Source organism: Paroedura picta, chromosome 5 (assembly GCF_049243985.1).
Source record: "Paroedura picta isolate Pp20150507F chromosome 5, Ppicta_v3.0, whole genome shotgun sequence".
NCBI lineage: Eukaryota > Metazoa > Chordata > Lepidosauria > Squamata > Gekkonidae > Paroedura > Paroedura picta.
The window spans coordinates 38786026-38908077 of NC_135373.1; the positions used below are offsets into that span (position 1 = coordinate 38786026).

The following is a 122052-nucleotide window of genomic DNA, read 5'->3' on the forward strand; positions in this document are numbered from 1 at the left end:
AGGATCAAGAAGGCAAGTTCTTCTGCAAAGGCTTGCAGTGCAAGGAGGGGGGAACTCACAGCTTGAAGCCTGGTGGGATGCTATGCCTGAAGCTCCTGATGATACTGGCTGACCGAAGCTGGCAGCAATCAGCCAGAAGAAGCACGAGGATATCCATGCAAGGAAGCTCGGAGGAGCGGGGTTGTGTATGGACAGAGAGTGGAAATGTGAGTGAATGGAACCCTGCATGCCCACCCATTCCAGCAGACAGGGCTGCCCAATCCCTTCCCTTCTTTCATTCCTGATCCCCGTTGGGCTTGTGAGCTGCCAGTTGGAGAGGATGGCAACCTCAGGAGCAGTCCGGCAAGATGAAGAGACAGAGGAGGAAGGAACAAGTCCTTGTGTTCTGGCTGGTTCAGTGTTTCAGAGCTATTTCAAGATGGTGGTGTCATTCTTACTTGGTGTAAAAATGTAGGTTCGGTTTTGTTCTGACTGTCCTTTGAAGAGAAAAGCCCTTCTGCTGTGGGAATAGCAAATGACGGGAAAGTGATGCATTGGTGTGTGTGTGTTTATATGTATCCTAAGGCTGGTCAAGCCAGTCGTTCTTAGCAATAAACATTCTATCATGCTGCTTCCAGATGTACCCTCTTGGACACAACAAACAACTGTGAACTATTTTCTATGAAGAATATCTCTGTTGTGGCAGGGAGGTTGTGACTAATGGTTGGAATATCCCATTGAGGAGCCCTGGGTTCACATCCACACTAAGCCCATGTGGGGTAACCCCTGGCTCTGGGCCACTTTTTGGCAAGCAAGATCATGTGAGCCCCTCAAATTTCATGGATGAAGGGATGACATTCTAACCCACCAAACAGGGATTGGAGTGCCACACATGTACAGTAAAGGTAATAGGTAAAAGGTATCCCCTGTGCAAGCTCTGAGTCATGTCTGACCCTTGGGGTGATGCCTTCTAGTGTTTTCATGGCAGACTCAATACGGGGTGGTTTGCCAGTGCCTTCCCCAGTCATTACTGTTTACCCCCCAGCAAGCTGGGTACTCATTTTACCGACCTCGGAAGGACGGAAGGCTGAGTCGACCTTAAGCCAACTGCTGGGATCGAACTCCCAGCCTCATGGGCAGACAGCTTCAGACAGCATTTCTGCTGCCTTACCACTCTGCGCCACAAGAGGCTTATACATGTGCGGTATAGAAATCTAAATAAATAAATGTGGCACATCATGTACTTTTCAGAGAACGGGAATGGGAGCAGACGGATTACCCAGAGGGCTGCTGTGAAAGCAGCCTAGAGTTCTCAGACTGGCCAGTCGAAGCCACCCTCTTTGTTTCTCCAGCAGACTAAGGCAAGTTTGCAGATCCAGGCCCCAAAAAGAGGGGTTGAGTTGATACAGAGAAGAGGGCAATGTGTGGATGGATGGGGGAGGATCAAGAAGGCTAGTCCTTCTGCAAAAGTGGGGAAGCTTATCGACCAGACAACACTGGTGTCTTCTCTATAAACTCATGACTGGTTGATCCAGCTCTATGTCTCTGATGCAGTCTTAAGAGAGCTTAACGAGTGACACCCTCTTTAAACCCTTTTAAGACTGCATCAGAGCCATAGAGTTGCCAATGTCCTGGTACAGTATGGAATAACTCCCACAATTCCAAGTGCTCTTCACACTACATAAATCAGTACCATGGAGGCGTAGATCGTGAGAAAAGCACAGCTGGTGTTTTAGCAGCTCCTCCAAGCTGAACTACTAGCACCCTACTTGGCGCCAGAGCACCTAGCCACAGTGATCCATGCAATGGTCACCTCTAAACTGGACTTCTGCAACTCATTCTATGTGGACCTACCCTTATCCCTGACCTGGAAACTGAAACTAGTCCAGAACACAACGGCCCCGGTCCTCACTGGAACGTCTTGGAGGACCCATATTCAGGCTGTGCTTTGGCTGCTGTGTTAGCTTCCAATTCAATTCTGGATCAAGTTTAAGGTATGGGTTCTTACCTTTAAGTCATTGGAGGTCTGGGCTCAGTGGTCCTGAGGGATCGCCTCTTTGCCTATGCCCCCCGCAGAGCACTCAACTTTGCAAACACCAACCGGTTGATAGTCTCTGGCCCCATGGAAGTATGTTTGGCCTCAGCCAGGGTCAGGATGTTTTAGCCCTGGCCCCACACCAGGTGGAACAAGCTCCTGGAGGAGATCTGGGCCCCATTGGAGCTGGCACAGTTTTGCAGAGCCTGTAAGATGGAGCTCTTCCACCAAGTGTTTGGCTGGGGCACATGATCCCATGACATCTACTGCAGGGGTAGTCAACCTGTGGTCCTCCAGATGTTCATGGACTACAATTCCTATGAGCCCCTGTCAGCAAATGCTGGCAGGGTCTCATGGGAATTGTAGTCCATGGACATCTGGAGGACCACAGGTTGACTACGCCTGATCTAATGAACCCGCTCCCCTACAAAAACACTCTCCACAACAATATCTCAGTCTAGAATTAGACCCATGGAAAGGGACTGTACTAGAAGCAATGCTATAACTGAGGCCGATGCTAATTATAGATGTGTTTTCAACGGTTGAATGGTTTTAAAAGGATTTAAATTGTTATTAATTTTTAATTTGTGCTATTGTGTTGCTTAATGCTGTATGCTGACCCAAGCGAGCTTCACTGGAAGAGTGGTATAAAAATTGAATAAATAAATATTATTATTTATTAAATTTCTATGGTGACCTCCCAGGAACCGGTGCAGGTCAGTGTATATCATACAATTAGCAAAGTAATTAAAAAAGTAATGGCATCGTAAAACATTTAAAACAGTTTAAAACATTTAGCAGCATCTAAACCCAGTAACAACAATTATCATCATACTTTCCAGAAATTGTACTTTTCCAGCATAACCTTGTAAGGTTGCCAACCTCCAGGTGGCACCTGAAGCTCTCCCAATATTACAGTTGCTCTCCAGACAATCAAAATCAATTATCCTGGAAGAAATGGCTGCTTTGGAGGGTGGACTCTATGGCATCAGACTTGGCTAGGGTTCCTCCCCTCTGCAAACCCCACCCCCCCAGGCTCCGCCCCCCAAATCTCTAGGTAATTCTCAGTCCAGAGCTGGTAAACTTACTTGTAATGAAGGTGATGCAAAATATTCAGAACAGAGCATTGTGGGAATTGTAGAGTTGGCTTACATCATTAAAGCACAGAGAACACCCCAGAAGATAGAGAGTTCAACAAGATCTGAACATGCAGGGAAAGTGGGCAAATGAGAACAAAATGAAATTTAATAAGAAGTGCAGAATTCTGCATCTTGGTTACAAAAATGAGAAGCATGCATACTGGATGGGAGCAATGCGTGTGAATGAGATCTTGGGGTACTTGTGGACTGTAAGCTAAATATAAGCTGACAGTGTGATGCAGCAATAAACAAGGCAAATGCAGTCTTGGGCTTTATCAACAGAGGCATCACATCAAAATCTCAAGATGTCATAGTCCCGCTGTACACCGCATTGGTCAGACTGCACCTGGAGTACCATGTGCAGTTCGGGAGGCCTCACTTCATACAGAACAAGGATAAAATTGAGAGGGTGCAGAGGAGAGCAATGAGGGTGATCCGGAGCCTGGGGACCAAGCCCTATGAGGAAAGGCTGAGGGACCTGGGAAAGTTCAGCCTGGAGAGGAGGAGGTTGAGAGGGGACATGATTGCTGCCTTTAAGTATCCTTGGAGGAGGGCAGGGAGTGGTTCCTTTTGGCAGAAGAGGATAGGACCTGCAGTGATAGCTTTAAACTATGTGTAAAACAGTACCAGCTAGATATCAGGAACATTTTTTTTCACAGTCAGAGTAGTTTGCCAGTGGAATCAGCTGCCTAAAGAGGCAGTGAGCTCCCCCTCACTGGCTATCTTTAAGCAGTAGCTGGAGAAGTACTTCTCATGGATGCTTTAGGCTGATCCATGCAGGGGGTTGGACTAGATGGCCTGTATGGCTCCTTCCAACTCTAGGATATCATGATTTGTATTTTCCCAAATGTATATCCCACTTTTCTCCCTTCATAAGGGCCACAATTCATAAGGGTCATAATTGCACAATTAAAATTTGACACCTTTCTTCTCTCACTTCCTGTCCCTTAATTTCAGCCAAATTGTGAATCTTGATGGCACTTTGATCCTGTGCTTCCTTGACAGACTGGAAATTCTGGTACCCTTGAGATTGTTGTTTCTTTTAATTTTATTTCCTTCCAGGATGTCCGCTTGCCACAGATGCCCATTATAGGCAGGCTAGCAACTTGCGCATTTCAAAGACTCGTTTGGCTGGTGTTCAAAATGCAGTCCCTGCAGAGGTCAAAGCACAATCCGTTGTTCACACCCCTTTCCCATGTTTCTGACCCCTGAGAGTGAGAGGAGAGACAGCAGCAGAAAACAGACCCTGGGGAATCACCGGCACTTTCTGACGAGGGTACCAGCAGGGTCCTTGCCGTTTCCTCCTCCCTTCTGCACTGCCGCAAATCAAAGGCCAGAGTTGTTTAGGAGGGATGGAAGGAGCAGATGGCACGGACAGATGGGAGGAAGAGGCATCCGTTGCTCTAAATCACACAAATAAACATTGATAGAGTGATTAAAATTACAGCCCCATTTTCAGTTCTGGGTGAAACTGTAAACATTTAAGGGGAAGTTTATGGGTGGGGCTGGTGAGCTCTCGGGACGTCTGCAAAAGGATCACTGGAGGTTGCTTAAATTAACCCAGCACCGCCTTCCTTCTCCCAAACTCTATCCTTCTATGCATCTTAGCTGCAGGCACACACAGATGTGCGCTAGGGAAGTGGGATCTGTGATAATCATAATGCTATTGCACATCTACGTGTTGCTCGAGAGTGTTCACCATGGCACCCATGTATTTTCAGTGCAATCTTTGTAGAACTTGCTCACGTTTCCGTATGCGTGTGCAAATACGAGAGCCTAACATCCGCCTTCCGAGTCAGTAGCAGGGACCCCACTGGCACCGAGCACTTACCCGTTCCCTGTCAATATACCATTCGCTTCCTAAGTCAATTCAAACACAGGAGAATACTGCTTGGAAGCACACGGTTGCCAGTTCCGGGTGGCGAAATTCCTGGCCATTTGGGAGTGAAGCCTGGAGAAGTGTGGGGAGAAGAGTGAATTCAGTGCAGTGTTATGACCCCCACCCACTAAATCAGCCTCCCCCCCCCCCGGAGAAGCAGTCTCTGGAAATCAGTTGTAATTTCAGGAGCTCTCCAGGCCCTACCTGGAGGCTGGCAACCCTACTGAAAGCAGGCAATATTTTTCAGAAGCACTAATAAATGGGCATAAGGCCTGAGAGAGAACAGGTTCCCAGTACAGCATGCTAGAAGAAGCTGGACACAACACAGTCTGGCATGTTTAATTTTATTTTGCCCTTCCTCTAGGGCAGGGATTCCCAGCCAGGAGTCCAGGGACCCCTGGGGATCTGCAGGAGCTCTGGAGGGGGTTTGCAGCATTTCCCCTCCTGCTTTAATGGACTTTAACGGACTCTTCATTACAGCTAGCTGTAGTGGTTAGGAGTGCAGACTTCTAATCTGGCAAGCCGAGTTTGATTCCCTGCTCCCCCACGTGCAACCAGCTGTGTGACCTTGGGCTCACCACAGCAGTAAGAAAGCTGTTCTGACCGAGCAGGAATATCAGGGCTCTCTCAGCCTCACCTACCTCACAGGGTGTCTGTTGCAGGGAAAGGCAAATGTAAGCCGCTTTGAGACTTCTTTGGGTAGAGAAAAGCAGCATATAAGAACCAACTCTTCTTCTTCTTCTACATGCAGCAAAGCCATCATAGTAGTAGTAAAGGCAGGGGTAGGGCACAAAAAGGAGAGCAAAGGGTGCTGGTGTTTATGTTACTCCCTGACTGCATGGCCAGCTGACATCACTTCCAGAGGTCCTTGAAGCCTGAAAGTTTATTTGAAGGGTTCCTCCATGGTCAAAAACTCTAGGATGCTTGTAGTAACATACACAGTTCCACCTCCCTCAATCATATCCTCTCAACAACCTTATGGAGGAGGTTACGCTAAGAAGGAGGCCAGGCATCCATTTCTGGCTTCTGTTTAAACCACCTCCTTAAATTAGAAAATGAACCTCTTGTTTTCCACATGGCCCACCAGAATGAGAGGTTTGGGAAGACTCAATGAGAACAGGCCGTTTAAAGGGACCTATTTGAGAAGGCCAAACTACAAATGAAGGAAATAAATAAAGGTTGTTCTCTTTTACAGACCTCATCCACAGCCAGGAGTTAGCCGATAATACTCATGCTTTGTAAAAGGGCTGAATTCCTGGCTGCCCCATTCTTCTGCCATAAAAGAAACCAGGATTCAGCTGTCTTGCAGTTGATAGAACAATTTGGGGGGGGTGGGTGGGTGGGTGGGGGGGGGCGGGTGTTAGGCTATTTTAAAAGATAGAGAAATACAGTTTATCACTGATCTTAGGCTGGGCAGTAACCTTGAGGAAATGCCTTGACCCCCCCCCCCCCCCCCGAATTCCCTAGGTTGTCTGGGATGGGCAGAGAAAGCCAAAAATTCCCTTTCTTCTCCAGCAGGTGACCATCCCCTCCCCCAACCAGATAATTATCTTCATAGCTATTTTAATCCTGCGTAGCATGAGTGACAGCAAAATGATTGACGCAGAGCGATTTGAAAGCATCCCCATTTCCGATTTAAAAAACCTTTCCCTAAAACCATGCTAATCCCTCGGGCTGGCCTGGTTTCCAGGAGGCAGAGGGAGCTTTCGGCTGGGACACATGGTCAGCCTCCCTCCAGAGAGCGGGAGTGAGAGACACGCCAGACGTGATTATTTCACTAGAACAAATTAGGAGAGCAGATGCCTTGGGTGGGGTGATGGGGGAGGGGAGGACCAGGTCCCAAGCCCCATGGCAAGATGGGGGGGGGGACGGACCCTCGCTAATGCACACTTAAAAATAGGAAGGAAGACAAGTTTATGGGAAAATGTAAGCCCCCTTCCTTTAAGAAGGGGCAGCCTGAGCCTATGAGTACTCCTTTAGAGGCCAGTCCCACTTAATTCAATGGAGTTTACTCTCAAATAGTTCAGGATGCCAACCTCCAGCTGGGGCCCAGAGAGCTCAGATTTAGTTGATCTCCCACCTACGTCAATCACATATTTATCCTTATTTATTTATTCTGCTTCCCCTGTAGCAAACGGCTGCTTTGGGAGGTGGACTGTATGGCATTATACCCCATGGCATTATCCAGTGTGCCGGGCAACACTCATAAAATAAAATGCTTCTTAAATAAGAAGTTGGTTTCATTTTTTGCTTGCAAAGTGCCTTGCTTGAGCAAAACAGGGAAACGTTCGTCTCAGCTGTTGTAAAGCCCACCATGCTAAGCAGCGATGCTCCTCAAGGGAAATTATCTGTGTGATTTGGAGATCATTTGTAATGTTGGGAGGTTTCCAGGCATCACCAGGAGGTTGGCAACCCTAGCAAGATTTGAGGATATGTTTTCTCAGGGTTGGAAATAGCTGCCAAGTCAAGAGGGAACCTGGGAAGAAAGACCAGACTGATGGGCCGAAAGCCACTCTGTCCTCCTGACTCCCCCCCCCAGTTAGTTTTTTAAAAAATCAATATATATTTTTAAGGAATTAAATCCCCCCCAACTGGTGTAACCCTTCCAGGGCTCTGGAGTAAGCCCGGGGTTACTAGTAACTTTCTAGGGAGATCAAGAAATCCTCCCAATCACCAGGCAGCCAGATGACACTGCTCAACTCTTCTCTTCCCAGCTGCCTCTCATGGGAATCTCTTCCCTCTGGTTTCTCAGCTCAGAAATTACAAGGGACAGACAAGAATCCTCTCAGGACCCCTTGGGCATGCGACAGCATCTCTGCTGTCTCCCCTCAGAGGGGAATCTGCAGGTATTCCCTCAAGTTGCCATGGCAGCCACAGAAGAATCTCTCTGATGCTCTGAGCGACCTTGGCAGGACGGATTTGAGTTTCAAGAGAGTTGGCCTCAGGCATCGTTCCCCACTGGAAAAACCCTCCAGCAAACCGTAACGTGTAAATCGGCCGCAAGCCCCACAGATGAATCAGCCGAAGCTCTGACTGATTAGTGGGGGTGGGTAGTTTGTGCCGATGGTGTGCCGTTTTTAAATTGGGTTGGGGTGAAGGAGTGAGAATGGAAAAGGGAAAGTATCAAAGTTGACCCCCCCCTTACAAGAAGCAATAATTTTTGCTGATGAAATAGAGGGATACAGAAATCAGTGTGAAATCACCAGGACCCTTTGCATTGAGGCTTTGCTGATACACAGATTTATTTACATCAAACCAAGTGAAAAAGTCTCATGCAGAACTGGCCCGTTTGCAAAGGAGTGTCCCAAGCAATGGGGAAATGTGCCCATCAAGGGCCACCGGGGGTCCCAGGGCTCAAGAACCAGGGATGGCCCAGGCAGGCCTCTTCTTGCCTGATATCAGAAGTCAGTAGCTGAAACTCTGCAGTTCAAAGACACCCAGCTGCCTGCATCAGACCATTGCTCAGTCAAAGGTCAGCCATGTCTGCTCTTCAGGGTCCCAGGTAGAGCTCTTTCACATCCCTTACTTCCAAACCTTTTAACTGGAAATGCCGGGGATTGAACCTGGGACTAAGGTCAGTGACTTCTATGTATCTCTTTGCAAGGCTTGAATGAAAACACAGACAGCCGTCAGTAAGTAGCAATCCCCAACCTGTGGGCCGCGGACCACATGTGGTCCTTCGACTAATTGGAGGTGGGCCCTGAAGGACGCCTTCTCCCCCCCCCTTTACTTCATTCCCCCCCCCGCACCCTTTACAACACACTTCGGGTATCATTGTCTCCCATCACTCCCAGATGGGACTATCTCGTTGCAGAGAAACCAGCTCAGGGTTCCCACTGATTTGTCATTGTCATGAGTTAAAATTTCCATGAAAATAAAATGTTCCTTATGTTCATTGTTGTGGCGTGTCTGTATCTTATTTTGAAGGGATGTTTAAACATTACCATAGCGATCAGAGAGTGTTAGGGCAGTGGTTGAGAGTAGAGGAGTAACCTACCCCCCCCACGGTCCTCAGTAAAAGGCGTTGAGTGGTCCCCGTTGAGTGGTCCCTGGTGATAAAAAGGTTGGGGACCACTGCTCTAAAGCAGCTATTCTCAACCTTTATGGAGCTCTTCTCAGGAGCTCTTCTCAGGCTGGCCACTGGGGTAATGAGCAAGGCTATAAAAGGCCTAAGCTAAAAGTGAGCTGACTATATTCCACCTACATTGCCTTATATATACACAAGACAGATTTCTAGAACTTTCAGAATGGAGAAGCATGTGTGTTCATTCTCCCCTCCCCCTTGAATGCATTAATTCAAGCATATGCAAAGGAATGGATTACATCAGGGGTAGTCAACCTGTGGTCCTCCAGATGTCCATGGACTACAATTCTCATGAGCCCCTGCCAGGAAACGCTGGCAGGGGCTCATGGGAATTGTAGTCCATGGACATCTGGAGGACCACAGGTTGACTACCCCTGGATTACTTAATTTCTTTTTCTTTCCCTTGACCAAGGTTGTATTTTCTAGCAATTCATGATGTCAGAGTCATATGTGACAGAAAGGGTATTGCATTGGTTATGTCACCTAAAATCTTTTGGGATCCCCTTCTCACAGATTTCAGTCAGTGGCCCCTTTCAAATGTGCCAGCCCCCCCCCCCCCCGGGGTGTCATATGGCCCCCGTTGAGCAATTGCCCCGGCGTGCCTTTTAAGATCATCTGAAACATCACAAAACAGCAAGTTCTGGCTTTTGTAAAATATTCTTTTCTGTGCTACTTTGGTCGGCCCTTGAGAAAAAGTTTTAAACAGAGCTGTGATGTTTTGTTTTGTTTTTTTAATCCAGCAGGGCTGCTTATGATCTGTCCCTTTCCCCAAAGGAAAAAGGATTTGGAAAAGCTGCCTCAGACTTCTTTTTTAGGAAAAGGAGAAAGAAATACCTCCTTTGCTCTGCTCCAGGATAATCCCTGCCAGGTCTCTCTGTGCCAGATAGGGTTGCCAATCTCCAGGTAGATCTCCTGGTATCACAACTGATCCCCAATCAACCCAGACAGGTTCCCCTGGAGAAAATAGCTGCTCTGATGGTGGAGTCCATGTTGAGGTCCTGTCCCTCCCCTCCCCCAACTCAACTTTCCCAGGCCTCAACCCCAAATTTCCAGGAATTCCCTAGCCTGGAAGTGGCCCTCCTAGCGTCAGAGCCTTAGGAGCCCCCCAGAGGCCATTCAAATGTGTCATGCAGTGCATTACCCCCCCCACACACACACACAAACACTAAATGAACAGACACAGTTAAGGTAAAGAAGACTGGAGCCTGGTAGGTCCAGCACAACAGTGTGTGCTTGTGTGTGGGGGGGGAGTGAGGGATTAATTGCCAAAGCTCAGATAATGAGGATCTCTGCTCAAAAGCCCGTTCCTCTCATTTAAACCTCTAACCAGGTTTCCTGGAATACAAAGCCCTTTGTGATGTCCCTTGCTAAATCTAGACTTAGGCAGGTAGGGGAGGGGGTGGGCAGAGAGGCTGAATTTGTTTCGTAATGAAAGATGCGTTCGTTCACCCACACACACGCTCTCTCCTCTACCTCCGAACGCATTAGGAAGGTCAGGGCTTGGGGGGGGGGAGTCAGTTTTCTGAGATGTGATACTGTTGTCCTGTGTCATCTGCAGAACGAGGACAGTGACTGTTTCTATATCCGTCTCTCCTAAAAATCACTTTGGGGGTGTGGGATGGTTTGCTACGGCCCCATCGCGGAAGTGATGTGAAGCCCGGCTGGTTCTTGGGTGGGAAACCACCAAGGGAGGCTCTGCAGAGGAAGTCAGTGGCAACCCACCTCTGCTCCTCTCTTGCTTTGACAGCCCTTTGCTGGGGTCACCATAAGTTGACTGTGATTTGACATCACTTAGGTATATATAAGCCACTACGATTCCATCTCCCCCACTTGGATGTCAACCCAGGTCTCCCTGATCAAAATCAGTCTCTGGCACACTTTGAAGATACCTTCTAGATTCATGCCCTGGGGCTCTTGCATGGGTGCTCCTGGAGCTCACCATCCTTGGGATGGATTCAATCCCTCTGCTCTTTGCTTGTAGGCCTTCAAAGATGCTGCTGGAACAGGTATTCCCTGCCCCCAAGACCACTGAAAGACCTCCTAAAAGGGCTGCCCTTCCCAAAATTCACACAAGACTCATTGAGCCAGCTGAGACCAATGGAAGAAGGAGAATAAGAGCTGGTACTTATATGCTGCTTTTATCTACTCACTTTTCTCTACGTTCACCTTCCCTTTCCTCTCCCCACAACAGACACCCTGTGAGGAAGGTGAGGCTAAGAGAGCCCTGAAATTACAGCTTGGTCAGGCCAGCTTTATCAGTGCTGTGGGGAGCCCAAGGTCACCCAGCTGGTTGCATGTGGGGGAGCAGGGAATCAAACCTGGCACCCCAGATTAAAAATCCACACTCCTAACCACTACACCAAGCTGGTAACCACTACACTATGCCACTTAGGGTGCTTTGCAGTTGATGTTCCTCCTATAAAACCCAGGAAAAGGCCTAGCTCTAAACCGCTTTTACAGCCCTGCAGGATGGCCGTTTTCCAGTTGCCGTGCAGTCCTGCCCCAGTGAATTATTTTGTTCACAGGAGTGACAGCCCCTTTAAGACATCTACCTTTGCTGTCATTCGGAGATTGCACCATGCCTTATAAACATCCCACCCTCCGTGTTTATTTGCCAGGCCAGCAAGTTGGAGGCCCTGACTGGTGGGCAAACTGCAGACTCCGGAGACAGGCAGCTTCGGAGAGGAACTGGCACCTGAGCAGGGCTTGGAGGATCTCTCTCCCTTTGAGGAGGGCATGTCTCATGCTCGCTCCTAGTAGGCAGGCGAGGAAGCTGGAACGGGATCTCAAAGCAAAGGAGAAGGTCACCGGCAAATTGGCGTCTCACGGAAACCAGAGAGGAAAGGACAATTTGCTCAGGCAGAGAAAGAATCTTCTGTCTTGTGCCCGGAGGGTGGGTGGGTGGGTGGGTGGGTGAGGGGAGCTCACAGGTCCTGCCTTTCCCATCACGGCTCTTATCCTAAAGGCCTCAGTCATCACAGACGGGTCACGATTAGGGTTTCCTCTGGAGAGGCACGATCACGTTTCAGCACAGCCAGGGAAACACGGAGAGCCGAGAACAGGCCCCCAGCGAGTTCCTAGCAGAAGGCAGGCGTGGGCTGCCAGCGTGGAGGGAAGCGGTCGACTCCGTGCCAGGTCCTGTTCTGGAGAGGAGTTGTCTTGGGAGCGGATTCGGAAACCTTCTTGCCACTGAAGAGGAACGTGGCGGGCAGGGATTACCACGGAAGAGGCGCTAGCTCCGGGTTCAGGCAGGCAGCTGGCCTTTGCTGCCAGGGGAGCAGGGGAGAGGGACTGATCATGGCAGCCGCTTGGGGGAATCCTGGTGGGCTGGTGGCCTGATGGACTGCCTCCCACCACCAGGGCCACCAGACCCCCCTAGCCCTCTGGAGGGCCAAGATGGGTAAAGGGAATGGGTGGGATGTTCTCTCTGCTAGCATGCACGTTCTTGACACTTGTCAATAGGGAAAAAATTCCAAACATCAAGACTGTGGCTGTTTGCCTGCTCCACTTGGGGTCAGGGCACCTGCTTTGCCCACAGGGGTGGCTCCCCTGCTCTGCGGCAGGAGAGAGGTCTTTTGTTCCTTACCCCCCTCTACTCGGGGAGGGGAGGGTCCAAGGGCCCTCTTTGCTTCCCAACCTACCTTCTTGCTGCTAGGCAAAGCAGGATTGCCACCCTCCAGCTGGGCCTGGGAGGTTTCCCAGAATGACAACTTATTCCCAGGGGACAACTGATTCCCCTCGGAGCTTTGGAGAACGGGCTCTCCAGCATCTCACTCCTACTGAGCTCCTTCCCCTACCCAGGCTCCACCCACAAATCTCCAGGGATTCCTCACTTGGAGTTGGCAACCTTAACTGTACCACTCCACAAACACACCTCCTATAGGATTCTGGTCCACAGTCATCAGCAAGGTCAGAGTTATAGGCCTCCTTGCCTGGTGACCTGCACCCGAGACACGCTCTGCCTCTTCATGCAAAGAAGCGTCTCCCAGGGACAGACACACTGGCTCGCAGGCTGCTACAGGAGCAGACCTCTGACTCTCATCCAGCTGGTGGCAGCAGAAAGCGAGATCCCCCTTCCCTTCCTCCCACCAGACATGCCAGGGAAACTTTGCAAATCTCACTTCTGCTGCGATTGCCATTCCGGGCCAGGCAGGCTTCCCTCGGCCTTCTCCTTCCGTCTTGGTAAGCGGGAGCCAAGTCCGGCTCTTGGGTGGGTGCTGATCAACCGCCACAACACCCATTCCAGAAAAAGCAAAATGTAACCTGAATTGCCAAAATGGGAGGGAGCCGAAGGTCCTGCCAGCTAGCAGGCAAGCTGCTGCGGGATACCGCATCTCCAACCAATTCTCCTCTGCTCACCAGTCCCGAAGGCACGCTTGCCCTTCAGCTCTTAACTGCAGGCTCCTTCCTGCTCTAGAGCTGGGCAGAAGATGGGCTGGCAGGGAAGAGGAGGCTGGCACCCCCCTGTCACTTGTCCTATTCGTTTCTCTTGCATTTTTTTGGCTCTGTCTTCTAAGTAGGGTGGCCAGCTCCAGGGTGGGAAATCCCTGGGGATGTGGGAGTGCTGCCTGGGGTGTGACTTCAGCAGGGATGTCATGCCATGGTGTCCACCCTGCACAGTGGACGTTTTATCCAGGGGTACCAATTGGTCTCTGTCACCAGGAAACCACTGGCAAAGCCAGGGATTGCCAGCATATGTAATCCATGGACACCTGGAGAGCCACAATTAGGCCATCCCTGTAATAGACCATCACCAACCAGCTCTGAGAAGGCCCCCCTGCAGGACTAGGGGCCATTCTGCATCTAAAATAATTGCGTTAAGCCAGCGCAATTGCTATTTACCTGCAGGAATTTGTCTTTGTTCTTCTGGCTGCCTCCATCAACACTCCAATTGTTCTGCATCCTTCTGTAAAGACAGCAGTCGTGTAACCTCTGAGCATTGGGCGTGTATCTTGCAGTATTATATTTCCCCCTCCCCCCAAAATCCTGGGGGGGGGAGACAGGAAGCAGACTAGCATGTGCATGCTAAATGGTGTCCAGTTGCTGCAGACTGACGGTGGCCACGGTGGCCCAAATGTAACAGTCGTGCTCAGGCCACAGTTTCATGACTGATTGAGCTTTTCCTGATGCCTTCAACTTTTCCGACCATGATTGCCTTTTCCAGCAGCTCTTGCTTTCTGATCATGTGACAAAAGTACAGCAGCCTCAGCTTGGTCATTTTAGCACTGGTAACAAAGGCACAATCTGTGAAGAGCCCAGGGAAGAGGCACCTTAAAGGCCAACCAGAGGACCTGTGGAGGGACAGCTTAAAGACCAACAAGATTTCCAGGGTTTAAGCCTCAGAGAGTCAGAGATCTCCTTGACTCCCAAGAGCTTGTCCTTGCAAAAATGTCGGTCCTGGGAATCTTGCTGGTCTTCACCGTATTCCTGGACCTGAATTTTATTATTTTGCTGCAAACCGGCATGGCTACCCCTCTGGAACTATCTCTGAAGCTTCTGATGAAAAGAATTCTGAAACTGCAGCTGGGAAAGATCCATTACAGCTCCCAGGTGCGGAAGGATCTTCCCTGGCCTCAGGTTGGTTTCAGGGAACAATTAAGAGTAATAAGCCTGACCCAGGAGGTGCTGAATGGCCCGGCTAACTGCAGGACTCAACTCCCGCAATAGCTTTGATCCATCATCACAGAGCTGCAGAAACTGGAGCAGCGACAGACACCCTGGTGTTTTCCCCTTATGCAACATTCGATTCAGAAGTAGCTTCCACTCACCACAGGTAATTAATTAATTAAGAAAGGGGACATGCTGCACAAAACATGCTCAGGATTGCAGTCTGAAAGGGGCAGAATCGGGAACCAGGGTGGCATTGTTTGTTAAAAGCAACAACCTCTAATCTGGAGAGCCAGAATTGATTCCCCACTGCTCTTTGATCTGCAATCTTGGGTCGGTCACAGTTCTCTCAGAGCTCTCTCGGCCTAACCTACCTTACAGGGTGTCTGCTATGGGGAACGGAGAGCTAGGTGATCGTAAGCTGCTTTGAGTCTCCTTTGGGTATTAAAAAAGTGATATACAACCCCTCCCAGCTCTTCTTCTTCTCAGTATCTGCAGCTGGTTGTCCTTCCTTTGCCCCTAGAGAAAGCCTCTAGTCTCCTCTCTTGGGACTGCTGCAATCCTCTTCTCTCCCTCTCCCAAAAAGGCAACTTGGAGTGCTCTTTTCTCCTGCGTAATTATGTAGCAGCCCTGGCCAGCTCTGTGTGTGGGGGGGGGGGAATCTGAGCTGGGGAAGGTCTCCACTCCACAACGTATGGTCATTTATTTAGTGTATTTGTATCCTGCCCACCTGTTTTGTGCTTTCCTGCACCTTCCATCCCACAAGAGGAAGGCAGTGGCCTTTTGGACAGTCACCCATTTGCACCGGGAGTCACCTTTGGAGGTGGGAGCCCTTTGCCTGGAGGCCGATAGACAAAGGTTTTGAGCCCACCCCATCTCTCCCGGCATGCTGGAACTGGCCGTGCAGCAGGATTTGTCAAGAATGCACACAGGGTGACAACTGGAAGCTGCCAGCCAGAGTCAGGCCAGCGCTACCTTGGGCCAGCAGCGTCTCTGCTGACTCGCAGCAGGTCTCCAAGGAAGACGACTCTTCCCACTCTGCTCACTGATGTCTTCTACCCGGAGAATCTGGGCACGTAAAATTCAAAGCAGGCATTCCACTATGGAGCAGCGTGACTTGTGATCAAAACATTTCACCGAAACCATCTCGGAACATTTCACCTACACCTACAACAGCCCTGTATGGCAGGCCAGAATGATAATCCCCACCCGGGGGAAGGAGAGAAGAACTTGCCTCCAGCAGAACAGCCTTCCTGAGCCCCAAAGACCAGCTTGGGGAGGGGGGGCAGAGGAAGAGCGGTAGTTTCTCTGGGCAGTTCCCAGCCCTGCTATGGCTTTTGTGGAGGCACCTCGGGGTGGTGGGTGGAGGGGGTGGGGGAAGGGCCGCAGGGAACCCGCGTGAGTGAGGAGCCCAGGAAGCCCCTTCCTTTCCTGCCAGCCGAAGGTTCCCTTGGCGAGGGGATTTGGGGAGGTGCCATTTGGCATGCTAGGGGGCGCAAAGCTCTGCAGGTGTCCTGTCTGTCTCTCCCCCCTCCCCCCTCCCCCCTCCCCCCTCCCCCCCATTAGAGAAGGCCTGGCCGGTGGGAGGGGATGCGGATTGCGGAACTCCAGCCTCGCCGGCTCCACTTTGGCGACGCAGCGGATCGCCCGCTCCGGAGAGCAGCCCCAGATGAAGGAAGACGGGCCGGAAGAGGGTCGCCATGGCAACACAGCCTCTGATCGGCAGGGATGAGCGGCCGTCGAGGGGGCCGACTGATCCCTCGCTCGCTCAGCGGCGCCGCCCGCCCCGCCAGCCAGACGCGCCCCCGGCGAAGCCCTCCCGGCAGGCGGGAAAGGAGGATCCTCCGGCGGGCTCTTCGCCGACGGCCGCCACACCCTCCTTGGGCGCGAGGTCGGGGCTCCCTCTTCTGGCCACCAGCAGAATCGCCGAGAGGCTCAGCCTAAACGCGCGCCCTCGACTCAGACGTGACGCCGCGACTTCCGCGCAAGGAGCAGCCGGATCGGGGAATTGCGGCCGCGCCCCTTTCCCTGAGTCCCCAACATCACGCCTCGGTCCGGGTCCGGGTCTAAGAGGGCTCTTCTGGGGGGACAAGGGCGCGTGTGAATGCAGAGCTACGAAGTAGTCGCTTCCCCAGGGAAAAGTGGGTCACGGGGGCCCAAATGGCCATAGAGATTCCAGTCTGGCCTCTTCTCCAGACTCGCCTTTGGCCATCCGCTCACGCCGGGAGGATAACTTCGGCCTGCCTCAAAGGGGCGTTGTGAGGATGACCACGAGATAACGTCCTACGTAGATGCCCACAGGAGGCAGGCAGAAAGCGAGGGAGGGGCTGGTCTAGATAGGCCAAAGGAAGAGGCGCTCTACCGGTTGGACTCCCTCCTCGGAGACAGCGCCTGAGCCTTCTGACTTCTTCCCAATCATTTGTCTTCAAAACGACGCCTGGTGAAGTCGCCTGGCTTGTCCCTTAAACGAAGCCTTAATGAGCGGAGAGGGGCGAGTGAGACTTCCTGGCATAACCTCACCGGGTAAAAATATATATTTATTAATAAAGAATGGGACACTCCCCCTCCCCTTTCCGGGTAACTCTTTTTTCCCTAGCTGAAAAGTCAACCCCCCCCCCCAAAAAAAGCGAGGTAGGGAAAGGGTCAAGAGGCGCACGGAGTGGCCCTTCAGAGACCCTGAAGCTCAAAAGCAAAATAGAGTTGTTTTTAAATTAGCTGCAATCCGGACCTTTCACGAATGGGTTCCTCTCCTAACCGTGGTAGGTTTGAAAAAAGAAGACCTGGTCACGCGTGTCGCAACCCAGCAAAGAAGTCTAGGCAGATACGGTGTTAACATTTGCGAACCATCGGCGTGAACAAACAAGGGCAGCTTCGATCCCTTTTCTAAGCAAGCTTTCCGAGCAAACCTCCTTCGTCCCTTGCACACCTACGGGGAAATCGGCCTCATTGAACGAGACTAAGCTGCGCGCACGATCACAGTGAAACGCCGAAAGCGACCCCTGGAGAGGTTTAGCGCAGAAGTCCGGCGCCCTTCCTTCCCAAACGGTTCTCCTAGAGAAGCAACTCCTCTGTAGAAATATTCATTCATTTAACCTGTACGTTTTTAAAAGCCAGCCGGTTAAAATGCCACCAATCTGGCCTGCTGGCCTTAAACCCCCACTTGCGAGGTTACGCCGATTTTGAAGGGTCCGTTGTTCGCCCGATCTCCCGTGATGGGCGGGCGTTGCCCCGCGGCTGCTGTTCCACCGAGTGCCAGCAGGCGGCAGCAAATCCCTTCGGCTTATACATACAAGGGCCGAGGCTTTACCCGTCGTCCTCAGGACCACCTGGTGGGCAGGTGGCTTACCTGCCCGGGGGTTGCCGTAGCGAGGCTGTACTAGGTGTGGCTCGCATGACCGCCGCTACGAGCCGATCTTCATATATGCACGTAGTGTTTCTTTCTTTGCCTGACAGGCAGGTAGCAAGCAGAGATTCCCAGCCTCTTGGCCATGAAGGAACCCCTGAAATGACTGAAAAATGACTTTGAGGCCCCCTCCCTTCCCCAGAAGTGGTGGCATGCCCCAGTGTGTGCAAGATGCAGGATGCATTCAGTCAATCATTTGCCTAATGGAGAACAAGACAAGGCCTGTGAAGCAAGAGGGAAGTGGGCTCCAGTGACGTCTAGTGATGTCAGCAGCCATCTTGGACTTCTGAGAAAGGCCACATAACCCCCCTGGGGAGCTCTCCTGTGACCCAGGGCTCTCCAGAACCTTGTTTGGCAATCCCTGGGCTAAAGCCTCACTCTTAAGACTCAGTTGTAAATATCCAAATGTATTTCTTGCCTCACTTCACAAGCTGTAAATATTTGTTTTTGGTGAGGGTCATGAAAAACAAAATCTAGCTCTAGGGGGATGTTCTGGCTAAGACATTTAAGACCAAACTCTGAATCCTGTAGCTTTTAATCTTGCCTTTGCTACAGATTCTCTCCTTAGCCTAAGAACTGCTGGGCTTTCTCTGCATTTCTTCTGTTATTGGGAAACAAGGAGTGCTGATCTACTTTACAGGTACTAATCACAACAAAATAATATAGGCAAAGCTATTTCGATACTGGAGAGCTGTATTCAGAGGTGCGGGAGTAATGTTAGTTCTCTGGCCCCCCCGCTTTTAAAGAAGCAGCTGAAGAATCCACTGTTGGCTCCTGCAGTCATATCAAGCCAGGTTTAAAGAGCAGGTCTACTCAGAGGTAAGTCCCATCTTAGCCATTGGGGCTTACTCCCAGGGAAGCCTTAGGGTCGGCGGGCTCCAGCCACTACATAGGGATGTCGGAGTGACATCACCACGGAAGAGCTCCTGGAAGAGGAAGAGGAAGAGGAAGAGGAGGGAATGCAGCGGACAGGCCCCTCTGTCTTGGCTTGGAGCATGTTGGTGGCTGTAGGTTGGCTCCTTCTAAGACTTCAGCCTTCGTAACAAGCGAGTCTCCCATGCTGGCATTGCCATGTTAGGAGGCTGCTCCTCAGCAGGCCATAAAAGAGGAAGTGACAGCAGTAGCCAGTGGGCTTCCACCTGGCATCCAAAAACTACAGGGCTGTGATGCCTTTTGTGGTTGGTTTTCATTTTGGCCTTCAAGTACATTTGTGTTGGCAAGATTCCTTGCCTCCCCGAGTGTCCCATGACTGGCCAAATCCATGAAAAAGGACCATGACAAAAGATGAACCCTGCCTTCCTTGGAGCTCCTCATTTGGTGTCTCAAGAGTAGCTGTCCTTTGCTGCTGAACTGGGTTATTATGAGTTGATAGAGCTTGAGAAGGGTGGGCTTTCCTAGGCAGGGCTTTGCTCTCCTTAGGGGTGGGCATTTTGTACGCAGTCGAGTTGCTTCCAGATTATGGCAGCCCTATGCACTGATGGCCTCTCAAATATCCCATCCCTGACTGCCTCACCTGGGTCTTGCAAACAGAGGGCTGCCCTGAGGGGCTAAATTCCTCTTCCTCTTTTCCTGCTGCCTCCAACGTTTCCCAGCATTGTTCCCCTTTCTAATGAATCCTGGCTTCTCACAAAGGCTGACAGCCTCAGTTTAGTCATTTCAGCTTCTAGGGAGAATGCAGGTTCGGTCCTTAGCATTGCTGCACAGTCTCTGTAGCCCTCCTTCGATCTGTGGAGTCCAGCTTTCCAAGACTGCCTGCAGCTCCTCTGGAAGGTGATTTCCACCCACCACCCACCACCCACCACCCACCACCCACCACCCCGCATTCTGCTGTTTCTTAGAATTCCCTGCCTAGCCAATACAAGGAAGGCTCTATTGTGCATGTTTGCCAGAGGCAGCAGCAGGTTCACTTTTAATGGCTTCTTTGAGCCCTTCCAGGAAAAGGCAATTCTGGCTTTTGCTATCAACAAGCCTCTGCTAGTTAGCAGTCCCAAGGCCTTGGAGCATTGCTTGCTTTCTTTTTTCCCCTCCTTGGCGAAAGGGATGAGAGCCAGTCTGCCAGGGTGGGTGTTTGAGCAGTGGCTGAGAACCCAGCCAGGAGACTAAACTGTGTTGCATTTTTCAGGCTCAGCCCGGTGGGGTGGGGTGGGGAGGAGAGGAGGCCTCTCTCCTGAGCCTCTTGCTAGGTTCTCATCTTTAGCCCCACAGAAGCAGGAGCTCGAGTTGGGAGAGCAAGAATTGCCTTGAGAGAACAAGGGATTTTGGCTGTACCTTCTGACCTTCTGAATACTAGCAAAAGAGGGGACCATCACAAAAGGCGGATGGACTGCCCCCTCTGCCCCCACTGTGAATGAGTACCAGGAAAATAGATGACAATGCAGGATTTAAATTTAAATTAATTTTAACTGTTTTTTAGGATTGTGACTATGTTTTGTTATTTATGCTGCAAACCAGGGGTAGTCAAACTGCTGCAAACCAGGGGTAGTCAAACTGCGAATGCTGGCAGGGGGCTCCTGGGAATTGTAGTCCATGGACATCTGGAGGGCCGCAGTTTGACTACCCCTGCTGTAAACCATCCTGAGCCCACGAGGAAAGGGCAATCTAAAATGAAATAAATAAATAGATTTGAGCTGCCAAGGAAGCTGGTTAAGACTGGGGTTGGCTAAGCTCTGGGATCAAGGCTGCGATCCATTGTAGTCAACAGAGACAATCCTTCACTGCAGGCACCAGGGAGTTTGGGCCCTTAATGGCACAGCTGGCCATTGTGAAGGAAGGGGTGCAAAACTGCAAACCAGGTGTCTGATAGGAGCCCTTGTTCCTCACAAGGAATGTACCCTGGTGGGGAGTTAGTTGAATGGAGCTTGGCGGCACCTTAAAGAAGAAGAGGGGTTGGTTCTTATAGGCCGCTTTTCTCTACCCGAAGGAGTCTCAAAGCAGCTTACATTCGCCTCCCCTTTCCTGTCCCCACAACAGACACCCTGTGAGGTAGGTGAGGCTGAGTGAGCCCTGATATTACTGAAGAAGAAGAGTTGGTTCTTATACGCCGCTTTTCTCTACCCAAAGGAATCTCAAAGCGGCTTACAGTTGCCTTCCCTTTCCTCTCCCCACAACAGACACCCTGTGAGGGAGGTGAGGCTGAGTGAGCCCTGATATTACTGAAGAAGAAGAGTTGGTTCTTATACGCCGCTTTTCTCTACCCAAAGGAATCTCAAAGCGGCTTACAGTTGCCTTCCCTTTCCTCTCCCCACAACAGACACCCTGTGACGGAGGTGAGGCTGAGTGAGCCCTGATATTACTGAAGAAGAAGAGTTGGTTCTTATATGCCGCTTTTCTCTACCCAAAGGAATCTCAAAGCGGCTTACAGTTGCCTTCCCTTTCCTCTCCCCACAACAGACACCCTGTGACGGAGGTGAGGCTGAGTGAGCCCTGATATTACTGAAGAAGAAGAGTTGGTTCTTATACGCCGCTTTTCTCTACCCAAAGGAATCTCAAAGCGGCTTACAGTTGCCTTCCCTTTCCTCTCCCCACAACAGACACCCTGTGAGGGAGGTGAGGCTGAGTGAGCCCTGATATTACTGAAGAAGAAGAGTTGGTTCTTATATGCCGCTTTTCTCTACCCAAAGGAATCTCAAAGCGGCTTACAGTTGCCTTCCCTTTCCTCTCCCCACAACAGACACCCTGTGAGGGAGGTGAGGCTGAGTGAGCCCTGATATTACTGAAGAAGAAGAGTTGGTTCTTATATGCCGCTTTTCTCTACCCAAAGGAATCTCAAAGCGGCTTACAGTTGCCTTCCCTTTCCTCTCCCCACAACAGACACCCTGTGAGGGAGGTGAGGCTGAGTGAGCCCTGATATTACTGAAGAAGAAGAGTTGGTTCTTATATGCCGCTTTTCTCTACCCAAAGGAATCTCAAAGCGGCTTACAGTTGCCTTCCCTTTCCTCTCCCCACAACAGACACCCTGTGAGGGAGGTGAGGCTGAGTGAGCCCTGATATTACTGAAGAAGAAGAGTTGGTTCTTATATGCCGCTTTTCTCTACCCAAAGGAATCTCAAAGCGGCTTACAGTTGCCTTCCCTTTCCTCTCCCCACAACAGACACCCTGTGAGGGAGGTGAGGCTGAGTGAGCCCTGATATTACTGAAGAAGAAGAGTTGGTTCTTATATGCCGCTTTTCTCTACCCAAAGGAATCTCAAAGCGGCTTACAGTTGCCTTCCCTTTCCTCTCCCCACAACAGACACCCTGTGACGGAGGTGAGGCTGAGAGAGCCCTGATATCACTGCCCAGGACGCAGGTGTTGTGGGAGAAGTTGTTGTACAGTCTGGTCCTCATATGAATGAGGCCAGCAGCAGGGCTTATGTATTTTATTTTCAATTTTTTATGCCACCCTTCCCTGAGGGCTCAGGGCAGCTTACAACAGATTAAAACCATAAAACAGAATTAAAGCCTTACATTAAAATCTAATATACATTTAACAGCCAGGAAGTTCCCGCTTTCTCTCCAGTGGGAGCAGGGTCGAGCAGAGTGCTGCAATATTCTTAACTCCGGCTTGCTGATGGTATTCTGCCATAGGTCTGGCAGAACAACTCAGCCTTGCAGGCCCTGCAACCCTTTTGTTGGTCCAGTTGCACCCTGATCTCACCCAGAAAGATGTTCCAACAGGCCAAAAGGACCCTGGCTCTGCTTGAGGTCAATTTGACTTCTCTGAGGCTGGGGATCTTGAGCATATTTTTTATGCTCCATCTCAGATTTCTCTGGGGGGCATAAGGTATGAAGGTCCTGGCCCGTTTAGGGACTTAAAGGTGAGTACCAGCACCTGAAATCTGATTTGGTCCTCAATCTGGAGCCAGTGCAGTTGGGGATGTGCTGGTCAAATGTGCTCTCTCCACCTGGTCCCTGTGGGTCTTGTTTGTTGGCTTGTCTGTCTTGTTTGGAAACATGGATGCAAACTTGCCCTCTGGATCTTTCTCTCTCAGCTCTGGCTGGGGGGATTCTTGGAGATCTAGGGACAGCTCCTGACAAGGTCTTGATTTGGGAGGGGCAGAAACTATTGGTGAGATCAGGACCCCACAGGACCTACAAAGGTTTGGCAGGGCCTGTAAAACTGTTTTGACAGACCTATGGCTGAGCCCTACGGAATAGTATCAGCACAGGCAACAGTATCAGCAAGCTGTAGTTAAGAACATCACAGGAACCTCAGCAGGGTGTAATTGTTGGAGTGACACAGCATGCTTGGGGGGGGGGCTACATCATTCTAAGTGTGGGTATAGGTGTTATCTCCTTGAATGGGACACCTCTCTTTGTCTTAGCCTGGGAGCTGCCCTCTCCTCTCTCTCCTTTGTCTTCTCATGTCACATGAGAGCCAGTTTGGTGTAGTGGTTAGGAGTGTGGACTTCTAATCTGGCATGCCGGGTTCGATTCTGTGCTCCCCCACATGCAACCAGCTGGGTGACCTTGGGCTCCCCATGGCACTGATAAAACTCTTCTGACAGGGCAGTGATATCAGGGCTCTCTCAGCCTCACCCACCCCACAGGGTGTCTGTTGTGGGGAGAGGAAAGGGAAGACGATTGTAAGGCGCTTTGATCCTCCTTCGGTTAGGGAAAAGCGGCATTTAAGAACCAACTCTCCTTCTCCTTTCTCCTTTCTCCTTTCTCCTTTCTCCTTTCTCCTTTCTCCTTTCTCCTTTCTCCTCTCTCTCCGTTGAGACCCCAGGTCTCTGCTGGTCTTTCCCATGGAGACAATGCCCTCATGCTCCCACACACATGATGCCAAATTATGGCCATTTGTGATTGTGATGGGGAAACTACTCTGTCAATTAAGCTTCTTTCTCTCCTTTCAACTGCACCCCGAGTGTAACATGGATCTACTTGAATACATATAAATTTACATTTCTTTGCAATATACTTCTTGGGAGATTTATTTATAGCACTCAGTAAATCATGCTTCTATGACTGGGCAAATGCTGCTACTTTAACCAAATATTCCAATAAAAATGCTCTGAAGAAATGTATTTTCTTCTTTGGAGGTCTGAAATGAGCAAAACCCACATTCTGAGTTCTAAAAGGTTCCCCCCCTTCCCCTTCCCCTTCCCCTTCCCCTTCCCCTTCCCCTTCCCCTTCCCCTTCCCCTTCCCCTTCCCCTTCCCCTTCCCCTTCCCCTTCCCCTTCCCCTTCCCCTTCCCCTTCCCCTTCCCCCCCCATAGAACAGAAAGAGAGGAAGTCAATTTCATTGCGTACCTCAGCCCACCTTGGTACAGATGCTAATGCATCCAGGGGTGGCTTTCCCCTGTGGCTTTCCAGATCTCCATGGATTACAATTCCCACGAGCCAGTACCATGCTGGCAGGGGCTCATGGGAATTGTAGTCCATGGACATCTGGAGAGCCATAGTTTGGCCATCCCTGATGGGATTGCCAAGACACCCTCCCCCCATAAAAAACAGAGAACAGAGATTGGAAGGAATTAAGACTAGCAATTACGTGGGGAAAACATCTTTCACCTGGCCGGACCAGATCAAGGGAAAAGAGAGGTGGTAAAACTCCCAGGAGCAAAGAGGCACCTCTCTTCTGAACTGAACCTATAAGAGCAGACAGAACCCATAACTGAGAACTGGAGGAGGGGGCCATGAACCATGTGCTGACTTGAAGAGCCAGAGGAAGCTGCAAGATGATAGAAACTCTGTATAGATCTATAACATCCTACGCCAATGAGCCTGTCCTATATTTTAACATATGAAAGGGCATCAGTGAAGACAGAGGAACTGAGTTCTGCCCATTTAATTTGAATCCCTTGCTCAATTTGGTGCTGTGCGAAAATTATACTTGTGGACATTTTCTATTTATAATAAAACACGTAACTTTTGGTGCTGGTAGTAGTTCTTTGTACTACATAGACCTTCACAGTCTTGGACACACTATTTTAAAAGAAGTGCCACAAGGAAGGAAGGCTGTTAGCAAGCAGCTATTCCTCCAGAGGTGCACCAAGCAGTAAATGGCCCCCATGTTGACCAGGCACTGTTTCTTTGTGAGAAAAGGGTATCCTAGGGTTGCCAGCAAGGGATGGAGGAGGTGGAGTTGCCAGATGCAGGTTGAGAAACTCCTGGAGATTTGGAGAGGGGCCTGGGGAGGACAGGGGGGTGCAATGCCGCAGAGTGCAAAAAGAGATGTTTGGATAAAGGTCCATGCTGACTCCTAGCATCCCGACTGCGACCTTACTCCCAGGTGAAGTAGGATCTAGAAACACCTGGTTATAGTCCCAGACACAGTCTCTCAAACTGCTTGTGACAGTTCTGGGAATTTAGCTCCCTTCAGCATCGTTTGCCCTGGCCTGGATTGCCCAGGCTGGTCTGATCTCATCAGCTCTTGGAATTCTAAGTACCATCAGACCTGGCTAGTATTTGGATGAGAGATCAAGGAAGTCCAGGGTTGGTGGATAATGCCTAACCAGCTCTGAATTCCCTTGCTCTGAAAATCCTGTGGGGTCACCATAAGGCAATTGTGACTGGATGGCACCTTCCGCCAGCAGCAGCTTAGCTTCCTTCCTTCTGTTCTCGCCAAGAGGATGATGGAAGTCCAAGCACGGCCCACCACAAGGGCCTCTCTGGAGCGGCTGGAAGAAGCTAGCCCTTCTCTCTTCCAGCACAACTTGGGACCCCTCAATTCCAGAGACTATAAGCAAAATCCCACCCATGTCCCCATATTTGCAGCGTGGAAAATCTCTGCAGACAAAGGCATGGCAGAGTCCGCTTGGTGTAGTGGTTAAAAGCACTGGCTTCTAATCTGGCGAGCCAGGTTTGATTCTCTGCTCCTCTTCCACATGCAGCCAGCTGGGGGACCTTTGGCTCGCCACAGCACTAATAAAGCTGTTCTGACCTAGCAGTAATATCAGGGCTCTCTCAGCCTTACTTCCCTCACAGGGTGTCTGTTGTGGGGAGAGGAAAAAGCGATTGTAAGCCCCTTTGGGTAGAGAAAAGCAGCATATAAGAACCAAGTCTTCTTTTCATCAGAAGATCACAAGTGGGAATCCACGCAGACAGGACCTTCCAGTTCCACGGGAACTCCTAGTTAATCTGTATCCTGTTCTTCCTCCATGCAATTCAGGGCAGTTTTGGAGTGTTGGAAAGTGCCGTCTTGTTACAGCTGAGTTACAACCCTGTAGGGTTTCCAAGGCAAGATAAACAGAGGGGTGATCGGTTATTGCCTGCCTCTGTGCAGCAGCCCCAGTCTGCTTGAGTGGTCTCCCATCCAAGTTCAAAGAAGGGCAACTCTGCTTAGCTTCCAAGATCTAACAAGAGTGGGCTAACCTGAGCAATCCCAGTCAGAAAGCCTATGAGGGATAATTTCCCTCTGTCACAACAACCCTGTGAGGTAGACATGGTTGAGAGAGGGGGAGACTAGCCCAGAATAGTCTAGGGAGCCACATGGGTAGGCCGGTCTCCTCGGCTTTCGTGTGATCCTCTGATCCAGCGTTTCCCAACCAGAGTTACGCATAATCTCAGGGTTATGCCTGTTGAGAGGGGGGATTTAATTTTTAAAATCTATAATTTAAAGATTTTTTAAAGGACCCAGGGTGGTTCTCACTTTATTCAGGCCAATTGACCTGCCCTTTCCCCCAAATGGCCAGTGATGGCCCGGGGGGGGAGGGGCCCTGGCTATACGAACCTTGGCTGGTCTATTGTGTTGGTGCCAGCTGGAGTCCAGCATGGTGAGTCTGCTTGGGAATGGGTTTTTTTGGGGGGGGGAGGGTTGTTTCATGTTTTTTAAAACTCTGGATGGGTGGGTGGGTTGGAGGGAGAGAGGGGCTTACCCCCTCCTTGGGTTGGTTTGTTTTGTGTTGTCTGGGTGATACCACTTGCAGTGACATGTCACTTCCGGGGCGTGACAGAGAGGTGTGGCTTGCTGACATCACTTCAGGGTTGCCTTGAAGCCTGCAATAATTTCCAGGGGCTACTCCAAGGTCAAAAGGTTGAAAAGGACTGTGACCTCTCCCGTCCCCCTCTTTCTGCTTCCCATCACTGCTGCTGGATTTTGCCTGGGAGCAGGTGAGGGCTGCCTCCTCGAATTCTCATCCTGCGCAAAGAGGCCTCCCAGACAAACTGGGGCAGGAGGGAGCCGAGCAAAGGCAAAAGCAGCTGCCACCCCCCCCTACTCCAACCCCACCAGGGATTGAATGACCAACTGGGCCCCACCCCCAGCAGAAGAGCTGATGTCCCTTCCCCTCCCAAGCAGAGCTGTGGGATGCCAGAGGGAGGGGTAGAGGCCTGTTCTTTAATACCCAGAGCACAAAGGGAAGGTGAGGAAGAAGACAGGAAGACCAAGGAGCCTGCCTAGAAGTTGGTGAGTCTCAAGGGGGCAGAGGCCGGGAGCCAGGGGCCAGGAGCCGGGGGGGGGCTGCTCTCATTCTTCTCTGCAGTCAGAGTGGGAGGGGATGTAGCCCAGTCTTCTCAGATCTCAGAAGAAGCTAAGCAGAGCCGGTAAAGGAACAATGAGACCACCACCCAGGAGGACTCTGCAGAGGGAGGCCATGGCCAGCCCCTCTGCTTCTCACACTCACCTTGAAAGCCCTTTACTGGGGTGTCTACAAATCAGGTAGCAACTTGCTGGCATTGACACATGTATACGAAGCAAGCTGGAGGGAGCAGAGCCCAGCCAAACATCCTTTAATAGCATGAGCTGCTGGAGTCCCCAGAGCCACGTCCCCCCAAGCCTGCCTCTATCTTTGGCTACAGACCCTTCCCACAACTAATCTTACAGCCTAGCGGTGACCCTGGGCTGGCAGGCAGGCAGTGGTCTGCTAGTTGGAAAGGCCCAAGTTCTCCCTTTCTGCTTGTGTCACTCAGACTGGGGCAATATTATTTAGTTGAGCCATTTTTAAGAAGGGTGAGTTGGTCAGCCGCCGGCCAGCTGGCTAGTTTCTCTCATGCTGGTTGACAGCTTTTCACAGGTGCTGCATTTTTAAGAGTCGATCTGGCTTACCCCTTAACCAATCCCATGGCTCTGACTCCTGAGCAGGACTTGTCAGTTGCTGGCTTCCTTTTGTTTCCCCCATGGATGCTCTGGATGCATTCGGAGGTTTTAATTGACAGCACGGCCTGCCTTTGCAGCTGGGGCCGGGAGACAGAGAGGGGGCCGAAGGAGGAGGAGCTGTGAGCCTCTTGGCTTTCGTCCAGAGAGCCTTCCCGCTGGGAGGCTGCCCATGAATGAGCTGGAATGTGAATTTTCATCAGTACATTCAGTCTGGATCTAGGCTTTCATCAGACATGAGCAAAGGGGGCCGCACATCTCTTCTCAGTGAAGAAGAGCATGCCGTTGAGTCACACCTGGAGACTCCATCCAGGCAAGAGAAGAGCCGAGGAGGGTCGGCCCAGGTCTTCTTCCTTGTTCGTCTCCTATCCAAGCGCTGACCCAAGACCGACCCTGCTTAGCTGCCAGGTTCTGGGCTGTTTTGCCATGATCAGACCAAATCCCAGAATTGCTCTTGTGCTCAGGAATGAAGTGGGTTGCAAAACAGCTTGAAAGTTCAAACTTTCGATTCTCTTTCTCAGGGATACAAAGGCTGCATCCAAAGGGCTGCTCCAGCAGACTTCTGTGTGGTGAGAAATGGCCACCTGTCGGGCCTCTACCTGCTGGCCTTGAGTAGTGACCCAGCTGGCCCAGGCTAGGGTCAGATTGGGGAGTTAAGCAGGCTTGGCCCCGGTTAGTCCTTCGATGGAAGTCCACCAAGGAAGTCCAGGGTGAGGCAGGCCATGGCAAGACACCTCAGTCTGTCGCATGCCTTGAAGACACTATGGGGACGCTGAAGGTCAGCTATGACTTAATGGCACGTTCCACCACCAGTTTCCAGGACTGCTCACTTCACAGGGTCTCCAACTTCAGGATCGTCTAATCCGGCTCATCTGGACTTCCAAACAAATGCAAATTACCCTTCTGCCTTTCTCCTGGAGGTAGCCAGGACTGCCCTCCCCTCCCCCAAGTTGGCCTACCTGCCAAGTTGGACTATCTATCAAGTTGGACTGTCTTCCTGCTACAAGTGTTTCTTTCTGTTAGTCTCCAGGACTTTACTCTCATGAAGGCATCCACCCCCCGCCCCCTGGCATGGTGTAATGGGTAAGAATGGCGGCTTCTAATCTGGCAAGCTCGGTTTGAATCCCTGCTCCTCCACATGCAGCCATCTGGGTGACCTTGAGCTCTACACAGCACTGAGAAAGCTGTTCTGACCGAGCAGTGATATCAGGATACTTTCAAACTCACCTCCCTCACAGGGTGTCTGTTGTGGGGTGAGGAAGGGAAAGAGATCGTATGCTGCTTTGAGACTCTATCAGGCAATGAAAAGCAGGGTATAAAAAGCAATTCTTCTTCTTCCCTCACCCTGATAATAGAATCATAGAGCTGGAAGGGGCCATACAGGCCATCTAGTCCAACCCCCTGCTCAGTGCAGGATCAGCCTCAAGCATCCACATGAAATATTCATCCAGCCACTGTTTAGAGACCACCAGTGAGGGGAAGCACACCACCTCCTCAGGCAACCAATTCCACAGCTGAACTACTCAGACATGAAAATTTCCCCCAGATATCTAGCCACTACCATTCTACACATAGTTTAAACCCATTACTGTGGGTCTTATCCTCTGCTGCCAATAGGAACCACTCCCTGCCCTCCTCCAAGGGACAACCTTCCAAATACATATTTAAATAGAGCAACCATGTGCCCTCTCAACCTCCTCTTCTCCAGGCTGAATATTCCCAAGTCCCTCAACCTTTCCTCATAGGGCTTGGTCCCTGGATCATCCTTAACGCTCTCCTCTGCATCTTCTCAGTTTTGTCCACATCCTTTTTGAAGTGAGGCCTCCAGAACTGCACACTGGGGCGGTCTGACCAATGCAGTATATAGCAGGACTACGACATTTTGCGATTTTGATGTGATATCTCTTGCTAATACAGCTCAAGACTGCATTTGCCTTCTTGATCTCCAGCGTAGCTTGGTTCCCTTTCCTCCAATATGAGGTCTTCCTGCTTTGGACTCGGGATGGCCACTGCCTGGGGCCACCTAAATGATTCCGTGTCCTGCATGGTAGGCGCTAAAAAAGGCCATGACCTCTGCTCCTTTGCAGAGGAACCATCAGATCTTCATTGACAGGCGTGCCAGCTCTCTGTCTGTAGGCAGGCCAAACCATATGCTGAGCAGCTGTAACCTGTCGAGTCTGTTTATCAGGGCATGCCTGACCCCTACTTAGACCATTCAGGCAGCTGTGAAATACCACCACTCACTCTCTCTGCAGTTGGGTTTCCATGCATAAAGCTTCCCTGGTAGAACAAGTGAATAGTCTCTCTTTTTGTCTTCAGGGATGCCAACAGCTATTCTCTTCCCCCCCCCCCCGCCGCGCACACACACACAAAAGACTCTCCCAGGAAACATCCAAATCCAATGCAAATTCTGGATGCAAATCAAGTCCTAGCAGCCCACAGAGGACCAAGGTTCTCGAATCCTTTGCCACTAGTCTCTCCCACCTCCCGCCCTCGCAGCAGCCCATGCCAGGCAACCAGGGCTGGCCTAACCACTAGGCAAAGCTAGGCGATCCTTAGGAGGACAGATTTTGAAGGGTACCAAAAAGGTGAGAGCAGCCTCTTCCACTGGTTTGAAGAGAAGTTTGGTCTTAACTCACTTTTAGAATCTCTGCTCTTCTGTAGATGCCCAGATGGTGGATAGAGGCCTTTCAAAGCAAGTACCTATTTTTATTTTCCACTTGTTCTTTTTGAATGCCCAGGAAGTGTTCATTCTTGACTTCTCACTTTTCTTTCTAATAAATTGGGGTCATGTGCTCATGCCATAGTTTCCACTGGGCAGAAAAAAATCCCCTGTGGGGCAAATCTGCCAGCAGGGCAGCAGTTGCCGTAAGTCAAGGGATCATTCCTCCCTAGAAGTATCCTGGCAAAGTCAGTCTAGGATTGGAACAGAGGACTCTTTCTGGGCTTCTGGAAAGCCATACATTTCAAAGCAGTCTTTCCAGCCTAGTTCTGACCCTTTCCTGGATTGTTCTTTGTTTGCTTTCATTTTGGACATGTAACTTGGCTTGCTTAGTTGAGCAACGTGCCTGTCACTTTATCTCGCGAGTTCTTGATATGTGTAGCACATTGTGCCAGCTCTGTCCCTTTTCTGCATAGACTGGCACCTTCTTCGCAGCTAGCAAAGTGCTAAGGGCATGGCATTGCTCAGCTCCCGTGCAAAAGCTTTGCCTGACAATCACCGACTAATGACGCATCTTGCAATTAATATTGAATTTATAATTCCTCAGGAAGAAAAGCGGTGGGCAGGTCTCAAGAGGATTCCCATCAAGAGCCCTTGACAATGTGTCTCACTTGGCAGCCTAAATTGGTTTTAAAGCTTAATTCTCAGCTCTACCTAGGGGAACGAGCAGATTTGTTTTTTTGGCTTCGCTCGGGGATGATGTTCTGACCATATGCTGAAGATGAGTTACCCCTCGAAAGGGGGATTTTCCCTCCTACCACTTTTGATTGAAGGTCTGAGTCCCTTTAATCAGTGGATTAAACGGCCACAGCTTTAGTTATCTATGGAGCCAATTTATCGGTGGACTTATATGTGAATTGGAGATCTTGTTGAGTTTGTTTTTTGTTGTCGCCATTCTGCTGTGTCACGGGCAATGAAAAAGGCAGACGTTATGTTTTTTCCCCCTTCGTTCCGAAATTATGGGCTGTTTTTTTTTTTTGTTCAATGGGAAACTCACACGTCCTCTATCACAGGGGTAGTCAGCCTGTGGTCCTCCAGATGTTCATGGACTACAATTCCCATGAGCCCCTGCCAGCGATGGCTGGCAGGGGCTCATGGGAATTGTAGTCCATGAACATCTGGAAGACCACAGATTGACTACCCCTGCTCTATTGGATCAAAATGCCACCTTCAATGAGGATTGGTAACGTGCAAAGATATCAAATGCAACTTATTAGTGGCATAAGAGGCTGAGGATCGATCTGCTGGGGGGGGAATCCTTTCTCTGCCTGACAGCTTTATCGTTGATTTACATTTATATGTCCTTTTGGGGCCCTCATCTGTGTTTAGTGCTCCTGAACGCAGAGGCAGAGTGAGGGCAGGAGCACATTCTGAATGTGGAGTAGAAGGGGTGGGGGTGGGCTTTTGTGTCCGGACTGTCAGAGGAAGGTAGCTACACCACTGCGAAGTCATAAGAAGGAGAAACGGGCAGGTGGGAGGAGATTGTGGACCCCGGGGTAAGGCAAAGTACTTCCACTTGGCAGCAAGTCTCCTTGCAGCTCTCGTTTCCCCTGCAAATGCAGAAGCCCCCAGACACAGTGATGGAGCATCTTCTTGGCCGTTTTCTCCACACTTTCTTCCCCCTCGCTTGCTCCATCTCATCTCCCAGCTGCTATTATCCCCTCCCCCTCCACACGATGCTGAAGAGGCAAATTATTTAATTCACTTGCTTCACTGATATCCCGCATTTCTCCCCATGGGGTCCCAAAGCAGCTGACACCCGTCTCCTCTCCTTCGTGCCATCCTCCCAGCCCACCCTGCTCCGCTCCCAGCGTGCTAGATCCCCATTCCGTCTGCTCCTCCCAGTTGAGCCGGCAGCTGCATGGCTCTTCCTCTGGATTCTTCTGGGCAGTTTTAGCAGCACTGCCTTACAGGGGCCCCATAGAGTGTTCAAGGGGATGGACAAACAAGGGAGGTTGGCCATTGCCTGCCTCTGAGCAGCGACTGTGGACTTCCTTGGTGGTCTCTCATTCAAGTACTCATCAGGGCTCATCTTGCTTAGCTTTCACGATCTGGGAAGATGGGGCTAGCCTAGGCCAGCCAAGTCAGGGCTTGGTGAAACGGGCAACACCATAAAAACACATCAGGCAAAAAGAAATGACAGCAGCTCCTATATAATAAAAAAGGAGAGCAAAGACCACCTAGCAACAGTGTATTAAAACTAAACAAGGAGGCGGAAATATTGGCAGTAACAAAAGAAAAATTAAACTTCCACACCCCCCCCACACACACACATACAAGGAAACATCTTCAAAATGCCTTTTAAAAATAAAGGGTTTTTTCCCCCTTGGCACCTGAAGCTCAACACCCTTGGGACAAGATGAATCACTGTGGGCAGCGAATTCTGTCACTGAGGTGCCACAACAAAAGAGACACAGCCTCTGGTTACCACCTACTTTTTCATAGAGGGCATGGCTTAAAAAAAAAACACAGCTTAAGTCCAGGCATGTAGGGGAGGGAAAAGCTCAGCTGTAGCACATCAGCCCAGTAGAACATCTGCTTGGCATGTGGAAGGTCCTAGGTTCAATCCCCAGCATCTCCATTTAAAAAGATCAGGTAGCAGGGGATGTTTAAATACCTCCGGCTGAGATCCTGGAGGGCTGCTGAGAAGACCAGGGGTCTGTTTCAGGAAAAGGCAGCTTCTTGTGTTATAGGCTCACATGAGACCATCAGAAATGCATGTTCCAGACTATTAACGCCCTTAAAGACTGAGAGAGTCAGCACTTTGAACTGTGCTTTGAAATGAATGGATAGCTCTTTTAGAAACTGGCAAGAGATACTCTGCATTATAGCTGACACCAGCTAGCAGTCTTGGTGCAGCGTTTGGAACTGACTGAAGTGTTCAAATGGTGTTTGGAGGCAGCCCCAGGTGGTGTGCACATATCTATTCCAGATGTGTGATCAAAGCATCCTTCCCCTCTCGAGGAAAGGCCACGGTTGACCAATCACAAAAAGCAAAGGAGGACAAAGCCCCTCTCTGAGACAGGTTCAACTGCATCACAAGACTCGGAGCTCTGCACACACACATTAAACTAAGGGACTCTTCAGTTGCTGGTTGACTATATTATCAACTGAGAGCACACCATAGAGCAGAGGTAGTCAACCTGTGGTCCTCCAGATGTTCATGGACTACAATTCCCATGAGCCCCTGCCAGCAAACACGTTTGCTGGCAGGGGCTCATGGGAATTGTAGTCCATGAACATCTGGAGGACCACAGATTGACTACCGCTGCCATAGAGTACAGAGGAAGCTGCCTTATATGGAATCAGACCCTTGGTCCACCGAGGACAGAATTGCCTACTCAGGCCGGCAGCCGCTCTTCAGGACCTTAGGTGGAGGTCTTTCACATCACCCAGCACCAGGTTCCTTTAACTGGAGATGCTGGGGATTGAACCTGGAACCTTCTCTATGCCACACCTGTCAACTCAATGTTGGCTCCAGTTTACCGGGCTTCATCTCGCAAAACTTCTGCATCTGTACAAAGATGTTCAGGAGAAAGGGCAGCATATAAATATTTTAAAGAATTTACACACAAAAAAAACCTTGTTCAAGACATTACAACCCTCTCAACCAATTCAGACACAAAGGAGAGGCAGGTGGTGGTTCTCTCCCTGGGTAGCCTCCCCCACAGCAATGCCAAGGCTGAGTGACATGAGGGACAGGACAGAACCCTGCAGGACTCCATAGCTGAAAAGCCCAGGAACAGCCCTGCTGATAGGTTGAGAGAGACCCAGGAGCAGTGCCCAGACACCCATCTTAGCCGGTTGGTCCCAACAGAGGCCATGGCCAATGTGGGCATGAGTTCCAGGGCCTCCTCTCCCTGCCTGTCTCTCAGTGAAGCTCCCCAGATCAGAGGAAACAAGACAGTCCCAAGACCAGGCTGGAAGCTGGATGGAAATGGGTTGCTCACCCATGGCCGCCACCCTGCCCAGTACTTTGGCCTTGTTTGGCCCCAGTCAGTCTGAGCTTTTAAAGCATTCGGTGCATCTCTCTAGAGATCCTTCCACCCGTCCTTCCTTTGTGGTCATTGGAAGATTGCAAATGAAATGGGGTCGTTTTGATTTTCTCTGCAAATTCCTTCACATCTTTGGAGTAGCTGTCCCATCTCCTTTATAGATTAAAAAAAGAGTCAAATCTGGAGGCTCGCAGTCAAGGAATGCCTATGGAAACCCTGCTGGCCTGTGGTCCACTTTTTGCTGGCCTGTTATTATGTAACACGGCCTCCCCTTGCTTTTGGCTGCACCTTGGAGAGATACCCCCTTCTCGCCCACCCACCCCGCCCTGCCCTGGCCCGCCTAGCTGCCCCCTTTGCTTTGTTGCGTCCTTCTGAGAAGGTGGCAGGTGACTTTCCGCTGGGGAGGGAGGGGAAGGAGCCGGAGTTTCCGCTGCCCGCCCCCCCCCCCAGCCGCCTGGCGTGCCTCCTTGCCTCCCTCCTGTCTCTCCAGCCAATCAAGGCACAGACAGGGAAGGGAGCATCTTCCAGGGAGGAAGGCTGAGCGAAAGGACCGCGGGGCTGGCGGTGTGTGCACGAAGGCGCGAGGGAACGCGGCCGGCTCTCCGGGTGGAACCTGGGCTGCGATCCCGTTTCCCCTTCGCCAGAGCGTCGCTCTCTCGTTAAGGTTCATGACTGAGGGGAGGAGGAGGAGGGGCTGAAGACCCCCCGTCGGATCTCGAAGCGCGAATCTCCGTCCGGGGAGGGGAAGGGCGGCGGGAGAGGGGCCGGGGGAGGTGGGCAGCCGAGAAAGGCTTCTGGAAGGGAGGGAAGGAGGAGGTTTGGAGGGCTTTTCTCCCGCGGCACCTTCCCGCTCTCGCCTCCCATGAATGGAGCTGCTCGCCTGATGGTGGAGACGGCCCGCGGGCGGCACGTTTGCATTTTGCAGAGACTCAGCCGCTCCTCCAGCCGCCGCCGCCGCCGCCAGCAGCTGCCGCTCTGCCTCTCTCCGCCTTTGCCTGCCCGGAGCCCAGCTGCCTCCTGCCGCCGCCGAGAAACTTTCTCCGGGCTCGGGCAGAGGGACCGAGCCGGCCTGTGGGCGCCGCCGAAGCCGCTGCAGGAGGCGGCAGCCGCGGCGGCCCTTCCTCCCGCAGGAGAAGCCATGGACCGACAGGCTGCGGCGCCGGGGAGCTCTCCGTGGTGCTGAAATGCGTTCGCCCAGCCCGGCCTTGCGGGAAGGGGAGCCTGGCTCCTTCCCGGCCCTCTGATCTGTTGCCGCCGGGTCGAAGCCGGCTCTCCGCTTCCTCCTTCCTCGATGCTGGATCGGGACCATTGGGGTTGAAAGAGCCATTCCCATGTGGATGCAGTATGGACCGCCGCTGGAGGATGGATCAATTGCTTCTTTACATCAATGCAGCCCTCCTGGTTTATTTCAACTGTGCCGGCTTGAGTCTGGTGGATGCAGGTAAAGGGAGGACAACAGTTGTTGCGGGGGGGGGGGGGGGGGTAGTGGGAATGAGGGCTGGCAATAGTCACTGTTCCCCCCTGGCTCCCTGTGCCTGTTGGTGCTGTCAAGAGTGGGTGTCTCAATTCCTTGATCGAATAATTCTCCTGAACTTCCCAGACCTGTTGTGTTCTCTTGCAACATCTGTTCTCCCCCCCCCCACCCTCAAGGAGATGACCATGGTGTCATCAGGAGAGTTGAGGAGGCTCTACAGGGGAAGGGGGGGAAATGTCCATTGACCCTACCCAACTCACTGCCACCTGACTCTGAAAAAGGCAAAACAGGACCACTGCAACATATTTTTAAAGGGACTGGACAAATTTACGCAGGATAGATTTGTTCATTCATGACTGTTAGCCACAATTCGTTTCAAAGGAGACTATAGTAGCAGCACTCCCCATTTTTACGGCTATGACGACGCTGCCCTTGTTTCCCTCTTATTAAACTGGGTTTGAGGATGGAAGACTTGCCACTTGCAGAGGTGAAGCATTGTAACTAAATAGGTCACGGTCTGAAGTATCAGCACTCTTCCCACAAAGGCATCAGATCTGTGTGGATCTTGGAGGAATCCTGAGAATTCCACGTGACGCCTGGCTCAGTTCCAAATTCCTCTCCCATGAAGTATTTTATATAGGTCAATGTTTAGAATAGCATGACGGACAGGGCAGCCTAAAGGGCCGGCAGCTGGGAACTCCAGTGCTAACTCTGGCCCCAAATATCAGCAGCTGTCTCCACAGTTGTTGATCCAGTGCTTATGGATAGACTTTTTGTAGGAACAGGACTTGCTGACAGTCAGCAGGAGATAAGGGGTTCCTGGCCCACCAGCCTCCATCCCATCCTCTAAGGGGCCATCTCCGCCATCCCATATTGCCAACCGATGTCCAAATTGGAAAGTAAGTCATTAAAGTACCAGAATGTAGAAACTCTTATCAACATTCCAGGCCTTTGTCATATCGCTCCATTGTGGGCTTATTGCAGGATCCCTGGTTGGGACTTAGAAGGACAAGAGGGAGGCAGTCTCAGCAGAGCTATATCTTGAAAAAAATATTGACTGGAGTTAGCAAAAGAATCGGGTGTTGGTCTCCTGACTCTGTCAGCATGTTGGTGTAGGTGACATTCGATAGCTGTAGCCCATAATAACAAGCCTTGGCATCTTTCAGGAAAAGGAAGAACATATAAAATGTTCAAAGGTGAGGTGTGATTTGCATTGTGCAACCTGTGACACCTCTCGAAAGAGTCTGTTTCTAAGGATGTGCAGAGCACTCACAACTGGAACCTTAGGCCTTAGTCAGACACGTTAATGAGTGAACCCTTGAGTCATGGAGACTCACAGTACGGGGGGTCTGACGAAATGCTCAGGGACGATCTGCTGGTAGCCGTGAGCAATTTTTTCTAGCCCTGACCAAGCTGCAGCAAAACTTTGCCCCAAGTTTATCCATACTCACCATGAGAAATCACGACACTAATTCGCTCTGTCTCTCGTATTTTGTGTGCAATGCTACACACAACTGGGAAGCACCTTTGGCTATCTGGCATCGATGCTATTATGAATCCGGACCGTGCAGCAAAACACAACTCTAGCACTTGGGACTCTCATCAAAAGAATTTGGTGAGTTCTATCGATAGAGAAGTTGGTGGACTCTACAGTAGAGAGTTCTCAAATAACTCAATAGCAAGCCTTTTTTTCTCCCGAATAAAGGGCCTTTCTCTTGTTACATTTATCAAGATTTTGAGAAAAGGAGTGCTGGCTAGCCCATGTCCTTTATGGCGGGGGTAGTCAACCTGTGGTCCTCCAGATGTTCATGGACTACAATTCCCATGCCAGCTGGCAGGGGCTCATGGGAATTGTAGTGCATGAACATCTGAAGGACCACAGGTTGACTACCCATGCTTTATTGCATTTCAACATCCTGATCATTCCTGAGGTGTTTCGATGGTTGCACAAGTTACTTAAGGTTTTCCTGGGCTTTAGTAAGGCATTTATCAGGCTGTTAATTAGATACATCCTCACCACAAACATACAGAAGTTCCAGGCCTCCTTGTGGCTTCAGAGCACAGGGTGCCACATTTCTGTAAAGGATTTCTGCAAGACAACCTGGCAACATTCTCTTGGCTTTTTTCTATTTTCCGAAAGCTGTATTCATTCAGTTAGTTGCAAACAATTTACTAGAAATGTTTTACGCCAGAAGCATTCAATTGCCATGAGGAATCTAGACTCTGACAGAGGGAGTTCTGCTTCCTGGAAAAAATCTTGAGCATTCGCCTCTGAAAATTTGCAGGGCTCCAATGGAAATCATCAGGGTACGTTTTGCCAGGGGAGGATGGGCCATTTAAGTTACAGGGAAAGTTTTGGGTGGGAACAGAAAGAAGCAAACCCCAGCAGCCAGGAACAAAAAAAATGCAAACCCCACCAGCCAGGAACAAAAAGAAGCAAACCCCAGCACGTCTGCCTGTGGGGCAGGGATCTCTTGATTTAGATGCAGCCAGCAGCATCCATGATGGCAGCAGTCCAAGGGAAGGTAATGGGTGAGTTGGCACCCATAGCTGGCACCACGGCCCAGGTCTACTCTGAACCAAGCAGCCTCCACCCCTCTGTCTTGGAGTGCCACGGGGCAACTTACGCTGGCTGGTTGCTGGCCTGTTTTAACTTCCCAGTCCACCCCTGCATTTTGCAATCACAATGGCCAAGTCAACTCATATAATTTTGCCAGAGTGATTACACAAATGAATCGCACCTTCAGCACCAGCTTTCCCTTCAGGGTGGAATTTAGGTTTCTTTGGCACGGCTGGAAAAGGGGGGCGGTGTCCGTATCCTCCCGTGTATTCCAGGGCTCTTTGGCCTGAATTTTGTTTCAGGGACTAATTGTGAAACACAGCATGTGCTTGTGCAGCTGGAACTCATTTGAAGCTGCATGACATGGCAGGAGATGGAGACGCCTTTCTGGGGTAGCTTTGCATGTATGGAGCACACAGGTTTCCATCTTTGCATTGAGAGCCCAAGTGATGCAGTGGTTAGAGTGCCAGAATATGGTTCTGGAAGACTCAGGTTCTCATTCCCACCCTGCTATAGCAGCTTTCCAGGTGGCCTTGGGTCAATCATTTCCCTCCCTCTCTCTCTCAGCCTACCTCACAGGGTTGTTGTGAGTAGAGGAGAATGATGTAAGCTGCATTGGGTCCCTCTCTGGAGAAAGATGGACTATAAATGTAAAGAATAATATCCTCCTTTGTCGTGACCTAAATTAATCCCTAAGCAAGCAGATTCCAGGACTCAATCTTGCATAGCTCTTTCACAGATGCCTGCCCTTCTGATTCCAGGGCCCATTCTGCACACATTGGATAATGCACTTCCAATGCACTTTAAAAGTACAGTAGATTATCTTGTTCTGCACAGGAAAATCCAGCTGCAAAAAGCATATTGAAAGTGCATTATCCAGTGTGTGCAGAATGGGCCTTAGTTTATGGGGTAGAAGACCCTAAGCACAGGCTCAGTGGCACTTTGTTTTGCGCTGCTGCTTTGCATGTTGCAGACCCCTCAAAAAGTTCAGAAGCTAAGCAATGGCCGTTCCTCTGATTTCAGCCTTGCTTTTGACATGTGCTGTCCACTGACCAGCAGTTTCATTCACCCTGGGCTTTGCCCACTCATTCAAAAGCATTTTCTGTCTTGCACTAAGCAAAATAGCTTTTGGGACACTAGGCATAGAGTTGGACCCAATGTGCAAAACGAGGTTGCTAGGATGTCATGTGCTGCTGGGCAAGGCCCCCAGTTCAATGGGGCAGCACACTCTACCTAGGCACGGCACATTGTTTTCCTGTTTAGGGTTCATCTGCTTCTCGCAGCATTTGCTACGGCAGATGCCTCTCTGTCTCTCCCACATGCACACATGGATGTGAAAGGTGCCTTTGGGTTTGACACGGCTGCCCTTGACTGATCCTGATGCACAGGAACGTGGGAGTCCAGAAGTGCCAACGTCTGGGAGACACCACTGAAGATTTATGCAGGTGTCCTTAAAAAGAAGGAGGGACAGAGGGAGGGAATGTCACACACACATGCCAAAGGCCTTTGCAATTCTAAGTGCCATCACTTTCTCCTCTGACGTATCTCACTTTAGCCTTAGCTCACCTCAGATCTGTTTAATTCTAAACAAGTAAAGGGAATTAAATAAAAAGACGTTTTCAGCAGAACCCCCTGAAGATCCCTTGCCTGTGTAATGGATCTGGATGTTGTCTGAGACTGGCCCAACACTTTGGGACATGGGGGGAGATTTTATATGGCATCGCCCTTGTGCAAAGTTTGTACACAATCCCCTACAATATTCTCTTGTTTCACAATAGGGTCACCTATGGAAAGGTAAACCTTTAGACTGGGAGGGTGAGAAATGCAGTGTGTGTGTGTGTGTGTGGGGGGGGGGTTCCCCAGTGATGATGATGGGGGGGATGTTCTTGCAGGCCCCTTTGCTTTAGGCCTTGTTGTTTCTCCCTTTCCTTTAAGAACTTTCCCCATTCATTCCCAATCTTGGCCTGTACAGCCCAGGCTAAGTTGATATCATCAGAACTTGGAAGCTAAGCAGAGTTAGACCTGGTTTGTGCTTGGATGGGAGACCCTCATGGATGTCCAGAGTTGCTATGCCCCGGCAGCCAATGGAAAACCACCTTTGTCCGTCTCTTGCCTTCAAAACCCTGTGGGATGGTCATAAATCAGACCCAACTCTATGATTCTTTCCACGGCCACCATTCACTCCCATGCCAATTCCTTAAAGAAACAGATGCAAAGTAATATTGCATACAAATGATGTCTTTGAACATGCACAGAGTGCTGCTCCCTCATGTGCAGACTCAGAGAAGAATTAAGACACTTTTCTGTTATGATGTAACATGTAAAGGCAACATAGACATATAACAAATCAAATGTAAGAAAAATTAGAATGAAATAGATGAATTCATAGCTTCAGCTGAAATAGTCATACAAAGTAGCAGCTAAGGCCTAAACTGAAGTAGCATTTAAAGAATCGAAAAACCCCTGTCAGCAGTTTGTTTGCATTGACAATGGAATAGATCAAACAACAAAACTATTAGAAGTCACCTGATCAGAAGAGTTAACCGGCTTTTGGAAGGCTAATGTTGGCAGGGTAAGACAAGTTTCTTGCTGGAGGGAGACATCAGTGGGGAGCCCTGAATTAAAGTATTGTTACTTCACCTCTGAGCATTATTATTATTATTATTATTATTATTATTATTATTATTATTATTATTATTATTATTATTATTATTATTATTATTATTCGATTTATTGCCCGCCACTCCCTTGCGGGTCGTGGCGGGTTACAACATTCTAAAACCCCCATAAAATCCATTAAAATCCATTAATGACAACTACAATCCAACAATTATTAGTTAGCAAGCTAACATTAGCAAGCTAACATGTGGTCAGTCAACCACTTACCATTTCCATTGTGGAGAAAGAGATGCCTGTCAGGGGCTGTCAAACTGCAGCCCTCCAGATGTAACTAATGGACATCTGGAGGGCCGCAGTTTGACTACCCTTGCTGTGGAGCCACAGGGCTCCAGGGATGTCCAGTGGTGTCAGTGCCCATCTAGACGTAACCTCTGAGTCGCTCTCGCATAACCACAGGGTTCCCCAGAACCCTGGTTGGGAATCCTTGTTCTTAAGTATCACTGGGAGTCAAGAGGGAAGACTGCTACACCTCTCTGATCCTTTAAGTGGCCAAAGCCATGGCAAGGCTTTCCATGGGGCAGGCGATTCTTACAGAAATGCTGGGTCCTGCAGATCTCTAGTTGAGCGCATTTTGAACTCGTCTCTGTACAGAAAAGCTTGGTGAAATTTTGCAGAAAACGGGAGGCTGAGATCTGGGCACTGTGGAGGATCATGGCCTCTCATGACATGTCTTTGGCCTATCGCTACTATAATCGGCACTCTCCGGCCCCTTTCCCATTCCATCCCTCCAAAATCTTGTCAAAGGTTATTTAGATTCTTTGAGAGCCTGCCTCCTAGCAACAGAACAGGGTGTGAGAAAGATGTGGGTCTGCATTGTACATCCATCTGAGAATCTGGGCTTTCCCCAGTATTTTGGGAAGACAGGACTGGCACTGATTATTTTATGCAATGTCTGCACAACTTGTGACCTCCCACCTCCCTGGCCCAATTGATCAGCCATCTGTTGTGTTTAGTCCCATGCTTGACAACACTGCTGGTTGACTATGGGGTGGTGAATGGGAAACACATCCTGGAGAATGGCTGCCAATGAGTTGCTAGCCCTTAGGGTCACAAGCTTGGCATCAGGGAAAGAGCTTCATCACTCTGCATTGCCACCCATGCCCATCAGTGCTGGTTCCAGGCATTGATTCCTCTTGTCTGCTTGGTCTGCCTCTGTATCCTCTTTTCTTCTCACCTGGAGGCCCTGAGCAGCCAGTGCCCACTTTCTGCCTACCACCAGCCCCACCTCCTTCTTCCTTTCCCATCCACCTGTCCATGTCCCCACCTGACTGAATCCTTCCTCTTCCAGACCTGTCTTAACATGCCGGGTAGTTGTCCGGGGGCCCTGTGAGCATAGGGTCATAGAATCATAGAATAACAGAGTTGGAAGGAACATCATGGGTCATCTAGTCCAACCCCCTGCACTATGCAGGACACTCACATCCCTATTGCTCATCTACTGTCACCTGCCACCCCCTTGAGCCTTCACAGAATCAGCCTCTCCATCCGATCGATATTCAGCCTCTATATCTCATGCCAATATATGCATATGTATTGATAGATTCAAATGGGTAGCCATGTTGGTCTGAAGTAGCACAATAAAATCAGAGTCCAGTAGCACCTTTAAGAACAACAAAGATTTATTCAGGGTGTGAGCTTTCGAATGCAAGTACTCTTCTCACGAAGAGTACTTGCACCCGAAAGCTCACACCCTGAATAAATCTTTGTTGGTCTTAAAGGTGCTACTGACTCTGTATGTATTGATAGTTTGTGCTAGGTGAATGCACAAGCTGTAAGTATAAGATTTGGAAATGATGGAATGTAGACCTGGATACAAATGCGGCTGGGCCTTGCCTTGCAGTGTTGTGAATCAGCAGACAAAAGAGAGTTTGGACAAAGAATAAATACCAAAGTATAACGTGAGGATGCTTACGTGCTAAAACATCTCCTGTGTCTGGAGAGTGTGTCCCAGGAATTCTATTTGTGTACTGAAAGCTTGGAGGAAGTGTAAATAAAGTGAAGTGAGGAAAAAGAAAGGGCAGACTTGTTACGTGCTAGAGAACTTCGTAACAAGATCGGGCCTTGTGGCAAGCAGGGGGATATTCAATTATGTTTTTATTCCTGTGAGGGGTTGTGTAGGGAGGGCCCTGAGGCACTGCTTTGCCCAGGGCTCATCAGGCTGTTAAGAAGGCCCTGTCCCCTTCTCCCAAGTTCTCCCACAGCCGCCTGTCCCGCATTCATGCCCTTTCCATGACATCGCTGGCTGATGCCTCTGTGCACCACCTGCATGCACTTCCCCATCAAAGCCGAGACTCCGGCAGCATGGGTGCTGGAGTGCTTGCAAGTGACTGGGCAGGGAAAGGCACATGGGAGAAAAGGCAGGGGAGTAAAGGCAGGGGAGCTCTGTGACAGTGGCCCCACCAGAAGCCCTGGGTACGGTGCCTGTGGCTCTTGATTGGCGGAATGCAAAACCAACACCTATGCAAACGTCTACAGGCACGGAATCCCACTTTCCTGTGACCCTGGGGCATAATTTCCACTTTTTTAAAAGTCTGAACCTTTCTGCCCAGTCTCAGTTTGGTTGCTGTTGTCAGACGTGACCCACACAGCACCTATGCTGGCACATTCCCACCATCTATATGGGTCTGGCCAAACTGTGGCTCCCTAGATGTCCATGGAATATAGTTACCATGAACCCCTGCCAGCACCATACTTCCAGGGTTGATGGTCATTGTAGTCCATGGACATCCGGAGAGCGCCAGTTTGGTCACCCCTGATTGATATGGACACTTAGGGTCTGCACCGACATTGAGATGCGATTCACAAATGCTACGGAATGCTCCTCCTGGCAAAGTGCCAGCATCACATAACCTTTGAATGCAACAACCAAGGAAAGATGCACAGCAGTCTTAAGCTGGAAACCCCCTCCCCAACGCACACACCCCACGAGACTGGTGTGGACCTCTTTTGACAAATGTCACAGTGTTAATTAGAGCCATGTTGTCAGTCTTGCCTTTGAACGAAAGCCAAAAGAAAAAACAGGGATTATTGGGAGGGGCAGGAGCTGCAGAAGAGAAGAAAGCGAATCTGGTAGTTTGCGGGAATTGCACTAGAAAAGCTACCCTGCCCACCCCCCTTGCCATGTTTGGCACTAATTTCTACTGCTGTCTGTGCACAGCCAGTGCCAAGGTAATCTTTAAGTCATTTTTAGAGCTTGTGAATATGATTTAGCTCCGTAATAAGACTAGGCCTCGGGCCTCAGTGGCTGTTTCTGGTCCGGTCTCTTGCGCCACCTCAGAACGGTGGCCCATTATTCAGAGGTTAATGGAAGAGGGAAGTGAACTGTGAAGAATTTTTTAAAAAATGAGTCAAAAGGCTGTGGGGTTTGAGAGCACTCAGTGGGACCTTGGGGCGCATAACAAAGAAAGGAAGATATCAATTCAGGTGGATGTCTCTTTGCAGCACGAGCAATCCACAAGGTTTCAAGGCTGGGTTAACTTCTCAGAGGTTTTGAATGTTGCAGGGAGGGAAAGATGCAACTCCAGAAAGCTGGTCTTGAGCAAGGAGACTGGGGCTGTTCCACAGCAAAACTCCCAATGCTTTGGTATCACAACTAGGATTGCAAAGGAACTGCCCAGTGGCCCAGTGGGCTACCGAGCCTGGGTGAGTCAGTTGTCTCCTGCAAGTTGGCTTCAGATAGCTGAGGAGCTTGCTGAAGGACCGCCTCCTCCCGTATTACCCTGCCCATCCATCAAGATGTGCCTCACAGGCCCTGCTTGCTGCGGCAACCGGAGACATGGCTTTTTCAGTGGTGGCACCTTCCCACTGGAGGCTTGTGGCTCTCTTTCAGGTGCCCAGCCAAACATTTCTGTTTACAAGGGCTTTGAATTGTGGAGGTGATCCTTTATACGGTTATATTGTTAGTCTGGAAGCTGGTATTCATTTTAAGGTGCTTAATTCGCGATGTTCTGGTAATCCATTTGGTTATGTTATGCTGTCTTCTAATTAAATTTCTGTAACTCGCTCTACACGGGCCTGTCCTTGTCCTTGTCCCGGAAATTGCAGCTGGTGCAAAATGTGGCTGCTAGGTCCTCACAGGAACACCTTGGAGCAGGGGTAGTCAACCTGTGGTCCTCCAGATGTTCATGGACTACAATTCCCAGGAGCCCCTGCCAGCATTCGCTGGCAGGGGTTCCTGGGAATTGTAGTCCATGAACATCTGGAGGACCACAGGTTGACTAGCCCTGCCTTGGAGGACCCACATCCAGCCTGTGCTGAAGCAGCTGCATTGGTTGCCGATTGCAGCCCGGATCCGGTTCGAGGTTTTGGTTTTGACCTTTAAGGCCCTCCGTGGTCTGAGACCACCATATCTGAGGGACTGGGCTTTGCTACTAGTAATAATAACAATTTGTTATCTTTCCAGTAATTTCTTCTTACCTTGATAGATATTTATTTGACATCCAAGGAAGCCAACAGTGCTTTCCTAAGCAGAGTTAAGGCCCTTCAAAGTACATCGGTATCAAGGAGCTCGGAAAAGGGCATAACTTTTCTTAGGGTGGTGCCAGAGTTGAGCTTTGCAAGCATTTCTGGGCGATACAAAACCAGAGCTCCTCTGCCCTCTTGCATGTACAAGCTTAGTATGCAAGAAGTCAACTGCTAGCCATTAGGCTGCAATTTGCAGCAGTGGATTATTCATTTATTTTCCCGACACCCTGCCTTTCTTGTCAATGGGGCCCAGAGTGGCTTACAACATTCTCCTCTCCCCCTTACAGCAACCCTGTGAGGTAGTTTAGACTGAGAGTGTGCTACTGGTCCGCTGTCACCCAGGGAACTTCCGTGACAGGGCAGGGATTCAGATCCAGGTCTCCCCGATCCTAGTCCAACTGGTTTTTAACAGAGGCTTCTCCTGGCAAGGAATTGGGTTGGTTGTTTTTAAATAAAAAGGAGGTGGCAGGTTACAGTGGATGAGCGATAGGGTTGTGAGTGTCCTGCATAGTGCAGAGGGTTGGACTAGATGACCCAGGAGGTCCCTTCCAACTCTATGATTCTATGATTCTAAATAAGATATATTCAAGGAAAAGAGAAAACAATGTGTGTGTAGGGGGGTCTTATCTCATCCTTTCCCCCCTGAGCTCCAAGGATGATTTCTGGATTAATTCCTGAGCCAGAGGGAGAACAGTCAAGTCACCAGACCCATTGCTGAAACATCATTAGCTGTTTTTGCAAAGTCCTTTCTTAGAAGCTGCTCTTTGGAGGAGCTGATGCTCTGGGTCCTTCCAAAGGAAGAGAACAGGCCATCTGATGCCAGTTGATGTGGCTGAAACAGCATCTCCACGCAAAGGAAGGAGAGTTCTGTGTGCAGAAGCCAAGCTTTTCCCCTGCTGAGAAGACATGCCAAGAGATTCACCCTCCATTGCAAACTCAGCTGGGGAAGCGAATCCTGTTGTTTTGCTCTTTGTCCGCTCTCTGAAACAAGGAAGCCCGCAACCGGCCTTGTACAGCAGGGTCTCTTTTTCTTGCTGTCATGTAACGTGCTGCTGTTGCCTGCGCTTCTGTCGCTGCGTGTCGCCAAATATCCCTGCCCTGTTCTTTTTCAGCTGCCCAAGGCTTGCGTTCCTGCTTCTCTCAGGAGCCCAGCGAACACATTACATTGCCTGTGATGTTCCACCAAGAAGCACCTGTGAGATTGCACAAGATATCTCTGAGAGGAATGTTTCTGAGCTTGAGATAAACGTGTCACTGAGGCTGTTTGATTACCCAGTCTCCTCTCTGGTGCCTTACAGAGTGCCATAAGCCAGAGAGAGAGAGAGAGAGAGAGAGGTTCAGGTGGATCTGCAGCAGAAGACGAAGATTTGAATCCGGTGGCATTTTCAAGGCCATCAAGATTTCCAGGGCAGAAGCTGGCATCTGACAAACAGAGTTTTGACTCTGGAATGCTGATACCCCGGAAAGCTAACTGGTCATGAAGGTGCCATAAGCAGTCTTGGGGAATGGACTGTCTGAAATTTGACAGTGTAACAGACAATAAAAGGAGAGAAGGCAGAAAAGGGAGAGTCCAGGATTAGTGTGAAAATTATGGGATTATGGAGAGCAGCCTTTCTCAACTTTTTTTTACCATTGAGAAACTTCCCTGGTTTCTTGCTATCAAATACTCACCGGCGGTCTTTAAGCAGCAGCTGGACAGACACTTCTCATGGATGCTGTAGGTTGATCTTGCATTGAGCATTATTCTTATTGTACTTTACCAGTGTCACCTGCTGCTGCTGCTTCTGCTTCTGCTTCTGCTTCTGCTTCTGCTTCTTCTTCTTCTTCTTCTTCTTCTTCTTCTTCTTCTTCTTCTTCTTCTTCTTCTTCTTCTTCTTCTTCTATGGCCTTTATGGCTCCTTCCAATCCAGTTTAACCACAACTTAAAAAAAAATCACCTCTTTAGCATATGGGCCACATTTTTTACAGCTGGAAATTTCCTTTTTTCAAGGAAATTTCCTTTTTTTCTCAGCTGTAGTCTCTGATATTTTAATTTCTTAGTCAAATTCTTACCGGGGTTCTCAAACCCCTGGAGTTTCAGGGCCCCAGGAGCAACAACCCTGGTCAAGCTGAACGTGGTATTCCCTCTGGACCCACTCAGTTTGACCCCTGATGGTGGCAAGGACAACCATGGGAACAGACCTGCCTGATTCACTGTCTCTGAAGCCCAGGTATGAGTGGTGTGGACTGTAGGTTTGGGCTGGCCTGAACACTAGGCAAACCTAGGAGAATGCCAAGAACATTAGAAGTTGAGGCTCACCAAAACATCAAGAAGAACCTCGCCTGTTTGTTTGAAGGCAAGCCCGGAATTCTAGAATCACCGTACCTGTTAACTCTGCTCTTCTGGAGCTGCCAAGACTGACTTGTTTTTATTTTCACTTTGTTCATTTTGAATGCTCGGTAGCAGAGCTAATCAAGAATAGCGGCCAACTCCGGCATGAGGGAAGGTCACAGACCAGGCCATCTCTAGAAGTGGGGGCAGGCAGTCAGGGCAGGCCAAGGCTGTGGAATTCTTGAACTGCAGGAGCTTGTAAGAGCCTGGCCTTTGTCCTAAATGGCAACAGGCTTGGGAGTGGTGTGGTGTTCACAGGACAGCCTTGGTCCGGGTGCCTGCCTCCTCTTCCAAGCTTGACTTGTCTCTTTGCCAATGAACTCATAGTACAAAAAGCTGCTGCCAGTTTCCCAGGCTGTCTGCTCACAAGGCAGCTCGATCCTGTGCAGGATGCCCTAGAAGTCCCGACATAAAAGAAGTATTCAAGTGGGTAGCCGTGTTGGTCTGAAGCAGCACAACAAAACAAAACCACAGTCCAGTGGCACCTTTAAGACCAACAAAGATTTATTCAAGGCGTAAGCTTTCAAGTGCAAGCAGTCTGAGGAAGAGTGCTTGCACTCGAAAGCTCACACCTTGAATAAATCTTTGTTGGTCTTAAAGCAGTGGTCCCCGAACTTTTTATCACCGGGGACCGGTCAACGCTTGACAATTTTACTGAGGGCCCGGGGGGGGGGATAGTCTTTCGCCGAGGGACGTTGTTGCCGCCTGAGCCCCTGCTCCACTTGCTTTCCCGCCGGCGCCCCTGACTTCCCGCCACTCACTGGGGGGCGCTGCCAGCAGCAGCTGCGTAGTGCCACGCCAAGGGGGAGCCCCAGCCATGGCGGCTGCTGGAGAGCACCAAAGGTGAGCCAGCGGCAGAGTGGCAGGGCAGCCCCCGAAACAGCAGCCGGGGAGGAGGACGAGGAGGAGCTGCAGCCCAATACCGACTGATCCACGGACCAGGACTGGTCCCGGAACCGGGGATTGGGAACCACTCTCTTAAAGGTGCCACTCGACTTTGATTTTGTTTTGTTATCCAAGAAGTAGTCAGCACAGAAAACACTATTGTGCACTAACCTGTTTGGGGGCCCTTTTGTGGGGCTGTGGGCCGGATCCCTAATCCCCTTGCTGAAGTTTTTGGTCTCCCCTCCCAATGCCTTCTGGTATGGAAGCCTGGCTCCTGTTCCCCTGGTCTCATTAACCGCCCTGCTCCTTCCGGAGCAATTTCCTCCGTCCTTTCAAGAGCTCAAAGATGACCGTCGGGAAGCCTTTGTTCTCTGGCAGAAGAGGGGCTGGGCACAGAGGCCCATATAGGATCGCCCCCCGCCATCCCTGCATGACTCAAGCCCTGATAGCAGAGGAGGGCTCCAAATGCCTCCCACGCGCTCCTTTGTACCTTTGTCGCCGGAGCACTTTGGGGAAGCATTTCAGCCTCCATAAAGTTGGTAAGCAATTATGCGCGGTAGGGGGAGCCCCGCTGCGCCAGAGCAAAGGAAAGTCGCGGAGTGTGCGAGAAAGCTTTTCATAGCCACACACCTCCGCTTCGGAGCGAGAGAAAAGGACCCCACAGGCCCAGGAAAGGGGGAAAGAATGCAGGAGAGATGGGGGAGGAGGGGAGGCTTTGACTTCATGCTCCCGAGAGAGGAATTTTCCAAAGAGTTGGCCAAAGGGGCCGCAGGTCATGCACTCCGGCCGCTGGGCAGAAAAGTAAGGTGACCAGATTTTAACATTGGTAAAGTGGGACACCATTGACCGGGGGGGGGGGGTCTTGATTAAAAAATTGGTCTATATGGAGCAACCAAAAGTTTCATAGAATGCATAGAACGCAAAAATAGTATTGTCATATATATTTTTAAATTTCAACATAAGTACAATTTGCCAGGTGCCCCCAGATGTCCCTCCAAAAGTGGGACTATCTGGTCACCTTACAGAAAAGGTCCTTTGTGCAGGGAAGAGCAAGGCGTGGCCACAGTGATTTATTTGGGTGCTCCTTGAAATGAAGGGCTCTTGTTTCTGGCCGCTCAGGAGCAGCCTTGCCCCCTCCCAAGGGGGAGCTGGTCACCAGTGCCTTTCATAGGTCTTGGGTAAGGAGACTTTGCCCTGTTTACTAACACGCTGTTCCCATTGTGAACTGACCTGGAAGGCCCAGAATAGTCCAATCTCAGAATCATAGAACCACAGAGTTGGAAGGGACCTCCTGGGTCATCTAGTCCAGGGGTAGTCAACCTGTGGTCCTCCAGATGTTCATGGACTACAATTCCCATGAGCCCCTGCCAGCAAATGGGAATTGTAGTCCATGAACATCTGGAGGACCACAGGTTGACTACCCCTGATCTAGTCCAACCCCCTGCACTATGCTGGATACTCACAACCCTATTGCTCATCCACTGTAACCTGCCACCCCCTTGAGCCTTCACAGAATCAGCCTCTCCGTCAGATGACTATCCAGCCTCTGTTTAAAAACTTCCAAAGACGGAGAACCCACCACCTCCCGAGGAAGACTGTTCCACTGAGAGACTGCTCTCACTGTCAGGAAGTTTGGTCCTGGTTAGCTCTTGGGTGGGAGAAGATCCCAGGGGTTGCTACACAGAAGCAGCCGAAGGCCAACCTCCTCTGCTCGTTCCATGCCTCGCCAACGCTACAGGGTAGCCATAAGGCAGAGGAGACTTGATAGCACTCTTCACCACCAAGGTAACTTATCCATACTGGTGGGACATCTCCAAGCAAGACACATGGTTGGGACAGGGAAGGATTTGCCCTAAACCTCGGCAGTACCTGATGCAGACAAGAAGGCCCATTGCTGAGGTTCAGTAAGGAAGGGGCTGTGGCTCAGTGGGAGGGAACTCTGCTTTGCACGCAAAAGGTGCCAGGCTTGACCCCCGGCATCTCCAGTCAAAAGGAACAGGCAACGAGTGATAATAATAATACAAGATTATTGATAGCCTGCCCTTCCCCTGGGGCTCAAGGATGGTAGCAACATTTTTCAAAGCAGTAGAACAATATTATAATACTATATATATATAAAAGGTAAAGGTATCCCCTGTGCAAGCACCGAGTCATGTCTGACCCTTGGGGTGACGCCCTCTAGCGTTTTCATGGCAGACTCAATACGGGGTGGTTTGCCAGTGCCTTCCCCAGTCATTACCGTTTACCCCCCAGCAAGCTGGGTACTCATTTTACCGACCTCGGAAGGATGGAAGGCTGAGTCGACCTTGAGCCGGCTGCTGGGATCGAACTCCCAACCTCATGAGCAAAGCTTTCAGGCGGCTGCCTTACCTCTCTGCGCCACAAGAGGCTCATAATGGATCCCTTAAAATAATTTGAACTGCATCTTGCTTGCCACTAGTTGGCCCTGCCTGGGCAAGGGGCAGGCCTTTAGGCCACTGGGAAAGTCCCCCTTGGCTTAATGCCCAATTGGTATTAATGGATAACTATATAATAATAGCAATTGTTATTGCTGTGGTTTCTGATGTTAGTCTACTTTTCTGTACTGTAACTCATTAGTCCATGGATCACCACCGGGGGCTAAGAGCCAGAAAATTTCACTCAAATTTCAAGTGAAATCTCAAATTTTACTTGACTCAGGAACATGCTAGATGACCTCAGGCAAGGGGCTATATTATTAGTCCTGCACAACATTCATTGGCTGGTTTGTTGTTGTTTTTTAAAGGAATTACTAAATCTCTATAGTGTTTACTGTTATAATGATCCGGCTTTCATTGTTAAAAAACAAATCTCTAGCTCTTTTCATTGCAGAATTATAAGCAGAAAGGTTCAGGTACATGGAGGGAAACTGACAGGTGCTGAGCCAAGGAATGGGCAAGAAAAGCTGCTGTGTGGATGTTCACCTGCTGCTATGAATGCCTCTGTATTTTCAACAGCAATGAGGACCACAAGGAGAATCTCTCCATGTTTAACCCAAGCCAAGAATAGCAATCAGGGGGCTAACATGGTTGTCCAGCCTTGCAGGTGTGTTGTAAGGATTCATGTGATAAGTCTGAGAAGAATTTTACAAAATATTATCCAAATATTAGCCAACAAAAACAAACCCAGGGGAACTGCCTCCTGTCACACAAAGACAAATATAATATCAGATTTAAGCCCATGTATCGGCAGACAAATCACAAACATTCCACTCAGGAGGAAAAGCCCCAAGAAAAAAAAACAGCTACAAATTCTGAAAGCTCCCAGACCGCTTGCTTATGAGACCTCTGGCTTCAGTGCTGAACTCTTGGTACACGCATGAAAGTATCCTGCAGCCTGCAGATAGTTTTTAAGGCTGCGGGCCCAGGTGTAAGCCCCATTGAATAAAACAGTACTTAATTAGAAGCAGATCTGCTTAGGATGGCTTCCAGAGTGCATGAGAGAGAGAGAGAGGATAAGAGTCTACGTGAGAAGCCACACCAGTGGAATTTGGAGGGGGGAAACCGCGCTCAATTCACTAAGGGAACTTCAGGTATATTTTGGGCTTTTACGACAGGCACGGCCGCCTCTTGAAGCATCTTTCCGTGTTGACAGTGCAACCCCCCAAACAGGGAACAGCGTGACCTACAAAACCCTGCCTGTCTGACGTTAGTACAAACGCCGCAGGACTCCACTCTGGTTTCAAGCGCTGGCCCTGAAGCCCTGGGATGCCGAGTCTGCCCCTTGCTTGGGTGGTTCCTGCCCCTTCCACACCTAGCAAGCAGCGATGGGAAGGCCTCTCCAGAGATGGGCTTTGGCTGGAGGCTTTCTTCCAAGGGCAGGATCCAGCCACAGAGCCTCTGTTTGGTCTGTGCCTAATTGCCTTCCCCTGCAACTTGCACAGCCCACTGTGGCTTGCCAAACAGGCGAGGTCCGTCTCGCTGGCTGCTCGGAGGAGACTTCAGATGCTTAATTGGCAGGTGGTTTCTTGTCAGAAAAAGATGCGCACAGCAGCATGGGAGGCAAACCAGGGCAAGACTGGACTCCTGTTCCCTCTCGTGCAGATGTTCTGAAACGGAACTCTGCGTCCCCATGGGTCACAAGGGGTTAAAGCAGCTGTGCCCCATCCCAGCCTCCTGCCTATATAGATGTTCTGCGGCCCATGCCAAGCACAGGGCTCACCTGAGGGATGGTGTGAATTTGGGGATCTCCTCTTCCCATCCTAGAGGACTGGGAGGAGGAGTTGGCTTTTATAACCTGCTTTTCACTACCCGAAGGAACCTCAAAGTAGCTTGCAATCACTTTCTCTTTCTCTCCCCATCATAGATACCCTGTGAGGTAGGCGAGTCTGAGAGAGCTCTAATAGAACTGCTCTGTGAGGACAGCTCTAAGAGAACTGTGACTGGCCCAAGGTCACCCGGCTGGCTACACGCAGAGGAGTGGGGAATCAAACCTGGCTCTCCAGATTCGAGGCCACTGCTCTTAACCACAATACCACGCTGACTCTCCTGGAAAGAAATGTAAACCCTCTCAGTTGTCACAGTTACCTTAATAATGGATAATGAATCGGATGGAGCCTGGAAGGGTGCTAGGTTGTGCTGAACATAAAACCAAGCCGGCAGCTTATCGCAAATGGAAGAATGAGTTGACTTAAGACCATTGTGCCCCACTCCCCTAAACACAAGGTCCCATGAGAAGAACAGAGGAGAGGAAGCAGTTAGATGAGACCAGGGCTTCTGTCAAAAGTGCTCAGGATGTAGCCAGGCTGCTGGGGCAAAGAACAGAGACTGTCGTTCTGGAACTCCAAAAATGAGCCATGATTCAGCTCTGCCTCCTCAACTCACAGGAGCCTCCCTTCAAAGGGAGAAGGCCAGGGTTCTTATCGTAGCAAAGCTGGACACTTATAAGGGAGTTCTTACATCATGTTTGGATCCTACACAGGGAGGGAAAGCAGCCCAATCTCATCAGCTCTCAGAAGCTAAGCAGGGGAAGGAGTCCGTCAAGGAAGACTCTGCAGAGGCAGGCCACCTTGGCTTCTCTCTTGCTGGGGCTGCCGTAGGTCGGTTGCAACTGAATGGCTCTTCCAGATGTATGTTGGGTCCCGAATACACTTCAAATGCGTTTTCTGCAACACATTCTAATGACATCTGGGAATGAGAGTTGCACAGACTTCTGTCCCTCTCTTGGCATTTCCCATTTCCCTGAACTGGGGGAAGATTCACCCCCGGTAGCTTTTCAATGTAAGGTTAAACAGCAGGACTCCGTGTGAAGGAATGCAGACATTTACTGCAGGGTTACCTGCACAAGGCCCTAAGAATGGGAGCAGGCTAGAAGCTCACATTAGACCGGGATGGCATTTGGAATCAGAATCACACAGAGCTGGAAGAAACCATAAAGAGCATCCAGTCCAGCCCCCATGATTTATTACCCACCACTCCAGGGCTAGCTGGATAGTGGTGAGTTACAATAAAAATATCCACTTGTTCTTGTTGTTAGGTGTGAAGTCATGTCCGACCCATCGGGACCCATCCTCCAGGCCTTCCTGTCCTCTACCATTCCCCGGAGTCCATTTAAGTTTGCACTGACTGCTTCAGTGACTCCATCCAGCCACCTCATTCTCTGTCGTCCTCTTCTCCACAGTAAGACATAAAAAAACCAACCCTTAAAATTAACAGCAACAGCAGCCATTAATTAACATCAACCGGCACCTTTTCAATGACTTAGCAAATCACAGCCTCCTGAGAGGTGCTTATAGGAGACTGCCACCCTCATCTACAAATAGCCCTCACCATCAAAAAATGTTTTCTAGTATTTAAGGGGAACCTCCTCTCCTGTCATTTGAACCCATTGCTCCTAGTCCTCCTTGCCTCTAAAGCCAAAGTAAACACCTTGGCCTCCTCTTTGATACATTTGCCCTTTGTGTAGTTGAATACAGCGATCCTATCACATCTTCCCACACCCAACTCTTTCAGCCTTTCTTCCTGATGCAGGGATTCCAACCCCACAACCACCCTGATCACCGTTCTCTGAAAACATTTCAACTGGTCGATATCCTTGAAATGCAGTGCCCAGAACTGGACGCAGTGTTCCACATGAGGTCTAAGCCAGGGGTAGTCAACCTGTGGTCCTCCAGATGTTCATGAACTACAATTCCCATGAGCCCCTGCCAGCGTTTGCTGGCAGGGGCTCATGGGAATTGTAGTCCATGAACATCTGGAGGTCCACAGGTTGACTACTCCTGGTCTAAGCAATGTGGAATATTATTTTTTATTTATTATATTTATAGAATTTATAGAATAGAATGGTTATAACTTCCCTGGCTTTAGAGTCAGTTTTTAGCCATGGTAGTTATTTAAAGATAATGTTAAAGGCACATCGTAATGGAAGCAAAGGATTTCTGCTTCTCTCCAACCCTGGGCCTGTCCTCTCTTAAGACTTTTGTTTTTGGCTTTTCGAGATAAGAAGTACAACAATCCAGATCCGGAGGTAGCATCCTTGGCTTTCCCCCCTCAAAGTCCATTAATAATCAGGGGCATGTTTAATGAGCCACTAGCAAGAGCTCTCAGCCATATAAAGGAGATTAATTAGATTTAGCAATGGTTACTTTATTTCTTTAGGCCATTTTCTCGGCTGCTGTTCCCTAAGAGATATTGCTGTGGCTAGGCTGAGTTCAGGCCAAGCATCTCCCCACAGTGTCTCTTGCATCCCCGGTGCATTGTGAGGGTGATAGAAGAGAACCTCCATGTTCAAAGGCAGTAAACCTCTGACACCCAGTACCAGATGGCAGCAAAGGGAAAAGCCTCAGCCTTTCAGCCTTTCAGCCTTCTGGCTAATCCCCCAGAGGTACTTGTGTCCACTGTGTGAGACAGAATATTGGACTAGATGGACCACTGATCTGATCCAGGAAGGCTTTTCTCATGTTCTTGTGTTTTCAAGACCTGTTCCCGCAGGGGGCTGTGAAGCACAGATACCACAGCTAGTGGTATCTTGCAACCCAGTGAGAAAGAATTAAAAGTAGAATCATCAGGAATAATAATAATGAACAGAATAGAGAGGCCTTCTTCATGCTCCCAATAGTGGCTCCAGATGTTACTTGCTCTTGGTCCTTTTAACTGGAGAGGCCAGAGACTGAACCTGGGACCCTCTGCATGCCAAGCAGATGCTTTTCCACTGAGCTACAGCTTTCCCCTGCTGGCTTCCTCCATGCATCTCTCCCTGGCTACATCCAGGTTCTTTGTACCATTTGAGATTTACCAAAATGCCACCCAAACTCTAGCATCGTTTATTTTTGTTGCATGCACAGGAGTCGCAATTAACTTTCGCGTGTGTGTATGTGTGAGGGGGATTCTGCACTAAAATCATGTGTTTTTGAAACCGTTTGTTTTTCCTGCTGCCTGCGGCTTCCTCTGGCTTTGCAAAGCCCTGCATTGGAGGTGTGCTCTGATTTGGCACTCTGCCCAAGGACCAGTCCTTGGCTGTTCCCATAGAGTGGCTTTATGGGGCAACTTCTAAGCATTCACTGCGTTTTGAAAATGTCACATCAATAATCCTTCCAGGAATGCTCTAAGGTGTTATCTCCATCCTGCAGATAGGCCATCAGAGACCGAGCTTAACTCAGAACAAGGAATTAATAAGGAACTAATTGTGTACCATCAAGTCACAACTGATTTATGGCAAACTCTTATGGCTTTTTTAAGGCAAGTGAGGAGCAGAGGCAGTTTGCCAATGCCTCCCTCTGCATAGCAGCCCCAGTCTTCCTTGGTGGTTTCCCAAGAACTAACTGTGACCAACCCGGCTTAATGTCCCAGCTCTGACGAACTTCCACGAATGACTAATCAGGACTGTTCAGGCTGCTAACTTAGGCCACCTATTTTTGGTTGGTTTGTTTATACCCTGCTTTTCTCCCCAGTGTGAGTTCAAAGCAGCCTCACAACAACCACCCTGCGAGGTAGGTTAGGTTAAGAGTGCATGACAGGCCCATCGCCATCCAGCAAGCCTCCATGGCAGAGTGAAGATTTGGATCTGTGTCCCTCAGATCCTAGTTGATACTGTGACCCGTACAAATCTGGCAGCTATTACAGCTGTGGTTTAGTTGAGACTTGAGCTGGGGATTTTGGACTCTGATGTTCAGCCGCTACAGTTGCGTTCTGGTTCAGATATATATTTAGAGACCATAGAAACTATTTTGTTGAGAAGAACATAGAGACTACCTTGTTTGATGTTGGTTGTGTTTGTCCATTCCACCATCCCTTTTCCACAGCAGTGGCCAACCAGGGGGATCTGGAAAAACAACTAACAGCCCCCCCCCCCCCAAAAAAAAAAACAGATCACAGCTAACTTATGGCAACCTGGTAGGGTTTTCAAGGTGTGAAGAAATGCATTTTATTTGCGTGTGTGGTTTAAAGGAGCAGTTTAACCAATTTTTCCTTCCTCTGGGCTGGAGCCAGGCAGGTTGGGGGGGAAACAGTCAACTGCTCACCTTTATACATATGTACATGGACCTAGTGCTTCGCTCTGAGAATACCAATAGGTTGGTGATCCCCGGCCCATGTGAGGTTCACCTGGCCTCTACCAGGGCCAGGGCCTATTTGGCTCTGGCCCCAGCCTGGTGGAATGAGCTCACAGAAGAGCTGTGGACCTTTCAGGGACTAATGCAGTTCTGCAGGGCCTGTAAGATGGAGCTCTTCCACCAGGCCTTTGGTTGAGGCCAGGTTGAGGGGGACATAATCTTCCTAAACTGATCCCTGTTAGAGGAGAGAGGAATGCGAAGGGGACTGTAACCCGCTTTGAGCCTCCTTCGGGTAGGGAAAAGCGGCATATAAGAACCAACTCTTCTTCTTCTTCTTCTTCTTCTTCTTCTTCTTCTTCTTCTTCTTCTTCTTCTTCTTCTTCTTCTTCTTCTTCTTCTTCTTCTTCTTCTTCTCCATCTTGGTCACATCTTTTTAGCTATTTTAAGCCAGGTGGGAGGATTGGGGGCTGGGGGGATATCTTGTTGATTTTATATATGTACTGAATTTTTGATGTTAGCAGCCATCACCAGCCAGCTGGGATTGGCAGCCTACACATAAATCAATGGCTGAAGGCAATGGAATGGTCAGCTCTCTGTCTCTTCCAGTGATCAATCTGAGAGTTTTGAAATGCTACAGACAACAGGAAGGAGATTGGTAGAGATCCATGACTTTCTAAGCTAGAGGAGCCTGTCCTACATTTTAACATCTAGTAGGACAAAGAGGGACAGAAGGATTTGTGCTTTTACCCAATTTATTTTGGAATACGTTGCTCAGTCTGGTGCTGTGCTAAGCATATGCTTGTAAACATTTTCTTTTAAATAAATACTTTCTAACTTTGGTTGCTGGCATAGAAGCAGGTCACCTGAGCATCAGCATTCCTCTGTTGTACTGCCTCTAAACATGGAGGTTCGCTTTAGTTGACAAGTTTTGGTCCCTGCTGGGGTGGAACAGGCTGGAAGTGCTTTAGGTGTAGCTATAGAGTGGTAGGATGGCTGGGAATGATGGTTTGGATTCTGCAGGTGTGACTCCACTGGAAGAAAGTATGTCAGCTAGTGCAATGTGTCTTTAGGATCTAGAGCTATAGGCTTCCTACTATTCAGAAGCACCAACCCCCACTGCCTCTAAACAGAACAGACTAATTCAGTGGCTGGGCTAAGAGCCCTTGATAGACATTATCCTCCATTAATTTGTCTGATCCTTTTTCCCTTCAAGCATTTGCATTAGTGGCTTTCAAGTGGCAGTGAGTTCCGTCAGGTAATTGCACACTGTTTGGAGAAGTATTTGATGTTTTTCTCTCTGCTCCGACAAGGAAACACCTCTATCCCCATGCCCCTCTCTTTGTGCCCCTGCAGACAGCCCCTCTGCTCCAGTCAACGTCACGGTCAAGCTTCTGAAGGCCAACTCAGCCGTGGTAACCTGGGATGTCCTGGAAGAGGAAGTGGTCATCGGATTTGCCATCTCCCAGCAGGTCAGCTTGCAGCCAGTTTATTTACTTCTGCTTCTTGCAGGCCTCTCAGGACAGAGTCAGAAGTTCCCGAATTATTACGAGGACAATGTCTGACGGGCAAGTGAAAGGTCCAGAACTTGCCTTAGCAGCCTGACACGCTCTCCACTAACAGGATCCCCCACACACACGTTTGCTAGGAAGCTGGGGGAAATGAAATTGAAAGGGGGGTGTCATTGTGAATCTGGCAAAACATGCCACCAAGTCAACCTGCAGGCTAATGGAGGGGCAGCAGCGATGACCCCAAAGAAGGCCTTTTTTTCTCTACCCTGTTTACATCAGGTGAATCTTGTCCTGCTCACCTTTCAAAGATGATTCCTGTTTTCTTTTTAACTAGTCTCTTTCCACTATTGCATAAGCTCATTTGTTCCACTCATGAGAATCCTGCAAGAATCGTCGCTGATAAAAAAAATGTCTCTTATCCACACCAGTTTACACAGCATTTTCAATACAGGTTGATGATTAGACGTGCTTGTTCATCAGTCAGGTTTCGCCTGATGCCCCCTTGAGAGATATGAGCAGGATTCTTGGGATTATGAAGATGGCCACCTGCAAATTAGACCCCTGACTATTGTGGCTTGCTCAGTATTGCTGGGCCAATTTAGCTGCTCTTGTCTTTAGCAGTGTAAATTGCTCCTTGGAAGAAGGGATTTTGTTCTAAGCACTGAACGAAGCAGCCCTGAGGCCTTTATTGAAAAAGATCCTGCTAATTCACAGGCCTGTTTCCACTATTCCATTTCTGAGCAAGGTGATCCAGGGTGGCAGGCCACTTTGGGCATTTCTGGATAATTCGCCTACCCTTGACCCATTTCTGGTTGGCTTCTAGCCTGGTTTTGGGTCTGAGACAGCTTTGATTGCTCTGTTGGATAATCTCGGACTACACATGTACATGGGGTAATTCCTCTTTGATAATTCTGATAGAGTTACTGGCATTTGGTGCTGTAGTTCATTAATTATTATTAAAGTCTTTGGGAAATGACGTCTGTGTATGTGGGGGGGGGGGAGTGTTTACAAGGATTGTCACTGGAGTTTCCACCAGAGAGGCTGAATCATCTATTGGAGACATCAGTACTTTCTGCCTTGGTGCCTGTCCTTTTGCAAATGCTTGTGATTATCTGTATGAAGCCACTGCCTGCGATTAGCCGTAGTTTGGGTACTGGAGGGGTCACCAATAGGCTGTCTTAGCCTTGAAGAAGAAGAGTTGGGTTTTATATCCCGCTTTTCACTACCAGAAGGAGTTTCAAAGCAGCTGACAATGGCTTCCCCTTCCTGTGAGATAGGTGGGGGAGAGAATGCTTCTGACAGAATCGCTATGAGAGAACAGCTCTAACAGGACTGTGACTAGCCCAAGGTCACCCAGAGGTTCCAAAAACCCCTCAAGACAAACGCACAGGAGTCCCAGGGACTGGGAAAACCTAAGACAGTCTTTATTTTAGGGAAATGAAGACAAGCTGATCCAAGAATATGAAGGCAGGAATTTATATTCCTTTATTTTAGGGAAGGCAGCATCAGCAGGAGAACCAGCAGTAGGTGAACATAGTTGAAGACAAAGAACAAAAGAGAACTTGGCTAGTTATACCATTGGACACAGCATCCCCTCCCCCAACTAAATTCAAGTGGGAAGTCCAGTTTCCCACAGTATCCATGTTTGATCTAACAGGGTGCTGAAACATGGGACAGCCAGTCTAAGTAATGTGCAAGTTTTTGCTCTGCTAGGAGATTGTTATGCATACCTAGTCTAAAGGACACAGTTAAGAACACAGAGTCTTTCTAGAGTGTAAAGCAGGGGTAGTCAAACAGCGTCCCTCCAGATGTCCATGGACTACAATTCCCATGGGCCCCTGCCAGTGAAAGCTGGCAGCGGCTCATGGGAATTGTAGTCCATGGACATCTGGAGGGCCGCAGTCTGACTACCCCTGGTGTAAAGCAAGGAGAAATGGGGGGCTATTTCAAGGCAGCCTCTATGGGCCAGTCCAACTGTGAAGCAGCTAAACTGGCATGGGCCAGGGGTGGCCTATGACAATTGGTACAGCACAGAATGGGGACTGTCTGGTTGCTGAATGGGACAGGTCACTGCCCTCAACCCTGAGCTAACTTGTGGGTCCCAGTTGGCTTCCAAGCCGCTGGCAACATCTAAGTACTGTCTCATTTTGTGGCTATCCATTCAAGAGCTTCATCGATTGCCACCCTGACCATTCCACGCACATTAGATTACGCACTTTCAATGCACTTGAGAAGGAGATTTTCTTGTTCAGCACACAGGAAAATCTAGCTGCAAAAAGCACATGGAAAATGCACTATGCAAAGTGTGCAGCATGGGACTGCACACCCAGCAAAGGTCTTCCTTTGCATCCTCCAGAAAGAATACCTGCACTAGATGAGCAGATCTGAATGGGGGGGGGGGAACAAAGTAAAGAAAGAGATACTGTCCTTGAGGGCTTTAGACTGAGTTTGCTAAGGAGCTGAACACTGATGGCTGTAATCTCTGTAGGCTGATTTCTCCTGTTCTCATCCTGATGCTTAGATCAGACTGTTTGTTAATATGCGATGCAAACCTGGCTTTAGTGCATACCTTGAGCCAGCGTATTCTTTGAGCTGTTGGAGGAGCCGGGCCCTGAGTGCTTCTGTGCTGTGACTTCTCTCCCTGCAGAAGAAGGACGTGCGCATGTTGCGCTTCATCCAGGAGGTGAACACCACAACCCGCTCATGTTCCCTCTGGGACCTGGAGGAGGACACCGAATACATTGTGCACGTGCAGTCTATCAGCATCCAAGGCCAGAGTCCGGCCAGCGAACCTGTCCACTTCAAGACCCCCCGGGAAGCTGAGAAACTGGCTTCCAAAAACAAAGGTCAGTGTAGGAATCATAGAATCATAGAGTTGGAAGGGGACCTCCAGGGTCATCTAGTCCAACCCGCTGCACTATGCAGGACACTCACAACCCTCTTGCTCATCCACTGTAACCTGCCACCCCCTTGAACCTTCACAGAATCAACCTCTCTGTCAGATGGCTATCTAGCCTCTGCTTAGAAATTTCCAAAGATGGAGAACCCACCACCTCCCGAGGAAGCCTGTTCCACTGAGAAACCGCTCTGTCAGGAACTTCTTCCAGATGTTTAGATAGAATTTCTTTTGAATTAATTTCATCCCATTCATTCTGGTCCGTCCCTCCGGGGCAAGAGAGAACAACTCTGCTCCATATGGCAGCCTTTTAAATACTTGAAGATGGTTATCAAATCCCCTCTCAGTCGTCTCCTCTCCAGGCTAAACAAACCAAGCTCCCCCAACCTTTCTTCATATGTCTTGGTCTCCAAACCCCACGCCATCTTTGTCGCCCTCCTCTGGACACGTTCCAGTTTGTCAACATCCCTTTTCAACTGGGGTGCCCAAAACTGAACACAGTACCATCACCTCCCATGAGGGGGAGCCCTGAGCCTCCAGTAGGATGACGGAGGGTCTGCAGAGCTGTGTCCAGAAGATGGCAGGGAGGGGCAAATGACATGGCTGGCATAAGGCTAGGAGCTGAGAAATCCTTGGATATTTGGGGGCAGCCTGGAGAAGATGGAGCTTGAGTAGGGGTGGAATGTCAGCCATAGAGGATAATGCCATAAAGTCCCTTTTCCAACACAGCCGTTATCTCCAGAGGAACCAACCTCTGTCATCTGGAGATTCCAGGAGATTCTGCTGTGTGAGACAGGATGCAGGATCTAGACAGACGGACCACTGCTCTGATCCAGCAGGGCTCTTCAGGTGATCTTATGAGCTGGGCCCTGCCAAGTTTTTGCCTATCAGGCCACAGCAAACGATTGCCTAGCTCTGTTCTGGGGGAAGTTTCACCTCCCCAGGATCTAACAGCAGTTCTGTGTGAGCCAAGCACAGAGCCAGCAAGAGGTGTGGCTGGGGCGGGAGCTGGGCTCACCATACCTCTTGGGGCCAGCTGCACATTTGCTTGAAAACCAGTGGGGCCTGGGTTCCCCACAGCCAATTCAGCTTCCCTTCAGCGCTAGAGCAACGTCAGGGAACGGCTTCTTAAAAATAAAGAAAAGCCCATTTAGGCTCCGAATGCCACCACAGGGGGAGGAAGTGCTCCTGCCTTCCCTCCAGGCCATTTTTGTCTGCTGCAACTGTGCCGGGAGGGAATTTCGCCCTTTCTTTGCTGTTCCAAAAGCACAGAATTCTCCACAGGGAACAGTTTAAGATGGGAAATAACTCCTACGCAGCACTGTTTTGGCAGGAGAAAATGGTGTATGTGTGTGTGGGGGGGGGGGGGCAGGAGCCCTTCCTCTCCCTGCGGAAATGTTCTGAGCTCATTTATTTTATTTTTTTAAGTCCCCCCCTCCACAGCTGCTGTGCGGCTGTGGAGAACACAGACCCAACTCTTTGCTAACATGAGCATGTACATCTTGCACTCTGTCTACTTGACTTCTTAGCAGGAATTCTAGTTACTTGGAAGTGCCACACGGATCGGCTGGAGGCTGCTATGGCTACACGTCTCTTTCCCCAGTGCAGCAAATCACTTCTCTCTGGAGATAATTCAGGCGGGGGGGGAGAGGGGGTTGTGAAGTCTGAATGCCTTTCCCCTGCGCACCACAGTCCCAGCCCGGCTTGGTCCCTCATGCATCGGAGAAGCACGGATTTCCCAGAGCTTGTCTATGGCCCAATTCAGGGATGTCCCTGTGAAAAATGACACCTGTAGCAGACCAGGGATGCACATCAGGGGGCCGCTCAGCCATCTAGAAGCCTTGCTCACGTCAGCGTCCTACAAAGTGTGAATTTCTCCAAGAATGTCTCCTCTGTAAGTCAGTCGCTGGAGCTTTTGTCACTTCCCCCAACCCCCCTGCAGACTGGAAGTGGCTCTGAATTTCTCCCCTCCTTCTCTCTTTCTCTGCAGATGAAGTGACCATGAAGGAGATGGGGGAGAAAAACCAACAGCTACGAGCAGGAGAGATTCTCATCATTGTTGTGGTCTTGTTCATGTGGGCAGGTCAGTAGGACGTCCGGCCTTGCAGGAGCAAACAGCAAGGTAGCTTGCCTTGGGTTGTACACAGGGAGTATTGCTTTCACCCTGACCGTGAGGGATTCCTTCATACAAATGCACGTGATTTAAAGAGGACAGTTTAATAAGTCGGGTTCTTTCTCTATGGAGTGACTCTAACAACCACTTTTTCTCTGGTCTTGCTTAGACTCAGGTGGTCCAGAATTCTAGTCTGGAGTTAAGGAATGGATTTGTCACAAACAACACAATGTCATAGTTGCCATTTCCCCTGCTTTTTGAGGGTTAAGGAGCTAGAATAGAATGAAGGGAGTTGAACAGGTGATTTCATGCTATTGTTGGGTCTTTCATCTTGACAAGTTCTGGTCAGCAAGAGTATGCTTATCGTGTTAGATGAGCAGCCTTCATGAATTCTGGAGGTCTCTACACAAAATGGTGCTCTGAAATCAGGGCAAAATGTCTACCACCCCTTAAAACTGGCTGCAGAATGCATCCTTCTGAGAACCTCAGCAGGCATCTACCACTTGTGGCGTCTGTGAGTGATGCTTGCTAAAGTCTGAGAAACCAATGAAGTCTCGAAAGGATTCCCAGTCAGGCTTCAGCATCCCAAATAGAACTCCTTGCTTCTTCCCAAGATGAACAGGACCAGAATAAATTATACAAAACAGTAAAAACCATTAGAATAAATTCTGCTGTGTGCATAGAATCTAACTTTTTTGAAGTACGATTTTGAGGGTGTATAACATGCCTGTTTGGGCTTTTTTACCTTGCCTTTTTAGGTAGGGGTGGTGGTGATGGTGGTGGGTTTTTTTAACCCTGGGTCTGAAATAACTACCCATCACAGGCTCTACCTAATCCCGTGTCGCATCCTGCTTATTTGCCCTGGCTGATGCCCTTAATTCAGCTGACAGCTGAGAATTCAATATTCTAAAGACCCCAGACTCACCAGTCAAAGGTTATCTCCTGGCCTGCCTCACAAACCATCTCCATTTACTGCATTTACTAGAGCTCGTTTCTAAACAATAGGACTGTTAAACATACAACTGGGCTAAAGTATCAGAGCATAAAACAGTGGAGGGGCAGTAAACTTTGATCCTCTTACAATTGGTTACCAGGAAGACTTCCTCCAAAGCAAAACGGCTCCTTGCACAATGTCACAGCAATATGCCAAGCAATGGCAAGGGGTGGCCAAGTCCATGGGAATCAAGGAGCTGATCCACTTGAAACATCTGCTCCTTGGGCTTCTCCCTCCCTCCTCCTGCCTCTCTACCACACCTCCCAGGAGGACTTCTATTTTTCAATCTGGGGGAAATTTCCACACATCAGTAAAAATAGCGTTACGCTGAATGGCAAAGTGCTAAATTTTTTCACATTTCCCAGCCCCTCCTCATCTTTTTGCTGTCTCACTCTTGTCTGGCGCCTTTTCACATGTTTCACCCTCCATATCTGCTGTTGAAAATGGCGGAAAAGACCAATGACCCTTATACGTGACTCACTTCCGCCTGTCAATCAATTCAGGCAACCAATCCCCTTTCTCCAACAGTTTAAAGGTCCCGCAATGCCCACTATTTTTTTTTTATTCATTCCTCTCCGTTGCTTTTTTAACACCAATCCTTATGGGATCACGAGTCTTACAGCTAAAAATTAATATCGTTCCTGATTTTTTGGGGGGAGACCTTTCGAGAGGCATGCTTTGTATTACAACTTTGAAAAAGATATTCTTTTATTTCTGCCGTCTCCTGCACACTTGTCCGCCTATTCGTTGCTCCAGGAAGTTAGTCATTTTAAAAAAGAAATTCCCGTCCCCAGAAACAAGGGAGAGAGAGGCAGGTGCGAGGGTGGGACAAAGTGGGACTCTTTATCGCATTAGAGCCTCCATACCTTCCTTCTGCTGGTTGCCTGCTGGTTGCTCTCCCGTAGCTAGCACTAAATAGGTTGATGAATCCACTTTTGGGGATTCACCAACTCGTGCCTTAAAATGGAGGATGTAGTGAGCAGTTCACTGCCCAGACAATGGATGTGGGTGACGTCATGTGGAGCAGCTGGAATATAATGGCTACATTAGGTAAGCATTTCACTATATTTATCGCATGCAGAAATGCCCTCAATATTCACAGCAGGCCCTGTCCTTGGACTCAGGATGAGCTTGCAAGAAAACTGAGGGCCTTTTCGCACAGGGATCTTTGTTGCAAATTGTTTGCGGAATGAAAAATCGCCATTTAAAATAGTGGAATTCGTCGTTATGCATACCTGCCTTTGTAGTGGAATCAGTTGCGTTTTTTAGCGTTTCCCACAGGCTTCCGGTCTCGGCAGAAATCGCTAGAAAGGAAGCGCTATTGCCAAGCTCGTCCCGCCCCTGGCCGTCAAGCAGCCAATGGGCAGCCGTTAGCATGCTCCCAAACAGCCCCTTTCCCTTTAAGAAAGGTTTTTTTAAAAAAAAAACGACCCATAGCAACGAATCTAGGTAGATTCGTTGCTACGGAGAGACCCATCCAGCTGCCTAATGTGAGCTGTCGTTTGATTGTATGATCGTTTGCACGCTGCCTCGAGTGATAATAAAAAAATCCCCCCCCCCTCTCACGGGCCCGATTTTCGGCTGAATTTATTTGTAAAAAATAAAGGGACTTTATTTCAGCAAACGGGCTTTTCAGTGGTTTGTGCTTAGTGACTAAAGGTGAAGGACTGAAGCCAGGGAAGCCTCTAAACAGAAAGAGGCTCGCCGGTGCGTTTATCCCCGCTCGCTCGGAGAAAAAAAATGGCGATCGCTTCGCCGGAAGTTTGGAGGAGAGAGCCAGGGGGAGGGACTTTGAAGAACCAGCAACAATGGTAACGCACAGGTCTTTAGCGCTACTGTTGCAGATTGGTTGCAGGAGTGTATCGCTATCCGGAGGGTGAATCCACTTTTCTGGATTCCCCTGAAAGCGCCACAACGAAGCGCTTTTTGCTGATTGGTTTCAGGATTGTTGCAGATTGTCTACGACGTCGTGGGTTATGGCAAATTAGTAGCGTTTCCAAATAGCAACCATTCTGCTACTTTGAAGCCGTGCGAAATGGCCCTCAGCCATTGTTGTGGTTATATTTGTGACCTCTTAAGGGCCAGAGCCATTGTTGTTCTTGATGAGGACTCACGTACAGTCTGGAATGTGGTGCAGGAGCAGGACAGTGTCGGAGTCAGAAGAATCTATATCCTTGACTAATGTGGAGTGAAAATTGGTGGAAGAAACACTAGCAGTTTTGAGATATGTAGTTGACACTGCACTACTGGCAGAAAACAGTGAAGATTTGAAATGATGACTGATGAAGGCGAAAGGCGAAAGTGGCAAAGCAGGATTACGCCGGAACATCCATAAAACAAATGCATTAATTGATAAATTGCCACAGCTTTAAGGCTGACAATGAAGAAATTGAAATGGTACAAGATTTTCTATACCTTGGTTCCATCATCAACCAAAAGAGAGACTGCACCCAAGAAATCAGGAGATTGAGGCTGGGAAGGGCAGCCACGAAGAAGAGAAACAAGATCCTTAAGGGTAAGGACGTGTCGCTGGGGACCAAGGTCCAGATAATTCATGCCACAGCATTCCCCATTACTGTGCATGGGTCTGAGAGCTGGACCATGAAGAAAACTGCCAGGAAGAACGTTGGTTCTTTGAAATGTGGTGTTGCCTCTCCAGATACTGCAGACTGCCAAAAAGACAAATAAGCAGTTCTGGATCAAGAGACGTCTTAAGAAGCAATGCAATACAACCAGCTTGTAGCAACTTGAGAAGGCTGTGTTCAGTTCCCTCCTCCCCACCTTTTTTTTCTTCCTGATTCTCTACTGGAGAATTATACCTCATTTATACAAACACTGAACAGTTCCCTGGGAGAAAATCGATGCTTCCGAGGGTTGATTCTATGCCATTGCACCCTGAACCTCCTCAGGTGCCATCCCAAAATTTCCAGGAGTTTCCCAACCTGGATCTGACAGCCCTACCCTCCATCCCCCGCCAGTCACCAGGGTAGGCCGATTTCCAATTACTTGCAACATTCCCTGCCTTCGTCCTGCAGTATACCCAGTCCTCATCAGGGTTCCTTCCTCCTTTATTGCTTTTAGAGGCTGATTTGCTAAATTGTGTTTTCTTCACACTGGAGGAGTCCCCTGAGTGTGCATACCTTCGGCTCAGGCTCCACGCTCTGTTATTTACATAGTCTGGCATTTAAACAAACCAACAAACAGGCTCTGGGGCCGAGACCTTGGCAGGAGTTCCCATCCTGGCTCATCTGGCTGCATCCTGCCAGCAAAGAGGTAATGCAAATGGAGTTTGTGCTTGTCTGCTCTCAGTGTTCGGCGTCCCCAGCTCCATTCGGCAGCTGCTTGGGCGGCATGAAACATTTATGAGAGCAGGAAAGCTCTCCCCGTGAGGTTTGCTATCACTTTAGCTGGAGGGCTGGGTGGGGGAGGGCCACTTCAGGTGAATTGAGTGCTGAAGCAAGGCCGCGAGGAGACAAAACAGTATCATCCGTGTCCTGCTCTGGATTTTCTGGCTTCCCTCACATGGCAGGCATACAGATCGGTGAGAAGAACCCCTCTGAATGATGGGGCCAAGATGGCCGCCTCGCCTGAGGTGCAAATGTGAAGCAGCTGTGGGGGTTGAGTGGTTTTGCGTTTTTCCTTTGAGTCTTGGGGAAAAAAAACACATTTTTATGTTGGGATGCTTTACAGCGGCTGATGAATTGCTTAAATCAGGGGTAGTCAAACTGCGGCCCTCCAGATGTCCATGGACTCCAATTCCCAGGAGCCCCTGCCAGCGAATGCTGGCAGGGGCTCCTGGGAATTGTAGTCCATGGACATCTGGAGGGCCGCAGTTTGACTACCCCTGGCTTAAATGGTAGCCATTCTGTACGTAGGAATCGTTTAAGCCTTCCCCCCCCCCCTCTTTTTTCTGTATCAGCCCACGCATAGGGGAAGGGCTTCTAGATGGCTCTCCTAAGCACATCTAAATGTATCTTGTCTCTCCGATTTAAAGCTGGCAAACTTCTTGTGCTATACGTGCTTGAGAGCACCAGATGCATGATTATGACAGACTCTCTCTCTCTCTCTCTCTCTCTCTCTGCAACTGTATTTGTTTTCATGTCTCCCTTGCTGGGAGATCTCCCCTGTCTTATCCCCTGATCTTGGTATTCCAGTTCCCCAGTTCCCTCTTGGATGCTGGAACTGTGAATCCAAAATTAAACACTCCAGAAGGACTAAGAGGAGAGACACCCAGGGATGATTCGCCCTCTCTTCACAAAGGCCGTGCCCATTTGCTTGAGGAAGGGGCCACTGGGAATGGCATCCTGTCTGCCCTGGCTAGGTGCAACTGACACATTGCATTTGCAAGCAGCATGGAGAAAAGTTGCTTATTCAAGCACACCGATGCACTGAGGCTGCTGTGGAAGTTGCTGCTGTCTCTTTCATTTGTCACCAATGCCCAGGCTTTATTCCACACAGACCGAAGGCAGGGAAAGGAATATTCCATTGTTCTACTGTTTATATCCCCCCCTCCCCCAAGCAGGCAGCTGCAAGCAGATACAAGTCTATCTCCAGGATGGTTTGGCTCAGAGCAGTATCAAGTCACCTGGGGGTGAGCTTCATGGCCCCTGATCTGCTTGTTCCTGGCTTGGCCCTTCCAGCCTGTTCCACCCCAGCCCAGCCCAATGAAGCCCCTCCTACAAAACTTAAGAAGTATTTTAACCTGCTGGTTCTGCACATGGTTGTTCACACAAATCTGGCTTTGGGCTGGGGAGACTCTGCTACTGATTGGCTGAGCGGATGTCAAACATTCCGCAGCGATGTGGAATGTTCATCAATACTCCAGCTTCTCAAGGACCAACTTGACCAGAGTTGTTTGCAGTACAGGTTCGGAAGGTGTTACTTTGGCAGTCTGAGCAAGAGAAAAAGCCACAGATGGAGGCAGTTTTGTGGGGCAGACTATGAAATACGCAATGGTCTCCAAGGGAGGGAAATGAAGGGAACCTGAAGGAAGGCTGTCGAAGAAAGGGTATAGTGTAGGTTAATGGATCAAGAAAAGGCAAGTGGAAGGCAAGGTTCAATGGAAGCAAAGGAAGCCTGAGCTTTCTGAAGTGAGAGGGGATTTCTCAATAAATGTCAAAAGGCAGCTATGAAGATCAGTAATCAGATATAACACTCTCACAGAGCTGTTTTGTGCCACTGGAATTATTGTGGAATGTTTATTTTTGATCATTTTATTTTATTAGGGGGTCATTCTAATTTTTGCTAATAATCTATAATATTGATTTGATTAATTTTATTCATTATTAACCTTTTAGTCTCCAGGGTTAGCTTCTGGGCAGATGGAGAGCAAGGTATTTGTGGTCTTTTCTCATAAGGTTCATTCCACACACATTGGATAATGCACCTGCAGTGTACATTTACACAGGAAAATCAGTTTCTAAAGTGCACTGAAAATGCATCATCCGGTGTGTGTGAAATTAGCCAATGGGGTTCTTGCTAGCATCAAGGTGTGGAGGGAAGCAAGGGGCAGTGAAGCAGCAGATCCTCCACCCTTTTTCAGTTTAGGGAACTAAATAACCAAGGAGAATTTTTTTTTAAAGGAATGAATGAATGAATGAATGAATGAATGAATGAATGAATGAGGTATAATACTGTTAATAAAAATTAAACCCAGAGAATTAATTCCATAGTAGGGATACTAATAATGTTTAGATTAGGGGCAAAGCCTGTTGCATTCAGGAATACAATGGGCGCTAGATTGGGTGTGTGTGTGTGTGTGTGGAAGAACTCTGCAGGTGGCCTCTCCCTCCCCCCAGGACCTGGACAGACAGGCAAGCCGCCCTGAGTGGGTGTTAAGCGCTGAGTGGCACTTAAGCCATGAGACACGCTCCTCCTCCAAGGCTTTACCAGAAATATTAAATAAACAGATACTCCCATGACCTTAAAAGGTTAACTGGGATAGAGATGGCTTCTTATACTGTGTATGTGGTATTAAATTGAGACCACTGAAGAAGGCTTTTATAGCCTAAATGTATCTGGTCTGATTTCATTGGTTTACTGTTTCTAATCAGTGCCACGAATACTATACAGTTTAAGTCCAGTGGCAACTTTACGACCAACAACATTTAATTATGAATATAAGCTTTCATGTATCTGAAGAAGCGTGCATGCACATGGAAGTTATACCCAGAATGAAGAAGAAGAATTGGTTCTTATATGCCGCTTTTCCCTACCCGAAGGAGGCTCAAAGCGGCTTACAGTCGCCTTCCCATTTCTCTTCCCACAACAGACACCCTGTGGGGTGGGTGAGGCTGAGAGAGCGCTGATATCACTGTCCGGTCAGAAGAGTTTTATCAGTGCCATGGCGAGCCCAAGGTCACCCAGCTGGCTGCATGTGGGGGAGCGCAGAATCGAACCTGGCATGCCAGATTAGAAGTCCGCACTCCTAACCACTACACCAAACTGACGTTGATGGTCTTGAAGGGGCCACTGGATACAAACTTTGTTCTGTTGCTTCAGGCCAACATGGCCACCCACCTGAAACAAATAGAATTCTCATTGTTTGTGATGTGCACTGCACAGTATGTGACCTGCATAGTCCAAAGCCCTATTTCGTTTTGAGTTAAGTGCACTGTAATAATAAAGACTTATTTTGTTGAATTCTCTTCCTTTATGCTTGTACCCTCCACCTTTTCAGCCACTACCGGACTAAACACGGAATATGAGCTTTGCCCTTTTGGAATGCCGCCCTTGCGATTTAGCCTGTGACATTTTTTTCTTTCTGTTAGGGGTGATTGCCCTGTTTTGCAGACAGTATGACATCATCAAAGACAATGAGCCAAATAACAACAAGGAGAAAGCCAAAAACACGTCTGAAAACAGCACCCCCGAGCACCAGAGTGGGGGACTACTGCGCAGCAAGGTAAGAAGGAAGCACAGCTGAAAATCTGTACCCTTCATGGCAACCACAAAGCAAGTTTTGGAGAAATGCACAGGCCCAGGGCCAAACATTGGGCAGCAGAAGTAATTGGTAGGGTCCTGGCTGCACCTGGAGGTTGGCAACCCGACAGAAGACCTCCATGATCTACCAGGAATTTTCCCAGTAAGTTAAAGGGCCCATCTGCCCAGCCTAAGGTTGCCAGTTGCATGATGAAAAATATTGGGGTGGGGTGGGGTTGTGAGGCTGGTGGTGTTGCAGTGTAGGTGCCAAGTTTCCCAGCAGGACTGCAAAATGGAAGGAGGCTTTTTTTGGGTGAGGCTGAGTTGTTTTCTGAAGCTGTGCCATGGCATCATTTGTAATGGGGGGGAGCTATTAGAGGCAGCCTTTTCTTTGTATAACAAGGGACATGATAAATCGTAATTTTTTTTTATCTTGCACGTTTTTCCTTCTATCTCACCAAAAGGAGCCAGTTGCAATGTTTAGCTGACAAATGGGTGAGATTAATTGACTCAAAAGCTTTTGAGCAATTAAAGGGTTGCTCCTGATCCATCCGTCTTTAAAAATAACAACCACCGAAAGGGACTGTTTTCAACTTGCAAAACTAAAGAGTTGTCTAGCGGAACCTTGGAAGAGGAATCACCCGTTCAAAGTCAGTGCATGCAAGATCATACACATGTGCCCTCTAGGAATTGGCTAATTTCCTTTTCTTCTGAACATTTGCTATCCATATGCAAATATATGCAGATTCAATGTGGGCGAGGGAGGAACAGGTGTTTGCTGAAATGGTATCTGGGATCCTTCTCTGGCCTCTGATGGAGAGATGTGTGTGTGTGTGTTCATTGCTACTCACTAGAAATATTTCTTGCCTTCAAACCCCAAAAGATTTTTTTTAAGAGTGCAAAAGAGAAGGGACACCAAAAAAAGAAGACACATCCCCTAAAAAGAGGATATTTGGGACCCCGGGAACCTTGGGCCTCTCCTGCCTTTTACCAGCAGCTCCCAGGAAGAAGGCAGTGCTTGCTGGCGGCCAGAGCTCTCTTGTTTCTTTGCTGTGCCTGTGCTGAGGGCACAAATCTCAGGCTCCCACAAGCCCATTGGGGCCTGCCCTCCTTTCAGCCACTCTCCCAAGGTTGGACTCTCTCCTCCACTAGAAATGCAATTAATAAAGCTATTTCCAGCTGGTTTTGCTATGACTTTGATAAGTTTATCTTCAATTAATTAACCAGTTGAAAGACTGACAGACTAAAAAAAAAACTGACAGACTAAAAAAATCCCCACCAAACTCCAAGTAGATGGCAGCCCAGATTAGGCCTGGTGAATCCCTTCATTTGTGGGCCTCCACGGCGGATGGTGGCACTTCTTAAAGGGCTGGCAGCTGGAGACCTCCCAGACTTACAGCTGATTTCCAGACAACAGAGATCAGTTCGCCTGGAGAAAATGGCTGCTTTGGAGGGTGGACTGTATGGCATTCGGCCCCACTGAGGTTCCTGTCCTCCCCAGGTTCCCTCCCCAAATTTCCAGGATTTTCCCAACCCAGAACTGGCAACTCTAATTTTTTATTCAGCTATTCCAGATGTCAACCTGGGCTGGCTCCCTCCAGCTCTTTCATGGTTGACTTGACAGTCATGACAGTCACGGTTGACTGTCAATTCCTCTTTATACTTGGGAGCAAAATGATTGTCCAATGCTCTCTGATCGCTTCCACATCAAACACCAGACAGTTCATTGCCTAACTTGCTTCCAGCCCAAGCTCCAGTCATCCCTCCCCCGCCGCTGTCTTAGTTCTCTCTCTTTCTCTGTCTCTTCTAGTTTCCAAAAAACAAGCCCTCAGTGAACATCATCGAAGCATGACAAGACGGAGAGATGGCCTCCGTTTCTCTCCCTCCCTCCAAGACTTGCCAGCTGAAGAAGGGAATATTGTCAGAATATTGTTGGAAAGAGAACTGCCCAGATCCCAACGGCGGGTGGCCTCCTCTCCATCTCGGTCCTGCCAGAAAAAGCCAGCAAACCCAACCTAATGTGGAGAAACTGCATGGACCAATAGGCATGGACTGTAAACGGAGAAAGGTCCATGGGAAAGGCCCATCTAGCAATTTGGAGATGTTTCCCCCCAGGGCGTGCTGCCCACCGACCACTGTTCACCTGTTGGCATGGCTAGTAGGGGTGTAGTCCTTCACTGTGACCTTCTCTGTCTTGCTCTGCCTCCACATTCGTCTCCTGAGAAATGTTCTGTCTCGTTGCTGATTTGCTTGCCCCATACCACGGCCCCATATCAAGCAGGAGGTGCCGCGGTGGACCCTCGGCAAGGACGCCGTTTGCCTCCACCTTCATGGCAATACTGGAGAAGGCCCTTCTCTTGACCACAGACCACAGCAGGGACTTGGGCTGTAAATTCCACTCAAAAGTCGTGCTGTTTGTGTTTTTAACATAAACAACTATTTGCAGGCCTTTGATTTTATTTCTTGAAACAACAAAAACCAGAAGCACATGATGTTCTGCACCTGGGTTCTCAGGACTTCATTACCTGCTTCTCATGGGTTATTCTGAGTAGTTGAGCATTTCCTATCTTCCTCCCGTGTTTAGAGTATTGTATCCCCCTTCCCCCCCAAATACTGGATAATCAACAGAGTATGCAAAAAAAACCAACAACACCCCAAAACAAAACCCAGCTCCGTGGAACAGCAAGATCTGACAGCTCCAGAGACAAGAATCAAACCATGAATGCTTTTACTCTTGCAATATTAGGGGACACATTCGCAAGACAAATCTGTATTGGTTTTGTACCACTTTCTTTCTCCCAAAGAATCTTGGGAATTGTAGTTTGGTAAGGTCAGAAGAATGACGAGAGCCAGCGACAGTTGCCTGAGTGGAGCAAAGCAAAACTTCAGATAGCCCAACATTTTGTTTCCCAGCTTTCTCCTGAAGCTGAAAAGCAGAGAATGCAGAATTAATAGCTGCTGAAGGCAGTTTCGTTACCCCTTCTTTCAAGGCTACCCAAGGGTACCCCATCTCACGGCAGCAAATGTTACAAATGAATTTCCTTTTGTGTGACACCAGCCAGTTTAATCGAGTTACCATCACCTCCAGAAATTGGGTGAGAAATTGTATTTTGGAGAGCCCTAGCCTCTCCTTGCAGAACTACAATTCCCAGATTCCCTAGAAAAGAAGGAATAGCTGCTCATCTGTAGTCTGGATATGGTGTTCTTTCTTTTCTGCAGTTTCTTAGCAAGATCTGATATGGTTTGCCAAACGACTATGGTTTGATTCCAGAAAGCATAGCCAGTAATCTATGTGCACAAAAAATGTGATTTTGATACCATTTGCTATGTGGGTCTCTGTGTCTCCATAGGACAGCTTGGCAGTGATTGGGTCTGTCTGCTTTGCAGTTTTATTCTGCAGTCAGGAGAATAGACCTCATGGGGAAGCCAAAGCCGTGAATCCCGAAAAAGCCAGCTTTCTCAAGCAGGTTCTCATGCAAATTTGTTTAGAAAATTTCAAGTAAATTAATTTTTAAAATCTGTTCCCATTTATGGATGCTGTTGGATTTAGACACGTGTGCGTATGTATGTGTGCTCATGCACAAAATAGTGAATTTTGTCAATATCATTGCCTTAAAATTGTTAATCCACCAGATTTATTCTTTTAAAAGTACCCCTTAAAGTGGAATTCTAAAGGGCAAAAACATGAAAATATATTTAGTTCAATGGTTTGTACTTTTCTCTCTCAGAACAGACTGTTAGCCTCACTACGACCCTGCGAGGTAGGTCAGGCTGAAAAGCTGCTGCTTAATCAAGCCCATCGAGCTGTCTTCATGAATATTTTGACCTGCATTTCTGAGTCCAGCATGCAAACTGCTCTGCCACAATTGCTCACATTGTGGCAAATTTGCACATTGAAAACGCATCACATTTCAGATGGAAGTGCTGTTTTACAACTCTGACCCTCCAAAAAGAGAGATGGATAAGGGGGGGGGGGTCTATACTGCATCGGCTCCCCACTAAAAGGAATTTAAAGCCTACCCAGATGCTTGGAGTCACCATTTCTCTCTAACTGCTGTAGTTCCTCTAAGCATTATAGTTCTGGTTTTGACCTCCTTTTCCCTCCATCAAAGTGCCAGAAGAGGAGGGAGGCAATCTCTTCCAGTTTAGAAGCCTGTGCAAATGGCCGTGCTTTGGCTAGAGCACCAGACAGAGGAGACATTCCTCCAGGGGAAAAAGTGATGTTTCGTTTGTTTGCATTTCATTATCATTATAGTTCATATATCTCCAGCGAACCATTGGAGCAGTGCCAAGATGGATTGATCCAAGCAGTTTGTTGAGCAAACATTCCCCTGGGCTTGGCTAACACTCATTCGGCCACCCCCAATGTGTTTTGGGGCTACCATATTTGCCAGAGGCGGCCTTGGAAACAGTAAATTTAGTAGCACGGAGAGGAGAGAGAGTGCTGTGAGGCAGGCAAAGGGGTGCCAGTTTTGCTTTGGACCCTCTGCTTGTGCCCTTAATACTCAAAGAGGAGCAACGTTTTCCTCCTGACATAGAAGCAAAACGGGCAGGGGGGGGGGGTGGCTTCATGCTTAGACTTCTGAATGTCAGGACCGGGGGCAAAAAGAAGAGGGCAGACCTGTCATGAAGTAACTAACCTGTTTCCCAGCCTTTCTCAACCGATTTACCGTTGGGAAACCCCTGAAATATTATTCAGGCTACGAGAAACTCCGGAAGTGATGTCAGCAGGCCACACTTTCCTGCCACGCCCCCGGAAGTCAGGTGACATCACCCAGATGCTCCTACCGGATGTTGTATCACACTCCATTGTCCCCGTTCCTCCCCCATGACAGAAATGGCCCAGCCAGCGGCCTACTCCACTGGGGCAGGCATGTCACTCTGTCGCCCCCCCACCCCCCTCCCAACACAGTTAAAATGACAGCACTTACCTCTCTAGACTCCTGTTTCTACCACCTTCAACGAGCCTTGGCCAGCAAGGACTTTCATGAGCAGGCTGCCTCCGCTTTCCACCCCTCCCTCATTGGGACGGGAGAGAAACCCCAGGTTTCCATGAAACCCCTGCTGAGAAAGCCTGCTGTATCCCATGATGTGAGCAGCACCAGTTAGTATGTATGAAAATCATTTCCTTTAGCTAAATGGCCACCGGATCTCCTTCTGAAGTCCTCTTGAGCAGTGGTCCCCAACCTTTTGATCACTGGGGACCGGTCAATGCTTAACAATTTTACTGAGGCCCAGGGGGGGTAGTCTTTTGCCGATGGACGTCGCCGCCGCCTGAACTCCTGCTCCACTTCCTTTCCCGCCGATGCCCCTGACTTCCTGCTGCCCGCAGCAGCTGTGCAGTGCCATGCCAAGAGGGACCCCCAGCCATGGTGGCCGCTGGAGAGCACCAAAGGTGAGCTGGCAGCAGAGTGACAGGGCAGCCCCCGAGGCAGCAGCCAAGGAGGAAGACAAGGAGGAGCCGCGGACCGGTACCAACTGATCCGCAGACCGGTACCGGTCCCCGGACCGGGGGTTGGGGACCACTGCTCTTGATAGCCAGCAGGGTGTGGGGGTTGGGGACTGGGATCTGGGTGAACCCACACTGAAATCCCCACTCTGCCAGGAAAATTGCTGGGTAGCCCTGGGCCAGTCATACATGCTCGGCCTAGCCTACCTCACAGGGATGTTGTGAGGATGAAACAATTGATAAAACAAAGAAGAGAACCATGTAAGCTGCTTTGGGTCCCATTGGGGAAAAAGGCACGAAATGATGAATCAAGTCAATAACTTCACAGGCCTGCTGATAGGATATGGGATCATTATCTTGTTACAATCCCTCCCCCCCCAAATCTTATTTTAGCCTCAAACTCAGTGGCCATCCCTCTGCAAGCCATTCATTCCTAGCCCAGCCCACTATCTAGGCCAGGGAAGAACGATGGGGATACTACTATTCACCTGCCATATAGGGTTGTTGCAAGGACAATAGAAGGGTTGGATGTGAAGCGCTTTGACCTGTGCAAAGCGCTGTATAAATGCTTGGAATTCTTCTTGGATGTGATGTTACCATGATAGAATCCCACAGTCCTCTGTTATGAGCAGTCCTCCTATGACAGTATTTTCTCTCCGGCTTCCTCACCCCTCCTCCCATCTTGCCGTCTTTCCGTTCAGGAGTTGCCGTGTCTGCGGGGGAGAATCTGCTCCCAGCTCCACAAGGGCTTTGACCTGCTCTTTCTTGAGTGTTGCAGCACAGATGACTAAAACTGCACTTAAAATGTTCAGTGTGCATGAAATCCAGCTCCGGCCAAGGCTCCAGCTGAAGCTGCCAATGAGGTGCCTGCGTCTGACCATGCTGCATTGGTCTAATTCGCTCTGCACACCCGGCTGCACCAGAAGCAAGCAAGGCATTTCCTAACCTCTCTCCCCTTTGATTCTTGCTGGAAAGGTGGCCGGAAGCAAATTGGCTGCTAAGAGAGACAGAGGAAGGTTTTTATTCCTCTGCGATGACAAAGAGCAATAAACCATGTTTTTAAATGTATCATGAAGCTGCTTTACATGTAACAGGAGCACTGTGAAGTGGATGGCTCTGCCGTGTGCCCTGAGGAGCTGAGCCTTGACTGTCCCAACTGCAGCTAGTGAAGGGTTGGCCATGGAGGAGGAGGAGGAGGAGGAGGAGGAGAAAAAGAAGAGTTGGTTCTTATATGCCACTTTCCTCTACCCGAAGGAGTCTCAAAGCGGCAACCCTCTTGCTGAACAACTGCATCTTGGGGCCTCCCCAAAGTCCTTTTGACCTCTTGAAGGGTGGCCCACTTAGATGTCCCACCACGGCAGGGATCCTTTCTTGGAGAAGCTTCCCGCTCCTCCTCCATTCCTGCAGATGGAACTTTTCTCCGCTGCCTGCCAGTCGTTCCTGCAGTTTGCGCCTCTCAGGACATGGGCCTGGCACTCTGGCACACAGGGGTCAATGGGGAGGGTGTGGAAATGTCTCCAAGCTGTAAGCTCCCCAGCCACAAATTACTGCTGTCCAAGTCCTCCTCGCCAAAGCACGCTAGCAACTGGGGGTGTCTCTGAGCAATTCTGACAACTCTCTTGCCTCTGTGGAGAGCTGCAGGAACAGATCAGGGGACTGAGGCTCTAAGACCCCTGGTGAATGCCCTTCTAGGGCTGGGCTCCTATGGGCTGGCAGGATGGGTTTCATGCCCAAGGCCTGGGGCACACAGGGAGTGGAGGACTTCTTTCCCCCATGATGAGCAGCTTTTGTACCCACTTCCACCCTCCTGGCACACAATGAATGGTGTTCACAATTAGAGGTGGGTGGGAGGATATTAATATGGGAGACCTTTGGGAGTGGAGGGTCCATAACTGGGGTCCCAGAAATATAACCTGCACTCAACTTGGAGAGACTGTAGAGGAGCAAGCCGCAGGGGGCGCTTTTCTGTTGATTTGATGTGTGCAGCTTACAGGGGGTCCATTCTGTACATTTTTAAACCTACGCCTGCCATTTTGCCCCAAAACCGCTTTCCTGCCTTGACCTTAGTCCTGTTGCACTGCCAGAGCGGCACTGGTTCTTCTGGGCTTGTAAAAACCCACCACCACCCTTTCAGTTTATACTGCGGAGATTCTCTGAGACGTTGATTCTGTTGTGTGGGGCTTGTCACCCTGGTTTCCTGCCAGGAACCAAGCAGTTGAACCCCGGCAAACTCACTCCATAGACATCACTCTCGGGCTTCAGGTAGAAGCTTTAAGCAAGAAGTCTTTATTTGGAAAAGTCAGCAAACCGAATCAATACTTTGCAGATGCTCACATACAGGAAACGTTGACAGAGACATCGTGGTAGGGGGTGGCAAAACCTATATACCTGGGCCGTGGGAAAGAAGGGCAAGGCAGGGGGCCGGCATAGGTGGGAATCGGGCATTCACACAGGAAAGTAGGGTTGGTTTTAAAGGAATTCACATATCTGTTGTTTTGGATATCAGGGAAAGGCAGCCTTGAGGGAAGATAGCCGTGGGACGGGGCCTTTGAAATGCAAGCAGGGAGCAAAGGGAGGGGTAGCACTCCTGAGCTCAGGAGAGGTGCCAGAATAAAGTGGGAGTTCCAGGAGCTAACATGAGAATGAGCACAGACTTGTACCAAACGGGGCAGGAATCAAGGGTTCATGACACTTCCCCCGTCCATTAGAAAGGGTTGGGCACCTTCTTTGGGGGGCTGTAACTCAAATCCTGAAACTCCAGTCCTCACCAAACTTAGAAGTCAGGTAGATGAGAGATGCTCGGTGAGTTTGGTGTCTCTAGCTTGTACTAGATACATTTTATACATTCCTGAACCTGCACCTGCTATTTCCCCAGAAGCCACTTTCCTGTGGGCAGGCAAAGGAGAGTCAGCTGGAGATCTCCTGCAAATGTGGCCTCTCTCCCATGTTGGGGTTGGGTGCTCTACTGCATCACAAACAGAATCAGTTTGTTTAGCATCGAAATAAAGTTGATCATGGTTTGTAGTTCACAAACTGTGGGACACCACAAACAGAACCGCATTTTCCCGGTTTATGCCCCTCCCTCCCTCTCTCCCTCCCCAACTCTTCCGGCTAGGATAAAATGGAGAAGGGAGATGGTTGCAACACACACAGCCCTAAAGCTCCTTGTAAACAAGATGGGCTGCAAATATGATCTGATTTTTTAAAACATTACATTGAAGAATAGAAAGAATGTGGGCAGTTATTTTGTGGTCAGTTGAGAGGCATCCCTAGCAATTTCCTGGACAGCATATCTGCTCTTTGCATGTTAAGCATTTAGACTGGCTTTCCGTGAGTAGTGAAGGGAAGGAAGGGGGACATAAGGGCCGTATTCCCTGTAATTACAGACTTTTGAAAGTGTGGTAATAAATGCCATTAGAGGGGGGCTGGGGGAGGATAATACCAAAGAGAAACAAACCAAAAGTAACTCCACGTTTCACAGAGGGGATTTTCAATCAACCACACGGTCTCTCTGCACAGAGATCTTTAAATAATTAGGAGTGTAATAAAAATATGTTACTATCAAAGGCTTTAAAGGGGCTGAGGGGGTTCAGAAAAGACAGCAAAATGTAGATGGCTGGACTGTACAATGCTGATGTTTAGAAGGGCAAGCATCAGGCACTGGAGTGGCCCAGATAAATGGTGTCCATAAGGTTGTGGAATAAGGCTTTGGATTCCATTACCGCACTACAGATATGCATTCCAAAATCTCCTCAGATTTTGTAATTGACGTTTCTGAGATGCGTTGTTAATTTCACCATAACTGGTTAGTCAACAAGTTTATTTTCCCATTCTTCTAAGCTTGGACAGAAATCGAGTTTCCATTTTGCTGAGTAGATAATTCTAGCTGATGCCATCATATATTTTAATATCTCTTCCAAATATTTGGAAATTTATTAGGCAGTATACCTAAAAGCATATTCTTAGCTTCCAACTTAATATGTTCTGCATTTTCCCTGTTTCCTTCCAATATCCTTTTGATTTATTTTTTACAAATCCACCACATGTGGTAAGATTCCATCCATGTCTTGACATTTCTATCATTTGCCTTTGTAGTTTTTGTTTACTTTCTCAGTATCCTTTGGGGTTACATACCATCTAAATTTTGCACCAGTTTCCTCTTAATGCCTGGCTGGCTTATCTCCCTGCATTTTTATGACTTTTGTATTAGTACAGTAGGCAAGATGATTCTACCCAGGATCAGGGATTGTCAGGTTGGGAAAGATGTGAACGCACAAACAAACAACGATAGCACAGGTTTGTGGATTTGCTCACTGTTTGTTTGAAGGTCTGCCAGTCAGCAAGCAGGGGGAACACGTCTGCGCAGGAGAGGAGGCAGAGAGGAACAGGACTTTTAACTGGGCTGAGAACATGCATGTGTGAATGAACCACTGTCGTTTGCAATGTCTGGAATGTGTGAAAAGTAACCCAGCAAACTGGTTTGAACTGTCTGCAAACAAAGAGAGCTGCTCAACAATAACAAAAATCAGCTCATAATCAGTGCACAGACCGAGCAGAACTAGCCAGTGTGGGAGCATCCGTCGTGATTAAAGCCTTGCTCAGGGCCAAAGGACCTGGAGATCCCAGTCTGCCCTGATCTCGCCAGATCTCTGAAGCTAAGCAAGGTTGGCTTAAGGAAGTCCAAGGTTGCTCTGCAGAGGCAGGCAATGGCAAGCCACCTCTGCTCATCTCTTGCCTTGAAAACCCTGGCCCACTGTGACTTGACGGTGACAACACCGCCAGCCAAGAAAAGCAGCACTCTTCTTCCTAGATGTGCAGGGTTCTCAGTGGTGGTCAAAAACAGTGTTCCCCAACCCCCGGTCCGAGAACCGGAACCAGTCCGTGGATCAGTCAGTACTGGGCCGTGGCTCCTCCTTGTCCTCCTCCCCGGCTGCTGCCTCGGGGCTGCCCTGCCACTCTGCCGCTGGCTCACCCTTGGTGCTCTCCAGTGGCCGCCATGGCTGGGTCTCCCTCTCGTCATGGCACTGTGCAGCTGCTGCTGGCAGCGCCCCCCAGCAGGCGTGGGAAGTCAAGGGTGCCGGCGGGAAAGCAAGTGGAGCAGGGGCTCAGGCGGCGACGTCCCTCGGCAAAAGACTATCCCCCCGGGCCTCAGTAACATTGTCAAGTGTTGACCGGTCCCCGGTGATAAAAAGGTTGGGGACCACTAGTCAAAAAGACCCAGCAAGCTCAGAAACTCTTCTTCTTTCACATGTGCTGTAGCGTTCAAAAAAGCACTCAAAGGGAATATGGTTCAAGGTAGTTTATACGACACACGTTGAGAGGCATTTATTCCTTGAGGAACTCCAAGACAAAACCCTGATGCACTCAATTAAGGCCTGGATGCAAATGGATAGTTAAATGGTTTTACACACTTTCCCCAGAGCATGAAAGAACTCCTTGAAATATCTGTACAGTTTAGTGGATGAGGGAATACTGCCTCAGGCCAAATTCATGGGTGCCCCATTTTACAGCCCCTCTCCTGCTGCTGCAAGAGAGAAAAGCATCAATACCTGGCAAGACGATAAGGTGTTTTAAAAACAAGTCTATATTCTTTTTAAAGAAGGGAAGGCTGTTCTAAATAGATCTGCGCTGAGCTTCTGGGTCGATTGGACAGGACTGCAGGAAGGTTGATTCATGCTCTCATTTCAGTCTTCCAGCACTCTGCAACATGGGAGGGATCAGGGGCCTAATATTGCTAATCGCTGGCAGACAATTTAGCTCATGCAGTCGCACCAGAAACACCCACCCCCACAATAGGTGGTTTCTAATGGACCATTCAAAGAAGAAAAGCAGCAGATCCCTCAATCTCCTTTCCACCAAGGCTGCAAAGTGGTGACACAGGGGGGCAGTGCAAGGAACAAAACAGCAATTTGGCAAGTCTCTCTCTCTCTCTCCCTTCATGCCCTGTGATAACCATTCGTTTCCTTGCTGCCACATCTTGTACTTTGATATCCCAGTATGACATTCAACACTCCTCCCCCACACACACACACTGGCCCTGAGAAGTTTTCTTGCACAAGACTCATAGCACTGACACAGCTGTTCTGACCGAGCAGTAATATCAGGGCTCTCTCAGCCTCATCCACCTCACAGGGTGTCTGTTGTGGGGAGAGGAAAGGGAAGACGAATGTAAGCCACTTTGAGACTCCTTCGGGTAGAGAAAAGCAGCATATAAGAACCAACTCTTATTCTTCAGTAATATCAGGGCTCTCTCAGCCTCACCTCCCTCACAGGGTGTCTGTTGTGGGGAGAGGAAAAGGGAGGCGATTGTAAGCCACTTTGAGCTCCTTCAGGTAGAGAAAATAGCATATAAGGACCAACTCTTATTCTTCAGTAATATCAGGGCTCTCTCAGCCTCACCTCCCTCACAGGGTGTCTGTTGTGGGGAGAGGAAAGAGAAAATGACTGTAAGCCGCTTTGAGCCTCCTTCAGGTAGAGAAAAGTGGCATATAAAAACCAACTCTTCTTCTTCAGTAATAGCAGGGCTCTCTCAGCCTCACCTCCCTCACTGGGTGTCTGTTGTGGGGAGAGGAAAGGGAAGGTGATTGTAAGCCACTTTGAGACTCCTTCTGGTAGAGAAAAGCGGCATATAAGAACCAACCTTCCTTCTTCACAGACAAGGATGCACTACGGCACTGCTCTTGAAATGGGACTTGCACAGATTAGCAGGGGCTGGATGAATCCACACGGCTCCATTTCCCAACTCTGCTGCCCTGAGCAACATCCAAAAACCTGTTTCCTTATCTCGCCGCTGATTTTGTGTACCTGCCACACACACCGCTTTTAACCCCCCCCCCCTTCTTTTATAGTCATTCAGCAACACCATAGCTGAAGAAACCTTCCAGCAGGGTCAAGCTATTTGTGGATACAGCGAGGGAACACACCGAGAGAGACAGAGAGAGATGGTAGCTCCTGATAGTGGTATTCCCCCCTCGTCCTCAAGGCCTCCATGCTCCACTCTCCAGAGACCTCTAACAGCAGGTACGCAGCATTGTAGGCAGGGAGTGCTGCTTCCTGACAGTGACACAAAGGACATTGGCAGTAAGAGAAGAAAGGTCAATGGCCTGGTCGGGTTACTGCACAGATAGTGGGGTTTGGGTCAAGCTCCACTGTGTCAGGATTCTCTTTCTCACAGGGCCGGAAAAGAGAGGGTGGGGGGACAGCTTCCCATTTCTTATCTCTGTTCCCGAAACTCAGGCCCGACACATTTGAAACAATTGCAGGTGAGGCTTCTATTTGAGACTGACTCCCTCTAGTTAGGATAGGCAATAGGGATTTTGACAGACCAAGAGCCTGAGTCATGAGTTCAGCTTTACAAGGGGTTAGTGGTCCCTGGCCCTAGAGAGGTATGTCTGGCCTCAAACTGGAACAGGGCCTTTTCAGTTCTGGCCCCGATCTGGTGGAATGAGATTCCGGGAGAGGTGAGGGCCTTGACTGAGCTGTCAAAGTTTTGCTGGGCCTGTAAAATGGAGCTCTTCTGCCAGGTCTTCGATTGAGGCTGGGTTGTTTAAGAACGTTCTTCCCCCTGGTTTGCGCTACATCCTCAGTCGGACCCTTTGTGGACGTTGTGGAGGGGCTGGAAGGCGTTCTCTCCTTACTTTTCTTCCATCTGGAGGTGGGTGGTTTTAAGATCGGGGATTTTATGGGTTTTTATGTAATCCACCTTGAGTCCCTCCAAGGAGGAAGGCGGACTATAAATGTAACTAATAAATATATTTTCTGCTAAATGAAGGTGCTTATGTCAGCAGAATAGACCTTTCCTGCCTCTCGTCCTCTTGCTGCAGTCCAATGAACTCCTCAAAATGCTTGTCCTGGGGGGACACGGGACGTACCAAGAATGGCATGATATGGAAACTGGAGGTTAGCAAAAGGAAGGAGAAATGGGTGGAAATTACACCTCCATTTCCTCTAGTGGAAAATTTAGTCTGGATCCAACCCCTTGAGTGCAGGATGGCTCTCTTCAGCAGAATCAAGAGCTGACAATTCAACCTATATACATGGACTGAGCCAGGAGCATTCGAATAACTTTCTTTAGCTGAACAACTCAAGAGATGCTAGAACAACTTGTAGCTTTTGAACCAATTACAACAGCAGGGACACCGTCAATGAGTCTGGCCATTGGCATAACAGCATGAAATATCTACTAGGCTGTCTTCAAGATTTAATATGTTGTCTTCAAAGGATATTATTCCAGTGGTTCATTTCTTACCAAGAGTGTTGACATCTTGCAAAACAGACTGAAAACTGTGGCTGGTGACCTGAAAGCCCCACAGAAATTGCGGGAGGGGGGCAGAAGACGAGGGAGAACAAAACTCTTTACATTTTTCTGGCAGATTATACAGCTTTTGACCGCCCTCCGTTGTAAATCTGGCTAACAACCATACGACAATATATTCAGCAATAAATTCTGTCCCTCACGCCCCGTGCTTCTTGAGAAGCACTTCTCTTTCTTTTGAGGCTCCTTCTAAATCTTTTGTACAGGATGAATCATAATCCAGTGATTCATAGAAGAGACGCTGTCCAACAGAATTATGCACACAGGTAAGTCTGTTGCTCAGCTTCTCATAACTTGTAATTGAAGATGTGAACTGCCTCTACTGCAAGCCACTGTGCTTGAGGTCTTTAGCTACTTCGGATGGCTGGACCACCTTGAGAAGACTTAGCTTAACACTGTGCCCACTGGGCATGAAAGCTAAAAAACAAACTGGAGAAGAAATGATACTGACCTGGGCGTGCAGGCCAAGAGGAGAGGAAGCGGAAACACCACAGGCTTCAAAGACATTTAAAAGGTAGAAATATTTATAAAATATCAAAGTGCACTACATCAGACACAATGGTGAAAACAGCAGAACTCCCCAAAACAAATAATGGCATGAAAAACTGGCCTTAACTTACACAAATAATAAAATATATAATATAATAATAATAAAAAAAACAAATCAGAAGAATGGTCAGCAGTGAGATAAATTTTAAAGTGCAAATCGGCCCACCGCTTAGTTGTCAGCGGCGGGACAGCTTCTAACGGCTTGGGATCGGGCTGCGTTCAAACTTGTCCGGGATTCCTGCGAAACGAGGGAAATGGCGCAGATTCCGGTCCACCCACTTTTCCAGGCTGCACTTTTTGATCTCTCCGTTAGTTCGATGGGCATAGTTTCTGAGTGGGGAGGTGGGAGAGAATCAGGAGAGAAGCTCTAATGCCAATCCTAAAGCACACCTAAGCCCAAAGAAGGAAGCCCACAGTCGTGATTGGCCTAACTTCTACCTACTCTCAAGTCTCTAATCTATCTTGACACATCTGACCCAGCATTGTGCCTCCAATGGCAGTAGAAGCCCAGTGGGGGGCAGTAGGTAAAACACCATGGCTTCTGACCTGGAGAACTGGGATTGATTCCCCACTCCTCCTCCACATGCAGCCAGCTGCGTGACCTTGGGCTACTCACAGTCCTCAGAGCTCTCTCAGCCCCACCTCCCTCACAGGGTGTCTGTTGTAGGGAGAGGGAAGGAAGGCGATTGTAAGCTGCTTCGAGATGCCTTGGGTTGTGAAAATTATTAATAAACCTTTAAAGGCACGATTTATAAAAGCAGGGTAACAGTACATAAGAATAAATGGAATAATGGAATAAATAAACTGAAATCTGTTCCACGTAATATGTTTCTGGTAAGGGCTTGTAGGAGGAGCGTGTCTCATGGCTTAAGTGCCACTCAGCCCTTAATACCCATTCAGGGTGGCTGTCCCACCCCTGAATGTCTCCTCCTCCAACCGGCTTGCCTGTCTGTCCAGCAGCCATCCAACTGCCTTCTGTCCCCCACTCCTGACCACCCCTCCTCCTTCCACTACTCCGAGGCTCGGAGGCTGCAGATCCCTGCTGCATGAAAGCTGCCCCTGCTAGTGAGTTCTATAACAGCTGCCTGCAGCCTTTCTAGATCCTGGGAGGAGGGGGAGGCCATCCGCAGAGTTCTTCCACCCCTCCCCAATCTAGTCCCCATTGTATTCCGCAATGCAACGGGCTTGGTCCCTAGTTAGATAATAACTTCATGCACACAATTGGGTGGTAGCAGAGGAATATATATAGGAATCCAGGTACAGCTTCCAAAATCAATGAGCCTCCATCACCTAAAAGAAAGCGCACCTGAACCTTATCACTACGGACTGCTGTTCTTCTCAACCATGGTGTAAGGTAATGTTCACAAGTAGTAGACAGGGCAGTGAAGCAGTCTATGTGCTGCTGTTTTGAGTCGGTTGGTCTAACAGGAGCAAGAGCGCTCAGCATGGGGGACATTTGTACGCCATCCTCTCAGCCAGGCTGAAGGAGGGGAGTTTAGGCATGCTAACATAAAGCAGCGCCTAAGATGTGGGTTAATCAGTGAAGAGAAGTAGGGAGGCGAAGACCAGTGTGTAGATAAAACAGCGGTAAACAGGATCTCCGAGCATCAGTTATTCGTTCTTGATGGTCAATATCCAGGATTTGGAGTTTAACTCAGCAAAACACTGACTCCTCATCTAGGTCTTGAAATTCTTTTGAGGGTCAATCCAATAGGCTTTGAATAGCGAACCATTTCCCCATACCAGGTAGAGATGTAGCAGCCTGCAAGCATACAAGATACCTGACTACTGGGAGGGGTAGTGAAAAGCTGGGTACAAAAAGCCCAGCTCTTCTACTTCATAGTAGAAGGCCACATCATGATGGCCTTCCAACGTTTACCGCCAGTATCTCGTCTTCAAGGGAACCTGCCTCTGCAGAAGGCAGTGCCTGTTACCATGGCTAACAGGTGCTGACAGAGGCGCCCATCTTCTGTGAACATGATTGATCTTGCTTTAAAGCCGTGTCAGCAAGTGGCCATCAAAGCTCAACACGGCAGACATCAATTATCCACTGCTGCGGGACATGAGAAATGAATGACATTAACCAAGAGATTTACTTCTATTAGAATCCAGGACAGCCCCCGGAAGCCAAAGGCTGGCTATCTTGTTCCTTGCTTGTGTGTCTTTCTGAACTGGGCAATTTGCCTCGGTGAGCATCTCAGAGCTATGTGCATGACGCTCGAACTATCCTTGGTCACCGAGGGACAAGCTCCTGGGCTCCATCCGCGGCTTGCCTTGAAGCACTTTCAGTCAACTGGGGACCGCCCCCCACTCCTGCTTCTGTTTCCTTCCACCGTGTGGGCTTCCCATCCTTGCACCGAGGGCAATGGGAGGGAGGGAGGGAGGAGGGGGTATCCTACCTCACAGTCAAGTCTGTCGGGTGTCTGTAGCTGGGCTCCGGGAAGTGGTACTCAGAAGCAACCTTGTTCATCAGCTCATGCAGTTCATTGACGGGGCCTGCAATTGGACAGAGCCAGCTGTCAACCAAGAGATACTGTGATCCAGCGTCCCTGCCTCAAGCCCTAGTAGGGGCAGAGGCGCCTCTGTCTCTTCTACACTCACTGTCCCCTTTCTTGCCCCCCCCTTGGTGCCAGCTGGCAGGAAATGGCTGCACTAGCCCCCTTCTGAAACACAGGAAGTTCAATGAACCACAGTCTTGGTCTTGTTCGGTCAAGGGAGTTCGCATGTCACTAAGAAATTACTTTAACTGACAAAGCTATACCCAGCAAGCCTTTACACCTAGGAACTCAATTTCCTTTTAGCCCTTTCTGGGATTGAGCGTCAAGGCAAGAAAGAGTTACTGCAAGTGAGAAAGGAGGGGGGGGAGCCTTTAGAATTGCACAAGGTTTTGTTTAAATGCATGCAGCTTGAAGGGAAGGGGAGAGAGGCCGAGCTTTTCAAGGACATTTCTAGGCAGCACGAGCAAGTATAAAAACAGGTGTAGAAGAGGGGGATGGAGAAGAAAACTGGCAAATAAGCTTAAGCTGAGCCAAGGCAGCCAGAAGGTGGGTGAGGGAGGCTACCTTTTCCCAAGGCTGTGAAGGTCCCTCCAACGTTAAAAAAAAAAATGTTGACGCTGCAAAACAGGCAGGGGAGAGGGTGCATTTAATAGCCTTCAGTAGGCCCCAGGCTTAAGTGATCCCATGGCATCTCCAGGCCTGAGATATGCCTCCAGCCCTGCCTCCTACACATCTCATCGTGGGCTCCGTTTACCACAAAGCAAATCTATCAGTGCCCTTTTGCAAACTTGGTCAGCCTGGTTCCACTCTGCACTGAGCTTGCACAGCCATTTAAATGGGAGCCTTCCAAAGTCCTCTGGATTACAGTGCAGGGCTTGGAGCAGTTACGCCGCTGATGACCAACGAAAGCCGATTTCTGTAACCGAGGCTTCAGAAGAGAGGGGCAAGGGAAGGAAGATATCTGCTCAGCCACACCCTCCCCTCTTTTAGCCACGAGGAGGAAAGATTTTGGTCTCAGCTGTACTGAAGACACAAATGCGCTAGAAGGTAGGATCACATGCACAGACAAACGGCAGTTAATGCACACTGGGAGAGCTGCTCCTCTAAGCTCGGCTATCTTTTCAGCATATTTCCACTGTGAACTACACAGGGCGGCGAGAACAATCCTCTGGCTTTTTGTGTACTCTTGTGCCCTGGGGGTGCCATTTCAAGGGCTCGGAAGCATTCATTGTGGCCATTATAATGGATTTACTTTTAGAAACTAGCCTGTTAAGCAGTACGTGAAACAAGATGGAAACGGGTGGGTTGCCACACCGCGTAGGCATCACGGTCACAGAGCAGCCTCCTAGCACCACCTTCTGGAGACAGCCAGCAACACAGGAAAAGAACTAGAATCATAGATTCATAGAATAATAGAGGTGGAAGGGACCTCATGGGTCATCTAGTCCAACCTCCTATAATATGCAGGACTCTCACAGCCCTATCGCTCATCCAGTGTAACCTGCCACCCCCTTGTCTACATCCCTCTTCAACTGGGGTGCCCAAAACTGAACACAGGACTCCAAGTGAGGCCCAACTGCTGTAGCACAACATCCCCCAATCCCTGCTTCATCCAGAAAGACACCACACTATATCTAAGGATCCACAGAGGTCCAGGAGAATCAACGCGCTCTCTCTCCTGGCAAAGATCCTCCACCAGGATAACTGAAACAGTCTCTAAAACCAGTTCTGAAATCAGACTGAAATGAATGTCTCATGAATGTCTCATCTAACGACATTTGGGCATGGCCTGCTGCTCAAAAAGAGGCTCTTTGTTGGCCCATAACTGGTCTAAGAGAGGTAATCACCGCCTCCTTCAAAGCAGCTGGCCCATCACCACTTCAGAAGAAGCTGCCTCATTCTGAATCAAACCACTGGCCCATCAAGGTAACTATTTGCTACCCAAGGTCTCTGGTAGAGATCTACTAACAGATCCTTTCAACAGGAGAAACCAGGAAATTAAACTGGGACCTTCTTCATGCCAAGGGGGTGCTCTGCTATGGAGTCACAGCCCCTCCCCATCTACAATCCCTTGGGCTCCACAGGGCAAACCCTCTAGCAAGATGCTACAAGCCAGGATCAAATACAGAAGCAGAATCATTTTTGTTCTAATAATATTAACACTCTCAAAGTACTCGACTGATCGAACAATGGCAATGATCTTACCTGAGGATCTGCCCTGCAGGGCCATTAGCACCTTGGCCCCCTTTGCCTCCCACGTCTCTCTCCCCACTTCTTCAAGTGCCCCTGTCCTCAACTGCCTTGTTCCTTGTCTAATGTGAGTGAAACGGATGACTGGGGCTGGCGGAGCTCAGAAGAGTCTGAGTAACGCCGTGATCGGGGAACAGGCATTTCAGGAGCAAAACAGCGTGACTGTTACTAGCCAGGCAAAGAGAAGGGCGCTCTTATCAACAACAAGAGAAAGAATGCTAACATCAGGGCGAGCCGAAAAGAAGCCTGCAAAGATAAAGGATTCGAGAAGTCAGTCACAACAACACCCCAGTGGCTTATCTAACCATTTCTCCACCTGCAAAACCTTTTTCACACAGGGGCGGGGCTCCCATCCCCACCAAAAGGTACAGTATTTGCTGGCGTATAAGACTACTTTTCCCCCCTGAAAAACATGCCTCCAAGTGGGGGGGGGGGTTGTCCTATACGCCAGGTGCACTTCAGTTGGGATAGACAGAGCTGCCCATAGTGGCCCATAGTACTGTAATGTAATGCAACAAACTCTATATTTTAAATGGAAATGTTGGGGGGTCGTCTTATATGCCCAGTCGTCTTATATGCCGGCAAATACAGTACTCCCAGCAAAATCAGCCATGGTGCACCAGGACGTCCTCTGCGCAAGCCTCATCAACACAAGACAGAAACTGTGAAAGGGCATGTCTTATACAATCCAAACCAGCAGGGTCGTACAACTCAGTGTTATCCATTGAGACTGGCAGGGGTAACTCCCAAAGGTCTCAGGCAGAGGCCATTCCCAATGGTTACTGGCTTACAGCCTTTCTTAAATGAAGTCACAAAGGATTTAGGGGCCCTTCTGGAGGCAAAGATGTGATCTACCATTCCCTTGTCCCCTATCTAGGCTCCAGGGTAAATTACTGGGAAAGCCAGGTCTTCCCCTATTTCCCTTTCTATGTATCTGGCCAAATTCGACCTTTTTGAGATCAACATCCATGCTACAGGCAAGCTTCCCAGAGAAAGCTCTAAGGATGTGCCAAGGTTCTGAACCGGCCCTCTGCCTATTTGAAAGGCAGCCCAGAAAAACAGAGCCCTAAATACATTTCTGGTTCTACCTCAACTCGCATGCTGGGAACAGCCCAGCAGTTGAGCACCTGTTAGAACAGCACACAGGGAGACGCAGATTGCATGCAACTACATGGAAGTTTCCCCTTAAAGCTCTTCTTCAGGACCATTTCACTTGGTACCCACAAGCAGGCCTCCACCCAGACAACCCAGCGCCTGGCAGCACTGTCAGGGCCAGTGGTGTGACAGAAGTCAACAGGCATGGCTTGTGCTTGACACCATCCGCTCCCACACCAGCACTGTCACAAGCCAAGTCCAAGGTAAATTCCAGAGATGATGGCAGAACACCTGGAACTTGCCTTGCTTCAGGCACAACCCTCATTGCCCCCGCTTTTTTGCCAATGCCTCAACATCTTCACAGGCAGATCAATTATTTTTTTCAGCCTAAGAAGATTGCCTACCCCCATGGCTAAAATGTAGAAACGAGAAAACAGACCATCAGAGGAATGGGAAGGCGACTGTAAGCCGCTTTGAGCCTCCTTTGGGTAGGGAAAAGCAGCATATAAAAACCAACTCTTCTTCTTCTTCTTTTTCTTTAGGAGAAGTGGCCTTTGCATTCTGGGAAAATCAGAACGGACCAAACGGCCAGCTGGAACAAACCCTGCTCAAGGAAAAATTGTGTCCCACCAATCCACCCCCCTCCTTTCCCCACAACTAACTCCCATAATGCATAGTGCATGTCTCATAAGCAAAAAGCTGCCATTTTCTAGACAGGAGCTATAAGCAAATAGATAACCAAGTGTATTCAAGTCAAGCAATCATGTTTGAAAACATGGGTACAGCAGCTAGAGTGCAGAACCTAGGAGACCAAGAAAGCCTAAAAAGGACTCTTGAGCAGTCATCATTTTGTGATGACACAGGGTTGATGTGAGATTGAGGAAGCCTCCTGGAAAATCACCCTGAACTCTTTTAAGAAAGGTGAGGTCTTATTGGGACAAATAGAAGGAAGGAAGGCTCATGTTCGCTAGCCAATCGGTCCTCGAAAAAGATATGCAATTACTTTGGGAACAAAACTTTACCATGAAAGAAAAATATCAGACCAAATACCAAGCAATTTGATCTTTGGTCTGGCGGGGGGGAAAGGGCCAGAGGGAGAACCTTACCTGGGGGAAGAGGTGCTCTGTGATTATGACATGCCCTAGCAGAGGCAGGAGGAAAGCCACAGGAGGCTCTTTCTCAATTTACCTACCTTTTTTGAATACATGGATGGCTTCGCTGACTCATCTTTTGGCTTTTAGCCTTTGGCTTACCTATGATGCTACTATTTTTAGCGTGGGCAAGTACATCTTCGACATATTTCTTCTTGCTCCTCCAGAGTTCTTCCTCTGAGATGCATATTAGCCGTCTACAAGGGGAAAAGATAGCAAGTCATCCCTACCTAGCTGGTGGTGTGAAAAAAGCAAATAACTGAGACAATTAGACAAAAGAAAACTATGGCCTTACTGCTGTTTGTGGAGCCCTGCAATTAATTCCCTGCTTGGGAGCCTGCACTTCCAAGGTTTAGATTATCAAAAGTCTCCTACCTTTTTAAGAACTAAAGCCAAGCCATCGCACGTGATGCTTGATGAAAATCTGTTGAACAATGTTTTGAAATGTTGGATGGAATGAGGCCATTTGCCACCCCGTTTTCAGAATCTGAAGTTCATGAATTCCAGTTTTTTTCCCCTCACAAGAGTGGCACAAACTTTTTTCCTCAATCAGTCCACAAGATAGTGAGAACCTATTAACAGAAGCCGTTTATTGGTTATCAAGTCACTTTCAAATCTTGTTTGACAGCCTAGCTGGGCCATCTCTACTGGGTATCTGTTGTGAAGAAAGGAAGGGAAGGTGCTTGTAAGCTACTTTGAGTGTCCTTCAGGTAATAAAAAGCAGGGTACGAAAAACCAGCTCTACTTCTTGCATATCCATCACCTGAAGACAGCAGCTATCACATCCTAGCCGAATAGCTGAATGTGTCAAGCTCTTAGCTCTGTTTCAGAGCATCCCACATAATGGGACTTTTTACTAGATCCACTGGTGTTCTCAGTGTCAAAAGGCTATACTGGTCAGGATGGGAGACCATTCAGTAGGTCAGGAAATTCACTAACATCTTCAAAATTTGCCAGGTAATCTCTGCCAGGTGCATCAGCAAGCCCTCTGGGAAACAGGGGGGGGGATGACAGGAGCAGTGCCTCGTACATCCCAGCAAAGAGCAGCAGGTGGAACTGTGCCCCTCAACTTTGGACAAGCAGCCCTTTTTTGGGTGGGATGCCAGATTAGCCTAATTACTGGGCCCCCACTCCAGTGCAAAAGAATGCCCTTGGACTACATGAAGGAGTAGTATCAGCAGGCTTAAGAGTTGATACTGAAGAAAGGTACTTAAGGTCTTTGTATGGAGGAACTTTACCCAAGTCCTAATACAGCAGGGGGAAGAGGAATAGGCATCCCAGTGCTGGAGGATCATGCTTAATCTAGATGAACATGCAGTTATATTCAGCAGACACAGATAGAAAAATACTGGACAATATAGACAAAATCAAATTTCGCAGTGCAGAGGGATATGTGGATGCCCACACCTCCCCATGTGCATCCAGTGACATTTTCCATACAACTGCCACTGGTAGTTTTTCTGCCATGATTATTGTTCTAAAATATCTACGGTAAGTATACTGCTATACAGTGATACACCAACAGCTGTTGTTATTTAAAAAAAAAACTCATTAAAAAGCCCTCTGGCAGCACTGGGAGGTGAGATAGGGTATGAGATAATGGGGAGGGAAAACAAGAGAATCACCCACTGTAGATGTTCTCTTGCTGCTACAAATGCAGAAACATTACTTTACCTAGCAGTGATAATGGGGTTGGGATTCCCCCATGCAGAAGCAACCAAACAGCCGACATGGACTTTTGTCCCGGCAGACCCAGCTGGGACTAGACTCCCCAGAGAGACAACCTAAGGGTACAACAGGTATATGGAGACAGCTGCTCTAAGAGCCTTCCTAGGAGCTACCACAGAGTCAGAACAACCACCTGGAGGTGACTGCCAAAACCCAGATGTGCTAACAATGCCATGTGGCAACACTGAAATTAAGAGGCACTCTGCTGGCAAAGGAGAAAGTAGGCCCTGGCAACTGAGGCAAAAGGTGGCTAGAAATCTGGGGAGGGAGAATTGGTAGTGGTGCCAGGCTACTGTGTGCTTTCAGCACTACTATGGAAGATGTGCCATAGTCATTGGTGGCTTCCATACCAAATTTAGGGGCAGGTAAGGACACTGGGACACCAGGTCAAAGGGAAATCCCTGTGGGAAGGAAAAGCAGTACCCCTGCCAAAATCAGGGTAAAGGATGACTTGCAGCTGCCAAATCTTCATGGCCCACAAAAGAGAAATGCCTAGACATTTGGCAGAAGGCCAGAGATCTACCTAGCGTTGTGTACTCTTCATGAATAGTCCTTCTCTGTGGAATCCATGAGGCCATCTGTGTTGGGTGGTTCCCGCTGCTGTTGCTAGGGAGACAGGAACAAATCTTCCCCTTCCTATTTCCCTAGCTGGAACCACCCCTCCTACTTCAGTTTTGAAAGTTCCACAGTAAACAAAAATTGAGGACAAACAACAAATGCCCTCACCACAAGGACTAACAAACGATAACCACTCAATATGAAACTTCAGGAGAGACAGGTGAAAGGAAGAGGAAGAAAGTCACCTAATTCATACCCCTTCCATTATTTTAATTTTGTTTTGTTTCTGGAAGCTCAGCTGTGCTAAAGACAGACAACACACCAGGTGGGCCACACAGCTTCATCAATTCCATGGAGAAGGACCATTCATGGAGAGTACACAATGGTAATTCTCTTGAGGAGTCCATGAGGCCATCTGTGTTGGGACTTAACAAAGCAGTCACAGAGTCATGGGTGGGAAACTGCATCTATCCCTACCACCTGCTGGAGAACTCTCCTTCCAAATGCCTCATCAACTTAACTGAGCAAATTTAACTTACAGTGTTTGACAAAGGTCAATACTGATAACAATGTAGGGGCCTTACAAATTTCCCTTACTGAGGGAGAACTAGAAAGAGTCACATAAGTGGCCATGCACCATACCGAGTGTGCCTTGATACTGTCTGGCACTAGCAAACTTTGAACCTTATAGGCCTCCGCAATGCATGACCGTAGAGATTCTTTGACATTCTTTGACATCTTTTCCCTTTTGCTTGGGGGTGTCAGACCTCTGAAAAGGTCCTGTCCTAATTAGGTAGGCCTTAAGAGTTCTCCTAATGTCTAACTGGTGTCATGCAACCTTTCGGATGCTTGGGAGATGGACAGAAAAAAGTAGATTAATCTGCAACCTTTGAAAGGCTGAGTTAACCTTAGGACAAAAAGATGGATCCAACCAGAGCACTACCTTATCCTAAGTGATAGCATCTCCAATTCTGAGACCCTTCTGGCTGATGGCCACTAAAAAGGTGGCTTTCATTCTAAGATGGTTAAGGGAAATCTCCCCAATCAACTCGAAAGGCTTTTTCATTAGCGTGGCTAACACTGTATGTAGACTCCACACTGGGAATCTGTGTACCTGTGGAGAAGAAATGACAGTCGCACCTCTAAGGAACCTCATGACATGCTGATTCCTGGATAAATGAATCCCCTTGACTGGTGGGATAACTGTAGCCGAAGCTGTTGACGACTTCAGACCTCTGTCCAGTCCTTCCAGGAGGAAAGCTAGCACGTCCCTAACAAATGGGCTTAAGTAGTCTAATGGTGAAGGCCTTCCATGCGCAATTATATTTGCACATTGTGAACGCCCTCCTAGATGCCAAAACTGTGTAAGCTAAACCCTCCTTGATCAGTGTATCCTGTTCAACCACCAGGCTGTCAAGGTTGTGGTACCAAATTGGTCCCTGGTGAACTAGATCTGCTATCACTAGCAGGGTGAGATGCTGTCCCTCCGTGCAAGATGGTCAAAAACCAAGGTCTCCTGTGTCACCTGCACTTCCTGTTGTTGAATTTTCCTACCTTTGGCAGGATGGGATATGGAGGGAAGGCATGTAGAAGGCCACAGTCAGTACATTCTCTACCTGAGCCCAGTCCGCTGATCCTGTTGCCTCTCCTATGGAGGGTCACTTCTACCTCTAAATCAGACCCAGAGAGGAGACTATTGTCCGCTTGCTCTGCCGCCATTGCAGCACTCTCCCTGAAAAATCTCTTCCCCTGCAAGTGCATCCAAGACTCTCTCTCCAATCCATACAAAAGCAGATGGGGGGGGGGGAGAAGGGAGTGAAATCAGAAGCAAGCAGCAGAGCTAGACGAACAGAGATCAAAAGAGAGAGAAAAACAATAGGAATAAAGCTTGAGAAGGCTAAAACTAGATCAAACAAAGAGGTTGAAAGCACAGCTCAACCTCTCTCTTTCAGAGGTAGGAGAAAGGGGCAGTTCCAGCTATGGAGACAGGAAGGGGAAGGGGAAGACGATTTGTACCTGCCTCCCTAGCAAGAGCAATGAGAACCACCCGACAGATGGCCTCATGGATTCCTCGGGAGAAGTGGTAACTCATCTCTTCCCAAAGGGGGCAGAGCTTAGGCACTCATCAGGGTATGGCTGAGGGCTGTGCCTTCTGAAGCCCTGCAAAAGGCTATTATAAAGAGAATTAGAAAAATCTAAATAGAGTTCAATTAGCCTGCCTGACCAGCTGGCCTCTCAGAAGGGTCCTCCTGCCCATTTGAACGTGGAACATCCAATTCAGAAATCAGCCATGTACTTGCTACCGTCTAGTGCTGCCTTTCTCAACTTTTTTACTGCTGAGAAATCCCAGAAGTGGCACGATCATGCAGAATATGGAAAGCATAGCTGTGTACATGCCCACCCGGGGTCCCTCCCCAGCCTCTCCAGGCCCATCATTGACCACTTTGGGAGGGTGTGGGTGGGTGAACATGACCATCCATGGCCATATCACCTGATCAATGTTTAACAATTTTTTAAAAAATATATTAAAAATTAATTAATTCCCACCCACTCGGGAAACCCTTCCAGGAAATGCTAGTTGAGAAAGTGAACTAGTGGAAAGCACAGAAGTACAAGACAAGACAAATCAGGCCACATCAGATTTTAGGAGCGGTCATTTAAATAAAGAGAGTCTCAGAAGAGACCGAAACTTCAAAGAAAACCACTAACTCCCTGAGACTCATCTGTGCAATTGCACAGCTGCATGCCACGAGCAGAGAGCAGGAAAAGAAAAGAATGTAGCCCCACCAGGCCACAATTTACTTAGGAAACCAAGCCAAGCTGCATGTAATAGAGGAAGGCTTTCTAACCTCCTGGAATCATCAGGGCTGAGGTCTTCAGGTTCTTTGGGGCTGGGGTTTTCGGGCTCTTCAGTGCCAGGGTCTTCTACGTGGTCCTTGTTTGGGGCAGCGATGGGATGTTCTGTTGCAACCTCAGCGGCAGAGTACGATTCTCCCTGAGTCTCACACGGTGGGCCAGCTGTGCTCTCTCCTACTACCCCACATTGCTGTACGAAAGCCTGTTCCTCAGAGGGCCTGTCAGTCGCCACACTAGCAGATTCACACTCGGCCATTAACTGGCTCACAGCGGGTGTCTCCTCTTCTACCGTCCGAGCAGCTTCCTTATCCGCTATCCCAGATCCGCTAACCTCTTTCTGGAGGCTAAAAAAACCTGCCTCAATTGACCCTGCATCTTGCAGCCCACCTGGACTCCAGCTCAGACCTGTTTGGCTTTGAGAATCGACATCTGCATGGCTTCCTTCCCCTGGATTTGCAGGGGCACAGCTGTGAGGAAGATCACTGCTAGAGGGGACTGAAAGGCCATTCGGAGGGAGAGGCTCTGCACTCACCCTTGGGGCCGGAGGAACATTCTGATGCAGAGTGATTTGTAAGGACGCCTCGGCAAACCCACTGCCCACACCTTCTACACTGAACCCATCACTTGTGTCATCTGCCAAAAGCCTATCCTCATCTTCAAGGGTACCCCAGAAGGGGGAGTCAGGGGATTCCCCATCGTCGTATTCCAGTAAGGTGGCGTCCAGGTCGCTGTCATCGTAAACCTGGGAACCTGCTATTCTGTCGCTTGGAGATGACAGGAAGGGTGAGCTGCACCGCTGTTTCTTAACTTCAGGTTGCAAGACTTGTTCCCCCTCTTGGAAGTCGTCAAAGGGCCTCTTGCTCCTGGAAACTAAATCATTTAAAATAGTGACTTTAACTTCATGATAGAGACCAGAATGGCAGGAGCGGAAATACCTGCTTGCCATGTTTCTTCCCTCACTTCTGCACTTTCTAAATGACCCCTCTGCTAGAGATCCTACACTCAGCTTTTGCTTCTGCCAAAGGTGCTTTCAGCGGCCTGTAAAAAGAAAGCAGAAGAAGCTACTGAAGAAGTCTTAACACACAAAGCTCTCTTCCCGCTTCTGTTAATCATACCCGCATCTAAGAGACTCGTCTCACCATTTTTCCCCCTCCTCTTTTTCCTCCAAAGTCTGAACTTACCTGAAAGTAAAACCAATTAGACTAATTTCTAGGAAACACAGTGAGGAAGGACGGAGCAGTCAGGAAAAAAAATGCCCACCAAAATGCCTCAAACCCAAGAATTTGCTGTGTGGTAATGTGAAAAGGGTATGAGCTGTTCCAAAACTTGATCTTGTGGAATTAAGCTTCAGGAACAGGAATGGCTAAGGAGCCTGTCTGAATCTTCTGCCACCCTCAGAGTTGATGCCATGTCCTACAGCCGATGCAACAAGGAGCCTTGGGGCACTGCAGCAATTTTATTTTGGCAGCTTTTGTGAGCTGGAGCCCAAGGGCTGCAGTTCCCTGCCCCAGACTCTCTAGCCTTCCATTCTGTAGCAGGAGTCACTGTAATTTGCCAGCTTCTTAGAAGAGCCTCAATGAAAATTGCTAAACACCGTGCAAATTTTAGGCAGCAACCTCTAGCACACTTACCAGGAAACAAGGCGTGCCAAGCAAAGATGACAAATAGTGACAGAAAGCAGCCAGAGATGTTTACATAACATCTCCAAACAGAAAATGAGAAATATGCTGTTCTTTGTCAACACAGCACCAAATACCCTTATAATATTCTTCTGTATTTATAACAAGCCATTCTCAGACTCTTCTCTAGATGTTTGCATATCTCACCTACTTCCGCAGAAGCAAGTAACAGAACCAAGCTCACATGACGTCACCATCAGACACTGCAGAATCCAGGAGCTCCAATTTGATTTTTTAAAAACTTGATCCAAATACTAGCTCTCCCTTTGAATAGTTTCAAGAATTAGGGGAATCTGGTATATACTTGATACCCAGAGAACCTTTTCATTGGCAGGTGTTCCTTTCCTGGTTCTGTAGGCTTATCACAGTGAAGAAACAACTTTTAGCCCAATCTTTCTCTGGTCTGGCAATATAAAAGCCTCAGAGATGCTTGTCACAATGGGATGGTACTGGCTATACATGGAAGAAGACCAGTCCATAGGAATTATCAATCCTCCTATTAAGATTTTTTTTAAACTAATCAAGAGCCTCCAAAGCAGTCCAATGCGCCAGGAAAAAATGCTACTGTGAGACCACAGGAAATACTTGGTGAAATCTTTTAATATGCTATAATAAAATGTAGCTTGACCAGTGTTTCACAGGGACCAGAAGACCTGCAGCAGCCATTAGCTACCAGCGAGAGAGTCATGTATGCTGCCACATGGAAGATAAGGGAACCAAAAGGAGTCTATTGCAGTTTGCCTTCAAGGATGAAATGTTGCAGATCTAGGAATGTGCACATCTCAAGAAGTATCACTGGGAGGGGCATTCTGAGAAGATTGTTCTAGTACTCTACAACAATACCTTCTTGTGAGAGAGGTAACCCAGCCATCAGGATGGGGTCAGAGCAATTGCCCTGAGACCCTGGCCAATCCAAAGGTGTCAAGGTACCTAATGATGATGCATGGACCAATGGAAATGTGCAAACTCTAAACTGACAAGATGGGAAAGTTATAAAAGATCTGTGCTTGCCTTGCTGGGATGTAAATCTGTATTATAATGTACTGTTGATCTCCCTATTTTGCGCAAAATACATTTTATTTTTTGCTTAATCTGATTTTTTGGATTATTGGTTTTATTGATTTTGCTGAATCTTGCTCACACACAAGGGGGAAGGTTCATTCTACTACATTTATCAATCGGCTGCCTACTCTTCCACATTCCACCCCCCTTTGTCAAATCGGCAGGATGCTACAAAGAACAGAGCTAGTGTCACCCTAACATTTCACATACATGCACATGATAATGCATAAAACAAGGGGTTCTCTTCTTACACCCCATTCTGTAGGTTTCAAAAAATGTAGACTTCAAAGCTGCACTGAATTATTCCTTAGGCACAAATGGAGTCCTAACTCAAACGGCTCCCTACTGTGTGAAAATGTGGGTCAAAAAGTGCTAAATAGTTTACTCAGTATCTGTGGAATAAACTAGATTATGGGATAGACTATTTTCCAGGGCTTTAGTCTTCAATGGAGAACATTTTCCATTTTTAAATTTCATAAAGTTAATCATTAATGAATGGACGCTATCGTCAATGCAATGTGAGGAAAAATCTGCAGCTTCAAAGTTAGAAGGAAATCCAAGTCGTGGGTTGATCTTATTGGCTCTGCAAGTCCAACCAGAATCAAAGCTAAAATTCTGACTTGCATGCCTCTTTCTCACCTGACCTAATCACCAATGTGACATGGAACTAACAAGCAAGATATGCCACTAACATCATGCTCTACTAAGGCCAATGGAAACTGTTCCAATTCAAATTTTTCCAGAAAGCCCACATCACTGGAACCAGCAAAGTACCTACTTTCCTTAATAACATGGAGTTATAAGAAAAATCTCATTAAAACAAAAAAAAGGGAGAATACCAAGCAACAAAATGAAAAAGATCTCTCTGACTCCAATCTGTCATGCTTGCTTCATTAACTTTAGACAGTGGAAACTGTGACACCTTCAGCCCTGCAGCTGAGGAAAGGGAATGCATGGCACCGTAGTCAGCTGCAGATTGATATTTGCATGCAGCCGAGACAATGACCACACAGGAAGCAGTTTCAGATGTGCCTAAAAGAAGAGAGGAGTGATCTCAAGGTTATGTTCCACTTTTCCCCTTTAAAGTTGAGTTTAAAGCCCTTCTGGCCACAGCAAGCAAAAACAGCTGGGTTTGAAAAGGGATATATGCTTAATGTACTCTCTTTGGAGTACATTACCTGCCAAATTCTTCCTCCATGTTTCTCTGGAGCACTTTCATGTTGGGCTATACCTTGGATGGAATGGGCTTCTATCCCTCCTACCCAGCAGAAGACTACGGAAGCATTACGATATCTCTGCCTACCCAAATCTTGCTGTGTACAAACAGAACTGCAAGTGATTGTGCAGGAGGATTGGGGGGGGGGGGAGAAAGATAAAGCCTTTGGGACTGTTTGATCCCACTTACTTTTAATGCAGGTAGATTCAGGTGCATAGCCGTATTGGTCTGAAGTTGCAGAGCAAAATTTGAGTCCAATGGCACCTTTAAGACCAACAAAGTTTTATTCTAGGGTGTGAGCTTTTGTGTGCGTGCACACTTCCTCAGGCAATGAACTAGGGACCATCATATCACAATGCAGATATAAGGGCAGAAAAAAATTCCTGCAAATTTACTCTGTCCCTAAATCTGCTGTGATTATTCCTATTCCATTGCCTATGCATGTACATGAACACTCACACCTAGAATAAAACTTTGTTGGTCTTAAAGGTGCCACTGGTCTCAAATTTTAATGCAGGCTTCATTGTGGCTTTGCTGTTAGGCTCTTATCTGCCCAAGTGTGTGTGGGAGTATCTCAGCTCTTCCCTCCTTTAACTGTTGGCACCAAGCCACGCAGTCCCCCTCAAAACTAGTCGTATGAAGCCGAGGGTGGGGGAAGATTCATGTTTTTCACCTCAAGGACTTTCCCCAATTTTTCGAACGTAACATATGGAACATTTAAAGGTAAAGGTAAAGGTATCCCCTGTGCAAGCACCGAGTCATGTCTGACCCTTGGGGTGACGCCCTCCAGCGTTTTCATGGCAGACTCAATACGGGGTGGTTTGCCAGTGCCTTCCCCAGTCATTACCGTTTACCCCCCAGCAAGCAAGCTGGGTACTCATTTTACCGACCTCGGAAGGATGGAAGGCTGAGTCAACCTTGAGCCGGCTGCTGGGATTGAACTCCCAGCCTCATGGGCAAAGCTTTCAGACGGCTGCCTTACCACTCTGCGCCACAAGAGGCTCATCTCATTTAGGGGAATGCTAAAATAAAAGTCATATAAAATATTTACTCCCTTTGAATGTATGAAATGCTTCTTAAGGGAAGGTTTTTCATACTCAAGATATAAAGCATTGAATAAACCTTGAAATGTAGATGCTCTATAACAGGGGTAGTCAAACTGCGGCCCTCCAGATGTCCATGGACTACAATTCCCAGGAGCCCCCTGCCAGCATTCGCTGGCAGGGGGCTCCTGGGAATTGTAGTCCATGGACATCTGGAGGGCCGCAGTTTGACTACCCCTGCTCTATAAGGAAAGGCTAAGGGATTTGGGAATGTTCAGCCTGTAGAAGAGGAGGCTGAGAGGGAACATGATTGCTGTCTTTAAGTTTTTGAAAGGTTGTCACATGGAGATGGTCAGGGAGCAGTTTCTGTTAGCAGCAAAGGATAAGACTGCAGTAATGGCTTTATCTGCATGTAATAGCAAGATTTGGTACTGGCAAGAGGGGGAAATTTCCATAGTCATAGTTCAGTAGTGGAACAGGGTGCCTAAGGATGTGGTGAGGGGCAGGGGTAGTCAACCCGTGGTCCTCCAGATGTGCATGGACTACAATTCCCATGAACCCCTGCCAGCGTTTGCTGGCAGGGACTCATGGGAATTGTAGTCCATGAACATCTGGAGGACCACGGGTTGACTACCCCTGGTAAGGGGGACCTCACTGGTTGTCTTTAAGCAGCAGCTGGAGAGGCTTTAGTCTTCAATGGAGAACATTTTCCATTTTTAAATTTCATAAAGTTAATCATTAATGAATGGACGCTATCGTCAATGCAATGTGAGGGAAAATCTGCAGCTTCAAAGTTAGAAGGAAATCCAAGTCGTGGGTTGATCTTATTGGCTCTGCAAGTCCAACCAAAATCAAAGCTAAAATTCTGACTTGCATGCCTCTTTCTCACCTGACCTAATCACCAATGTGACATGGAACTAACAAGCAAGATAAGCCACTAACATCATGCTCTACTAAGGCCAATGGAAACTGTTCCAATTCAAATTTTTCCAGAAAGCCCACATCACTGGAACCAGCAAAGTACCTACTTTCCTTAATAACATGGAGTTATAAGAAAAATCTCATTAAAACAAAAAAAAGGGAGAATACCAAGCAACAAAATGAAAAAGATCTCTCTGACTCCAATCGCTTGCTTCATTAACTTTAGACAGTGGAAACTGTGACACCTTCAGCCCTGCAGCTGAGGAAAGGGAATGCATGGCACCGTAGTCAGCTGCAGATTGATATTTGCATGCAGCCTAGACAATGACCACACAGGAAGCAGTTTCAGATGTGCCTAAAAGAAGAGAGGAGTGATCTCAAGGTTATGTTCCACTTTTCCCCTTTAAAGTTGAGTTTAAAGCCCTTCTGGCCAGAGCAAGCAAAAACAGCTGGGTTTGAAAAGGGATATATGCTTAATGTACTCACTTTGGAGGCCTACCTGCCAAATTCTTCCTCCATGTTTCTCTGGAGCACTTTCATGTTGGGCTATACCTTGGATGGAATGGGCTTCTATCCCTCCTACCCAGCAGAAGACTACGGAAGCATTACGATATCTCTGCCTACCCAAATCTTGCTGTGTACAAACAGAACTGCAAGTGATTGTGCAGGAGGATTGGGGGGGGGGAGAAAGATAAAGCCTTTGGGACTGTTTGATCCCACTTACTTTTAATGCAGGTAGATTCAGGTGCATAGCCGTATTGGTCTGAAGTTGCAGAGCAAAATTTGAGTCCAATGGCACCTTTAAGACCAACAAAGTTTTATTCTAGGGTGTGAGCTTTTGTGCGCGTGCACACTTCCTCAATCAACTAGGGACCATCATATCACAGTGCAGATATAAGGGCAGAAAAAGTCCCTAAACATTTACTCTGTCAAATCTGCTCTGTGATAATTCCTATTTCATTGCTTGAGGAAGTATGCATGCATATGAACCCTCACACCTAGAATACAACTCTGTTGGTCTTAAAGGTGCCATTGGTCTCAAATTTTAATGCAGGCTGCATTCTGGCTTTGCTGTTAGGCTCTTATCTGCCCAAATGTGTGTGGGAGTATCTCAGCTCTTCCCTCCTTTAACTGTTGGCACCAAGCCATGCAGTCCCCCTCAAAACTAGTGGTATGAAGCCGAGGGTGGGGGAAGATTCATGTTTTTCACCTCAAGGACTTTCCCCAATTTTTCGAATGTAACATATGGAACATTTAGGGGAATGCTAAAATAAAAGTCATAAAAATATGCAGATGATACCACTCTAATGGCAGAAAGTGAAGAGGAACTAAAGAGCCTGTTGATGCGGGTGAAGGAGGAGAGTGCAAAAGTTGGCTTGAAACTCAACATCAAGAAAACAAAGATCATGGCATCCGGCCCTCTCAATTCATGGCAAATAGATGGGGAAGAAATGGAGATAGTGACAGATTTTATTTTCCTGGGCTCCAAGATCACTGCAGATGGGGACTGCAGCAAAGAAATTAAAAACGCTTGCTCCTGGGGAGGAAAGCTATGGCAAATCTAGACAGCATCCTAAAAAGCAGAGAAATCACCCTGCCAACAAAAGTGCGTTTAGTCAAGGCTATGGTCTTCCCAGTTGCAATGTATGGCTGCGAGAGTTGGACCATAAGGAAGGCCGAGCGTCAAAGAATTGAGGCTTTTGAACTCTGGTGCTGGAGAAGACTCTTGCGAGTCCCTTGGACTGCAAGGCGAACAAACCGGTCAGTCCTAGAGGAGATCAACCCTGACTGCTCTTTAGAAGGCCAGATCCTGAAGATGAAACTCAAATACTTTGGCCACCTCATGAGAAGGAAGGACTCCCTGGAGAAGAGCCTAATGCTGGGAGCGATCGAGGGCAAAAGAAGAAGGGGACGACAGAGAATGAGGTGGCTGGATGGAGTCACTGAAGCAGTAGGTGCAAACTTAAATGGACTCCGGGGAATGGTAGAGGACAGGAAGGCCTGGAGGATCATTGTCCATGGGGTCGCGATGGGTTGGACACGACTTCGCACATAACAACAACAACAAAATAAAAGTCATATAAAATATTTACTCCCTTTGAATGCATGAAATGCTTCTTAAGGAAAGGTTTTTCATACTCAAGATATAAAGCATTGAATAAACCTTGAAATGTAGATGCTCTATAAGGAAAGGCTAAGGGATTTGGGAATGTTCAGCCTGTAGAAGAGGAGGCTGAGAGGGAATATGATTGCTGTCTTTAAGTTTTTGAAAGGTTGTCACATGGAGATGGTCAGGGAGCAGTTTCTGTTGGCAGCAAAGGATAAGACTGCAGTAATGGCTTTATCTGCATGTACTGGCAAGATTTGGTACTGGCAAGAGGGGGAAATTTCCATAGTCAGAGTAGTTCAGTAGTGGAACAGGGTGCCTAAGGATGTGGTGAGGGGCAGGGGTAGACAACCCATCGTCCTCCAGATGTGCATGGACTACAATTCCCATGAGCCCCTGCCAGCGTTTGCTGGCAGGGGCTCGTGGGAATTGTAGTCCATGAACATCTGGAGGACCACGGGTTGACTACCCCTGGTGAGGGGGACCTCACTGGTTGTCTTTAAGCAGCAGCTGGAGAGATACTTATCATGGATGCTTTAGTAGGCTTATCCTGCATTGAGCAGGGGGAGTAGACCCCCTGCATGGTCCCTGGCAACTCTACGATTTTCAAGAAATGTTTCCCCTTAAATGTAAATTATTTTAGCAACAATTAATATGTTACAGAACAGTGAAGTATCTTCAACGTTGAGAAGTTTAGTTTAGTATTAGAACATGCTTGAGACTCTATGACCCCCCCCCCCGAAATAAGCACTTTATTTTATTTAGTGCAGAATTTTCTTTCTACCTTCAATGTTTGTTTTGTCTTTCAGCTGCAAAAAATTAGACACAAGGGCTATAACAGTACAGGCTGCTGCCATTTGTAACTCTTTATCAAATTGGGTATGCCTGTAATCATGCCGCATAATCCAACAGTTCATGCTAAAATTATAAATGGTGCACTTTATGTTGTTAAATCACTAAAGTAAGTTTTCGTTTAACGGGAAAATTAAGTATTGCACATATTTGAATCACCCCAAAACTTCCATTAAAAAGGGAAGTGCATCCCAGTGCTTTAAAATTATTAGAGGCTCTAGTTTGCAGGGCTCTTCGGGCAGGGGCACTACTTGGCCGACCCAGGCTCGCATCCCCACTGTGCCATGAGCGATTGCATTTAGCCCGTGTGATAAGAGGGGTTAGAGCGCCTGGAAGACCCAGCTTCAGATTCTGGAAGGTCGCTGGGTGGCACGCACTCAGCCTAGCCTACTGCGCAGGGTTGTTGTGAGGATAAACTTGCATGCCGCTTTGCCTCCTTACGAGGAAGAAATGCCAGAGCCTGAATAAACGCCAATCAAAAAGGGGGTGGAATACTCGGCTCGGAGCGCTGAGCAGCCCAGCAACGCACGGACACGCCCCCTCCGCTTCCCGCGGAGAACAGAATTCTCCCAGGAGAAACCTCCAGAGCCACCCCGGAGCAGCCGTTGCCAACCCTCAGGCCGCGGACGCCCATCCTTCCCTGCCCCCTCCGGAATATGCGCCCCTCTCCGCCCAAGCAACCTCCCAAACTCACCCGCCGCCGCCATCTTGGCTCCCCAATTGCCGCGGCGCTGGGGGAGGAGCCTGAGGGCGGCCGGACAGGCCCCGCCCCCCTCGGCGGCCGATCGAGGCTGTCGGTGCTCCGCTGGGTAGGCGGGAGAGCAGGCGTCGCCGCTAGGTCGCGTAGCAGAGCGCCGAGAGCGAGGGAGCTGATGCAACCTGGCAGAAGCCGGTACGTCGGTAGGTGTTGGGGGGATGCTGTGGCCTCTTCGGGCGGGGTGGGAGGGATATCGCGGCTAAGCTGCTTGGTTTGTCGGGGGGCGGGTCCGCAACCCCAACCCCAGATGGCCCAGGGCCTTTTAGGATCGCTTGCCTAGTGTGCAATGACCAAATAGAATGACTAGTAGACTGGAAAGCCTTTTATGATTTTTAGGCTACTGCAGATGGGATCGTCCCAAAAGTTATCTGTGCAGAGAACAATACAGTTACATGAGATTATATTGGAGGCGGGAAAAGTGATGCCCCTTCGGTCAAACCAATAACCTGGGGTCTCCACCCCCCTTGCACATCCCATGGGACCATCCGTGCTGACACCATGCCAGCTCCCCGGAAAGGTCCCAAAAAGGCAACTTCCGTTCCTTCCCCCTCCCTGCCAGCCTTCAATGGTTTACATAAACAATTTCAGCTTCTTCCTCTGGCCTTGAGAATGGGTCTGTTAGATATATCAGCGCTGGCAATATTTCCAAAAACATGCTGGGCCTTCTGATTAAGAAAACAATTCTGGAAGCCAAGTTAAAGAGATCTGCAAAAAGTGAAAGAGATTTGTCTCAACCCATCACCCCCACCCCGCTGCAGCAGAAGCAGCCTTTCCCATTCCTCATAGATGTGGAGGGCTGCCTGACTTGAGTCCCCTAGGGATGAGAAGGGTCCCGTTCCGGAACTCTGCACTCTTTTATTGTCAAGATATTTGTATTTTGGCTGGGGGGTGATTTTTGCCCACATGGTGGAGTGGTTAAGAGGGTGGCTTCTAATCTGGCAAATCGGGTTTGATTCTCCACATGCATCAAGTTGGGTGACCTTGTGCTAGGCACAATCTTGCTAGAGCTGTCCTCACAGAGCAGTTTCTCCCAGAGCTCTCTCAGCCACATCTACCTCACAGGGTGTCTGTTGCGAGGAGAGGAAGAGAATGCGATTGTGAGCCGCTTCGAGACTCCTTTGGCTAGTGAAAAGCAGGGTATGAAAACCAACTCTTCTGCTGCTGCTAAAGGCACTAGCCAAAATCCTCCTCTCTCCCCTCTCCTAAGCAGATCCAAGTCAAGTAACCTAGGAAAGCCAGTTCCACCATTGAATCTCATAATACCCTTCTCCGTAGCCCTGATGCTTCATGAGGAATTTGGGGAGATTTGGGGCTTCTTTTTTTTTCTGTGAGGCTGGCTGTTCTCTGTGACAAACGTATATCTGGCTTCTTTTCAGCCCACAGAATCTTTTTGGTTGGTGAGCAGCTGCTGTGACAATGGGGGACGAACTGACGGTACAGGAGAAGTATCATCTGATCACCCGGAATTTGCAGGTACTTTTGTCAGAAGGGCTGAGTGGAAAGCTGATGTGCATTTCCTTGGACAACATAGCGGCATGGAAGCAGTCTGGTCAAGAGCTGATTCATCGCATTATGAAGTCCACATGTCTCCCACGTGGACTTTCTACATAAATGATCTGGGAGTTTCCCATTGAAAAATTAATTCCCAGTGGTTTACAGGGAGAGGGACTTAAGTGCTGTTTTAGAACCTGAAAAAAGCCCTGGAGATCTGTTCTGAGTGATGGCTACATGTAAGTTTTACCGCAAGGGCAGTTAGCTACTCCACAGGACTGCTGCAGGTTTGGGAAAAGCTCCCTACTTCTGTGTGCCTTAATCAGATTCAGTCAGATTCCAAATTGGGTTTCCTGACTGCTTTTTCAGGAGTAAAGCAATAATATTGCCATACCACTTATTAGGACCAATGAACATTCCAGACAATAACCATTAGTCTGCTTTAGAATCAGCAAAACAAAAAAGAGCCTTAAAGACTGACAGGCGTCATAACAGAAGATTTTATGGGTTACAGCTTGCTTTAGAGCCAGCTTGGTGTAGTGGTTGGGAGTGCGGACTTCTAATCTGGCAAGCTGGGTTTGATTCCTTGATCCTCCTCCACATGCAATCAGCTGGGTGGCCTTGGGCTCACCACAGCACTGAGCATCTGCTTTCTATGTATCTTGAAATCTATTCTGAACCCAGTAGCATCTAATCTAGGCAAATCTGCAGCATGTTCTTAACTCTTAGAAGACTCTACAAACTGCAGGCCTGTGAGTTTTCCATTGTATGCCCCCCCTTTTTTTGTATTGAGCTTCTGGGGGACTCAGAAAGTTCCTTGTTTCTTTGTGATTTGATTATTAAAACTATTGCATTGCTTGTGTCAAGTACCACGGCAAAAGACAAGAAAACTGAGACATTCTTTGTGGAAAAAGAGTTCAGCGTTTATTGTATCCAAGAGTGTAGATCAGGAAGCATCATGATAGAAAATCTATTGCCAAGAATGACGGACTCGTCCAGTCCTAGAATACATAGAGACACCTTCCCCTGCCCCATCATTGGATCACTTTCCTGCCATTTGCTATTCCCATGGCAGAAGGGCTTTTATCTGCAAAGAACAATCAGAAAAAAGTAAAAGCTACATTTTTTTACAAAAGGCCAAAAGGTAGCCAGAACTAATCATTGGAGCCATAACATGCCAAATAAGAGAGAACTTTATGAAGGACACTCTCCATTTCCTGGGAACAGGCTATGGTATTTACATGTGGGCTGAGAACCCAGCAAGGAGAAAGGCAGGGAGAAGGAAGGACAAGAAAAGAAGAAAGGAATCTGATGGCTCCCAGGACTTTTCCTATTATCTGAATACATGGCATGTAAGTGGGAGGCAACATGACACTTTGGCTACAAGCAAAGCGTGAATCTGGCCAATTGCCATTCTTGTTCTCTCCCTCCCTCATGCATGGAATTTGCTTGAAATTTGACTTCTGGACAGTCAAACTCCAGTTACCCTTGTCTTATGAATGTGGGCACCTTGACTATCTGGACTTTGTTTCTTATGCACAAAGAAACCAACTCCAGTGACCCAGATGTCCACATTTATATATATTTATATATATATTCCTTTATATTTTATTAACACATCTAGAATTTCTTCACTGTTGACTAGCTTCAAAGACTATAAAATATAAATATAAAAATAAATAAATATAAATAATTCTACAGATAATTATAAAATGAGCTTTTGTATATGTCCAATATATTGCTTAACAACAGCAGGTTTAGAATCCAGTAGCACCTTAAAGACCAACAAAGATTTATTCAGGGCGGGAGCTTTCGAGTGTCAGAAAGCTCCCGCCCTGAATAAATCTTTGTTGGTCTTAAAGGTGCTACTGGAATCTGATTTTATTGTGCCATTTCAGACCAACACAGCTAACCATTTAAAACAGCAGGTTTATAAAAGTAGTTCTTTTTAAAAAGTTTTGGAGCTTCCCATATTTCCCAAAGATTCCTTAATACTTAATTCATCTCCCCCTATTACTTAATCAGGTTCACATTCTTCGCTAATCAATTGCCTAATAAATTTAATACAGGATTGCTTTACACAGATAAATTCGGTAATGTCTATACTTCCATACATTTTTGCTAGTCTTGTTATATCAAAATGTTTTCAGGTTTTTACATACCTGTAAGTATGTGTTGGCTGCCAGCCAATAAGCCATGACTTCAAACTATATCTTCTCTTTGTCCTTGATGAGCTATTCTCATTATTTCTCAAGAGGCTCTTTGCACTTGGGCTTAACTTGAAACTCAGTGCTCCTTATATTTGATTTAAACCAGGCATCTCTGAACAGTCTGGTTTACATCAAACCTTCAAGGCTACACTCGTCTGAGGCTCCTTTATTCTTTGTTCAGCATGTCTTAATTATTTACTAAGACCTGCCATTCCCTGACTTTGGCTCGCAGAAGTGCTCTCAATGGCATGGAGAGCCAAGACCAGTAATTGCTTCCCAGTGTTTTTAGCTACGTCTGTAATGGTTGATATCCAAGTCACACTTGTGCAGTGCTGAATCCAGAGACTGGTGACCCAAAAATTCTTCCTGTCTTGTAGCTTGCCGATGTCATTAATATTTTCCATTGGATTGTGAAAGGATCGAAGGGGCAAAGTAACTGGATTGCCTTTCTCTCGCTCTTTCCCTAGAAAGTGCTTGCATGATGATTTTCCGTTAGAAGCACAATTATTCCTTGAGGTTGTAGAGTGGAATCACAGCTTGATTTTGTTTTGTCGCTTTGTCCTTGAGAGGCTATCTGTGATAAGATTCCACAGGGCTTTTGTAAACTTGCAGTTTGCTTTTCCTGTAACGCCCAGCCCATTTTCAGCTCCTTTTTAGCATTTTCAGTTTGTTCTTAATATTTGGAGGTATGGTTAGGAGATGGGAAAAGCAATATAGACAATGTTGGAAAGGTACACTAAACTGAATATGGGTGTTTGGGGTAATTTTAAAAATAGATTATGTACATTCCATGTACTTATTATGTACATTCCATGTACTCTGTGTGTATGTTGTTTGTGTTTGCTTTTCTTCTTTGTATGTAACAATATTAGAAAGGCAATATAAATGGACCATAATAGAAGGGAGGTTTTAAATCACTAAGGGCATCTCCATTAGGCTTGTTATTACTGAGATAAACCCTGGTAGCCTTAAGCTGCGTATGCAAATTTCTCGGTGCCCTCTGTTTTCTATTCATATATGAAGAGCTGATCTGAGGCAGAGCATGCCTCCATGAAGTATCATCAGGCCCCTCTACTCGGGCTCTGCATTGACAGCAATTTTAGGCCTTCGTGGTTGGGCAGAATTATCTGCTTCCAGAGAAAGCCAGAGAGAACCCCCTCGGTAGATTTTTGGCCTTGCATGAAACTTGATGGGCTCACAGTGTGAGAATTACTGAACTCATGCCTTACTGAGTGCTTTCTTCAGATATTCTAATGCCCCAGGCACCCACATCATTTGCTCTTAAGATGCTGAATTTGTCTGTCTTTGCAGGAAGTTCTTGGGGAGGATAAGCTGAAGGCCATTTTGAAAGAGCGTGAGCTGAAGGTCTACTGGGGGACAGCCACAACAGGGAAGCCACACATAGCTTACTTCGTCCCCATGTCCAAGATTGCAGACTTCCTCAAAGCTGGGTGTGAGGTAAGGATGGGCTTGACCTGAGTCTTGGTTCTTGGCAAGTAGCACTGATGGAAAAGAAGGCTTGTGACGGTTTAGAACCATGACTCAGTGCTTACAGCATGCATACACATTCCCCAGCATTCCTGTCGGTTGAAAGGCCACCTAGTGCAAAGATGGTGGCTGATGGGGCCTGCTATCTCAGTGTCATGTTCCACAGAAGTAAAAGGAAAGGGGGTGCAACTGTGGAGAGGGGGACGGGTCAGCCTATATAAGGATCTGGGAGGGTCATCAGTGCCTTGAGATACAGGGGGCAAGAATTTCCCACTCTGTGTATCTGACATGACAGCTGAGCAAATGCGAATCAAGCAAAGATTGTTTCATCTTCCTAAGAGAGTGAAATTGAGAATTTTGGCTATGAGGTCAGCCATGCTTGGGCCATAGACTTAGGCACTCATTGCTTGGGCATTGACTACAAATAAATGTCATTCCATGAGGGGGTGTGGTCTATTTTGTATCATTCCCATCTAGCTAGTGCATGTTTATTCACTTGCCATTGCTGAGGAGTACAGCCCCTGGATTTACATGCTCCTTGTCCTCTCAGAAGGCAGTTAGAGAAAGGGTCAAAGTAAGAGCTGAGGCTGAGGTTCTCAAACATTTCTGAGTAGGGGCTGATTCTAAATTTTTGCTTTTTCAGGACCCCGTGTGAAAAGTAATTCTGTGCTGCTCTTCCTCTCCCCAGAGTAGAACACAGGATAAGTGTCATTTCCACATGATAAGTCGATTGTTAAAAATGAAAAATAAAATATAAATGATTAGTGAGCAACAGGCTGTATTTGAGGGCCATTTCACATATTATGCTGCAGCAAGTCCAGGTTAGCCATCAATTTCCTCTCTGCCAGGAACCTTCTCTCCCAGCTCAACCGGTTCCTCCTCCTTGCCTTGTGTCCTACCTGCAAAAGTGTCTTTGGTTTGGGAACTGAAAGCTCAGGGACAGAAACTCAAGTGCGCCCATCTCTGTCCTAGGTGACGATCTTATTTGCTGATCTCCACGCCTACCTGGACAACATGAAGGCCCCCTGGGAGCTTCTGGAGCTACGTACCCAGTATTATGAGAATGTGATCAAGGCAATGCTGGAGAGCATCGGGGTGCCTCTGGAGAAGCTCCGTTTCGTCCGTGGGACCGACTATCAGCTCAGCAAGTTAGTTTGTTTGCCTGGGAGTGTGTGAGATACACCATAAACAAATGATGTGTCTTTTAGCCCATGACAATCAGGGAGGGCGGGATCCGGTTCCTTTCATATAGGCATTTCGGCATTGCAGGAACTCCGTGTTTTTCTTCTCAGGGAGTACACACTGGATGTTTACCGCCTGTCCTCTGTTGTCACCCAGCACGATGCCAAGAAAGCGGGTGCAGAAGTGGTGAAGCAAGTGGAGCATCCGCTGCTGAGCGGCCTCCTCTATCCAGGACTACAGGTAGCAAATTGGGGTGGGGGGATCTTCACCCAGTGCCCGTGTCTTGGAAAGGGTGCCCGTTGCATGCCCATTGAGCCAGTTGATTAGAGTCTTCCCCCGTGAGGGGGAAATAGAGGTGTGTGTGAGAAGAGGGAAGAATGATTTGCAACTCAGGCCTACCTGCAATGGCCCCATACACAGAGCATTTGTGGTGATTGTTCCTCTGTGTACTAGGGGTGGGAGAGGGAGAACTAGTGCCTGCTTCATTCAGCCTTGAGTCCTTGAGAGAAAGGCCACAGCATAATCTAGCAAGGCAATATTGCTTGAACTAGAGGGTCTCTGGTGAAATTAGTACACGGCGAGTGTACAATGAATAACTTCATAGTTAACTTTCTGCCATAAGGGTGTGTTTATATAAATGATTTGTAGATAAGCGTTTCTCTGACATAAGATGGTCTGCAAGCTCCCTGTTTGTGTTCCCCCACAGGCACTGGACGAAGAGTACTTGAAAGTTGATGCACAGTTTGGAGGAGTGGACCAGAGAAAAATTTTCACTTTTGCAGAAAAGGTGAGCACCAAGGCGTGGCTCATCTGACTTACTCATCCTTGTCTGCCAGTCAGGGCTTGTTATCTTTTGTTGTTTTTTGCCTTCTGTTCTGGCCCTTTCTGATGCCTGAGGTAGAAAGTCCAAAAGACAACTTGTCCTCCCCCTCTCTCTTTCCCACCCCATCTAATTCAGGTGGGCCAAGCCTGCTGGGAACCGTTTTTATCCAAGCCCTGTTGAAATGAATGGGAGCAGCCCTAGATGAGGGAAGGTGATGTGAAGGTGATGGCAGTCTGGTCATGTTTGCTTTAGCCTGAACTATCCTGCCAGCAAGTAGAAAGGAAGCAGTCCTCTGCAGGGAGTGGCTTCCTCTCATCTCCTGGGCTGAGCAGTCCCCAACCTTGCTCGTGTTGTGCCTTTCTCTCTTTATCCAGTGCCTCCCGCCCCTGGGCTATGCCAAACGCATCCATCTGATGAACCCCATGGTGCCTGGGTTGACTGGCAACAAGATGAGTTCTTCAGAGGAGGTTGGTTCCTAAACTTGGCTCTTGGCTGCAGCAACTCAATCCTGCAGGGAGGAGATCTTTAAATGGAGTGGGCGGATGGAATTCTCTTGGGCTGGGGAGGTCAAACAGTATCTATATAGAAATACTGGGTGGGGTAACCCTGGGTTAATCTTCCCCCAGCTGAGTAGCCATGACTAATAGCAGGAACATATGGACAATGGGACCTGTTTACTGGAGAGTGGGTTTGTGTGTAAATATAGGACAGTGAGTGGCTGTCCTTTACTGGAGGATTTTCAAAAGGCTGGACTGCCACCTGTTTAAGAATGTTCTAGCTTTGGATTCCCTGCACTGTTTTAGGGTTTAGATCAGGGGTAGTCAACCTGTGGTCCTCCAGATGTTCATGGACTACAAATGTAGGATTTTAGGGTTTAGATCAGGGGTAGTCAACCTGTGGTCCTCCAGATGTTCATGGACCCTGCAAACGCTGGCAGGCTCCTGGGAATTGTAGTCCATGAACATCTGGAGGACCACAGGTTGACTACCCCTGGTTTTGATGACTCATAAGATTTTTTCCTTGCTTTGATTTTTGTATCACTCCACCGACTGATGTGAATTGATTAAAATCTTGCCATCTGCTTGTCTTTTGTGTATGAATTAAACAGTGGCTCCACAAAATAAGCCCACTTTGCTTTTAGGTGATGCATGGCATGGGGTACAAACAGAGGCAATCTAGAAGAAGCATTCTCTTCTGCTTGGGAGCAGTTTGGGAACGCTTCTTAGGTGGCACCTCTCTTTCTTCTCTTTTAGGAGTCCAAGATTGATCTCCTGGACCGTAAGGAAGATGTGAAGAAGAAGCTGAAGAAAGCTTTCTGCGAGCCAGGGAATGTGGAGAACAACGGCGTCTTGTCCTTCATAAAGCATGTGCTCTTTCCACTCAAATCAGGTGATGATTCCCAAGCATAAAGGCAGGAGTGAGGCAAGGCAGAGAGAAGGTGCCTTGATTTGAAGTCTTTGTGGTTGCCATTCACCTGGTTGACTGGGAGGCCCACCTCCAGTGATTACAGAGATGAAGAGCCCACTGCTACGTCTGCATTGCCTGCCGCTCACCTGGTGCTGTAGACGTGTTTGAACGTGTTTTTCGGCAGCCCCAAGAGATTATCTTTGTTTTAATGTGGTTCTCTCCTTTATTTTGCCACCCACAGAATTCGTCATCCTGAGAGATGAGAAATGGGGAGGGAACAAAACCTACACAGACTATGGGGAGCTGGAGAAGGAATTTGCTGATGAGGTGATGTCCTGGGCTGGGGACAGAGGTGGAGGCAGCTGCTGTGCTGTCAGCTTGCATGTGGGGAGGGTGTGTCTTTGGAGTGGTCACTTTGGCTTGAGCCTGGACTATCCTGCTGGCCAGCTTTGAAGCCTGGATGGGGTGGGGGATGAAGACACTGATCTTCTATTCTGTGTTTCTTGGCAGGCTCATTGCAAGCTGTAAAGGCAACCTTAACATGGGCAGGGGCAGCGGCAGCGGCAGGGAGAGAAGCTGAGATCCTGAGGCTGGGACTTGGGGTCCCACTTTGCATTCAAGAGCCAGTGTGGTATTGTGGTTAAGAGCGGCGGCTTCAAATCTGGGGAGCCGGGTTTGATTCCGCGCTCCCCTACATGCAGCCTTGGGCTAGTCACCGGCCTGATAGAGCTGTGATGACCAAGCATCGATATCAGGGCTCTCAGCCTCACCTTCCTCACAGGGTTTCTGTTGTGGGGAGAGGAAGGGAAGGTGATTGTAAGCTGCATGTGACTCCTTTGGGCAGTGAAAAGAGGGGTATAAAAACCAACTACACCTCCTCCTTCCTAACTTCTGCAGTCCTAAATTATGCATACCAAAGGCATTTTCTTATACCTTCTCTGCCTCTGATGTACAAAATACATCATTTCCGCCAACTTATATAGTGACACATATGAGGCTCTTTATACTGTATCAGATCCCTGATCCATCCAAGTCAGTATTGGCAGCAGCTTTTCATAGTCTTAGGCAGAGTTTTCCCCACATCTTTTAACTGCAGACGCCGGGGATTTAACCGGGGTCTTTTTGCATGTCCAACAGATGCTTTATCACTGGGCCATGGCCCCTCTCAGACATCCCTATTCATGAATGCCATGCAGACTGCCAGGAGATGCATCCTGCGCCAAAGATTCTGAATTCTAAAGTTCTAAAATTTGCCCTAAAGAATAGGGGGGACAGTGAACATAGCTAAGATTAATAGAAGAAAAATATGCCTTGACTGGACTTCATTTAGCTATATCTTCCCTTCATTTAGCTATATCTTGATCTATCATGTAAGAAGATCATAGTCTGACGAAGGCTGCTTGCACTCGAAAGCTCACGCCTTGAATAAATCTTTGTTGTTGGTCTTAAAGGTGCTACTGGACTCTGATTTCATTTAGCAATGTCCTTCTTAACAGATACCTTCGTTAGGGCTGCCATCCTAGGGAGAGCTCATCGTTATGAGTCGGAGCCCCGATGTGTGCTTGTGCCCCTTGCACAAGTCTTTGTCTTGTGTCATACAAAAAACTGCTGGACTGATCCTATAAATCAAGTCAACAAACTTCCATGGGATTGTTGGGAGTTAATAGCTGGGGTCAGACATAAGGGCATTGGAAAATCTAAAAGGGGTGGGGTATGTGTTTTGGGGAAGGGAGTAGGTAACAAGCCGGGACTAACTGTATCTCTGCTTCCCTTCCCGGCAACAGATTGTCCATCCTGGAGACCTGAAGAACTCCGTTGAAGTGGCTCTGAACAAGCTCCTGGAGCCCATCAGGGAAAAGTTCAACAGTCCCCAAATGAAGAAACTGGCAAGCTCTGCATACCCAGACCCCTCCAAAGCTAGTAAGGGCAAAAAGGCACTTGCAGGTTCCTCTAATGCAGCAGCCGCTATGGACCGGGATCAGGAAGTCCTCTGGAGTTACAATCTTCCAGCTTTCTCTTCTTGCGCTGGCCATTAATGAAGTCACGCACGTTGAAACAGATGGCCCCTGAAGGCAACATGTCGGGATTTGAAGGAGTGGCTTTAACTGCTCACACAGAGCTCTCTCCTAGCTTCTGCCTGGGTAGACCTTGCTGAGGACCCTACCTGTGCTACAGATGCCTCACTGCCCTGAGGGATCACTTTGGTGTAGTGGTTAGGAGTGCGGGACTTCTAAGCTGGTGAGCCGGGCTTGATTCCCTTCTCCTCCCCCACATGCAGCCAGCTGGGTGACCTTGGGCTCACCAAAGCACTGATAAAGCTGTTCTGACCGAGAAGTGGAACAGGCTTCCGCGGGAGGTGGTGGATTCTCCATCTTTGGAAAAGTTTAAACAGAGGCTGGATAGCCATCTGACAGAGAGGCTGATTCTGTGAAGGCTCAAGTGGGTGGCAGGTTACAGTGGATGAGCGATAGGGTTGTGAGTGTCCTGCGTAGTGCAGGGGGTTGGACTAGATGATCCAGGAGGTCCCTTCCAACTCTATGATTCTAGGATTCTAACTAATATCTGGGCTTTCTCAGCCTCACCTCCCTGACAGGGTGTCTGGTGTGGGGAGAGGAAAGGGAATCTTAAGTCTTCTGATCTTTTTGTCAATACAATCCCCCTAAGAGTTGCTCTCCTCCTCCTCCTCCTCCTCCCTGCACACAGAACCTGCCACCAAGGGCCCTGTGAAGAACTCTGATCCTGAAGAAGTGGTGCCTTCCCGGGTGGACCTCCGTGTGGGCAAAGTGCTCTGTGTGGAGAAGGTACGTGCCCGGGCATTACCGCTCTTCTATCTGCTGCCTTGGAGTGATCGCTGGGCTCTGTCTTCGAGCCGATGAGAGACTGAAGCAAGTCTGCAATATTCCCGTGTGACACTGCCCCACGTCCCTGTGCCTGAGCCTTGACCCTGCTGTTTTCCTGTCCTCAGCATCCTGACGCAGACGCCCTGTACGTGGAAAAGATTGATGTGGGGGAGCCTGAACCACGCACTGTGGTCAGTGGCCTGGTGGAATTCGTGCCCAAAGAAGAGCTCCAGGATAGGCTGGTAGTGGTGGTGTGTAACATGAAGCCCCAGAAGATGAGAGGGGTGGAGTCCCAAGCCATGCTGCTGTGTGCCTGCAGGTGCGCTGTGAAAGTGGGGCTGGGCAGGGTGAAAAATAGCGGAACTGCAGATGGGTTAGGGTGGGGCAGTGGAGGGCAGCTGCCCTCTAGGCTAGCCCTTTTGCCCAGTCAAGCAAGACTGGGCAGTAGGTGACAGGGAGAGGTGGTGGCAAAACTGACTATTGACTTTTTCTGAACTGTTTGTTGTTGCAGTGGGGAGCCCTCCCAGATAGAGCCCTTGGACCCTCCAGCAGGCTCCTGCCCTGGGGAGCAGGTGTTTGTGGAGGGCTATGAGAGCGGCCAGCCAGATGACGAGCTGAAGCCCAAAAAGAAGGTCTTTGAGAAGCTGCAGGTAAGGAGGTCCTCGGTGTCAGACACCCAAGTACCCTGTGGCTGCTGCAATCTTGCCCATGCTTCAGTAGGCCAAGCTAGTTCTTGGTGGTTGTCATTGACTGAGGATCTGGTGGTGATCCAGCTTGGCTCTTGAGTAGCATTTGCTGGAGGACAGATCTTCAGGGGGGGGGAGGTCTCCTAGCTTCTTTCCAGTGCTTCCCAACTATATATGAGGGTCTAATAGAATGTGTTTAATTTTGAGAAGGGGGGGGAGATTGCAAGATGGGAGAAGGAGAGTCATGCACAGCATCTTCCTTGCTGTCTCTAAATTCTTTCCTCCGAAATTAGGCCATAAGCTGATTCCAGTGATGCACTTTTAAAGCCAGGGCTCCCTTTGCCCACCATGGGTTCCTGGTGGGCCTTAATTTTGACTGCTCTTCCTTCTCTTCCTCTGACCCCTGCAAACCTCAGGCTGACTTCCAGATTTCTAAGGACAGGAAAGCTCAGTGGAAGGGGAAGAACTTCATGACCAAGCTGGGGATCATCTCGTGCAAAACCCTGACTTGCGGCGGCATCCGCTAAGACTCTTTGCTGGCTACTTTCACCCGTTCCCTGCCTCTTGCCGCCCATCGATCACCCACCCATTGATGATCAAGTTACCGTCCATCCATCGGCCACAGCTCTTCCCTGATGTTTCCTGGTGCCAAAGTGCATCAGATCAGTGGAAACTGACAGTTTGATGTCAGCAGAGAGTGAGTGGGAATGAGTTTTTTATGTCTGAAGAAAGGAGGCTGTTGCTTTATTTTCTGGACTTTAGGGGCTAAGGGATCTCTTTCCCCTTAATGCGTTCTTTAGGGGGGCGGGGGAGTGAAGAAGAAAGTAGGCACCTTGGAGCCCTTGCGTGATGAAGCAAGTAGGAGAGGAGCTGCATGGTCATCTGTGTTCCATCCCAATAATGATCAGCCACTTCCTTCCTCTTTTTAAGTGGCTGCTTCTGTCTGGATTAAACCCAGGCTGGCAGATCACGAAGGGGAGCATCTCTCTTTAGCAGTGGTGGTTTAGTCTTCTCCACGTCCGCGATAAATGCCAAATTCTAAGTTATTGTTATTGTCCAATAAAATGTCACCACACAACTATTTGTCTTTCAGTAGAGCCCAACTCAGCAAAGCCCAACTTAACAGGGCTCATAGCGTTCTGGCATGGCTTAAAACTAGTTTCTGAGAAAGCGGCCTCAAGACCATTCTCTTAAGCAGTGGTCCCCAACCCCTGGTCCGGGGACCGGTGCCGGTCCGCAGATCAGTTGGTACCGGTCCTCGACTCCTCCTTGTCCTCCTTTCTGGCTGCTGCCTGGGGGGCTGCCCTGCCACTCTGCCGCCAGCTCACCTTTTGTGCTCTCTGGCGGCCACCATGGCTGGGGCTCCCCCTTGGCGTGGCACTGCGCAGCTGCTGCAGGCAGAGCCCCCCAGCAGACGGCGGGAAAGCAAGTGGAGCAGGGACTCAGGCGGTAGCGACATCCTTTGGCAAAAGACTACCCCCGTCCGGGCCTCAGTAAAATTGTCAAGTGTTGACCGGTCCCCGGTGATAAAAAGGTTGGGGACCACTGCTCTTAAGGACCAACCCACAACATCTCCCCAATCGATAACCTTTTGAGCGGTGTCGGGGACTCT

General features: G+C 48.6%; 3 protein-coding genes and 1 long non-coding RNA gene across 6 annotated transcripts; 2 read left to right on the plus strand and 2 right to left on the minus strand.

Moving 5' to 3' along the window:
- Positions 1-3535: 3535 nt before the first annotated feature.
- On the minus strand, positions 3536-14058 carry LOC143839030 (uncharacterized). The gene is made up of 3 exons (XR_013231534.1): positions 13959-14058; positions 4985-5104; positions 3536-4556 (listed from the first exon to the last, which is right to left on the minus strand). It is a non-coding gene; the product is annotated as an uncharacterized LOC143839030 (long non-coding RNA).
- A 21561-nt stretch (positions 14059-35619) lies between these two features.
- FNDC5 (fibronectin type III domain containing 5) lies at positions 35620-75933 on the plus strand. The gene is made up of 6 exons (XM_077337366.1): positions 35620-36298; positions 59150-59265; positions 61952-62150; positions 64191-64283; positions 72078-72211; positions 74039-75933. The coding sequence occupies exons 1-6, from the start codon at positions 36202-36204 to the stop codon at positions 74078-74080; spliced, it is 681 nt and encodes a 226-aa protein (XP_077193481.1). The 5' UTR covers positions 35620-36201; the 3' UTR covers positions 74081-75933.
- Positions 75934-86493: 10560 nt separating this feature from the next.
- On the minus strand, positions 86494-108357 carry S100PBP (S100P binding protein). Of its 2 annotated transcripts, XM_077337375.1 has the most exons (5): positions 108251-108357; positions 98670-99714; positions 93637-93731; positions 88940-89036; positions 86494-86870 (listed from the first exon to the last, which is right to left on the minus strand). In XM_077337375.1, the coding sequence occupies exons 2-5, from the start codon at positions 99620-99622 to the stop codon at positions 86735-86737; spliced, it is 1281 nt and encodes a 426-aa protein (XP_077193490.1). In that variant the 5' UTR covers positions 99623-99714; positions 108251-108357; the 3' UTR covers positions 86494-86734. The 2 variants fall into 2 exon arrangements, with proteins under 2 accessions (XP_077193490.1, XP_077193491.1); XM_077337376.1 differs by lacking the exon at positions 108251-108357 and having other exon boundaries at positions 98670-103770.
- On the plus strand, positions 108161-121518 carry YARS1 (tyrosyl-tRNA synthetase 1). Of its 2 annotated transcripts, none has more exons than XM_077337371.1 (14): positions 108161-108448; positions 109690-109786; positions 113326-113472; positions 114475-114650; positions 114795-114924; positions 115391-115471; positions 115882-115974; positions 116761-116896; positions 117156-117241; positions 118699-118834; positions 119618-119715; positions 119880-120073; positions 120266-120404; positions 120857-121518. In XM_077337371.1, exons 2-14 carry the CDS (start codon positions 109730-109732, stop codon positions 120965-120967), a joined length of 1584 nt encoding a protein of 527 aa, XP_077193486.1. In that variant the 5' UTR covers positions 108161-108448; positions 109690-109729; the 3' UTR covers positions 120968-121518. The 2 variants fall into 2 exon arrangements, with proteins under 2 accessions (XP_077193486.1, XP_077193485.1); XM_077337370.1 differs by having other exon boundaries at positions 108162-108456.
- Positions 121519-122052: the final 534 nt, after the last annotated feature.

What these genes read in the sequence shown, in the direction of transcription:
- YARS1 (XM_077337371.1), top strand. Translation starts at nt 109,730, where the DNA reads ATGGGGGACGAACTGACGGTACAGGAGAAGTATCATCTGATCACCCGG. An exon ending in TTTTCACTTTTGCAGAAAAG is followed by an intron (nt 115,472 to 115,881) that starts GTGAGCACCAAG and finishes CTCTTTATCCAG; the next exon opens with TGCCTCCCGCCCCTGGGCTA. An exon ending in AAGTGCTCTGTGTGGAGAAG is followed by an intron (nt 119,716 to 119,879) that starts GTACGTGCCCGG and finishes TCCTGTCCTCAG; the next exon opens with CATCCTGACGCAGACGCCCT.
- FNDC5 (XM_077337366.1), top strand. Translation starts at nt 36,202, where the DNA reads ATGGACCGCCGCTGGAGGATGGATCAATTGCTTCTTTACATCAATGCA. An exon ending in CTTGAGTCTGGTGGATGCAG is followed by an intron (nt 36,299 to 59,149) that starts GTAAAGGGAGGA and finishes GTGCCCCTGCAG; the next exon opens with ACAGCCCCTCTGCTCCAGTC. An exon ending in GGTCTTGTTCATGTGGGCAG is followed by an intron (nt 64,284 to 72,077) that starts GTCAGTAGGACG and finishes TCTTTCTGTTAG; the next exon opens with GGGTGATTGCCCTGTTTTGC.
- S100PBP (XM_077337375.1), bottom strand. Translation starts at nt 99,622, where the DNA reads ATGGCAAGCAGGTATTTCCGCTCCTGCCATTCTGGTCTCTATCATGAA. An exon ending in AGCCCTGATGATTCCAGGAG is followed by an intron (nt 93,732 to 98,669) that starts GTTAGAAAGCCT and finishes TTCCCCTTGTAG; the next exon opens with ACGGCTAATATGCATCTCAG. An exon ending in CCGACAGACTTGACTGTGAG is followed by an intron (nt 86,871 to 88,939) that starts GTAGGATACCCC and finishes CTCCCCACTCAG; the next exon opens with AAACTATGCCCATCGAACTA.